This window comes from Patagioenas fasciata, chromosome Z (assembly GCF_037038585.1).
Source record: "Patagioenas fasciata isolate bPatFas1 chromosome Z, bPatFas1.hap1, whole genome shotgun sequence".
Taxonomy (NCBI): Eukaryota; Metazoa; Chordata; class Aves; order Columbiformes; family Columbidae; genus Patagioenas; species Patagioenas fasciata.
The window spans coordinates 35,402,363-35,533,548 of NC_092560.1; the positions used below are offsets into that span (position 1 = coordinate 35,402,363).

The 131,186-nt window shown below is 39.9% G+C and overlaps 3 protein-coding genes across 3 annotated transcripts in view; 1 reads left to right on the forward strand and 2 right to left on the reverse strand.

Moving 5' to 3' along the window:
* DIRAS2 (DIRAS family GTPase 2) overlaps positions 1 to 6,349 on the reverse strand; it is a 17,178-nt gene extending 10,829 nt beyond the window's left edge. The window contains exon 1 of the mRNA XM_065861705.2: positions 6,084 to 6,349. The gene's annotated coding sequence lies outside the window, so the exon portion shown is untranslated. The remainder of the gene's footprint in view (positions 1 to 6,083) is intronic.
* A 45,264-nt stretch (positions 6,350 to 51,613) lies between these two features.
* On the forward strand, positions 51,614 to 102,574 carry SYK (spleen associated tyrosine kinase). The gene is made up of 14 exons (XM_065860825.2): positions 51,614 to 51,925; positions 71,605 to 72,057; positions 74,275 to 74,435; positions 83,023 to 83,161; positions 84,608 to 84,689; positions 85,546 to 85,592; positions 90,305 to 90,373; positions 94,574 to 94,664; positions 95,323 to 95,500; positions 96,791 to 97,000; positions 97,433 to 97,622; positions 98,983 to 99,123; positions 99,359 to 99,471; positions 100,294 to 102,574. Exons 2-14 carry the CDS (start codon positions 71,644 to 71,646, stop codon positions 100,364 to 100,366), a joined length of 1,908 nt encoding a protein of 635 aa, XP_065716897.1. The 5' UTR covers positions 51,614 to 51,925; positions 71,605 to 71,643; the 3' UTR covers positions 100,367 to 102,574.
* A 7,761-nt stretch (positions 102,575 to 110,335) lies between these two features.
* Positions 110,336 to 116,070, reverse strand: LOC136115281 (tubulin polymerization-promoting protein family member 2-like). The gene is made up of 6 exons (XM_065861283.2): positions 115,983 to 116,070; positions 114,483 to 114,569; positions 112,169 to 112,414; positions 111,095 to 111,271; positions 110,795 to 110,948; positions 110,336 to 110,637 (listed from the first exon to the last, which is right to left on the reverse strand). The coding sequence occupies exons 4-6, from the start codon at positions 111,262 to 111,264 to the stop codon at positions 110,455 to 110,457; spliced, it is 507 nt and encodes a 168-aa protein (XP_065717355.1). The 5' UTR covers positions 111,265 to 111,271; positions 112,169 to 112,414; positions 114,483 to 114,569; positions 115,983 to 116,070; the 3' UTR covers positions 110,336 to 110,454.
* Positions 116,071 to 131,186: the final 15,116 nt, after the last annotated feature.

The window sequence follows — 131,186 nt, forward strand, 5'->3', positions numbered from 1 at the left end:
AGGACAGCAGTCTTTCAGAATAATTTGTCACAGTTTTGTGCTGAATTTACAGAATATCCTCCTAAGAACATCTGTATGTAAAGGAGGTAGAATCCAGCCCTTGTACTGTCTTGTGGTTGCAGATGCTGTGCTCTGCTTTAGCAAATTGTCATATTTTCATCACACTGATATTGAAAATCTCATTCCTAAAGTGTCTTCTCAAAATTGTTTGAAGCCCTATAAATTATCATATCAAATAGATCCTCTGGTAAAACAAAAAATCCAAACACATAGTTGTCACAATATCTTTACTAGCTCTTGAGCTATGACATGGCCAGCAGAGACTGTGGCAAAAATAGTTTCACTAGGCCAGAAAGAATTGGAAAAAGAAGGGGCAGAAAAGGCAGAGAATTTGATGAGTTTTCTATGGGGGCTGTAAGTAGCATGGGTTTCTGAAACTACATTCAACCAAAGTAGCATCACTTGTTGAAGAGGAAGGCAGGACTGGTGACAGAAGAATTAATGATGCACAAGGGTCTGTTGGTTGCCTTCTCTGCTGAGGGCTCATGTACAGATAACACAGAAGGTGCTGGACCTGATCCAACAAAGAGCTTCAGAATTAGGAGTACACTTAAATGATTTGCTCTGTTGTTGCCCAAGAGGTTTCAGAGCTAACCCTTGAGTAACAGGTATGTAAAAATGAACTATTACCATATAACAAGACTCAGCATCATTGAACATGCTACTATATGAAAAACACTTTTATTTCATGCAGAGAAAGCAATAACATGCTAAGTTTACCCAGGGTAGACAGATGTCTCAGTGGTTGTCACTTCCTATTTAGTGGATTTGCTACTCTTAAAATTAAAAAAAGGAGAACTTAGGCTTTGTTTTAGACATGTTATATAATTCATTGACTTAAATGGAGCTACTCTTACATTTATTTTTCTGTTCAAGCATTTTGGTAAGCTAGTACCTTAGACTTTTAAGTGCTTACAGTCAAAACGCAGTGAGAAACAACTCAGAAGCCTTTATGTATAGTAAGGTATTCACAAATTCATACATAGAAATAAAAATACCAAGATAACAGCATTGTATTTAACTCCCTATGGGACTGAATTTTTTGAGTTTTCTCCCAAGCTTAACAGATGGAATACTGTAGTTTTGGCTCAGTTTTCAGTAGATTTAATTTACCTGAGTTAAGATGGTAAGATCAGCTTGCAACGTTGTATGTTCACCTTTCAATATGCAGGACATTATATCATTGGCTAGAACAGTGGGGTTATTAATTGGAATTTGTCACTCATATAAATGCAGCATCAGAGACTCAGCCTGACCCTTCATCCCTTCTATTTTATTTTTTTTTATAGCAGGATACTCTTTTTGGTAGTAAGCTATGACTTTACATGCTGTAGCAAATTTCTGCTTTTTCAGATGCCCACTTGCCAAAATAGGTGACTTTTTATTCTGTGTCTTGCAGAAAAAGATGTGGCTTTTAAGTTTCCTGAACAGAGAAACACTGAAAAAAAACAGGCAGGAAAATTTCCAAAATAACCATTTCACTTTAGAGGCTTTGTATGTTATATTCAGTATACTATGAGATCCATGATAAAAATCTCAGCATAGGCAACAATCTAATGCCATATAAATGTGCACACAGAAGAACATGCGCAGAACATACACAGAAGAACCATGCATCCATAGAAGACTGGTTTCCATTCAGCAGAACTAAATTTACAAAGACCCCTTTTGTCTTTCCAATGTAGTCTTCAATGCCTTAATGTTAATTTCAGACTATTTGTGCACATCTTCTATAGAAGCAGAATTGTTGAAGGTTAAGGGTTTCTGACTTACTAATATAACTCCTATCTTTAATTTTCCTGGCTTGGCTGGAAAGGATAGCTTGATTGCTACCCTGACCACCTTAACACTTCTCATATTCTTCCACAGCCTGAATAATAATACCTCTTTCAAAACAGTGTGGTTTAAACCAAGAATATCAGTATGTATCCTTGCTGTCCTCCAAAAGCCCTACCAGCGAATATAATACATTTTGCAACTGGTTTGTTGGGCAATAAATTGTGAATAGGTTAGAGCAGCAAGTTTCAGGATCTCAACAACTAGTTACGTAACGCAATCCCATTGTCAATATGCTTCCAGGCACAAGTAAGGAGCCTGTGCCTCCATCGAAAGTTTTCTGCAAATCAGGAAGAGCTGAAAATCAGTAGTTAAAGTATAGCTGTGGGGAATGATATAGAAATGACAGCTTTCTGATAGGAATTTCTAAATGTTCATGAGAAGCTATCTGCTGTCTATTATGCGTAACTTAGCACAAGTTGATTGGGGGGGGGGGATTTTACTGATTTTTCTTTTTACTCCAAAGTGTGTTTTCTTTAAGAAACAGTTTGCAAACCTGCATCTCAGGACTTTCACAAAACTGAATACTTTCCTTACTGCCTTTTATTATTATTTTTTAACAGAAAAGCAATTTCATACTAATCACTGCCCCTGATTTCAGTACTTTTAATTTTGAAGTTAAAAAGATAGGTTTAGCCTTTAGAGTAGTTTATTCTTAATTCATGTTTCTTTTCATAGTAGCAGCAGACAAAATTAAAAAGCTTAAAAAATGCTCTCTCAATAACACATTGCAGCACTTTAATATTTGAATGAACAAACTGGGAAAACTGTAATGGTTTTCAGGTAGGTTTACAGCAATATTTTAGCTACTGATGGCAGCTAATATTTTATTATGTAAATTAGTAACTTTTTCAGAACAGATAAAAGTTGTCGGTCTAGATTTTCAGGGACAAATATATATATATATATATATATTTTTTTTTTTTTTTTAATAAATAAAAAGTAAATAAAAGAGGGTAAGCCTCCTTTTCTTAGCTTCACATTAATTTTAAGTCAGAACTACTGGACATTTTGGGAAGGAAACATCTGCAGTCCAGAAATGGATTTGCTCTTTTGATATAGCTGCTTTACCACATACAGATTTTAAATGAGGATGCTAAAAGGCTGTCACAACTACATTAGACACTTACTCAGATTCAACTAAGACCAGTTCCATTACCTGCAGTCAGGGTGAGGGTGACTGCATTTTGCTGTCATAGCATAACGCAGCCCTGCACAGCAAAAGAAACTAGAGGCTGATTTTCATTATAGATACAGAAGTCTAACATTTAACTCTAATTTATTTGCTTGAGAGGAGGTGCTCCTGACCTCGGTGTGAGTGGAAAAGTGTGTTTGTCACAGACTTGACACACCCTATTTGACATTTTGCTCTTGTCTTCCTTTGATAATCATTTGAATAATTATAGAGTAATCAATATTTTGTGGTTGAAAACAAATAAATATTTTTTTCTCAAAAAAACAAAATAAAGTATGTTCTGTGTCAATTCATACATACAGTTGCAGTGTCATTTGGTTGGCCTTTTCTACTCTCTTTCCAGCAGTAAGATAATTTAATGCATATCTTAATTTTAGTTCAGCTATAAGAATGCAGTGAATGTATCTGTACATTGATACTTTGAAACCTTTGTTTGAGTGGAAAGTAAAAAAAAAATCAATTATTTTTCCTAGTACATTTAAGGAAACTGTACATTTAAAAGATAAAGAAATATTGATAATACTATGTATTCATCTTTTACAAAACTGCCTTTTTTATTCATCTATGAAAAACTGATAATTGTTCAATTAGACTTAGGGGAAAGTAACAAACATTTGGAATCAGCCTTACATACCAAACCAAACCTCCCACAGTGAACTGTTTCAGTTTAAGTGTACAAGTGGCCTGATACTCACATGCAGTGTGGGAGCTGGAACATTCAAATGCAGCTTATCATATATTACAGAATAGTTACTGAGGTACACTCTGAATTGAAAGCAAAGTAATGTAGTATGTCAATCAAAACAAAACAAAACAAAACAGCAAGGATCAGGTTGTAAAGAGAAAGAAGTAGAGGAAAAGGGAATATGGAATTGAATGTGGTCATTCTGTAGCAGCATCTTTGAACCAGAGTACAGTTTCTTGCAGATTTTTAAAATAAGCTAAGTTTGAGAAAACAGAGCACACTGTCACAATGAATGTGTGAGTCTTTTTTTTTTTTCACATGTGATGGTGGGACCTTTACATGGGCAGGTATGTTGGTTAGTACAACAGAAAGTTATCAGGTGATCCTCAAAGGAAGCTAGAAACAACACTAGTAAAAACTTCAGGAAGAGCATTGTCAGTTTATGTGTTATCCGTTATCTTTGTTCATACTACAGAGACCACAGTGCCGGTGCAATATAATCTTGACAACTTGTTCAGAAGGAGCCATGCCTCTGAACTCCATCTTCCAAAGAGCTCTGCTCTGCACTGTGAGAAGATGATATTATTCAGCCTTATGACCATCAGGGCTTATGTATCTGCTGGTGTAAACAACCTAGAATAGAAATACGCTTTCATTTGGCTCTTATGTGAAATGTGTAGAAAACTGTGTTTCCAGAGACCCTGACCCTTTTGCAAAGAGACATTTTAATGCAGGCAACTTCCAGTGAAAAGCAAGAATGGTATTTAGTACTGAAAGAGACTTTCTGGATTATCAGATGTAAATCTTTGCCTTTGCAGGCAACCATTTCACATAATCCCTTCCATCAAGTTCCAACTGAAGAGCATTTAGAGATTTTTCTTTCTGTTACTTCAGTGAGGAGGCAATTTCAGAACCATGCTGCTCTAATTGTTTGAAACCTTCCAGCCTAAGTGTATTCACGGCCCATTTATACCTATTTGTTCTTCTCTCTTCCCAGAGATGATGAGAAATAGCTGTACATCACGACCATTCCCTCAGTTCCAGGGGCCATTGATTTGCAGCTGTGTATTTGAACCTGTTCCACATTTGGACAGTTCTTCATGCAGCATGAGAGGGAGCATGAAACCTAGAGGGATACCACATTTCACAGCCCCTGAATGATGGTACAGATGCTGTTCTGCGAGAATCGGGCACTGCTGCATTCAGTAAGCACAGTCAGACCCTGGCGAGGCAGCTCCTGAACACAACTGAAGTCCATCAGTACAGAAAAGTGAAAGGGGAAGGAAAGCCAAAACAGCCCTCTGACACAGAATTAAAAATTGAGAGACCTGCAAGCATTTTAGATACAGTAAACTTTGCAAACCCTAGGAAAGGAATAAGAGCAATCAGTTTCAACAGCTATATTTACATGCAAAGGTATGGGGATGTATGCATTACATACCTATACATGTGTGCATTTATAAACAGGCATATATGTTTTCAGGTATGACTAGATACTCATGAAAACAAGACATTCAGAGAATGCTTTAAAAATAAAATACATCAAATCTTGCTGGTCCATTCTGGGCTGACACAGCTGTAACTGCGTGCCGCAGCATACAGAGCATCTCACATTTCATGGGGAAGATACCAAGACAAGAAGTATTATCAAATCTGAATTCAGTCATTCACAGACACTTGAAATGGCCTTTCACTATTTATTTTCTTGCATTAAATTGAGAGAGGCACAATCCACTGAACAAATAAAATATTGCGTCCCTGTCAGTGGAATGCTGCAAAGTTGTATTTGTTTCGAAGAAAGCAACACCTCCTGTTATTTTGTTCAGACTAAACATTTTTATATTATTTCATCACATAAGTTAAAATATAGGTTGCATTTTTTAAAAATGGATCTCTTCTTAAACCACTGCAATGCCAGCAGTATAAATTAGGGCAAAATTCATCAGATCGAGTTTTAATGAAAGATAGTTTAAAAAAAGGAGTTATAAAGCCACTATTAACATGCCAGCATAAAGAAAAATGATGTTGTTTAACTGGTCAGTATGTATATGCCCAGATTTTGTCTTCCTTGTCAGCACCAGCTTATAGCATACCATGTTCTTCACATAAAATACATGCTTAGATCAAATCTCGCAGTCTAAACTCACGCAAAACTCTGTCGACTCCAGCGGAAATTTTGCCTGAGTGAGGACTATGGATTTTGGTCAGAGGAAATAAAAACATCTAATCTCATTGGAAAGATACGTTTATTGTACGAGGTGATATAGAAAAGCAACGGGGAGGGGAAAAAGAAAAATAAATAATTACCTTTGTAGGAACAGAAATCTCCAAACAGTCTTCAGTCTGTGCCTGTCATCACGCCAGCTGTTGACCCTCTCTGCCCGGGTTTGCTCCAGCAGCGCGGGGTCCCTGCGTTGCTCAGGGTCAGGCTGCTGCCTCCCCGCTGCCTGCGCGGCTGCTGCGCGACCTGCGCTCCGCGGCTCCGCGCCCGCGCCTCCCGCGGTCCCGCGCAGGGGCTGGTGCTGCGCGCGGCTCGGCTGCCGCCTCTTTCTCTCTGCTTTTATGGGTGGGCTGGCTCCAGCCTCTGCTGGTGCTGCTGCCTAAATGGCGTCTGCAGAGCTCATCCAGGCTTTCAGCTGCCACCTACTGAATAACCGTGGAATATATGTGTATGTACGTGTGTATATAGGCTGTAATTTTCTGGATTTCTCAACAAATGTAGTAGATTTTTACAACTACTCTTTAAGCCGTTCTAATGTGCTGTAGTTTATCTTTTAAAGCTGTAGCTTACATTAATCTGTGCTTATAATTCTCCCTTTCTTTCGGCACCTAAACATGGCACAAGCCTGTTCCATGTTCAACTTTAAAAAGCTTACAAAGCCGATGGTTAGGCTAATCCCCAGTGGGCATAAACCCGCATAGCCCTATTCAAATAAAAGGAGCTGTGCTGATTTATACAAGCGAAATTCATCCCTTAGAGCTAATATTCATTTGCAAAAATACAGTATGAAGTATGAAAAATACAGTATGAAAAAATGCCGTATTGTCCAACACAGACCCTTAGAATTTCACTCATCTGAAACACATAAGACTTTCGGGTTTTTTTGTGGTTTCGTTTGTTTGTTTGTTGTTGTTGTGTTGTTTTGTTTTTGGGGTTTTTTGGTGTGTTTTTTTTTTTTTTTAATGAAAGCAGTGTAAAATAGGATTCTTGAGTTTTATGGGCAAACATAATTAAGAAAGCACATAGTTTTTTTCCACCTTTAATGGTGAGATCTAATGTCTCTTTCAACTGGTTATTTTTAAAGCAACTCCTAGAAATATTCAGAAAGGGCATTTCTTTCCAGACTAGAAGTGGGATCCACTGTTTGAACTCCCACTGCAGAAAGAAAATCTAAATACAGGGCCTCTGTGAATAGCCAGGGAAGGTGTGTGGAGATGCCACCTTCATAACCCAGTAGCCGGGGCATGTAATACCACAGTTTCTCCGAGCTTGCAACATGTAGCTGGGTTGAGTGGTGACACAAAAGAGCTCTGTGTTTATGCTGGGGAGCACCGCCCTGCAGAGGACAGGTGGCACCCAGCACCCTGGCACAGCAGCATAGCAAGTGTCCAATTTTTAGCCTTGCTGTCACTGCTGAGAGAAGCATGGGTCAAGCAGCTAGCTTGTGACAGCTGGTATGATTTGTTAAATGCCAGTCTTGGTAAAGTAAGGCTTCCTTTTGCTCAGTTTTATGAAAGATCTGTTCATTGTGTTAATGCATTTGCTGAACACAGAAATTAAAAGGTTTATCTGTCTTACAAAAAGTATGAGTGTATTAGGATTCATGATGACCTGGACAATATGCCTCGAGGAAGTAATTGGCACCAGTGTGCAGTTCTGCTACAGATTAATCTTGACCCCTTGTGCTGGTTTTGGCTGGGATAGAGTTAATTTTCTTCATAGTAGGTAGTATGTGGCTATGCTTTGGATTTATGCTGAACACAGTATTGATAATACAGGGGTGTTATTATTACTGAGCATACAGAAAGTCAAGGACTTCTCTGCTTCTCACACCACCCCACCAGTGAGCAGACTGTGGGGGTGCAAGAAGCTGTGATGGGACACAGCTGGGACAGCTGACCCCAACTGGCCAAAGGGGTATTCCATTCCATATGATGTCATACTCAGCATATAAAACTGGGGCAAGTAGAAGGAAGGGCAGGGCATTCACAGGGTGATGGCATTTGTCTTCCCAAGTAAACATTACACGTGATGGCGCCCAGCTCTCCTGGGGATGGCCTGCCAATGGGACTTAATGAACAAATCCCTTATTTTGCTTTGCTTGCATGCATGGTTTTTTGCTTTGCCTATTAAACTGTCTTTATCTCAACCTACACGTGTTCTCACTTTCACTCTTCCAGTTCTCTCCTCCATCCCATTGAGTGGGGAAGGGAGCATGAGTGAGTGGCTGTGTGGGTTAAACCACAACAGCCCTGTTTCTACAGGCAGCAAGTCATGGATCAAACAACAAGCCTCTTCCAGCTGCAGGCCTGCACCTATAGCCTGGCAGCCTTTGGTTTTGTCACCACTCCTCTGCAATAACTTAATCCCATGTGCTTTAAGTACTGGTTAGTTAGTATCCTGAAACCAAAAAGTCAAGATATTGTAATGACTGCAACAGAGCACAACTTAATTTCTAAAGTTTATAATAATACACACGGATTTAGTCTGTACTTTTTACTGGTAGCGTGTGTGCAGAATTTGCCCCCACTTATTCAGAGTCCACAAAGTGCTTCTGTGGTTACAAACTGTGTGGCTTCTCTGTAATTTCCAAAGGCAACAGATTTGTCTCCTCAGTGAGTGTGTCCTTATTGTGAATGTGCCTCTAATTTTCCCTAAAAATAGTGGAAGTACCTGGTAAGATTTGGAGTTATGATTTGCCAGAACTTTTACTCAGTTTATATTACAAGTCTCGGAAACTTTAGTTCTTGAACCCTTTTCCAACAGGATGAATGTTCAGAATTTTAAGAACACATCTTTTCAAAATCCTGATTCTTTCCAAAATGGAATTTACTTCAATTACATGTATCAATATAGCCTCTTGTAATTCTTTCCTTACATGTTTAAAGATCTGAAATCTTTTCATTTACAGACTGCAGATGTGTACCTGCACCAACAGACACAAGGTGCAGTTCTACAGCTTCTACCTGGGCTTTCTCCATTGAAATAATTGAATCATTGTGAGGTTTTTCTGAGCAGAAGCACAATAGTGGATCACCACTCTATAATACACTGTAAATTATACTTGTATCAGATTCCCCTTGCTATCTCTGCTGAAAATTAGTGTGGCAGTTCCCACCCTTCATCAATGGTTCTGTAACGCGGCTGCTTTCAGTGGGGTTGTTCAGGTGTGCCAGACAAGGCACACTTCCGAAATCCCAGGTGTTCCTCAGCTCTTCATAAATATGGATTACTCATATGTGGTCCCAGCAGCGTGATCCCACAGACCTAACCCCAGGTCAGTCCCACACAGGTCAGCAGCAGCAGAGCAGGGTAAAGATTTTCCTGCTCTAAGCTGCAGGGAGATTGCCTTGCTGTGAATGCTGATGTGAAGTGGGCCTGGGTGGGCAAGGTCTGTACACAATGAAGAATTGTGCTTTTCCCAGGAGCATCAAGGACCTCTGTTCTGCAGCTCCAAAACACATCACAGTGTGCCTCATGTTTTGCCAAGTGGAAAGGAAGGAGCAGAGGGCAAGGGCACAAAGCCCCCTGAGACTGTTTCTCTTACAAGCTTCTCTCACAAAGAAAAGTCTTATGCAAGCTATGTGATTGTTAGGTTTCTGTGCTGCATCCTGATCTAGAGAGGGCATTTGAGAAACAAGAGACCTCCTTAGTTAGCAAAATATGAGCTGCCTAAAGCTTGAATGCACATTCAGCACAAACCTGCATGTGCACAGAAACCATAGCTTCTGAGTCAAAATTCAGTCCATGGCTCATGCACAGCATGGAAAAATGAGAGAGTCTTCAGTTTCCCTGTAAAAGTTTAAGATGTAAACAGTTGCTCACTTATAAAGATTTTCTCTCTGCAAGGCAGAACATAATCTTGACAAAGAGCAGCCAGAAAAGAGCAAGGACTAAGGTCAGTTTTGTCTTTTCTGGGATGGTTTTCCTCCTGTTAACCTCTGTTTCTCTTTAATGCTTTCACTAAACCACACACTGGCTAAAATGCATCCCTATTCTCTTGTGTACTTGGAAAGAAAGCTACTGTCTTAGCAAGAAATCTAGCTCTTCCTTACGACTATCCTTAAAAACGGATAATAGTTACCATAAATCTATAATAATATCTTTCTATCTTCCCATACTATATTTCCAAGTTGTGCTTGAAAATGAGCTAATGAGTTGTCTTCATCAGCAGTACCTAGGACATTACAAAATAACTTCGCATACTTTTTTTTTTTTTTTTCCAGAAAGATTTACTGGAGATTTTGTCCAATAGGAAGAAATTAATCTTAAGAAAAAATTGTTATTAAGAGTGTTTCTCCAGGACAGCTGATGGTCAGCAGTGGATCTGTTAACACCCTGTATTTAGTACAGTAATTAGATTACTAGTCTGTGAACATGATGTGACTACAGCTACAGGACAGGTTATCACAAAGGCTGTATTTTGTATTTGTGTAGTGCATTTGAATCTTAGGCAGATTCTGCCATTTTGTAAATGAAGCATAAAAATTTAGTGATCTTTTTAATGCCTGCACACTGCTTTGAACCTGAAAAACTCAAAAAAAAACAGGTAACTAGCAAGTCATTACTGCATATAATTTTGAAATTTAAGAAACAAATTATTTACTGTACTTTTAAAATTCAGCTAAAATTCGTAATAGCCTATTTACAATGCACTGGAGCATGTGGCTTTCTCTGTTAGAATTACACCTGTATAAAGCAAATGTGATTAAAACTCATACGTAGTGTATCAGGCAGCCAGTGGTATACACCAATGCCATGAGATAATGGGGCCTGATTCTTCCTGGGTATAATTAAGAGTCTCATTTATGTTGAAGTGACTCCAGACTACCTCTTGATTCAATTTGCGTTAGAAAGATGGATCCTTATCTAGTATGTTTTAACAGTAAAATCTTGTCTGACAGCCAGAGTTGCTCTGTGACGTGTTGTGGAGAAAGCCCAAGCTGCAATTCTTCTGGACAAGGATGTCTTACATTGTAATATTTCAAGCCCTACAGATAGATGACAGATGAAATACTGGTATTGCTAACTGTGGTCTTTTAGTTCATCACTTTGCAAGGTAACATTGTATTGTACACAAAAGTTAAAAATAAATTTAAAAAAAAATAAATTGTTGTAATAAAACTCTGCCTAGCTCTTAGCAGGCAGAAAAGAAAGCAGCTACTCCAGCAACATGGCAGGACATATAAGTCTTATAGACTGTAGATAGAACTGGAAGTTTTGGGGAAATATTTTCAGATCAGAGCACAATTTTCTTTCAGTTTCAGTGGATTTCAGCCCAGGCTTTCTCACTCAGAATTCTAATATGACGAACACAGTTGCCTTTAGACAACCCCTTGACCTGCAGTTTCCATTACTGGCTGTATTACTCTGAACCAAAGTTTTCAAGTTTTCACCTGGTTTCTGGTGAAGGGAATAGTGCAAGAAGACATTTTTGCCTTATTGTCTAAGTGAGGATCATAACTACAGGGATTGCTTCTCAACACTTGAGAGCAAGCATTTGGTGTTGATTTACAGGGAAAGCAAGACAAGGCGTAATCCTCACTAGCTTCTGGGATATCAGTTACCATAAAAGTGATTGAAAGAGATAGGCTATTGACTCCATTCTCTAATATCTGTCCAGATACATAGGGGACAGAGTTATTGTCACTGAAAATTTGAAACTAACTGCATTTAACCTGATCTTCTGGGAAATGGGAAGAGAGTGTAGCACTGCTCAGTATGTAACATGGTCATTTCCAAAAAATATACTGATAATGTTTTTAATAACCAAAAAAAAAGAACAGAAAAAACAAAATTTCTTTGTTGTGAAGAGCAAAAAATGATCACATTTAACTGTCCTTTTTTTCTTTTTCTCCAGAGATACACCTTATTAAATCATGCACAAACACAGGCACACACAAAATAGTGATTCAACATCAACAAATTGCATAAAACTGTAAATACAGAGAACATGACTATGCTATGTAACAAATACATAAACAATATTTAATATTATTATTAAAAGTTCATTAAATTTCCGAAGTGTTAAGTACCCTTTACAGCAAAACAGACTACTTCTTGTTTTGTTAATTTGTTTAAGCATCCATCATATAATATACCGGATAGAAATCAGCATATTAAGAACACTCTTTCCATTTGCTGATCAATATTCACACTAAACCCTGCACTGTGTTTGACCTATAGGCATCCAGGCATACTGAAGGAAACCTCTGTGAAGGAGGAAGTTTAAGAAACTTGTGACTTGATACATGTAGATAAATTACATTAACCAGAAAAGTAATTCATTCATCTTAACTCTCCTGTCCATGGGTGCCAATATGTTACTGTGCATGGGTTTTTTTGTACCAAGCATTTAGATAACACTGAAAGCAAAGGAGAAGCAAAATTTCAGTGCTGGCATTACTCTTTTCTTGAATGTTTACATGGGACTGAGAATCAGCAAAGACATCTCAGCTGTTACAAATGTAATTACAGCTCATAGGAGGACAAATAAGATTTTAGGTAGTCAAAAACATAAATTCATATGAGCATAATGTCTTAAAAATTCAAATATTCTGTGACCTACTTGCATTGCACCTGAAATAAAATTTGTAAAAGGAAAAAACCACACATAATTGTGCAATGCTTCATATTTTAATATATCCATTTATCTTGTACCCCTTAAACAGAGAACAACCCCATTCAGGTTTTACAGCCACTCTTAGGTATAGAACATTACAGGGCTTACAAAGACTGAGTGGTTGGTGAAAGAGTTATAACCTCTTTACTCAGTACTCATTTATCACTAACAGACAGCAAATAAGTCACACTTTATTTAAAAAAAAAAAAAAAAAAATTACTATATTAACTTCTTTAATTTTACAGCACAAATACAAAAATTATCCTCTGTTATTATTCGTATCAATTATAACAGAAGGTGTAGACAGGCTGGATTGATGAGTTGAGGCCAATTGGATGAGGTTTAACAAGGCCAAGTGCTGGGTCCTGCACTTGGTTCACAACAACCACAGGCAGCACTACAGGCTTGGGGAAGAGTGGCTGGAAAGCTGCCTGGCAGAGAGGGTTCTGGGGGTGTTGACGGACAGCCAGCTGAACATGAGCCAGCAGTGTGCACAGGTGGCCAAAAGGCCAACAGCATCCTCGCTTGTATCAGGAATAGTGTGACCAGCAGGACTAAGGAAGTGAGTGCCCCTCTGTATTCAGCACTGGTGGGCCCCATCTTGAATACTATGTTCCGTTTTGGGCCCCTAACTAGAGGAAAGACTTTGAGGTGCTGCAGAGAGTTCAGAGGAGGGTGACGAAGATGGTGAGTGGTCTGGAGCACAAGTCCAAGGGAGCTGGGGCTGTTTAGCCTGGAGAAAAGAAGTCTGAGGGGAGACCTTATCACTGTTTACAACTACCTGGAAGGAGGTTGTAGCATGGAGGATGTTGGTTTCTTCTCCCAAGTAGCAAGTGATAGGACGAGAGGAAATAGCCTCAAGTTGCGCCAAGGGAGATTTGGATTGTATATTATGAAAAATTTCTTCACAGAAAGAGTTGTCAGGCATTAGAAAAGGCTGCCCAGGGAAGTGGTAGAGTAATACTACAGAACATCCCCCATTCATGAGTTGCTCATTTATTGATGAACAACAGAGTCTGAAACTTGCTATTTCTTTCTGTGTTCAGGGCTAACTGGTCGAAATGTTAGCTGTAAGTATTCTGTATCAAACATTTGGATTACATGAAACATTTTAAGAAAAATCTTGCCTTTTTTCTTATAGACAGCATATTACACACTTTGCAAAAGATGTTAGTTGTTTTTATGCAGCTACAATTCCCAAATTTCTCTTCAGAACTTATTCTTGCCAATTTGAAATGGGAACTTTCATCACAGGTTGCCTTGACTCTACAGATCTAACTGGTGCTCAAATGCCTCAATTGCAACTATAGTTGGATGTGACTAGTGAAGGAAAAGTGTGACATCATGTGCTAGATTGCTGTTCTCAATTGTTATTGAACTTTTTTTCATATAAAGGGTAGAATTGGGGTAACAATACAGAAAAAAAATAGACAATTGCTAATTAGACATGAGTTCTACTAATTTGAAATTCTTTCTAGTATCAGTGGTTTAACCTCCTACCTTTGCAGAAATGTCCAAGAACGTTTTTTTGGCTTAGACCTATGGTATAGATGTACAAAATTTGCACATTATCAGCAATTCTCCAGATTCTGCAGTATACACAGAACATCAGTAGGACTTTTTCATGCTCTCCCTTTGACCTTGGGCTAAGTCTATTATTACCTTTCACTTCTACCAACTAGATTTGAAGCAGAGAGTTTCCTTAGCAAGAATCCTCTCTAATACTCTCCATGTTACTGTTGTATGCAGAAGTGTACTGCTGTTACTTCTTTCTTGAGGATGTTCACAGCAGGTAGTAGAGCCATGTATCTGTCAATGGTATCTGCTAAGTAGTGCCCTGTTGTCTTGAAGTGCCTGACCACCAACTGGTTTGCTCACTTAACCCTGTCATGAAATGTTAAATATTACAGTAGTATTTGATTCATTTTATTAATAGAAAACTTTTGGGATTAATATCAAGCAGAATCTGCTTCCTGAATAAGATATCTGGTGTGAACAAATTTAAGAACTTGTCTATTTCTTTTTCATTGTCATGTAATACAGTGATAAACTGATTTGCTTCATTTTCCCCATCCCACTGTGTCAGCCCTTTAGTCCATTGATTCAGTCCTGTCAGCATTTCTGTCATTACAGAGATCTTATGTGTCTCTGGCAATGCTTTAACAAGAAGTTTTCCATCACCTTGCCAAGAAAAGCTGAGAAACCTGTTAAATGGTTTCTCCATCTCAGCTGGAAGAAATTATGCCTTTTACCTGATTAAGACTGAAATTCATCTTTACCCATCAAGTTAAAAGGATGAGCACTGAATGCCACAGCCAGCTGCCTGCATTCCAGCAAGGCTGGCTGAGTCTGCCAAAATCTCCCTAGGGTAACCGGGACATGTAGGCTGCGATGGCAGTTCTGACAACCTTGCGCAGAAATCAGGTTGTGTTCTCCTCCGCTTCTGCAGGGCAGCGTGCTTAGCTTGTCAGAGTGAAAGCCGAGCAGAATGCCCTTTCCACACATCCTCTCCCCAGCATCTGTCAGGAAGCCTTCTACCAGCAAAGGCAGAAGCCTAGTGGCATCTCGTGTTACAGGGATCTGCACCCGCCCCTCTAAGAAACCCTACATCAACCAACCAAAGAGGCAATAAGGTTGCATTAATTTTCAGATGTGAAAGCTGGGTAGATAATGAGAATAAGAAAGCGTGTTGGTAACATTATTGCCAGATTCCCCCTTGCAAATTTTCACTGGGGTTCCATGTAAACAGTGCAAACATTTCTATTTTATCTGCCCTTTACTTTTTGGTGAGTTTTCAGTCTTCTTTATGCTTCTTGCTACATATTTCTCTGTTAACTGCCCGAATATTTTTAGGCCTTTTCTGCCATCTGCACAGTTATTTGTATCTGTAGAACTATATAAATTGTTCTGGCATCAATGATGCCCAATCCATCTCGCCAGTTGTCCTTTCTTCATCTTCATCCTGTCACTCTGGACTTGAGTGAAACTCGTTAGCCATACAAAAACATGGAATTGCCATAGTGAAAAAGAACAACATGGTAGACTTAATTTCTTCCGTCTGAATTATCATATTAAATCGCTTGATCAGGCAAATAAATAAATAAAATTCTTACTTCTTTTTCTTTATTAGTTACTAATTGCCTCATAGAATGCAAAGTGAAAGTTGTTTCACAAACATTACAAAATTCAAAGCCACTGTGGAAGCAATGTTAGCCAAGGTATCAGGAAGAATCTTCCAAAGGACAGTTTTAGGTAAGCAAAATTTCCTGGCAGAAATTCTATTCATTTGGAGGAAGACAGAAGTTATTTACCCTTCTGAACATTATTCCAAGTCACTGAACCTATAGACCATGCTTGAATAGATTGTAGGCAGAATCTGCATGTTTTTCACTTACCCTGAAATACGAATAACAAGAGGACTATTAAACCTTTCTCAGGTACATGACAGATGATAATCCAAGGGCAGATGACTATCACTGTACTTCAGTGGGTGGAGCTGAGGCCTGCAGAGGTGAATTCATACATCCAAGGTCATCTAGTTTACTGGTAGCAGGGCTAAGAATAGACTCTGCTGACTCCTAGTAGAGCTTTCTGGTCACTAGCCCCTCCTGCTAGGTTCTTATGTCCAACCGTGAGAATGTGGCTGTGAGCTCATGAATCAGGGTATGTAAAAGTACTTGGATCATTCACAGACATAACTTTCACCGATTTGCACTGAATTTTGATTATACATCTTCACTGTTAGTCAAGAGGGTAGAAGTAGTCTTACCATGGCTACATGGCCAAGGGCAAATTTGCTTGCATGGAACTGTGAGTCCCTTTGACTAGACAACCTTCAGAATCACAGCAGGTTATGGATAGCACTCTTGGATATCTGTATGTGGCACATCAGTGGGGACTAAGGTCATAGTCTAAGTCACATGGAAAAGATTAACAAAAATGTTTAAGTTACCATTTTGATGAATAGACATAAGACTCCCTTGTGTTTAGTAGCATTAAAATGTATGCATTTTTATGAAACCCCAGATGTGCTTGTTTTCTTTTTATTTATGTGATAGATATCTTGCAAAACTGTCATTTGAAAACCTCAAAATTCCTAGTCTTTTAGCTCACTTTATTTGGGTGGCAGGTCTTTGGTGAGGAATTTCCACAGTTGGGAGAGCACCACTAATGAACAACAGTTCATTGTAATGAGCTACAGCTTCTGTAGCTTTGAAATTGAGAGAGGCAGTGAGGATGAGGAAGGAGGAAGCTAATGAGGTGAGAAAACAAACATGCATTAAAGATGTGGGATACAACTATCATCAGCTGGAGTCCTAGAATAGATAGAGGAAAAATGGCCAGGCCTGTTCCAAAGCAAGAGGGAAGTGGTTAAGGCTGCATCAAGATCCAAAGCATGGCAAAAGGTAGAACACAAACACAAAATATTGAGCTGTCACATCCCTTCACTGCTGTGTTAATACTTTTAGGAAGCCCTGTTACACAAATCCCTGCTCACTGGGCTGTATAATGCCATTAGTAGCTGTCTGCTCTGAATGGAACTGTGGATCATGGCTTGTATATGATGAAGCTTCCTGCATGCAATTCATGCTCCAGTTTCTGAGTAAAAAATACAGTTTTCTCTCAGTACAAAATATTTCAGCATCAAAAACGTGAGGTACCTGTATTCATAATATGTTCATGGGTATCTGAGAGATGACCACTTACCTCAGCTCATTGCCTGTCAGTTCGAGATCAAGAAAGAACAAAAAAAAGTGTATGCATCCTGTAGAATGGCAGGCATGTGACTGTAATAAAAATGTTCCCTGCTTGAAATATAACAGCCTTTCAGTGTAATTTGAAGGCCTGCTGTTCATTTAAATTACCCACTGTGTGGGCTGTGTGCTATTACACTGCACAACATAAAAGGAATATATAGTATTTGCTTTCTCTAAAAGGAAAAAGGAATGCTAACATAGAACATTTTCAGAATAGTGTAATCATGTTTATTTAAGAAAATCAGTACTTAAAAAAATGAAGAAAAACTAAAAAAAAAATTATACCACCTATGCAAGGTAATTCTGCTGTTTTCTCCACCACTGTTTCTGTACCATAGCCTATTAATATGCAGCAACATGGCTTTGTTTGGAGCTTTACGGGCCTCAGAAGAGCTGGACTGTAACTGTGATAATGAGATTCTTTGTGCAGACAACCAGCTCAGCACCTGCTAAATCAAAACTTGAGTCCTCTGAACATTTCTCTTGGGAAGTGGTGGTAGAATTGCATGCAAGAAGATGTATGACTTCTGTTTATAGGCTCTGGATCACTTAGATTATGTCTAAAGAACACAATGTAGACTGTGAAGAGATAGCTGAGCCTGTCCTGGATAATATAGCTCCAAAGTCAAAACCAACAGAAGATTCTTATGTGGGACAGCAGCACACGTGTGCCTTATCTCTTGTCAGTTTTATAATATACCTCAAGGCTAGCTCAAAGAAGGCTGCTGTTGCTGTTGCCCTTTCTAGGGGTGATTTTTTTGTAAGTAAGCAGCTTTAAGGCAAATAGTAAGTGAAAGGCTAGCTTTATTGAAATTGGACTTTAAGGTGTGCCAGCTGGAGAGCTGAGAAGTGGGATCTTTCTGTGTAAATGGGCTCTAAATAGATAAGCTCTTTCCATTCTGTAACACTGCTGCAGTCCTGGAACAAAGATGCAGGTATATTCTGCCCAAATCAATTGTGCTGGCACAGACAGAGAGAACACACTTGCATTAACTACTACTACTTCATCATTCTGTGAGTAACACAATCTCACTAAATCTAGGAAATGTTCTCTCCTTGCTAAATTTGCTGACATTTCACAGATAAAATTGATCATTCTAATTCATTGATGTGTGGACGTTTCATTTTATAAAATAATCTCAATATAATTTCAGAAAGAACTATGATGATGATGCACAAAAATTGGAATTAAGCAAACAGTTTATTGAATAAACTTTTGGATGGAAATATAATGGATAGGTAAGATTCGTTTAGAGATGGTTTGCTAATCTGTGCTGGTTAACCAAGAAGGATTTTGCCTCAGGAAGAGAGCTACCAGAGAAAGCAAGAGGGAGAGGAATAGTGTGAAAGATTTCACTGAAGTCCTTTACCTCTCTCTAAGCAACAGAGAAGCTGTTTGCTCCTTTCCATGGCTTGTATTTCATTGCAAGAAGCCTCTGTGTTGAAATTGATGTTCTTCTTTAAAAAGACCTTGATTTCAAAGAACTTTACAAGTATTACCAATGAATGTGACAACCACGGCCTTTCCTCTGGGCAGAGACCGATGCTTCCCATGACCAGTTTGAAGCTGGAGGTTCATTTATATAGACTGTACGGGTGTACTATTTGTTAATTCAATTAACCCAAAATTTTACATCTACTTGCCTGATTGGTTTGGGGAATTTGATCAAATGCCCTATCCCAGCTTCTTTTTCTGTTGGATTTGGGTGTACTATTATTACTTTGCAAAACATCGGCATGATCATCTGGTCTTCACACACTACAGAATAACCCAAAGTACAACAGTTGAGTCCCTCGCTAAGTCTGTACTGACAAAGGATTATCTGGATAACGTCACGGTTCTGCCTTCTTAATGATTTCAGTAATCTCACATGATGATGGTGTTTTTTTAATATTAGCCCAGTAGTGTCAGATTTGGAGACTGTCACAGTGCCAACAGCCAGGAGGCACTGGCCTTGCTGTTATTCCACACAGCAAGATCTAGACCTCAGTTCAGGAGTGCACGTTTGATTTCTCGTCAGCAATGCACAGGACTTCCATCCTCACTCTGGTGAGGCAGTAACCCCAAAAAAGCATCGGCACAACTATGCATCTCTTGGGCTGGTACAAAGATACATTTGTTAATCTGTCATTTTATAAAGCAAACAAAACAAGAGGTGTCAAGGGTTTTGATTGCAGGGTGACAATAAAACCCCGGCCCTTCCCTCTCTCCTCTTCCCACTCAGGACAGGCGATCGGGAGGGAAAGAAGGACAGAGAGAAGAGAGTTGGAAAAATCAAAAATGTTTTACTAATGCTACTAATAAGAATAGAGAAAATAATACAAAATACACAAAACCGATCTTGAAAGTCTCAGCAACTGCAGCGCCTGCACCCAAAGTCCTGCAGCCAACCAGAGCTGGATTCAGTCTCACTAGGCCTCAGTTCACAGGGATGACTAGCAAGGTCCTCTCCTAATGTCAGCCATAAGCCAAAGGGAAAAAAAAGGAGGAAAGGGATGAGATCTTCGTGATCTCTCACTTTTATATGAAGTATTCACATGAATGGGATGTTATACACTGTTGGTCAGTTTCTTGGTCACCTGTTTCTCGTTGCCCCTCTTGCCAGATGTCCATCCGTGCTTATCAATAAGTTTGCATTCCATTGCTATGTTTAACAAAACATGTATCTGGTTCTCCAGGAAAATGCAGCTGACATTAAGGCTTTAGCTGACAGGCAAATTCACTAAAAGACAAACTCGTTTTTTAACAAAACCAGGACAAGAGCTTACATTAACCAAACAAAGAGTCTATGCTGATCAAAACTAGTTGCAAATTACATACCAATCTTTAACCAGCTGCCATCTTCTACCAAGATATTCTGTGTGTTCATGTCTTGGCCTCACATTACAAATGGCAGGCTATCATGTGCTTACTAACCTTACCTTCATTGCCCACTTTTAGATGAGTCTGTGCACCATACACCAATCCCCAGACATCATTAGCATGCATAAGTCTTTAAAAGACATACACATTTGACGTATATTCTGCATCAATCAGTACTTCAGTGAAGCCTTTATATGATCTAATGTTATAATGAGGTCTGTAGTAAATGTTGTTCCACTACAATGGAGATAAGCTTCATCACAAATGGCTTGAGCACTTCACAGCTCTCTTCAACAGCTGAAAACAAGGATTTAAGACACAGCTTCTATAATTCAGTCCACCAAACCTCTTGTACCTTCAGCATAAGAGTAGCATAAGCTCCGCAAGTTGAAGGCTTTCCCTCCCAGCCTGTTAGTCTTCTTTCAGGATACAAATATTACACTATGAATGGCCTGCATGATCCCTAATGTTAGGTAAAAATGATGTATTTCTTTTCACAATAGGGAAAAGCTGACCCCAGCAACTGACTGAAATCTTATTCCGTCCAGGAGAGCTGCCTTCAACATGATGGTCAAGGCTGCCTCACTTGGTTGATTACTTGAATTTTTTAGACAGGTTTCACTGAACAACATGGTTCGACACAAGTTATTTTAACTTTTCTATTAAAGGAATTTCCAGAAATAGAGTGTCCAGGTATTTCTCTCAGGAATCAGAAAGAGGAAGCTTCCCAATTAGATTTCCAATGTCTTTTTCTCAGATGCTCTCCTGAAGTCCATCAGCTTGTCTGGAAATTCAGTACAGAAGGCCACACTGAGAGAAGCTACAGTCACCAGAATACGTTCTCCTTTCATCAGAAAGCTGTGAAGCAGGTTTTATGCCATATTTTAGATTACACCTTCTTAGGAGTTCAAAGAGTGAAACTTCACTATCCCATTTTCTGCAGTTCTTCAGTGCCTGACTAGCCAATAATAGCAACCTAGTGTGTTCCCTGCTGCTACAGGTGTGAAAAAAATATGCTTGAAAATATCTGAAATATCCCACCCTGAAACAGAATAAGCCTGGGACTTTTTTTTTAAGCTAAATTTTATGTAGGAAGATATTACCTTTGGCTCTAGTTCTCTAAGAAAGGATTAAAAAGGCAATGTACAGAGCAGTTCAGCTGCAGTTCTGTTGAAACCAGTGGTGTTAAAACTATTTACTTCAGCAACTAATTTATCCTATAGGACATATTGCATAAATAGATTTTTAAAAATATATACAATTATCCAAATGAATTATTAGAATCAGATAGACAAAGCCAGCTTATTTTACAACCTTTCTGTCACACTTTCAGTATCAATAAAACTAACTTTAACTTTTGGTGTCTTAAGAAAAAAAAAAGTCATCTAAATATTTCCACTTTCTATATACACAAATGAAAGCACTGGCACTGTCTTTAGAAATCTATCAGATGAATGTTTAACCAGGAGCACACTGAAGAAAATGACTCTGAATCAGAAAACCACAGAAATGTATTTCTGGAAATTACATATTTTTGATATCTCCTTGGGCTGTGCTATGTGATATAATGGTGTTCCAAATAGTTATCATTATTATAAACATTTCTCCACTGCCTCTTGATGACCCTGAAGTGTCTGTTAGTTTGGTAGAAATTCCAGTACTGTGCAAAGTCATAGTAATAATGCAGTACAGCAATTTGCTAATGAACATTTGTGAAAGCTGGAGAAAAGGAATTTGAGTAGCCAGTAGAAATGATAAAATAAAGATCTACTTGTTAAAATAAGTAAGAGATGCTTAAAAATATTTTTGTGAGGTACGTTAAATGAGAGATAAAAAACACTTTGGCTTTTCCCCAAGACTGCATTTCTAGACACTAGGCCACCATACTATCATCAGGACTTCGTGTCATGTCAGTGTGCTTTGATTTTACCAGTAGAGATTTTTTTCTCCTTTCATTCTGCCTTTTAATTGTTGTAGAAATTAACCTGCAACATTCTTCAGTAGTAACATTCTGACTAATCAGAAACAAAGCTAAGAAATTGAAAACAGGCAGAAATCCATGTGCAACAAATCACTGGTGCTCTGCTCTGGCTCAGAGCTTCTTGGCAGTTAGGTGCAGATTTACACATTGCAGTAATCCATCTGAACCTCATCTCACAAACATCTCATTTCAAGTCAATAAAGACATAAAGGACATGATTCTACAGACACTGCTTTCAGCAAATTTCTGTTTGACACAGTGTAACAGCCTGAGTATAACGTTCAAGTGTAAGATATCTCATAATGGCTCCATCATTTGTACAGTTAACATGTGAGAAGAAAGAGGTCCCACTTGCCCAGTGTTTGGAGGGGTAAGGCTGTCTGGTTTGGGTCAAATTCTTTGCAACATGGGATTCAAAACTGAAGACAATACATTTCATGGTGTCTGTTGGTGCCAGGTGAAGTGAGTCTGCAAGAGGTACAGGAGTAAACAGCTCTACTCTGGAGCACACCCAGACTTTGGAAGTCACACGAAGCATTGCTAGGTGGTGCCTGACCTCAAAATAGGCACTTGCTGTTACACTTCCCGATGTTACTTAAACATTGTTTAAAACAAACCTTCCAGCCAGCAGAGATGGCTGCACCCAGTATACCTGGTTTAGGTACTTTATGATGCCTGTGCTGGATCTCTGGGGCTTCAAATGGGACACTGGAGACTTTTCTGCCCTGACCTTAACCATCACTGGGACATTTTCATCACCAGGCTCATAAAATATTAAGCTGGTGCAAAGGGCTTCTCTTCCCACCACATGGTCACAGAAGAGGCAGACAAAGGCCAAATATATGGCTCTAAGAATCCAGTGAGTCTTATTTTTCCAAAATACCACTTATCTTGTTAGTATCTAGTTTCTGTCTTCCATTTTGTCTAGTACCGAGAGCACCGAGAGAAATCACTTCCATCCAGTGAATATTAGGTATACAAAAAAAACTTTTTTAACCCTTTGCTGGGCTCACAATTTAGATTTATTTCTCATCCATTTGAACTTGAGATTGATATCTACCTGGTGAAATCCATGCCATTATATCAGCTTCTATAAAATTTGCCCATCATGGATTAAGACATAGTGTCACCCAACCCTTTGTGCAGTATATATTCACCATTTGGCTAAAAATAATTATCCAGAACACATGATTCCCCCCCGACCCCATTTTTTTTTAAGTATGGCCTGTGTGAAGATTGCAGTCTTGTTTGAAGCCCAATAGATGTGGCTCGAGCCAATATTAGATTACACTTCAAGCAACACTGGAAATTTAAACTTAAGTATCCTGTATTCAGTGCTCTGTTCAGTATTTTCCTGTGTAATTCAGAGCAGAAACAAGGAAAATAACAGTTAGTGATATAAAATGGTACAGATAATTTATAGCACATACTACTTGCTAATGCCAAAGCAGTTGCCCTAAAACTCAGCTTCTGAAATTCAGTTTACCTTTTGCAACAACAAAGACTGTCAGTCCTCTTACTTATTGTCATTAAGAGATATTGCCTACATTAATGCAGTACTTCTTATTTGGGGTTTTTTGCTTATTGGGGGTCTCTTGCATCCTTTCAGAACAATAGTTAAGTTAATGATGTACTCATTTGGTCTCCCAGTGATCCTTTCAGCTTTTGTCTTATTGTCACAATTCCGGCCTTGCAAACCAGGCTAAAGCAAAGCCAAGCAAATGAATTATCTCTGTAATTCATTAAAGTGTTACTTTCATTACAGGTATCTTTAAATTGCCTTTTCACACAGCAAAGTGCCTTAGAGTAGAGCAAGATATACCCGCAACCATTGCAGAGCTTTTTTTGTTGATGGAATAGCGCAAATGAGTTTTCTCTAAGCTTTCATCACATTTGCTACTTGGTTTGGTGGACAAAGCTTAACAATAAAATATTTCCATGTTAGTCAGAAAAATTATTTTTACAAGAAAATTCTTCATTCACTTTGTTTTCACATGTAAGGATTTCAAGCATATATGAAAATAAATTTATAGTTAGGAACCTATTAAATGCAAGCAGATTTCTGCATAATAGGAAGAGGAAAGGGGGCTGCGCAACAGACTAAATTGCTTCAAACATGGTAGAGTTTCAGGTTTCATGCCCAGAAAGATTAACCTAGTGTACTAAACAGGACATGATAAAGGTAAATCTGAAGGTGGAGTAGAAATAGTAAATAAAAACTATTGTATCTGTAGTCCTTTGGAGGACAAAGAGTACAAGAACAAAGTTAAAATAACATCTTTGACTGTGATGCTGTGGTAAAGGGCATTCTGCATCTAACAGACTGTATAAGAAGTGCAGAAAACCAGAGATTACTGCAGTTTTGGCAGATGATAGAGAAAAATAATGAAAAGCAGCATAAAAACTGCCCCGTTTGGTTACTCTCCAGTGAAGCACACAGGCTAAAACAGTGGACATCTGTTTTTCTATAGCTGGACTTTCTTCTGCAGTCACCTTAATTATAGAGTTTTAGATGACAGTAGCATGTCACCAAGGGGAATTGTTCTGTATGTTCCGTGGATTTCATTACTTTTCAGAACTGACTTATTTTTTGCATTCATGTGTTATACTGGCTAGACAGCTCAAATCCAGTATCAATAATTTACCCATATCTGTGCAACTTTGTAGTTTTAATTAGACTGCATTTTAAAATTATGTATTTCTTGCTCTCTCTGTACATATTTCTTTGTATGTACTTATCATAAGGACATAAACAAATGTTACATATATACACTTAAAGCTTGAAAATTAGAAATTTCATTTAGCTAACAGTACCTATGATAAAAATTAATGTATCTGACAGATAATTATCGCTTATTTCCAATGTATGACACCACAGTATGTTCAGGTAGTAAATAGAACATATCATGCTCAAAATACTGTACCAACAAAACCCCACTTCTTTGTCTTCATGGCTACCTTGCCAGTTTCCTACCTCCATTTCAAAATTCAGATCTAAGAGAGGCATTCAAAATAAGGGATCTGGCCAAAATTCCAACGCTTTGCTCATTCATGAAATAGACGGTGCTGCCTGACTTTTTTGAGAATCTCAACTACAATGGTCAATGAATCTGTGCTGATTACTGGCCACATCACAGTGCTTGCTCTTATTTGTGTACTCTTCATTTATATATGAAATTTCCATAGGACAACCAATTAAAAAAACCCACATTTTGAAAGAATGTTTCATTCAATTTTTTAAACTTATCCAGAAAATGTAATTAGCACAGATCTAGCAGTTTATTTGTCCTCTGAGAGGATGGTGACAAAGTAAGAAAATGCAGTGTTAATCTTTTTCTGCTTTGAGCAGTGCAACACGACTGATGTAATTGAATTTGAAACCAGTGGGCTGCTGTCAACCACATACTTCTGAAAAATGATCACATGTGAATGTTTTTAGGAACTGAAACACACATAAGCTAACATTTCCTGAAGGTTTGGAAATTTGCTCCGCAAATAAAACCAATACCCTAAAAAAATCCCCAGCATTTACACTGAAGATGTTCAGGATACATCAGAAACCAAATGTGAATATTTTTAGGATTTGATAGTACCAGGGACCAGCACCACAGTCTTCTTATATCAAACCTACCTATGACTTCCAAACATCAAAAACCTCTGGAGAAGAATGATATTTCATAAGTAATGCTGTTGATGATGACAAAACATGAATTAATGACATTAAAAAAAAAAAAGCTTTTTCTTTTTTGCAAAAAGTTTGACTATAACTCAAGATGTAAAAGAAAGAAAGCAGTCTTTTAGTTCTAATGAAAATATTGAAGAGAAATGATTAAATATATGGTGGAACGAATCCCTCCTTGACTCACCTGCTTCTGAGTCAGTGCTAAATAGGAAAGCCAGCCAAAGGAAACACCTCAAGTAACAGTTTCTTAACATCCAAAGGGAAATGAAACAGCTTTATTTATTTCCATGTATCATTAGTGTTTTGCTTGCTGTTATTATTTAAAAACTCTATTACGGTTACATCCAGAGATTCCAGGCCTTATTCTTTTCATGGAAGTGAAGCTGAAGAGTGAGTGATGAGTCCCAAGGGTGTGATTTCCTTCCCACTTCCAAGCACACAAGCCTGTTACTAATTCTCAACATAATTTTTCTGCAATTAAAAAAAGACCCCAGAAAACTGAACTTTTGGTTACACTTCTGATTTCCAGCAGAGAAAGGAAATGATAACAAATCCCTTGCTTCATCTGGGATAAGCAGCTGTGTGGGAAGTGTCTCATTGACAAAGACAATTTTGTGTCTCTGACTCTGGGTCTGCAGCCATGGCTGTGTCACTGAAGACTGTGAAAATGCTCCTTTTTCTCTTCCATCTGTTTCTGCCTTAAAATGGTGTGATGACATCTTCAGACAGTATATTCAGTGCTGAAACACTGTATATTAAAACAGATTGGCATCAAACACCATTCTCTTCCTGATCATAACATGACTTGGCCATGGCAAGGAGTGTTTCCATCATCATTCTGGAAGTATTGTTAGAAGTCATTTGCCAGACACAGATTAAACAATAATTGTGATTCCCCAACTTTCTTTCCTGCAAAGGTTATATTTAGGAGGCAGAACAGTCATACTCAGAAGTCCTATTGCTATCAACAAACAACTTGGGTGAGGTTGTGGTATAACACTGAGCCCTCATTTCCCCAAATCCATGACTGCCTGCTGCTTCCCTCATCACATTCTTCAGAAGAAATATTTTGCATCCTCAATATCAGTGATTCACATCTGAATTTCTACCCTCCCCCCTCCAAAGGAAAAAAAAAAAAAAATCACTAGGTAAAAATCAAATTTCTTAAAAAAATAGAAATAAAATAAAAATAACAAACTCCATTATTTTAAAGTTGCATTCCTTTTTACATGATGTGCATTGAACAATAAAATTGTTTTTCATGCTCAGTGCTACCAATGTCAATTTATATATGTCATTTATATTATAACAGATATTTTTGCTTGATCCAAATACTCATGGAAGCCAATGTTGGCGTAGCTGTTATATTTTCTGTAATATACTTACATCAGAGATCTCTCTTGCTTTCTAGAATTTCCACCATTTCATTTTTTTTTATTTTCTCCTGTCCCAAGTGGAAAAAGAAAAGAAAAAAAAAAAGGAGCAATTCTAGAGAAAATTAAAAATTATTTTCTAAATTCAGAATGAACTCACTGAAACATTCTGTTATTTCAGTGTGAAATGGTGCCATCTCCCAGTCATTTTTGTTCACAAGTTTCTGCTATAATACCTTATAGAAGTCAAGCAAGTTGGCATTAATGAAGCAGAAGGTTGGGCTTCTTCCTTTAATATTTTAGTTCTTGTGGACTGCTCTTGGCAGCAGATTTGGCCTTTGACAAGAATGCCCTTTCTGACAGGCAGCTGGATCCAGCAAGAGTTCAAATAACTATATTAATAAAGGTTAGTACTCAATATGCACTGCTCTGCACATACAATTCTCCTTGAAAGTTGAGGCTACAGTGCTGGGGAGCAGCAAGGGGCAGGGATGCCCCATGGCTGGGGTGATGGGACCAGGGCAAGCAGTGGCCTCCCTGGCCAGAGGGAGAGCAGATCAGGGCTAATGACAGCAACCAGGGTCAGCCGAGAAGCCAGTGACAGCTGGGCCAGCCCTGGAGTCGAGGCAGGCCTGAGGCCCAGCCAGGACATCAGGTGGGTGGGTGGCCAGCCATGGCCATGGCCACAGTCACAGCTGCAGTGCACTCCTGGCAAGGGCCTGAGCTCCACTGCAGCTCCCGAGCCAAGGCAGGGGAGCTTCACCAAGACATGTCCCAGCTCTTTCCTAGGAGCATGATTTCAGGGCATACGATACTGGGGCTGGCCTTGAGGAGCCACAAGCCTGGGGCAGCAGAGGTGGCAGAGGCTGTTGCTGCACACAGGCTCTCCCTGGCACTTAATTCCTCCTTTCTCCCAGGAAAACTGAGAAAACTGCAAACTGTAAAAGCTAGTTTTCATCATGGCCACACCTTGAATCTTTTGTCAGAAGAGGAAATCACACTGACAGGCAGACAATCATAAGACACAAATTGTTACAGAACTACAGGAGAACACTCCAGCACAGAGATGCAGTGTCATGAATGATCTTCTCTACCCAGTTACAAAAGGGATCTTTCAGGCTGCGAGCATCAGTGAGATGCATGTCTTCAGCAGCCATTAGTTACTTCACCATTCTGAAATAATCACGCAGTTAAGCAAGAGAGACATGAATTTCCTTCATTAGGAAACTGCATAAGGTTTGGCATCGCTATCTGTCTTACCCATTTGGATTGACATCAAGATGATACTATTTGTGTGCAGTAATTGTCTCAGGCTGATGGTTTAATAATGTCTCTAAATTGCTATCAATAATAAACACTAATAATTTGTCTATCATTTCATAATGTAGAAATGTGAAAGACATCCCTCATTCATTCAACTCGAATCATCTTGAGTTCCTTCATGCCTATGTTTTTTACAAAATCAGTCATAATCAAAGGTCTGATGAGTCATTTCCTCCACAGCTTGAAAAACAGTACTTTTGGCTTATTTGAGAAGCAAGGGTTTGACATTGGTGTCAAATAGATTAAAAAATAGCTTAATGGTGGCAAATAATAGCACAATAGCTCCTCAGCATTTCAGACACCACCATTTGGGGCCATGTACAGAGAAAAGTAAAAGAAAGAAGATTCAGAAAAGCAGCACAGTGCAGGTAAGAGTCCAGTGCAAGATTTTACTTCTTTACAACGCATTATTTAATGACTGTGTATGTTGTGATTTCTCAGCATGTAGTGCTGTGTACTGATGTTGAGGTGCAAAATTTCTTCTGCATTGCCATCCCAGTGTGCCATAAAAGTTATTGTGTAAGTTTTGCAGTTTAATCTAGCTTGAGGACCAACCAAAGACTACTTCAAGCAGCCTCAAAGAATACAAGTAGGATGTGAACACAGCTTGGACACTATTTATAGAGTATAAGAGGGGAAAACAGTGATTTTAAACTGAAAATCTAGAAAAAAAAAAAAAAAAGAAATATAAATAGTTCTTCATTTTGTAACATCCAGATTGTAACAAAATTGTATGAGTATCAAGGGTATCAAGGGAAGATAAAACATACAAGCTATACAATCAAATTACAGTGAAGGAAAAAGCCAGTAAACAAGAGGGAAATCAGAAGTTTCCAGCAAATTTTGGCAGAGCAAAAAGTCTGTGCAGCTCATAAAACAATAACAAAAATTCTTTATAGACTTCCTTAATGTAAACCTTAATATTTTTTATTTTCTTTCTGTATTATAACTCAGATGAACATTTTCTTCTCTATTGTAGATATAACATGCAAATTTGATGTTCAGGAAAATGAGATACTAAAAATACTGATTTCAGGTGAAGACTGTAAAGTCATGTACAAAAAGTCACAGTCTACCCCTACCACAACTACTTAAAGCTACATACAACACCTCCCCTATTTACAGTTTGAGATTCCTGACTTTCTCATGACAGCTGGTGTGCAAGAAACATTACAGAGACAAGCTCAAGTCTCTTTCTTTCCTTGCAATCCCTTCTCCAATGACAGCAGCATAAAATAGATCATCAGTAAAAAATACCCATGCCCTAAAAAGTGAAACAAAACAATCCCTTCCATGTAACTTCCAGGTATGTTTTGCTGTGAGTGCCATAATATTTTTTCTTAGATTATTCTCCTTTCATACCTTGTGCATATTGTCTTTCTATAATATCTTTTTGTTAGATTATGCTACACATTTTATAAGATTTTTATTATCAATTGATATTTTGGGAAGTACCTAGAAAATCTCAGGACACTAAAGGAAATTATGGCAATCACCAATATGGTCAAAAGGTGAAATCCTATAACTAAAATGCTAACACTTGCAAGACTTGAGAGAACACATAGTTTATGAAGGGAAGTTATAAATGTAAATTATTGGCAGGATTCTGTACCACACTTTCTGTCACAGTGAGCACGTTACATAGACAATTCATTTACTTACAGATGGTTTATGAATGTTTTTTTCAAAATATAAATGCACTTTGTGTCTCCTGTTGCAAATGAAGACTTCTGAAAGTGAGCTGCAAAGAGCCTTTAACTTAACTCAGCTTTTAAGAATGTTTTGTGTGTGTCTAAGAAAGCAAGATGACTTCTTAATATCAGTGGCAAAGACCATAATTTATTAATTGTTTCTGTTCTGTACTGAGTTTGAAGAGGCTTCCTGAACTTTGTAGTTACATTTTCAATCAGGACACCAGTGACAACACCTCCAGTAGAACGATTTCTCGAAGAAAAACTTTTTTGTATGTATGTAAAAACAATACTCGTGCTCTGTTTTTCAAGAGTCTCAGGCTGCATATGTTCACTCACAAGCTCTCTTATTCATTCACAACTTCTGCTCCTACCAGGAAATGATTCAGGGACACTTCCTAATTCATACATGGTATCTTCAAACAAAATGATCTTTGTATTGAAAACTTTTCAGAGGATTTTTCTTCTGTAAGCATGGCCATTTGCCTCTTAATCTAGCATCAACACGTTGAAGCCTACAGCAACCTATAGCAAGGCCTCCCACAGTTTAACTCTTAACAGACACTGTGTGAAGAACTATGCCTTTGGTTTGAACCTGTCCTCTCAGCTTTAATTGGTGCCCTTACCCAGGCATTCTGTGCAACTTATTATTTTAAAGACCTCCATCAAATGTTCCCTATTTGACTCTTTCCAAGGTTGAAGAGGGTTAGTGTTTTCTTCTCTATCTTGGCTATTGTTTTCAGAATTAAACTACTCACTGTAGCAGCTACCATAGTGTAAACAGCTGCATTTAAAGTACAAATTAAATGCAAAGGTAAGGGCCCAGTATAAAATAGGGAAGTGGCAACGTAGAAGATTTTCTATAACAGCCATTAAGATACAACACTATTCTTAGCCAAAGCTTTTTTTCCTCTTGAGTAATACAGTAATGCATAAACAAAATAATAGGATCTGTGCTTCCCCCTCTTACTTGACCTACCTAATCATGAGAGAGAAAATGTCATAATAAATTTGAAGTCAGAATCCACTTTTCATGCCTCTGTCTACTTTACCTTATGATTTTTTAGCTGGAGATCCCCCTGAACTTCAGCTATTGAATACAGCAAGCAGGACATTTCTTCTAGTTTTCACATGGTGTCCCTCACCATCACACCTGGGCAACTGATTTAAGATCTAATGCCAACCCCCATGCACATACACCACACAGCGCACACACACTGAACAGGCACTGAACAATATTATCACTCCATTTATGGCAGAAGAAATGTGAAATAATTTTTCCTCCAAATACATGGAAGTTCATCGTCATACTAGACTACTTGTTTACAACCTCTTTTGTGACTGAGTCTCTCTCGAATAAATCATTTTCTCAAAAAAAAATCCTTTGTGATGTGAATTGTGAATTTCCTTTCTTGATGTGAATAAAACAAAATCTCCAAAGACATGTTCCATCTGGCAAATGAAAATCAAGTAGTGTAACTAAAAAAGCAGATCATGTGCTCTTATGTAAGCGTCTATGTGCAAACATGCCTTAGATCATTTTGATAAGATCAACATAAACAGATACAAAACTAAGAGCCTAAAGATTCTACAGAAAAGCTTAAAAAAAAAAAAATAATAATTACTCCAAAATGCCCAAGGAAACATATGTCACAGCTTCCTGTACAGGCCTTACAAAAATTATATTATACATGAGATGTGGAACATAAATTATATAATACAATACACAGAGAGCATGAAATAAAAATTTCTATTTAGAATGGGTAACTAACTATGCAAAAAATGTCTTTTTCTTTATTTTTTTTTGAGTGAAAAATGTGTGTCAGTTTGTAAAACTGAAATAAAATGTTTCCTTTCAGATGTATGCAACATTAATACTGTATTTATCTAGTGCTAAGTGAGGAATGGAGCTCTGACCACACTTAATGGCAATTGCCTTGTGAACCTCGTATCTGAACTGTCTCTCAGTGCACGCATCTGACCTGGCAGAATGGCGGAAAGGAACTAAACAATCTGATACCTAACAGTTATTCCAGTATGGATGTAGGCAAACAGCACCTTACTGAGATCTCTGACAATCCCTCTGAAGTATCAGAGGAAATGCTTTTCCTGCAAGATGTCAAATGCAGTAACGAATTCTGAAACCACCCTGAAAATCAAAGGATTTGCCATGATTTAAATGACATCAAATGGATATGCAGGACATAGAGGTAAAATCTGCCTCTCTGATGCTGATCAGAAAACTGCAGACAGGGGAGGAGGAAAAGGAAAGGAAGGCTTTCAACAGACTCCTGTGCCTTTTAAGGTGAGTGGGAGCTTACTTATTGATATTCAACATGCCATCTTACTCCTGCTAAAGCTTACTACAGGCCTACCCTGCTGAGCTTTTCTCAGTATTGAAATAGGATGTATTAGGAAGTGTAGTTTATTTTATAAGGATTACTTAGGGTTTTCTAGAAACTATGTTCTCTTTTGTGAAGCTCTGAAGCTCTTCCAATAGACAATTTACCTTTTGACTAGCCTAGAGTGGTAATACATGGACTAAGTAACTGGACTGTATTTGCAGTGGTCAAACTTCGTAGCAATATTAATAACAAGTTATTACAAAATGCTGCAACTGTGTGAAAAGGCTGCAATTCATGTATCTAAGTTTTTCCACACAAATCTCAGTATGATGTCTCCTGCTTGAATACTAGCTTATGTTTGCCCCCCAAGCAAATTATACAAAGGAACCAAAAAAAATTACTTGTAGACAGGTGCTTTTCCACTGACAGTGAGGAAAGATGGAGACTCCTCGAAGCCCATTAAGTGGTGCTTCAGTGATGATAGCATTAGAAATGTTATGATATGTATGAAACTGTTACAGACATCTTATTGTGCAAGTACCTTTCAAGCCAGTTTAAAAAAAAAAAAATGAAATAGCCCTTAGAATTGGTGAATTCCAAGTCTTTGCTTCAGGTCTTTTTCAGAATAGCAACCATTGCTGTATCGCCCCGAAGGGATGTTACATAAAAGGCTGTGTCCATTAGGACACAGCAGAGCATGCTATACGCTCACAGAGCAGATAAATAATTCATGAAGTACAGGCTACAGTGAAGTAGCAGTGGACTAATGAAATACAGAAACAACAACTCTCTTGTATCTGTAAAAGCTGCCTTCTAGGGGCCAGTTTGGATATTACATTAATTTCTAAAAAGTGTGAAATGCTAGTTAAGACATTGCACCAAAAGAAATGGTTCCCAAAATAAGAGTAATGACCTCAGAAGGAGCTGTGGCACATAACAGTAGATGGATAAACTGAACAAAAATAAACTTAAAGAAGTGAGAATCATGAAAGGAGTTGCAAATCAGGAGATGAAAACAGAAGTGAGGTCACATTTGGGAACTGAGAATCAAGGATACTTTGACATTTCACCCAGTTCTCCTTTATGGATAATATATGAAGGTATTTGCTACTAATTCACTGAGATCTTACAGGAGCACTTTAAAACACTGCTTTAGCCCTTACTGCTTACCTAGCACTCTGCAGATTATTTGGAATTACCTTGACTACCATGCTGTGTGTGATGACACTCTGAATAGTAATCTTCCCCTGTAAACCACAAAATAACAGAGGTTGGAAGAGACCCTCAAGATCATTGAGTCCAACCATAACTTTACTCTGGCACTAAACCATGTTCCTAAGAACCTCATACATATGTCTTTTAAACCTCTTCAGGGATGCCGACTCAACCACTTCCCTGGGCAGCCTCCTCCAGTGCATCACAACCCTATTGGTGAAGACATTTTTCCTAATATCCAATCTGAACCTTCCCTGGTGCAGCTTGAGGCCATTTCCTCTTGTCCTACCACGTTATTTGGGAGGAGAGACCAACATGCTACAGAAACAGCAATAATCAGTGTTGTGGTTTAACCTCAGACAGCAACTAAGCACCACACAGCCACTCGCTCAATCTCCCCCGAGCAGGATGAGGGAAGCCAAATGGAAAAGGGCTGGGATAAAAACAGTTTAACAACTGAAATAAAATAATAATGAAAATATTAATAAAAAATTGTAATCATAGAATATTCTCGGTTGGAAGGGACCTTCAAAGGTCATATAGTCCAACCTTCCAGCAATGAGCAGGGACATCTTCAACTAGATCAGGTTGGCTCACAGCCCCATCCAGCCTGGTCTTGAATGTCTCCAGGGATGGGGCATATACCACCTCTCTGTGTCATTATTTTACCACACTCATCATAAAAAATTTCTTCCTCACATCTCGCGTGAATCTCCCCTCTTTTAGTTTAAAACAATTATTCCTTGTTCTGTCATAATGCACCCTTCTAAATAGTCTGTCCCATCTTTCTTATAGGCTTCTTTTAAGTACTGAAAGGGTGCAATAAGGTCCCAAGAGCCTTCTCTTCTCCAGGCTGAACAACCCTGACTCTCTCAGCCTGTCCTCATAGGAGAGGTGTTCCAGCCCTCTGATCATCTTGGTGGCCTCCTCTGGGCCTCTCTATACAAATGAAAACAATCACTCACCACCAAGCATTCAATGCCCAACCAGTCCCTGAGAAGCAGCCTCTCCATCAACCCCCCCTAGATTTATTGCTGTGCATGACATCATGAGTTGGGGTCAGGCCTCCTGTCCATGTCCCCTCCCACCTCCTTGTTATCCCACAAATCCAAAACATAGCCCCCTGCTAGCTACTATGAAGAAATGTAGCTCTGCTCAGCCAAAACCAGTGCATTCAAGGCATCTTTGCAAAGGTGTTTTGATTAAGCTAGCTCTAAACCCACAACATTTGCTTGCTACTGATGCACGTCTTCTATTTATCAATTCTTCCATCTTTTGAAAGTAGTGGTAGTTCACTTACTGATGAACACAGTGGAGTTTTTTACTCATTATGACCTGTTGTAATTAACAGGGTGTTAAAATATACTAATATCCAAGTATTTTGGAAAACAGTATCCTTGACTGATCTTCCTATTCACGTTAAAAAATAAACAAAGAGGGAAAAAAAAAAAAAGGGAGACACAATAGAGGTTTGTGATGTTGATACTTGCAAATCTTCTGAACCTACATTTGCTGTTGACACTCCTCCCAGCTAAGACATCAAGACACCAGATGTGATGTAAAACCCACCTGACTTTACTTATAATTCCATGGACCTTAATTTGGATTGCAAAAAAGGTAGCCCAAAGCAGAAGTTGGTCATTTGTTTTTACACAATACAGGCTAGTTGGGGCATTGAAGAGATTAATAAGTTTCTTTTTTAAAAAACAGGTTGCATGCTTGTCTTCAGAACTATGCCAATATTAAGGAAAATACATAATACAATTTTAATATCTATGCTTAATATATAAATTGCTAGTATGTTAACTCTTAACTTTTACTAAATATATAAATGCCCCTACTTATTTATAAGAATGCATGTAGTCATCAGAACATACAGATTAATTTAATTATTGGTGAATGTTCCCAAACTTCACTGAGAGAAACTCTGGCATCTGTTGAGCTCATTAATTCATGTAAGCTACATACTTGTCATCTTAATCACAGCGCTTCTCTAGCGACAATAAAGGAGAAATCTCCTGGTTATTTGAAAAAATAATTTCTGAGTTGTTAGGAACTTCATTTATTTTATCAGAGCAAATATTTATCTGCAGTATGTTATTACAAGTGCAAGAAAATAGCCTGCATCTTTTTTCCCCTATTTTGGTAACTTTCCTTAACCATTTACATATAAAAGTCAAAGTAGGTTAGGAGATGATTTTACAAACCTATGAAACAGAAACCCACATGTCAAAATGTATGCCAAAGAACTTTAGTTTGGTATTTTTCTAACAGTGGATATAAGTTGCTAACCCTATAAATGAGATAGCTTCACCTGTAAACCTTCAGTTAGGCTTTCATTCAGCTAGTTGCAATGAAGAAGGAATCACAGCTTTCAGGTGGTATCCTACTCACAGAACTTCAGCCATTCAGAAGTTAGACATCTAGCACAAACTGTTTCCACAGTCTAAAGAGAGAGTGAGATATGCAGAAGATGAGTTTTCCACTTACATTAGATACCTTCCTATATAATTAATTATCATTCAACACTGTCTTCCTCCTTTGTCGGATTCTAGATGACTGACCTATACCAAATACACACACCATTTAGATGATGAAAGATGTCTGAAATTAGATGGGATGACTCTCACCATTTCTGTGTGTTGTGGATTAACACAGCCTTCATGCAGCGTACCAACTATATAGTGTAAATTTGCATCCTAACACATCACAAACTATTTTGCTTAAGTAGGCTGACTCTAAGCATAACATATCCCTTCTGTTACCCACACTTGTGTGTCTACAGATTCATCTTTTCACTCAGGCATTTTACTTCAAGGCACAGAGCCATGCTTTATCTCAGTTTAGCCACTGCAGGCAAAGAAATTGACTCTTGTACATAACAGACAATGTAACTATGTGAGCTGTGGGTGAAATCTGGGGAAACCAAACGCCTCATGAATTCATAACTAATTGCTGTTTTCTATTGACTTACCAATGGTTTGTGTGAAATGAAGAGGTGTTTTCAGTTTGACTACCAATGGGCAGGTGTCTAAAGTATTTTACTTTTTTTTGCTATCAGGCATCACTGGTGCTTCCAGAATGGCCAGGAAGTGAATGTTGTTAGGCAACAAAGTAATCCTGTTTTTCCTTCCTAAATAAGCTGGTTTGTATAGGCTCTTGAACATATTATGGAAGCTCTAGGTAGAATTCACATTTAAATCCATATGGGGAAAGGAAGTCATGCATAAACTGTTATCTTTGGAATACTAAACTGAGTAACTGGGAAGGAACTGATACAAAAAGTGTCAGTGATATCACAGTGATCAGGGAGTTAAAAACTCCATCTGTGAGAGCAGCCAGCAAAGGCTGTGCTAGCTTACTGAGGAAAGCAAACTCACAAGAGACACTCCGAGTCCTAGCCAAAGAGCCATACAGTCCAGTATTACCCTTGAAATCTTTTTCAGTGAATTTACCTGTGGATTCTCCCAAAATTACTTTTAAATTATTAGATAGGCCCTTACACATTCTCTTTTTTCCCTCTGTAGTTTTAAAAATATCTTATTAAGTACTTCTTAATGAAAATTGACCATCAAAGTCCATTACCTGTAGTCTTGACCTTTAATTTCTTTTTATATGAAACATCCTAATGAATAAACTAAGGCCAACTGAAAGCATTAGGTGATAGAGTGGATAATGTCAGACTACTGCATAACTGTCAAGAAGCTGTACAAGTACAGCTTCATCTTTCAAATCTCCTTTCTTTACAGTGATTCAGATAAGGACATCAGAACAACTATTGCTGTAAGATATGACAGTAACAGAAGAAATCTGCAAAAAGTGACATTACCAATGTACAGTGGTAGACACTGGAAAAAGTGTTTATTTTGTGCAATTTATAACTCCCGGAGTAACAGCTGCTAAAATATCATATTAAGAGCATTTTCTAGGTTATACCTTTTTAGGGAAATAAGCTTTTGATTTGGACTTCTAAAACCAGGAAGGCCAAAACCCTACTCCCACGTGTAGCCAAGAAACAACTCAGGATTGTGAACATTTGCCTATGGCTGGGCCTAGGAGTTCCCACAGTGCCACAAACCGCCTCTTGGAAACACAAAGCAAACTAGCATGGATGTCTATTAATCTCAAATTCACTGTATAAGTAAAATCTAATACATTCCTTTGTACAGACATGTAGAAAACCTGGAAGGAAGAGTGAGAAGACTTCCATGTCAGGCTTTTTTCCCAACACAGGATCGTATGAGGGATATGCCAGAGACTTGTTTCTGAAGACTTTCAGAGACAGTGATTACACAACCCGTACACAGTATTTATTCCAGTTACTCACTGCCATCCTTACTAGAGTTATTTTCCTCATAGCTACCCTGGACATCTTTGGCTGCTGGTCACTGTGTGTCCTAGCCACTTCTCAGGGAGAACAATTATTTATTTCCCCCTTCCAGAGCCCTTTTGTTACATAAGGGTCACCGCCGCATTTTCTATTCAGTCTTCTCCATCTTAACAGCCTCTCAGGGCATAGTTCTGGACCTCTCATCAATCCTGTGGACTAGACTACACTACCTCTGGATGTCTCTGCTCAAGACAGTTCCCCTACACATTTGTGGAAATGCATGTGCCCATAACTGAAAACAGCACTCCAACCAAAGCTTTAGTAATGCTGCCGAGAGCAGCAGGAAGATTTCACACCCTTCACTGGCAGTTCTCCTCCTCATAAATTCCAGTACAATGGCTGAAGTGTTTGTAGTATCATGATATTGTTAATTCACATAGAGCTTGTTAAAAATGTAACCTCTTCATCACTTGCAGAAGAACTGTTATCTCCAGCTTCATCATTTGTGCCACTGATACTCTTTCCTACATGTAGTTCCTTGTATTTGCTCCTTTTAAATTTGAAGTTAATTTTCCTGACCATTTCTCCAATTTGTTTTCCATTTTTAATTCTAATACTGTTTTTCAACCTGCAATGCCTCCTGGTTTCATTTTACCCTCAATTTGATTAAGCACTCTTTGTATCCAGGCATAACTGGATAAATACTCCGTGCAGAAAAATGACAATAACATAAGCTTCGTGTTCCACTTAGTCATTTGAGTAAAAGCCTGCAGCTGTAACTACTTACTTAACCACACCTCTCTGAGCATATGTGTAAGGACTGTAGAAATTGTTTCACTGCTGTTAAGGAAGTTTGGACCACTCTATGGCTTTTTATGTCCTTTTTTTGTGCAAACTGCTTCTTTATCTTAGCTGCCACATTTTAAAGATAAAGCAGCAGCAGATAGAGATTTACTGTGGTGAATTGCACTGTTGTGGCATACAGCTCTCTACCTCAATGGCATTTTCAAGGCAATCTTCTTCTCACACCAGAGCTTAGCTAAGGAATGTGTGTCACAGTGAGAAGGCAGCTTTTTGCTATTGCCTGTTATTCTGACTGCATAACACTTACGGTGAGGTCAGAACAACATTTGGAGAGTTCTCCTCATCACAGTGGCTGACTTTTCTTCACTGATGTTTTTCTAAATAAATAAATATTTGAATAATTATATATTATATACTGTCCTCTCAGCTTGACCGAATTGTGGATTCAGAAACTAATTTTAGACCTCAAGGTCTTAGCAATCCACTATTTTTGGCATTCTACAGCTGACTCCATATTAGGTAATCTAGCACTGTCATCCGTTAAGAAAGTAAATCAAATGGAGAGAAAGTGTAGATGGACATTTCAGTAAGTACTAGTACTGGACTGGCCATCCAGGAGAAAAGTGCTTTTTAACTGATTTACAGAACAGGTATGGTTTCAGTTTGGTAATACTGTTCAAATACTGTGTCTCTGGTAAAACTCAATTGCTTTTAGTGTCCAGTGTATGTAGATCCCAGGGCCCATCATTCTGTCTGGTAAGACTGCCAACCTGGCTATTAGTTAATAAGCCAATTACCTTGTGGAGGTAATTATTTTCATTATGCAGATATTTCATTTTTTCAACCAGACAAAATCATGAGCCATCTATTTGATGTTACTCATATTTACCTGATGTATACATTGCCTCTCTTCAGTTTGAGCTCCTGGGATGAAACAGTTCAGCTAATCACATGGTTCACAAGTTTTCTTTTAGACCTTCGAACTAACAGGGAAAGCTTTCAAGAACATTTTTAAAACAGGAAAGAACATCTTAATAAAGAAAATCATATTAAACACTTATTTAGCTTTTCCCCTTTCTCACTTTCTAGTTTTAAAATAATCTCTGAATATTTTTAGGCTTTGGGGAACAGGAATATAAACAAAAAATAGAACAAGGCAAGGGCTGTAGATGTAGTCATAGCACCATAGAGAGCTGACCAGGAGGCCCCGATGTCAGTTGCTTACGACCGTGACCTCTGAGAGTGATTTTTTACACGCTCTGTTGCCTGCATAAAAATGAATCTTTCACACTTTCACATTTAAACATTATCAGAAACAACTTGTCTTTCTCTCTCCAAATGTTAGAATAAAGATATTTTTTACCTATGTTAAAAATATTTGAACCATTCAGCAATAAATTCTACTATATCTGTATGATAACAAAGATTTGATACATGGCATGGGGTATTTTGTAAGAAAGGTATTTGTTTCCTCATCTTAGTCTGGTAAAGTTCTGTGTAAGAGTTGCAAACTTGGTCTCCCAAAACTTGAAAGGTCAGTACTGAAGTCACGTAGATAACCCTAATATACTCCACTCTGGGTGTGCTGTACAGCATACAATCACTAATTCTACAAACACAAACTGATTTTCCACAAGACTCCAGTTCGTTCAGTTCATAAGGGGCTTGGCAGCTACTTGTCAATATTTTACTTTCTCTTAATGCACCTCTATAATCAAAACGTGCAGCACAGGGAGGAGGAAGGAGGACAAAGCAACGGGAGGCAATGGGAGGAAGGGCATTCCTCCCTGAAAGTGCAGTAAAAGGCACTCTCAGACGTAGTGGAGAATATCCAGAGAAAGCTCAGAGTAAAACTACTGTCCCTTAAGCATCTATGTGTATATAAGGTGTTGCACTCCTTTAATAGGCAAACTCTCATTCATCAAATAATGTGCAGTCCAGCTAAAAATAACACAGGAGTCCCATCAGAATTCTTCTCTGCCCAACCTGATTCACTGCCAGAGCAAGTCTACCCTGTCTATGCCATGAGTCAGGGTTTCTGGAAAAGACCGTTTATTTCCCATGTAATTTCAGAAGACAGGCACAGTCAGGCAGGATGACTTAAAACTCTGCACGTGACCTGAAGTTTGAACATGTCTTAACTATGTTTATTTAACTTTGTGAACTCAATGGTTTCTTATTACATTATTTTTATACATGTGTCAATGAACATCAGATACATTTTCTTACATACGATTTCCTTAGATAAAGTCTTTTGCCTTGTTTTCTTTTTACTTTTTATTTTCACCTTGTTCCTATCCATGCACCTCGACATTATTATTATTTGCTGTGTTTGGTTTTACACCCACAGAGCTGGGGATTTGCCTTATAAATCGCTGAAATGTCATACACCTCTGTGGTGCTATATAAATAATAATAAATAGACAAAATAAATCAGAAGCTTATTTTGTGCACACACATTATAATGTTTATCAGAACTTCTGATTTAGATGTTTATTGATTTGGTACAATGAAAAATAGATTTGATCCTCTGCCATAACATTTTAATGTACTTTATTGAATTCAATAAAAAATAAATTATTTTCCTTGTTTTCATGCAGCACATGATGTTACTAAGGAGGCAGAACTTGAAAAGTATTAATATCTGCAGTATGTATTAATGAAGTGCACAGTTGTTCAAAAACCCATGCTGTCCTTTCACTGACATTTACTCTACTGGAAAAGATGAAAGTCCATTTATTGGTGTTACAAGGGTTACAGATATGACAAATGAAAAATATATATATTCTGGTTATATAGAGAAAACAGAAACAAGAGGACAGTCCTGGGAACTCCAAATGTCCACATGTGCATGCACAGATGTAGGAAGTAATAAAATCAGCTATCTCTAGAGGCATGGACTCTACCACTGCCTTACAGCAATATCGATACATACAGATGAACTAATATTTTCAAAACAATGCTTATCACAGATTTCTAAATATTTAAATACGAACAAGCCAAGATGAATTCATGGAAACTTAGAAAAAGATAATTACAACTATATATATGTCATAAACTAAGGCACTTGCAGATTTTAAAAAAGTATTAACACAGGTTTAGCCTCAAAGTTGACTAAAATCTGTAATAAAAAATCCTGACTCCATGCAATCAAAATCACCACAAAAGCCTGCTCTTTCCTCTAATGTATTTTATGAAGAAACCTGGGGGTTCTTTGGGATGTCCCGAATCTCGATGTCCCATTGTCCCTCCTGATCAGTTGACTGGTATCCTCCTGAAGTACCCAACTAGTGGTCTCAGCAAACTGTGTGGCCCCTTAGCTTCAAAGGCCAACTAGAAGCACCTGTCTCTGTTCACTATTAATCCATCTTCCAAGCTTCACGAATTAAGTCGTGAAAGCAACCTGGGCTCTACGCTGCTGCATGACTCGCAAGAGATGAATCAGACAAGGGACTAGGAACCAAACATCAGCTCTCCAGGTTTGTCAGTGAGACTCCAACACCACAGCCCAGACCTCAGTGGTTTCTGTGTATCTGGAGCCACCGAAAGCCTTTTGAATGCATCTGCTTTCAAACTTATTCTGTTACATAGCTGTCTCCAGTCTCAAAGTTTAGTTTCCCCCTTTATAACATGAAGATAATAAGTACGGCATTAACACATGATCCTTCAACATTTGCAATTGAAAAACGCAAAATACAGAAAACGGGTTGTTGCTCAACACCCCATCAAAAATACCCCATCTTGCTACACAGGAGAGGCTGAAGAAACTTGATCCTTTTAAATAACTCCGAATTTCAAACTGGTGGGGAGGGGAGGGGAGGGGAGGGGAGGGGAGGGGAGGGGAGGGGAGGGGAGGGGAGGGGAGGGGAGGGGAGGGGAAGGGAAGGGAAGGGAAGGGAAGGGAAGGGAAGGGAAGGGAAGGGAAGGGAAGGGAAGGGAAGGGAAGGGAAGGGAAGGGAAGGGAAGGGAAGGGAAGGGAAGGGAAGGGAAGGGAAGGGAAGGGAAGGGAAGGGAAGGGAAGGGAAGGGAAGGGAAGGGAAGGGAAGGGAAGGGAAGGGAAGGGAAGGGAAGGGAAGGGAAGGGAAGGGAAGGGAAGGGAAGGGAAGGGAAGGGAAGGGAAGGGAAGGGAAGGGGACTAAGAACAGGACGAGCTTTTGATAATTAGTGTATAGCATGCCTTTGTTCTTTACCACTTAGATGCTATTAGAAGTGCTCCGGCTGACACATCTGATAGGACATTATTCATGTGTATTTAAGGTTACTGGACATGCTTAAGTGCTTTTGCTTCCAGCCCCAATGGGAGCTGCCTGCAGTACAGTATCTGACTAAGACCCCTCAGTGCTACTCTTTAACTACTGCTTTTTTCTGTTTGGCTCAAGCATCATGTCTATGTTTTAAAAATAATTTAGATCAATGTTCCTTTTTTCATATAAAGCTTGTTCATTCGGCTTCTCAGTGCAGCTTCTTAAGAATTTTGTTTCACTATGAACACTACTATAAAGATCATATATTATAGGCATAAAGGATAATTTTGACAGCATTAATCAAAATGTCTACTAGATGGAAAGCTCATTATTGTAAAAAATCAATGTAAATAAGATTAAAATAAAACTAACTTCTGCTTTCTGTTTCAAAGCTATGAGATCCCCAGCAGTTTCAGTTCTCAAGAAGTTACACATTTTCATATGCGCACTTGTGTCACCTTTGACGGAAGCTTGGTTAAGGCAATTTTTCCTATGTTTACGTTCTGAAGGAAAGATAAAGAGACCTTTCAGCTGTCCCATACTCATGATTCATTTTAAACATTTTTTAATTTTTTTTTTTTGGCTTCTGGAGCCTCATTTTTAACTCAAAGTGGATGTTGCTCCTGAGCTGTCACCTAGAGCTCTGAAAGTTTTCTATGGCCTTGTGCTGCTTCCACTGTTGCAGGGAGCAGCTGTACCTTGTCTGTAGTGTCACAGAGCAAACAAAACCTACTATAATACTGACTTAAATCTTTCTCATGGCTTTGCACAATTCTAAAGGCAAGTGTGTTTTTAAAGACATGTTTGAGTTCAAACTTATCTAGTTCAAGGCAGACCCTTAAAGACTGTTTCAAAGATATTTAAAATATGCATGTGTGTATACATATACAGGACAGAGAAAAACATTATTAGGCCCTACCAAATTTTGTGTTTACTTCGTATCTTTCTTAGAATATGGATTAAAGAAAAAAACTAGCCTAAAGTTTCAAAGTTACTAACCTCTGATTGTGAAATCCTTCTGCTTTTTGGCAGAAAATCTGTCTTCTTGATAACATGCATTTTTGCATTTTTATAGCTGTTAGACAATTTTCTTCTGGTAAAATCCTCTCGTGTGTCCAAAATTAGGAAATGAGTACCAGTATCGATGGCATATTCTTTTGAACAATCATACTTCTACTCCTCCTACAGACTGAGAGGCATGTTAACATTCTTGCAATCCAATGAGGGAGGAATTCCCAAATTAATTTTACCATGGAAAAGACAGTGGTGTTGAAAGTATCCAGAACAGTTCAGATTTGTTTTGTTAACTTTAGCATAGTTTTTATTCAGTCAGGCTGTGGAAAAGTTAAATCAGTGCCAAATCAAGCCTCAGAAAACAAAATATGATGGAAAACTGAAAAGTGATACTTGTGATACTTCAGGATATTCCTTGGATTACATCATCTCAGGTATATTCCTTCAGCATGAAGCCCCAGTTACCTTGCAGCAGCAAACAAACTAAAACTAAATTACAGATGAGGACTCTAATAACAAAGTGTTTATTCTTACTGTAAATGAAGGAAAGTAGGTTATGAGAAGAGATGGTTAATGTTTTGAATTATAAAAAGAAAATATTTTATAGCCTTATTTATCTACAGTGAATCCTGAGTTAGAGGTGCCCAAGCTGTTTGGCTGGAAGAATATCTATGACTGGGATGCAAGGTCAGCTCGGATCTGACAGTGCTCGTTCGTTCAGGTGCAGTGATGTGGAGCTGCAGCGTATCTCTTCCAGGTATAGCACCAATGCAGAAACAGTATATCTGCTTTTTGTGCATCAGTCGGAATCTGTGACAACTATAAACTGGCTTCATAAACAGACAGACTGGTGTCTCCACAACCTGTTCTCACGAAGAGCAGTATTTCTTGCTATTTGGAACAGGCTTCCTACTTCCTCAGAAAGCAATGTTGTTCCATTTTAGATTATTAGCTCCACACACTGTGGATGACAGCTAATCCCGTTTCTAGAAGCGTTTAACAGATTAAACATAAATACAGAGACTCAGACTGCACCAGCACTGCATCTAAGCAAACACAAGGTCCTAGACCACAGTGCAATGATAGTGACTGGCTCAGTAGGAAACAGCTGACAAATGTTACAGACAGATTAAAACTACAGCTGGATCCAAAACGACTCTTGCAGTCTCTCCTTCTCTCTGTCTGCTCCCCAGTCCTTGAGATTAGAGAAGGGCTCATTAAAAAAGGCATGACATGAGACATTCAACAAATAAATGCCTCTCTGCAGCATTGAATTTGGGAGAAATACTGTAGAAAAATCCCATAAGCTTGGCTTTTATTTAATTAGCTTCACATTATTTGTAAGTACATAAATACATAAACAATACTACTTTAGTTCTTTGTACTATTTACGGGTTGTACTAAATCCAACCATGTTTCAGCTGAAAATAAAAAATTAGGAGTTTTGTGTGCAACTAGTAGACTTACACTGGGAACAATTTATGCTATTTCCATTTCCACATACTCTAGTTTTTGTCCATTCGCCTCTGTTAACTGATGTCCTAGGTTCAGCACAAATGAGTCATAGAAACATAGAATGTCTTGAGTTGGAAAGGACCCACAAGGATCATCGAGTCCAACTCCTGTCCCTGCATATGACAACCCCACAGTTCACACCATGTCTGAGGGCATTGTCCAGCCTCTTCTTGAGCACTGTCAGGCCTGGGGCAGTGACACTTCCCTGGGGAGCCTGTTCCAGTACTCCACATGAGTATATAATACCCTTAAAATGAAATTTTAGATGCTTAAGTACCAATGAAGATGACCAGGAGGCATGACAGCAAATGATACCCCATGTCTCACCCAATGAAGTCCTTCTCAACAGTATGTTTCTATCCAGTAGTGCTCTGCTCTTATATTCCTAGGATGGCCACAGAGGAATCCCTATTTAGATACTAATCATTACAGTACACAACAGGTAGAAAGGTGGATTACCCCATCCATTAAACAATTCCCTCACCAGGGAGAATCCCAAATCGAACAGGACCAAAAAAATGTGCTCTCCATCATGGCAGTACACAACCAATGATGAAAAAAATCTTTCCATAGATGGGATGAATTTATGTCAGTGCAGTCCTCAGCTCTGACATACTGGCTCCCAACTCTGCTTTTCTTCGCTGCTTGAGACACTCCAAGATGGCTCTCAGAAGGCTACAGATACAGCATTCTACAGATTGAAATGCTACTGGAAATGGTACTGAAACAGAACCTTCCCCCACAGCTACTCAATCTTCTGACAGTTAAAAGGTGATTATGTATTCTCATTTTTATTTTTTTTTTCAACCTTTATGCTGGTTCTCATCGAAAACAGAGTTTATCCATTCTTCTGTTAATAAATTCTTTTCAAGACTTCTTAAGAATCTGAATATCCTTGTTACTCACTGCCTTGGCTATTTTCTGTGCTATGATTAGGCAACTATTTTAAAGAACAATTTACTTAAAAGTTCTGCTTTTTGTCCTATCATAGCTGCTACTGTATGCGTTTTCGCTTCTTTCAGCCATTGTTCTCAAACAATATACTATTCTTTACTACTGGTTTAAACAGACACGCAGTCACTACAAAAACAAAACCTAGAACTGAAAACTAGTTATGGGAGTGCAATATATGAAGTAATAAAGACCGGACTGGTCCAAGCCTACATCTCCTCTTTAACATAACTACAGATTTTGTAAAGTCACATGAGTTCAGACATCTTTTCTCAGCTATTCTACAATCTTAGCCTGCATTGTCCCACGTAACTCTTAATGACTAGGGAGCAAAACTAGCAACAGTTTTATAACAGGCATACATACTGAGTGTGATCTATTTTTTGTTTTACAGTAAAAATAGAGGGGAGAGGTGAGAAATGTGGCTATTGTATGCAAAATTATGGTATTTAAGTTGTTATAGTCATATGGACACAAAATAATGCAGATATCGTTACACTTAATATGAGTTGATAAAGAAAATACCTTCATGGCCCAGACTTCTATAATTATAACTCTTAACTTCATATAGCAAATAATATTGCTATTGACATTTCTAGTAAAAGCAGTAAACTAGTATATAACCAAAAATAGTCATAATTTATAGATTATCACAATGGCAGGCAAGTCAATTAATTTGCTGCACATCCCCCCTAGTTTATTTCTGTTGTACTCAGTTTTCCCTAGTGATTGCCACTACCATTTTGCACTTAAATTCAGCTATAAATAAGAGAAATCTTTATGGAAACACAAAATAGTGGGTGTTTACAATGTATGAGATACCTTTAGGCCTGCTTCTTATGTCAAATATGAATCTTTGCTACTTCCTGGATAACAGAAAGAGGACAAAGTATATGAGATTATGGTCCCTACTTTTTGAAGCTTCTGATCCAGCTCAGTTCTTTCTGACTGTAATACAGAACATTTGCTCCTGTGTCACAAAACTGCTTTCAGACTATTGGCTTTTGATTTTCTCTAAATGTTGTGTACCACTATTGTACTAACACTGAATCACTGCTTCTGTCAAAAATAAAATGAAGTAGATAATAAATAACTCCCCAATAGCACGTATGTTTGTTCAAACCATGACTGGATTCAATGAACTGTGCATACATTTTATGTTCTTTAGGGAAAATTAGTCACTTTGGCATTCTTTTTTTTGTATAGATGTAGAGTTCCATCATATTGACGCTAATTGTTTCCATCGTAGAGACCCTTGACTTTTAGCTGTAGGTATGGCCAGCTATCAAGAAACTGAACCTCACATGATATTGTATGTCTGTAGTGTTGTATATTTTGTCGCTAAGTATTTTAGAGAATTTAACATTCCATTAGTCAACATCAGCTTAGCTTACAGAATTTCCTACTACAAAACCAGAGATGGCATTTTAAAAAAAGCTCAGCTTCAGCTTGTAATTACCTTGAGAGTAAGCTGCAGTACTACCCTTTGCACCAGAGCAGAATTTCACCAGTGCAAACTACGGCTGCAAAGGGACATCTGCAAACTCCACCACACCTACAAGACACAAACCAAACTAAAAATTCCCTCTAGAGAACAAAATAAATAATAATGCTTCAGTATGGTGGTAATAATGCTTCTTGCCTGAAGAAAGGTCTACTTTAACACACCAACTTATATTTTCTGTTAACCATCTATTCCCTGTAACAAAGAAAACAGATATTGGGAAGGCAACAGAATAGCCACTTCATACCTCCAAATTTCTGATGTTTGAAGAGGCTCAGTTACATAATTACTTTTTATAAATTATATTGATCCTAGAGTCAGTCTAGTAAAGAAATCAGATTTAGGAATATTCTTTTAAATAATTTAATCAACTCTATTGTGGTTCATGATAGGATGAAAAAATAGATTTGAAGCAAGGCAGTGGTGTAAATTTCATCATTACCAATATCAATACCACTCTGTTTTCACATGTTAGGTCCCGTGAGTTCAAGGGGTCATCCAAATTGCTTTCACTGTGCAGAAAAACCAGCAGACCACATGTGGAACCATCAGAGCAACTGATGACTGTAACAGTGTCATGGTATGTGAGAAATTATTCACGTTTTTTATATCACGAGAAATCTGGACTTTGTCTACAGTAAATGTTAAGTCCAACTTCAGGGTGAAGTTTTACCAGAAAGATATATGGCATTTCACCCTAGGATCCATCTGTTTCCTCTTCAATGGGCATTGACTGGCATGGCACATGGTCACATAGTTGTAAAGCCTCCCACCACAGCTGATGTACTCTGTTCTTAAGTAAACTGCCATGTCTCCTGGAAGCGGATGTCTTTCAAATCGCGTTGCAATAATCGAAGCATTGAAACTCCCTCAGATGCTCCCAAAAAAAGTATGGAGGATTACAAATTTAATTACTGTAGTTATTGTACAGCACAACTAGTGGGAGTCTATGTACAAACTATTGTTTTCTAATGTATATGTTCATACTGGGTAGGAGATTCCTCAAATTTAACAACTCTTTCCAGAAATCCCAGAGATAATCTGAGCAAATTTTGCCAGACAAAACCAGAAATTACTTTACCTATTACTGGTAATCGGTAAATTGGTAATTGGCCTCTTTAGAGTCAGCCACACATCACAGAAAAGCTTCAGAATGACATGTTAAAATATGATAATAAGTAACATTATGTGTAACACATTAAATAATATATCGCACTGTTGTGAGTCCCTTACCAAAAATCTGTGCAGCAGAACTCCATAGCACAATCACTTGCATTATATATTGCATGAAATGAAACAAAAAGTAAACTGCAGATGGCATAAAAAAAATATTTACTTCCCTTACTGGATTTCCCCTCTACTGCTGTTCTGAGATGACCCAGGCCAGCAGCCAAGCAGCCATGCACCGAATTTCTCAGCTCCCCCTGCCCAGCAGGACTGAGGACAGAATAGGAAGATCAAAAGCAATAAAAGTCATGTGTCAAGATAGAGGGAAGGGAAGGGAAGGGAAGGGAAGGGAAGGGAAGGGAAGGGAAGGGAAGGGAAGGGAAGGGAAGGGAAGGGAAGGGAAGGGAAGGGAAGGGAAGGGAAGGGAAGGGAAGGGAAGGGAAGGGAAGGGAAGGGAAGGGAAGGGAAGGGAAGGGAAGGGAAGGGAAGGGAAGGGAAGGGAAGGGAAGGGAAGGGAAGGGAAGGGAAGGGAAGGGAAGGGAAGGGAAGGGAAGGGAAGGGAAGGGAAGGGAAGGGAAGGGAAGGGAAGGGAAGGAAAGGAAAGGAAAGGAAAGGAAAGGAAAGGAAAGGAAAGGAAAGGAAAGGAAAGGAAAGGAAAGGAAAGGAAAGGAAAGGAAAGGAAAGGAAAGGAAAGGAAAGGAAAACAACTACCAAGTGATGCATAATTGATCACTTCCACAAGCACAATGATGCTCAGAAAGTCTATGAGCAGTGGTCACAATGGAAGACAACCCTACCTCTCCACCCTTCTTCATCTAATCCCAGTTTTGTCTGCTGAGTATGGTACAGAATATCCCTTTGTTTGGTTGGGAGCAGATGTCCCAGCTATGTCCCTTCCCAACCTCTTGTCCACCACACTGGGGACAGAGTCAGAAAGCCTCAACATTCTGCTATCAGTCCCCAGAAACTGTCAAATCATTCATGTGTTATCAATATTGTTTTAGCCAAAACACAGCACCATATTGGCTGCTTTGAAGAAACCCGATTCTATCCCAGCCAGGTCTCATACACTTGCTCATGTGTAATTTAAAACCATTAATGATTTTGTCACCAAGATAAGACTTCTCCTTTAAAAATAGTTCATAGTCCTACAACGATTTTCCTAAAGCTATTTCCTGCAGATTATGCTCTTTTCACACTTGGATATTGATAGGAAAAGAACTGTGCCACTAAAACACATCCAAGAATTACATTTACTAAGCTCTTTTCTCCCAACATTTAGGCAGTGTCAATAAGAAATGCATGGCCACTACAGCAGTTACCAAAAGTCTCACTGAAATGGACCAAAGCCAGAGACCTTTTTAACTGGTATGAAATACTGGAGTTTTGCACTTCGGTGGCTCTATTAACTGTATGGGGTGTATGGTCAATTGTGCAAGGAGGAAAAAGAGCCAGTATTTCACCATTGAAAATAACACCCATATCCCACATTAGTCCGAATGCTGACTTATTATGGGGAAGGAAGCGGACTTCACGTCCCACTAGCACTGCCCATCACGGGACACGATGCTGCGTCATGCAGCACAGCCACAGCTGCCGTGGGACCTGCCCACTCAGGCCTCAGCCAAGGCCCGTCTGCTGCTTATCAGTCCTGTATGACCCACAGCAGGAGCAGCTCTGCCCTGGACAGTCCCTGGTAAAGGGCAGCTGCCGCTGTTTTCATGTCGAGTTACTTGCAGCAGGAATTAATTCTATGTCACACAAGCAGGGACTTGCCTTCAGCTCACTGCCTGGGCACACTGCAGTCTCCCCTGCGATTGCAGTTGCTACAAAAGTATTTTTGATTGAAATATGTGGGGTTTCTGAGCAAAACATAACATGAAGGGGAGATACTGGGCTGTGCTACACCTCTGTGTTGCTCCAAAAGTAGAACCTCTAAAAGTCATTTTGTCTCCAAAGTACACGAGTACTGAAAGACACAGAACTTCAATATTCACCAGAAGCGTGCATACTTCTTTTCTCCTTAAGAGAAGAGCAAATTTGATACTCTTCGGTCCTCCGTCCCAAGCGCGGTGCTGAGCAGCAGTACGTCCATCTCACAAAGCCAGCTGCCTGCTGTGCAACGCCGCTGCCACAGGGAGCCAAACCTCAGAGTGCCAAGGAGAGCCATATCATGGGGTCCCAAGGACGGCAATATTATGCGGCACCAAAGGGACCCACCTCACAGGGTGCCAGGCAGGATCCGCAAGAGACGGACGTTCCCTTGTCCCCGGGAGAAGCGACACCGGAGAGACCGGCAGGCTCACCGCGCCGTCGGGATCGGGCGCCCTCCCGCCGGGGCTGCCGCCCGAAAGAGGAGGAGGGAGCGTGCGGCGGCACCCTGTTGAGGAAGTGGCCACGGCTGTGAGAGAAAACGAGGAAACGGCCGTACCCGGCCCAGCAAGGCTTGGCGGGACCGCCCGCCCGAAGGCTGCCTCCTTGCCGGCTCTCGCCCGGCGGCAGCGGCAGAAGGCGGCGGCGAGGAGCCGAGCGACCCGCGGGGGACCGGTGAGTAGCGGCGCTGGGCCGCCAGCACCGGGGCCTCGCCGGCGGCGCGCCCGTCGCCACCGCCCCTTCCCCGACAGCGCTGCGCCGGGCGGCGGCGGGGCCGGGTGGGGCGGTCGGCGTTGCTGCCGGTGCCCGCGGGGGTCGGGGAGTGCCGGGGGGACCGAGAGAAGCAAGAGCCGGGTGGCCCCGCCGAGTCCCCGGCAATCCCGAGCGCCCAGGCGCGGAGCGGAGGGAAGGGCGGAGCGGCGCTGGGAAGCGCCAGCAAAGAAGCGGCACTCGTGACGGGGAGTGAAGAACGCACCAGCTTAACAGCAAGCGTGACACCTTGTTGTTTCACAGCGTCCATGAAAATAAATAGCCCTAGCCCAACGTGGTAGTTTTTAAACACAGCAAACTGTACACAAGAGTAGGGCTTCAGTGTGAATGGTGCATAATACGTTAAAAGATTTGATGGCTGACAAAATGTCTTTAAAAATGTGTTTCTTTCTTATAAAACTTACCTATTTTGTTTCCAAGAAAAAAACCGTAGTGTATTATTAGAAGTGTTGAAAGTAGCTGAGTTCTATGAGCCTGATGTCAGAGTGATTGCTCTTCTGTTCATATGTTCTACCAGCATTATTCAGTTTTCTTCTTTAAGTGCTGTACTACATAAACTTCGTGTTGTAGTTGGCCAGATTAGTTAGAAGTGATGTTACTTTGGACGAAGTTACTTTGGACTTTCATTAGGTGACACTGACTCCAGTAGAAGAGTGGCAAATTGAGTCCCAGTCTGCCAAATTGCATCGTATATTCTCAAGTGCTTCCACTTTAAAATGAAATTTTACCTCTTAAGGGTATTAACTGTTTTGTTTTGTTTTAATTGTTATATTCTGTTAGTGTCTTTGATGCTCTTTTTATCCACAGACGCTTAGATCTCCTGAGCCCTTGGGTTGAATCTGCAGCCTAATCTGTGTGCACAGCCATCCAGTAAAGAGTCAGCATCAGCATGCAAACTGGTGCATTTGTACAGGCTTAGAGGCCGTAAACGGTACCAGTGTAGCGTACACTGAGGCAGTCCACTTTGGGGAACTGTAACTTCTTTTTTTTTTTCATCCCTCTATTGAGCGTTGAGTGATAAACAGACAAATAAGGAAGTTCAAATGTACTTTATATTCTGACAGTTATCCTGTGGGGGAAAAAAATTGCAGTGTGGTGAAGACAAAATAATTACAACCAAAGGGTTTGGAATCAGTTAGGATGCTCAAAAATGGCTAAAATAGATGAAAGTAAATAATTGCTTAGGTTTTGACATTCACTTGAAATAACTGCAAATCGCAAGAAAAATGCAGTTGAAGTGTTCTGGTTTTGCTTCTGTTAAAAATATTAACACTCTGTCAAAGCGAAGGTGAACTGTGCAGTGCTCCCATATGAGTGATGATGTGATTATGATACCAGAGCAGAAACTGATCTGAAGTTGCAGGAATACAAAAACTGAAATCTATTTTTAGGAACAGCTAGCAGGTTATTTTGAGTATAAAACAGCAGTTTAGAAGACTGATGCTAAAACTGTAAGACCAAAAAAAAAAATGGAGGGACGTTTCCTTAGTTTCCCATTCTTTCTTTCGGATCTGTTGTGTCAGGGGCTTTGGAACTGGGAGAAGTCACTTATAAAATGCATGTTGTGTTCAGAGGTCATGGTCTCTCAACCACAATTATTTTTTTGCAAGTTACACTTATTTTTCCTAATGCTTTTCCTAATGCAGTATTTAGCAGAAAGCAATGAGCCTGTTGCCATTGCTGGTTTGAATATTGTGACTGTAATGAATTGTGTTTGCCTCTGAATCCACAGAAGATACTAGGTAGTGTCATCCTTTTTCCAGCTTTATGGACTTCTGGATCAGCGCCTCGAGATCTGTCGTGTGCACATTAGACATGCTGTGCCAGAACCTGTGTGTGTTTAGTTCCAGAATAACATAGCTGAAAAGGGGAACTTGTCTGTTTTTTTATTATAATTACAAGGAATAATAGTTACAGAAAAACTGTTCCAATGAGCTATTTAAAATTACTTCTTTTTTACTTGAAGGTAAACACACGCTTAAGTGAGTTAACTCCACTGAGGCAAGAGTACTTGTACCATTCAAGGTGCCTGTTTAAAAGCTGAAGATGATCTTGCAGGCATATGTGAACATGAGTAGTAAAGTTCAGTCACAAGAACGAAAACTTCTCACCTTGCAAGGATTTGTGGGATCAGCTTCTTAATTTGAGAAAAAGCATTTTATTATCACGATATAGTTTTGTAACCCAATTTAACAGTAGTTTTTCTTGCATTTGACAAAATAAGAAAATCTTGGGGGAGGAGGTGATGGTAGCTCACTTTGTGTCACAGCTGGCATTTATAGAAACGCTTTTACAGAGAAACGTTCCTAATATTTGCACCACTTTTACAGAGAAACATTAATTTCTGCAGTTTAATTTAAGCCCTTCGATCACTCTTGTGGGAAGAAGCCCTGGACTTGGCAGGATCATTCTGTATTCTTGTATGCAGTAGAGGATAGTACAGTGCATAATTATATTTACTTTGGGCACAGTAAAAATAATTTGATGACAAAGTTGTTGGTTAATATTTGCATTCTCCTCCTTTGATTTAAGGTTTCAGCAGCAAGGTGATGTAGTTCATGTTGTCTAGCTTTTAATTTCATGACACAGAGTACTGTGGAGGCATACAGTTAAGCAGAAGAAAACCTTTTGCCACTGACTTCTGCACTGCTTGTTGGGGTGTTTGGAAAACATCAGCACTACAAGTGCAAGCAGCGTGAAGGAGGATTTATGCTCCCGCATTAAAATAAATGATTTCAGGATTTGTTGTAGAAAGGATAATTGATCAATATTCATAATGTTTGACACAAAATATCATCTGCCTCAAAGAAATAAAATAAAATTTTGTAGTTTGTCTTTAAATTCCATGGTTAAAACTGGATCATAACTTCCTGTACCTACAGTGGCTAAATGTCCACTTCTTTAAACATGGTTGCTGTAAGACAGAAAGAAAAGGGATCCCTCAGGGATCCTGATGTTCTAAGGAGACTTCAGTATATCCAAAATGCTGCAAGTCTTCCCTTTGTATCAGGTATGAGAGCAGCTAATGAAAAATTAGCAAGTATTAGAACCTAAGTAATCAGTGTACAGGACTGTGATACAGATAGTTTGTGCAGTTTCACTGTCACTTAGTTTGTAACTAGCATGTATTAGTTTGACCAGCTAGGAGTGCCCTGCCATTTCTATAGCTTTGTCCTAATTTGCTTTGGGACAGTGCTCTTCAGAAAAGAGATGGGATGCCAGGTGTCCTGTGTGGCCCATATGTCCAACAACCTCCTTTCACAATGCAATGAGGCGACACAAGGAATCTTTTAGCAGTGACAGTCGAAGTAAGATGTGAGGTACTAAAAGCTTTTGTAAAGAAGGAGGACTTGTGGCACTGTAGTGTGTAAATCCAGCCATGTAAATTCAGGAGGCAACTCCTACGCTGGGGATGAGTTTAAATTGGCAGGAATCACAATTGTGGTTAGAGGTGCATAGACAAAACACAGGCAGGAAGTGTTAGGGTAGAATACCTACCGAGGAAATGGGCATACAATTGCCCAAATAGTTTAACATCATAAAATTTAAAAAAAAAAAAAAAAAAAAGGAACCTTTATTTTTATTTTGTCAATCTATAAAAACCCTTATCTTAAGCAACAGATTCAGTAAAATGAGTAAAAGGACCAGGGCTCATTGTCAAATACATCAGCCACAACCTAGCCCTACCCTCTTTGGTAATTTTTCTCTCTCTCTTTTTCTTATTCCCCATTCCCCCAACTTCTTCCCCCTGCCCCCCCCCCCCCCCAATTTGGATAAACTAATGAAGTGAGAAAATAAAAGAAAAAAACCCCACAAAACTTCTGACATCACAGCCTCTAGAATATGTAGAGTCCAGTTCACTGTCTCTCAGCTAAAGCCAGTGTAGCTGACAGCATCAGTGGGATGCTGGAGCTAAAATGTTAAGATGTGTGCCACTGCTTACCACTGACTGTAGTTCTGCTTTTAAAAATTCTAATCTTAATTTCAAAATTGTCTTTACACATTTCAGAGGAATTATGCTCAGTTTAAAACAATGGCTTAATGTTTTTTAGAAACTAGTTTTCTTGATTTTTTATAGGGTTGCCTGAAAAGTTGATTTCTTAATCTAGATTGGAAAACAGAGGTTAGAAACTTGCTATAAAGACAATTCACCCCACTTCACCCCACCCCCAACTCTGTTAAAATACATTACAGCAAAACTTAAACTGAAACATCTTTTTCATTATTGTGTTTGGAGAGAACATGGAAGAGGAAGCTAGAAAGTGTACTAAGCAGTCGTTATGGATAAATTCCTACTCTAGGAAACTCGGCACAAATTTGATAACTTGAATCAAGAAAACAAGTTCACTTTATGGGAAAAAAAAAACCACACACACACACACAAAACCAACAACAACAACAACACAAACAAACAAAAAAAAACCAACCAACCAAACAAACAAAACTAAGATTTTGGCAAGGTGAAAGTGTCCAATAAAATACGGAGAATGTAAGTAAAGGAAGCAGCAATAACATAGGGATAGTTGGCATAAAGTTTTTTATTTTACTGCGGCATTTCAAAGAAGACATATGAATTGCAGCAGTATTTTCCTCAAAAGTTAGTAAAGCAAGCAGAATGTTTAAGGTAGGATTATTTTTGTAAATCAGATAATGGGATTAGCTATCTTTTGAATCAGTGGACCATCTTGCGATTTTCTGAGAACCATTTATTTAAAATGATTATAAAGAGGAAGAGTGTCCCCAGAACTGAAGTGAGCATCAAGGGAGGCTTTGAGTGACTATTCTGTCCTCCGTTATAATGTACAGTTGGTATGTGCTGCCTCAGGTGAGCTGAACAACCGTGTGATAGCCTTCATCTAGTGGATGTAATGACGATCTGTTCCACAAGTACTCCTATGCACAGAAGTGCAGGAGGAATCCATTAAGGGAGGAGTGAACTCAAACCCACAGGAGCCTGCTTTCTGCAAAGGATGCAGGGCTGTGTTCACTTGGAAGCAGCAGTGTGTTGAGAGTGATGTTCCTAGTGTGAAACCCTGTTGCTCTGATTCCCAAGGGACAAGTTTCATCAAATGAAGGCAGATTTTTGGTATCCTGGTGGAGCAACTAACTGTAGCAACAATTGCCAATGGACCATTTAGCAATGTAACCATTGGTGCTGTGCAGAGAATGGCACAGCAGAAACAAAGCCTGACACGAGCTATTTTTTTCCAGCCTGGCAGTTTGTCATGCAAGAGCTGGGGAAGTACTGCCTGATGGCCCAGAACGTGCTGAGGCCAGGTGCATCCTCTCTCTGCCCAGAGTAACAAATGGGCCTTGTCAAGAGTATTTCACTGGTCCAGGTACTACAAATACGCTTCCTCCATGGGAGGGAAGGAGAAGGCTCGTGCCTCTCTGCGTAGCATTTCTGGAATAAATATTCTCGTATTTTACCTGAGAGCTGAGGTTACAGTTAATCCAAGTGGTCATTTGCCGACTAAAGTGACTCCTGTCCTCTAAGAGACTGTTTGATGCACTCTTTATAGCAGTGAGACGTAAGCTTTAGCGGTGCTGCTTGCTCTGAGGCTACAGGGTGATACTGAGAGAGGACGCAGACTTAGTCTTTTCTGGACCACTGATTCACTGATGCACCAATTGGTAAGAGGATCTTTTTTGCTGTGTGGTCTTTCTTCTGATGTACTGCATCGCTAGAGGATACTATTTTTGGGGAGAAGCCTTTGTTTGATCAGAAAGGTATTACATGGATTTTTAAGAAACTGATCCTTAATAATGTCAGTCTGGCTGTGCGAGTTAGTATCACATCTTCCTTTCAGAAAAATAACATAAAGGTGCTTGTCCTTTCTTCCATATCCCTGTGGGTGTGAACTCTTTCTGAGTGTGATTGCCAGCAAGAGATGAGCCCTTGTCAGTTACACAGTGCCTCTACAGCGGAACAGTAACATTGCTATATCCTCCTACCAGGAGCTTTTCAAATAATAATGTAATGTGCCACAGTTTTTGCAGACTCTAGAAAGTGGCACTGAGAGGTCTTGACCAGTTTTGTGAAAACTTTCCAATTTCTGGAGTATGAAAAGCAAGTTATTTTTGTCCCTGCAATATTTTCCCTACTTTACATAAAGTAGGATACTGCAGACTGTTTCAGATGACACATAACCGTGGTCTGCCTAATTTTGCCTCTCTAACTCACAATGCGGCCAGTCAATTGAGGCATTCATTCAGAAACAGGTTTTAGAGGTCCTAGAGATAGAGCAAGACATTTTAGAGAAATGAGTGAGGTATAATGGCATCCAAATGTTCTTGATTTGTTTTTCACTTAACAATACACAATTGCTAATATTCATGGCTGAGAAACTGAGACGGTTTATCTACATTTGTAGCCCCTAGAACAGGAACTAAGTTGAGACAGGCGAAGCTGCACAGAGAAGGGAAGTTTATACCCTCATAGTAGCTTTGGAAACATCAGCCTGTGACAACTAAACATGTAGTTTAAAAAAGGTAAATGAAGATACTTATTGGAACCAAAAGCAAACATATCTTTTGAGTCTGCCTGCTAGTAGAACCAGAGTGTTTATCCCAAATTTTGAAGGAAACGTAGCATTTTGTTTTAGACCTGTGATGGCTTTCAAACTTCATGACTGCTGTAATAATGTTCAGTTTCTGCTTGGGTATCTTTTAGTTTCAAGAGGGAGGTATTACTTTTCTTCTGTCTTCTATTTGACTTCCTTCTAGAACTGATCATGCTTTAGTTCTGTGAGATGTCTTTTTTTACCAGAGATTTTGCTAAAAATACCATGAAGAATAAAAAACAAAGTTATGGATTGGGCACATATCCACACTTGGGGCCTGATCCTTTTGAATGGGGCCAGTCCTTCTCAGTTTTCAAGGTAATAAAAATCCACAGTATCACCAGCTCTGTTTTCAGGGCTGCAGTTTCATTTTTTTCGTGTGTGTTTGGAAATTGGGCAGAATAGATTTTGCCTTCCTGAAAATGAGGAACATTTTGGTTCAACATTGTTGGTACAACATTCTGGTAGATCTGCTTCTTGTGGCAACTTCTTTCAGAGTTGTGAAAAACACCTGGCAGTTGCGAACCTTAAAATATTTTTGAATCTTTTTTTGTTTAGTAATAGTTTGTTGTGCCTTGACTTTTTTTGTACTATCTTGTCCATAACAGTTTTGTCACAGCTGTCTCTGTAAAAACTCTTCTGTAAATAAAAAAAATGTTCCAATAGAAAAAGGATATGCTGACATACTTAATGTCACTCTTTGAACCTGAAAATATCCAGACCATTAGATAGACAGTTCCATCCACTGCTCTTCACATGCTCTCACTAACTTCGTAAGTTCATTTTGCAGCTCGCTCTGTGTAGCAGTAGTAGCCCCTCTGGTACATAGAGGAGTTTTAGTTTTTGCTGCATTTCTGGAAAGGCACTAAGCTTGAAACAAAACCAGAGAGGAACTTATATATTATGTAACTCAGCCCAGTATTTCCTGTAGTTGTGTATTCCGTGAGAAGGACTTGTAACTGCACCCCAACCGAGGCTTTTTTGGTGTCAGCATTGGGAAGAAACAGTTACCCTGTAGTCTTCCCTAGCCACTGCAGAGCCCACAGGTGGTGCTGGTGAAGGTCTGTCTGTGCCCAAATAAGTTTGCTCACACCTTGTTGCATGGGAAAACAGGCAATTAGACATGGGTCAGCCTGGAGTATCTTGAATGCTGTCCTTTGATGTTAGCTCATCCCCAATGGTTATACTTTTTATGGTGGTTTAATGGGTACCAATCACAGTAAAGTACTTTGCCCAAAAGGGAGCAGGCTTCCATACAAATGCTGCCTTCTGTTTTACAACAGAAATGCTTGTTTTGACAAGGAACATCTTTAGCCAGAGGCAATGGATGCATTTGTGAGAGTGTAAGGGTTCCACAGAAAAGGAGACAAGGGAATGAGTAGTAGAGCATGGCAATGATGTGGAAGTAAGTTGATATTTTTGTGTTGGTGTTTTTTATTCTTATTTTTTCTCTAAGAGAAAAACAGACAACAAAACAAAACCCAAAACAATAAACAGACAAAACTAAACCAAACAACCAAAATGAAAACTTTATTATTATTATTATTATTATTTTTTCTTAAATAGATGTGATACCAATACATAAGTGCCTGACTTTAAAAAATCTATTGTAAGTGCTAGTACTATTCTGAGCTTTTTAAAAGACTAAAGCAGAAGAAGCTTTTTAGTGGTAAAGTATGACATGTGGAAAGGTTACCAAGACAGGAGAGTCACAAAAGGAAGAGAGAATAGATCCCTAGCATCAGTGAAGAATGTTTTTTCAGCGATCAATGGCCCACCATGATCTCAGTACTGAGGCTTATCTAGGAAAACCCTGAGTCATAGAATCATTGAATAGAATCTCTGGATCTGTTTGGTTGGAAGAGACCCTTAGGATCATTGAGTCCAACCACATAATAAAGTATGAACGCTATGTTACGTTTTCTAAACATCTGTTTGCCTTAATAATGTTCCCAAGTCAAGTAGTATTTCCTCTGGAAACATTTCAATAGATAGAGTGCCTGGAGTAGTCTGATGATATCAGGATGTCAGATGCAATCTAGAATAAATGAGAACCTTTCTGGCATGTTTCAGTCAAGATAAAAACAGCTATCTAACTGTATTCAGTATAGATAAAAATTACTCTGAAAGCAAATCCAGAGAAAAATATTGCTAAAATCACAATTTTTTGAAGCTAATAATAATTTTAGGTGTGTTTGTATTTTTTTTTTTTTTTAGTTGTTTGGGTGAGTAACTGATATAAGAGGGGAGGTAAACAGTGTTTTCACTAAAGCTAGTAGATGAAGCACCAATACCACCTATTCAGCAGACAGTTTTTGTTCTAATGTGGCCAAGATGTAGACGATTTACATGAACAAAGGCAAACATTATTTTCTTTTAAGCTAAAAGAGATTCTAGCAAGGCCACTAACTTTCAGACTCATAAGAGCACACCAAACCTGCCACAGACTGGACAGTCCAACTGATGGTGAGTGATGGTGTTGTTAGATCCAGGCTGTGAACTCCCCAGCAGAAAAGTCTTCTGGGCCCAGAGCTACCACATTCCCTACTTGTTCCAATACAGACTTTAATTAAGCTACAGTTCTGTTAAAGAATACATCTCAATGTTTAAAAACCCTAGCAGGAACACTGAAGTTATCCTGAAAGCATTGCAAGAAATCAGAATTATCTGAAAGAATGAAAGAAAATGCTTCTGAAACTGAACTGCTACAGGGTGAAATACAGAACTGATAAAAGTGCTGAAGAGACAGACCGATGTTGAAGAAATAGCAAAAGTGAAATTTGCTTGAAAGCCAACAGATATGCTTTGTGTATCCATCAGTATTGCTGAGGAGGTTGTGTGAAACAACAGGAAGGCCTCTGGAGATGAAGGAAGGCATGTTTTAGAGTCTGAAGTACAGGAAAAAAAGAACTGCAGCATAATGCTTAATCGTCAGTGAAAGGATGCAGGGATCAGAGACGGGCATTTGTTTGCATGGGGAAAGCTTCTCATGGAGAAAACTCACAAGTTTTCTTCTCATGGAGACGGGGGCCCATGGACAGGTAATGGACAGGTTGCTGCAGGCTGTAAGGTGGTTAGAGATGCATTTTGTGGAGGCTGAGACATGATGCTTTCAGCACTTCCCTGAGGGAGATCGCCATACTGGAAGTAACATGGTGATGCCACATGTGCTGCTTTGCCCTTTGATACAGTAGTGCACACATTTATTTCAGTATGGTGAATGGGACCTTGTTTGGAGATGTCACTGTCTACAAAAATTGTAAAAATCATCAGTGTTATCAGCTGAATTAAGTAAGATTTCAGATTTTTTTCAGTGGGTCGGCACGTTCACCCTAGTGTCCTGGTGAAACTGTGGTTTATTTGAATGATTTGAGAAGATGGGTTTCTGCTTAATTTCCTTCCCGAACAACTTGGTTTTAAACATTTACTGTGTTCTTACTTTATTTCTGCATAATTTTCTCATAAAAATTCCTCTCCTGAGGTCTGGATAGAAATTAAGTCTTCACGTTTATGCAGGAAGGTAAAAAAGACATTTAAAGGTGATCCGATTAATCAAATTAAAACTACCATTTAGGTGCCTAGGCAGACTGTTGAAGAAATGAGAACAGAACAATTGTTTAATTCAATTTTATTTGTTAAAATACTGTAAAAATGTAAATATCTGCTTGAAGTGTGAGGCAATAATAATGGATTTATAATGCCTTTATGGTAATTATGTCAGAATTTACAGCAGTTTGTAGTACCATTAAGATTATGCTAAACCCTGAAAACACCCAAGTACTTAATGTCCTACATGAAGTCACAATCAAATGTGTGGATGCTTAATTCCTTTCAGCTTTTAGGTGTGTTATGTAAGGTGGAAACACAGAAAAGAATCTCAGGATGAAAAATTGCAGTGCTCTTCACAGATACACCCATCTTGATTCCAAGAATCAGAATTAAACAAGAATTTTAGAAAAAATGCATATTCACATTGTTCTAATAGTAATTTTTTTTCTGTGTATGGCCAGAGAGGCACAGAATATTAGGGATTGAAAGGGACCTCGAAAGATCGTCTGGTTCAATCCCCCTACCAGAGCAGGAACACCCAGATGAGGTTACACAGGAATGTGTCCAGGCAGGTTTTGAATGTCTCCAGAGAAGGAGACTCCAAAACGTCCCTGGGCAGCCTGTTCCAGTGTTCTGTCTCCCTCGCCATGAAGAAGTTTTTTCTCGTATTTAAGTGGAACCTTCTGTGTTCCAGTTTGTACCCATTGCCCCTTGTCCTATCATTTGTTGTCACCAAGAAAAGCCTGGCTCCATCCTCGTGACACTCACCCTTTATATATTTATAAACATTAACGAGGTTACCCCTCAGTCTCCTCCAAGCTAAAGAGCCCCAGCTCCCTCAGCCTTTCCTCATAAGGGAGATGCTCCACTCCCTTAATCATCTTTGTTGCCCTGCGCTGGACCCTCTCCAGCAGTTCCCTGTCCTTCTTGAACTGACGGGCCCAGAACTGGACACAATATTCCAGGTGTGGTCTCACCAGGGTGGAGTAGAGGGAAAGGAGAAACTCTCTTGACCTACTAACTCCCCTTCTAATACACCCCAGGATGCCATTGGCCTTCCTGGCCACAAGGGCATGGTGCTGGCTCATGGTCATCCTGCTGTACACCAGGACCCCCAGGTCCCTTTCCCCTACACTGCTCTCTAACATGTCATTCCCCAACTTATACTGGAACCTCAGGTTGTTCCTGCCCAGATGCAAGACTCTACACTTGCCCTTGTTATATATTTCATTAAATTTTCCCTGTCCAATTCTCCAGCCTGTCCAGGTCTCACTGGATGGCAGCACAGCCTTCTGACATGTCAGCCACTCCTCCCAGCTTGGTGTCATCAGCAAACTTGCTGACAGTGCACTCTATTCTCCATCCAAGTCATTCATGAATATATTGAATAGTACTGGTCCCAGTACTGACCCCTGAGGCACTCCACTAGATACAGACCTCCAACTGGACTCCGCCCCATTGACCACGACTCTCTGGCTTCTTCCCTTCAGCCCGTTCACAGAGTCCACCTCACTACCCGATCCTCCAGACCGCACTCCCTCTGTTTAGCTGTAAGGATGCTGTGGGAGACTGTGTCAAATGCTTTACTGGAGTCAAGATAGAGCTGTTGAAGTTACAAGGTGCATGGTCAAAATACCACCCTATCCTAGAACAAATTGTTTCAGTCAGCATATTTTCATCATTCTGCTCTGTTTAGTGAGTCTTTCTTATGTGTTTCGTATGCAAAAGATACCTGTTTTAAGCTTTACTTCTTTGATTTCATACATTGCTCATGGAATAGTATTTTGAAAAGGCAAGGGGAAAAAATAATTTGGTTCAAATCAAGAGCTTATTTGGAACACTGTTTCATCCCTACATGACTTTTCAATCTTCTGTGTCACTTCAGTCCTTTTAGTCATTAAATATTTGGGTAAGTATACTGATCAGTCAGTTGTCCCTAAGACTCTTTCCACATTCCTGTTTGGTCTTTGTAGAAATACTCATACTCCTATTTTTTTTTTTTTTTTATGTTACACTGGAGATCTGTTAACACTATGCTCACTGTTACGTGAACCTTTCATTGAAACAACTATTCGACTTTTATCTTTGCCTAACTATAAGAGATGAAAGAGAAGCAAGCTCAGGGCAGCAGTGTGGTCAGCACAGATTCTTTCTGACACTTTCCACCTGGGTTTTCCTGAGTTTTGCTCCTCTTGTTTTTAAAAATGTTGTGCTTCCCTGCATGCATGAAATGTGTGAGATGCTAGACTGTTGTGCTGCATCTGGAGTGCCTGCTGTCTGCAACATTGATGAGGAAGCTACCTGAGGGGAAGTGGGTATCTAATTTTCCTGTGTATTTGCATAGTATTTTTTTTTCTTTCATGCAAGATAACCATGATATTTGCTTGCATTTGTAGCCTACTTAAAAGTCAAATTTCATGCTATGGGGATAGTTGAACTTTAGACCCTCTTTTACTGTTACGCTCAAGTGCATTTCTCAGGTAACCAGCTGCACTTCCATCAGCCCTCTCAGGGGTAAAGCCCTGCCTTCAGTCCTTTGGGGACTTAATCTCCATCTTGCTGGCTCACATTTGTAACTGTGCTGACCTGACAAACTCAGCATTATATGTCCCCTGGCAGAACTCAGGAGAAGAAAAATGTGAATCGAAATAAATTTTCTTCTACTCTATTACTGATTCTAGAAGACGATTAAACTTCCAAAAGGAAGGCAAGAAATTGAAAGTGCAACCAAAGAAGAGAGCCATCTCAAACTCAGAAATTCTTCTAAAATAGACTAGAAGTTTTTAACCGTTATCTAATGGTTTGTTTGTGTATTTGGCTCCTTGAGTGTTCATGGCACTCCACATCAGTCCAAACGTTTCCTAACTGCTACTCACTGAATATTCTTCATATATAGACATGGCAGAGAAACCTTGCCTGAAATCCGTCAACATTAACCTGTTTTGCAAAAGTAGATCAGGCATTTGTTTTCTGAAATGGTTATAAATCGCTTGTGGAATCTAAGAGATCGCAAGGATCCTGCTGCTTTTCTTTCAATGATAATTGGGAAATATTGTCCATATTTTATAAACTTTTTTTAGCAGACCTTCTTGCATATTTGAGCTTTGAACTTCTCCATTTTACATTCTGAAGAATCAAGAGGTAGTCCTTCATCACTGCCACTGCCATTTCATCTAAATTGCAACAAGAGCGTTGTTTTTTTAGTTTATCCCTCTCTGTTTTAAGGACTATAAGCTGGCAAAAAGGAACAACATTTTCAGTTGTACCCATCACAGGAATCCATTAGGCACAGTGTAGAAACATTCTTTTAAAAAAGTAAATAAAATATTTTTTTCTTTGACCTTTAGCTAACATTTTGACTAAAACCTCATAGGATTATGAGAAATGAAAATCAGGTGTGAGAATTGTTCTGACTGATCTGTGAAATGCAGGATTTCTGTAGAAGAAAATTTTCATAAATTCAAACTACAGAATTTGTCCCTTTGTAGGTAAAACTTCAGGATGGAGTAGCAGAGTGAGAACTGCCAGCACCTGAAACCATGCAGCGCGTACCTAGCTAAAGCAGACCAATGTTGAGCGTTGGCAGTGGAAGTTTCTGGTATTCCCCCCAAAATATTGCCTTGACTTTTTTCACAATTTAATTACAAACTTTTAACTGACATTTTACAGGTAAGATGGTATATAAGGGATACACATATATATATATCTAAAGGATAACCTACAAAATAACATAAATTTTCAGTAAGGAAGTTACTGATGGGCTGTAGCCTTGTCTTTTTGTGAGAAGTGATAATACTCAGAAAAGAACTTGAGAACTTGAAGTTTTATGTCTATTTTTGTCTGTTTAGTGCTATACATAAAAGTTTTCTGTGTAAGGCTGTATGGTTTTGGTTTAACTTTTGTAGGGAGTGTAAAGATTTAGTCAACTCTGTATGGGTTGGCTCATGTTCATGTACTTTCTGATCTGTTCGAACTCAAACTCCGAATGAATATTCCAGAAGTACAAGTGAAATGGTGCAGTTTTGTAGTGGACACTGTACCTCAAGATCACTATGAACCAAAAACCTCTTACTGGTTATTTTTGAGACAGCAGAACACTTGTGTGTGCTCAACATCATGGAAATTGGCATGCACTGTGCCTCCAAGGCAGTTTCTGTCCTCTTGGGTACCATCAGATGCCTAAAGCAGCCAGGTGAAGGGAGGGATCCAGAGATGGCACTTAGATTGTTCTCATTAAGATGTGAATAACTCTAATTTAGGGCACAGGCAGCATGTTACGGCACAGTTACTTTTTCTCTCACATTTTGGCCCGAGTGAGAATCATACAGAGCATGTTGATAGGCTTCTAGGAGCTGGGGTGACTGTACTTATGTTTGGTCGTTGTTTTCTTTTGGGAGCTCATTTTACAGGTATTGTAAAGAGAGTTAAAGAAACCGATCTTGCACCTGGAATAACCCGTCTTACTGCTCTTTCATTCAATCTGTTGGTCAAAGTTTCTATCAGGAAAACTTTAATCTCCTTATAGTGGGTTCTGTTTTCCCGAAAGTGCATTATTGCTCACAATCTTCATCTCAGAATTATAAGAAGTCTTTCTGATGCCCTTGTTCAGATCATCCAGCACCTTAAAGAGAAGATGTATTTCCATGTTTTGTTGTGACTTAACCAAAGAATGACGACGTTCTGGGTAATTCTGGAGTATCATAGGCCACTTGGTCCTGCAGCTATGCAAGCTGGTGCAGCCACGTCATTGTACTGGAATGAAGTCAGTAAGGAGTCCAAGATGTCTAAATACAGACCTGGCACAGATACGTGGTGTTTACCATTCAAGTCTCCATGGAACCTACCATTTCTTCAAAGTGTTTTTATCTGCCCATATATGCCACTGTCCTTCTGGGGGCCAGAGTCTACTTAGGCTTTTGTGGTATTTCTTGTACTCAAGATAATTCTGAATTTGCTGTGAACTGCTAGATCACATTTCAACTATTTTTTCCTGGTTTTCTAAAGAAACTGGTTCATGCAGTCACCATAATGTCAGGCTCTCCCTGATAGCTTTTTACTTCTGGCCTAATTTCACAGAGGAGAGAGTCTCATGGATAGTCTGATAATAATTTATGGGAATAAGTAAATGTACTCAGAGGAGAACAAGCCAACACAGTACCTCCATTGCATGAGAGCATGAGCTGAACATGTGCCCATTTTTCTAAGCTTGCAAACAGTAACTGCATAGCTGCAGCATGTATTTCCTTGCTAACCAGTAGTTAATGGATAAGGAGGATGCTGAAAGTACTTGAGCTGGTGCTAGTGAGAATTTTGGAAGATGGAGCAAGTGTGAGTTTAATAGGGGAAGCTTGGCTTATTGCTAGAAGGCTGTAGTGCATTAATTCATAGGCCTTGATCACAGAGAAATATACTGTTTCAATAAGAGATCTGCATGCTATTCATTAGCTGAAATTAAAGATGGAAATGAAAAGATAATTGAAAGGAAAAGTGTTTTTTCCTTTTTTTTGCAAGCTTCTAGATCGTGTCTGCTTCTAAAAACTGTGTCTGATGAAGCAGCGCAACCAGTCAGCGAAGAATGGCTGAACAACTTGCCCAGTGTCTTTTACCCCTATGTTGAGACGATGCTGAGTCACTCACTGTGCTTTGCACATTCGCCAACAGGGCTGATACTTTTTCAGGATGAAGGAGTTTGTTTTTATGTCGAAAACTATGAAGATGAGGACAGAACCCAATCTATGTCTTTAAATAACTATACGGAATTCATCTCAATGGGTTCTAAAGCAGCCAGTATCTTTGGGAAATTTTAATTAAACTCTTTTTAAAAATCTTTTATGTTTTGCCCTGTCTAAATACAACTTTTAAAACCCTAAAACTAAGTTGCTCAATAAGAAGCAAGCAGCCCTTAAAAGAAAAATCTTTAGCAGCAGTTAAATGTGTGTTTTTCAGCAGTGCTATACCTGTATACAGTGCTAGCATTTCTGAGTGCTTTGTTTTAGTTAAGTTCTGACTCAAATCCACGAACTCTAATTGCATTAACAAAGCTAACTATTGAATCTAGACATAATACATAACTCATCTACTAGAAAGGAATGTATAAAGACTGAATTTGTTAAAAACAATACCCTTTCACTTGTAGAGTTGAACCTGACTGTTTATGATGACAGATTACTTCCTTCTAGCATGAAATATATCATAATGGGCTTTAAATGAAATTAAAGAACTGTGTGTAGAACTGCAGCCAGTGGATAGTAAGAGAGTCTAGGCCAGCATCATGACGTGTTAGCAGGTGAGACAGTCAAGAGTCACTACAATTCCAACTCCAGCAAGAGGTAACGAGAACCAGTTCCAGTCCCACAGTCTGAACAATGAGCATGCAGGTGAGGGGTCCCTGTGAACTCACTGTATCTTGATTCTGACTAGAGAGATTCCAGCTTCAGCCTTACTGTTGTCTATCCACAGGTGACCCCAAAGGTGTGGCTACACCTTGTGTAATTATACTTGAGGTATTTTCAAATGTAATAGTTTGGTAACAACAGCACCATCTAATTTTTTGAGCATTTAGTCAGATTTTCAGGTCAATGTTTAAACCCCTAGGAATATCCTAATGTACTGCCTTCTCTGCTTTCTATATCTGAAATGAGTCGTTCAGTTTGCACAGTATTTTATGCAGAATCAATGTCTGGTGTTAACTTACTGAAGACTACCTTCTTCTGTCTCTTCAGTTACAGCTTTCTTTCACAATTAATAAAATTAATAAATATATTAGTAGATCATTTGGATTAAGAACATGAATTTTCAGAACTGAGACATTTAAATGGGAAAGCAGAGGGAAATTTTGTCAACAAAAATGCCAAAAAGATGAACCTGTGTGTAATATGTGATCTTAAGCCAGTGATTTCTTGTTGGAAGCCACAAGAGTAATAACACACTGCACACAGCCCTGTTTTGTAGGGCTGCAATAGCTCAGCAGCTTTGATATGTCCCTTCTTTGGGAAGCTGGGAGAAGACCAGAAGATATGCACAACATGTGGTTTGTCCTGAGTGTGTCCTGTCTAGTTTTTTATACTGGGTGAGCCTTGTTCATTTGACTTGTGTGTTCCTCCCCTCCATCTCCTACCTCCCTGCCCTAAACTTACTTTGCATATTCACAGAGCAGCAGAGGTATTTTTCTACTGTTTTTTGACCCAAGTGCAAGAGACAGCAGCTTGGCTGTGGTCTGCTGATGGGCCATATCTGAACTAAGCAGTAGACACAGCACAGGGAAGGTGTCAACCGGGAGGCCCTACATTAAGATGTCCATTGCTCAGTTGCAGCTTCGAACTATGGGATCTCCCTTCTTCTGTGGTCTTCCATAAAGTTCTCTTCACCTGTACTCACATAACTCCATTGCACACTTTGGCCAGCTGCAGGACAAGAGGTCCATTAATCCAGTTCACATACATCCTGAATTATTTAATGCTGATTCCACAGACTGCTGCGTGTCTTCCCTAAAATTGTGCACTTTGTTCAGCTGTGACAGGCATATTGTTTTACTGATATATCCTGCACAGCAACAGAAACTGAAGTTCTGATCCTTTTGTCCACTTCTAACCAACATAGTGGAAGATAGGATAAGTGAGCTGCAGTAACCTGAATAAAATATATATAGCAGTATTTTGTAGGTTAATATTGACGAGTTTCATATTTAATATATACATTTTACTTAGTATATATATACATTGGAAAAATAAAATATGTGCAGTGATCTTTTAAATCAAAAGAAAAAACAGTGTTTTTCCTTTTATATACTTGTAGTGTTGCCAAGTTAGCCTAAAATCTGCATAATGCACTGTAGATAACAGAGGCTGCCACCTATTTTGTATACTTGCGTGAATTTCAACAGCAAGTTGTCACAGCTGAGCTTAAAAGACAAGGAAATAAAAATATTGGCAGTAAAGCTGTGAGATATTTCCTAAGTTTAAAACACACAAATAATACAAATGTAAGCACATGCTGGTTTTATTTAGCATTTCATGCGTTGTCTGGCGGTTCAGAGGACAAGTCATTTTACAGATGCACAGGCGATAATACTCAGTGGGATTTTTCTTTTTTTTTTTTTTTCTAGATTGAAAGATGTTGAACTGTTCTTAAATGGAGTTCCTTACTTCTTATGCCCTATAAACTGTCCATGTAATGGTCTGTGGCCATTCCTGATTAAACAGTGATTGGGTTGGAGAAGTATCTGGAGGAGAAAGTATACAATAAACTCATAATGTTGCAGGAAAGAATTAATGACTTGACTGGTGAATTTGTGATTACAGAAGTAGTTGCATTTGTGGACCATTTAATCTGACAAAAAGAGAGCTTGCAAATACCCTTGCAAGAATACTGGTCTCGTTGGTGTCAACATATTCACTTCCTGTCCACTTAAATGTTACCGGCAGGTAGTCGAATTATTCTTCCCAGTACCCATTAGGTAGTCATTTAAAAATTACTAATATGAATAATAACCGAATTCAGCACTTGTGTTCTGATATGTCTTCTTCAATAATTTGAAAGAGACAAAAGTAATTCCAGCACAATACTTAGCTGTCCAGGTGGTATAAATCTCCCATGGGGTTTAATAAAAATAAGTTTCTCTGGTGACAGTGTAAGTTAAAGGCTAGGATAACTCAGGGAAGACAGGGCACAAGAACAGTATTCCTGTAGCTAGAGTTCTATAGAGACCTTGTTCATTGTTTTAAAAATGTATCTTAATATATATAATAACAACATCTTACATATAGGTATATGTTAAATATATATGTAAGATATTATTGTTAAATTAAGAATAAAATAATTGAAGACATTTATGTTATACTCACTAGTCTTCAGCAATGCTGAACTTGATTCTCTTCTGTGTTTTTATTGGTAGTGTGCCTTTGTATTATCTCAATATAAGCTGTTTGAAATTAAAAGTGTTCAAAAAAACGCTATCACTTTTTTTTTTTCCCCATTAACAAACCATTGGTAAATCTCTGTGAAGAGCAATGTTAACTATTTTAATATAGGGCTTAATGTCCATACTCAGCCCACACACTGCTCTTATAAGCAGAATCATAATGGCACAAAAGTGAAATGAAAATCTGTTCTCACTGAGTCTTCTTATGTATTTATTTCCTTTTATTGGGAAATACCTGAAGGCCAGTACAAAAGGATGGGTATAGCATTCAGGCAGGTGAAAATGTCAGGACCTCTATATGGCTAAGCAAAGGAGCAGAAAGGGAAAGAAATAAAGGAACTGTGTGTAGTTACAAGAAACTTTTGTTTTATATTACAGGGAAGAACTTTCTATTGGGATTTGGAAAGACAACTTATAACAAGATAAAAATAAAAATGTGATCTTAATCCTAAAGTATTTTTTGAATGTATTACCAACATACAACATGTGAACTGCCATGTTACTGGTTTATCTTCTTCTTTTCAACTGATACTAATGTCTGTGTTTTTCAGATACAGACTGCTGAATTTGCCACTTGGAAAACAAAAAACATGGCTTCTAGTACAGCGAACCCTGCTAACCACTTACCATACTTCTTTGGCAATATTACACGTGAAGAAGCTGAGGAGTACCTGATGCAAGGAGGAGTGACTGATGGACTGTACTTGCTGCGCCAAAGCCGGAATTACCTGGGGGGCTTTGCCTTATCGTTGGCCCATGGAAGGAAAGTTCATCATTATACAATTGAGAGGGAGCTGAGTGGCTCGTATGCTATTGCAGGAGGCAAGTCGCATGCCAGTCCTGCTGAACTCATTAACTATCATTCAGAAGAAGCAGATGGCCTTGTCTGCCTGCTGAGGAAGCCTTTCAACCGACCACCAGGTGTTGAACCCAAAACAGGACCCTTTGAAGATTTAAAAGAAAACCTCATCAGAGAGTATGTCAAACAAACTTGGAACTTGCAGGTAAACCCCAGCTGATCTTGCCATAAAGTGGTCTTTGGGTTAGGAGAAGAAGAGATTACACTATTTGTTTCCAGCTGTAGCTGCTGCTATTTGGTATTTTTTCCATAGTGAAATAGCTGTATTTTTTCATAGTGAATAGCTGTTTGAGTTTTGAGCAGTTGGGTTTCCCCCCTGCCACCTCCTGCCCCAGTACATGCAAAAACTTGGCCGTAAATGTAGTTTTCCTGAAATTTTACAAAACTTAGGACTTCTATGATGTATTGAGCTAGCATAGCGGTATCAATACAGGCTGCGGGATGAAGGGATTGAGAGCAGCCCTGTGGAGAAGTGCTTGTGGATACTGGTAGTAAAAAGACTGGACACGAACCAGCAATGTGCACCTGCAGCCCAGGCCAATAGTATCTTGAGCTGCATCAAAAGGAGCGTGGCCAGCAGGTGTAGAGGTCATTCTGCCCCTCTAATCCGCTCTGGTGAGACCTCACCTGGAGTACTGAGTCCAGCTCTGGAGCCCTCAGCACAGGAAAGACATGAACCTGTTGGAGAGGAGGATCACAAAAATGTTCGGAGGGCTGAAACATCTCTGCTGTGAGAACAGCCTGAGAGACTTGGGGTTGTTCAGCCTGGAGAAGAGAAGGCTCTGGGGAGACCTTGCTGCAGTCTTTTAGTACTTGAAAGAGGCCCATAAGGAAGGTGGAGACAGACTTTTTAGCAGGTCCTATTAAGAGCAGAACAAGGGGTAATGGTTTTAAACTAAAAGAGGAGACATTCAGGCTAGATGTGAGGAAGAAATTTTGTACAGTGAGGGTGGTAAAATACTGGCCCAGGTTGCCGAGAGAGGTGGTAGATGTCCCATGCCTGGAAACATTCAAGGCCAGGCTGGACGGGGCTCTGAGCCAACCTGATGTAGTTGAAGATGGCCCTGCTCATTGCAGGGGAGTTGGATTAGATGACCTTTGAAGGTCTCTTCTAACACAAACTATTCTACGATTCTGTGATCTACCACTGCACTAGCCTGTGTCATCTGATTTCCACATGCACAATGAAGTCATGAGCAAGATACAGAAATGGTTTGTTCGATTGCTTTTGATTCTGAATTTTTATGGGTTGATGTGGAGGCAGGCATGGCATCATGGTGACTTGTTTTACATCCTCCCCTCTTAGCTGGTTTGTTTCTGCAGTGCTTGTTTAGATTATATGCAAAACAGACTTTGGTTTCCTAAGTGCAGAGCATTGCATATACATCTTCAGTACTGTGTGTTAAGCAAAAATGTTCCATGCTGAGGAAGATAGTCTAGGTTTTTGCTTAGAATAACTGAAAAAAAACAGTCTTAACATGGAAACACTGGTGTAGGAGGCTGCAATAGGAATATTATTTCACCTTGGGATGCTGTGAGTTACCATTACGAACTCATGGAGTTATGCAAGGTTTTTTTTTTTTTTTTTACTAATAAGTAAACCTATCTGTTATGCTCTGTAAAATATGTGAAGCAATGCGCAAACTGGAAGTATATTTAAAACTTATGCCCAAACTTAAAGTATATTTACTACAACTGCTGAGGCTTACAGTTTTTTCTCTAGAGTCTGAGCCCAATCTAGAAGGAAGTTGGTGAACTCAAGTTGAAAACTGATGAATGTAGAGTTTTCCGCCCTCAGATTCTGGGCCAAATTTAGAAGTGGTGGGTTGTAGACAAGTTTAGAATTGTCCAGGTTATACCTCAAATATTACTATATTTCACTCTACGATTAGAACTGTCCTGTCTGCTTTGGGGAAACTTGTATTGGTGTCTTCAACATGGACATGCTACAACAATGCAAAGTGCATTCAGTTTATTTCAGTAAACTGCCACAGGTATGTAATATGGAGGTGTGGTATGACACCTCAGAGTGACACTAAGTATAATTAGCAATATCTCATTAGGATAAAAATATAACGTAATTTCCAGTTGAAATACTGATATATTAAGGGCTTAATTTACCTGTTCTTTTTCCTTCTGTTTCTCAGAGGTAAAGTAAGAATCCCAGCTTTGTGATGGTTAGATTAGCATACGTCAGTTTCTCTTTTAATATCTTTATAGCAACCAGATCTTTTCTTTACATGCAACAAATATGTGCAGATTTTGGATGTCTCAAAAGCAATCCACTACTGGGAGTCTACCGGTCATGTTTTTATTGCCAAAGACAGTTTGAGAGTCCCACTGTGTTTTTATCACTTTTTAGGGGCACGCTCTTGAACAAGCTATCATTAGTCAAAAGCCTCAGCTGGAGAAGTTGATTGCCACTACAGCCCATGAGAAGATGCCGTGGTTCCATGGGAGGATCTCTCGGGAAGAGTCAGAACATCGTATCCTCATTGGGTCAAGAAATAATGGAAAATTCCTGTGAGTCCTTTTTTAATGTGGTATTGCTGTTTGCCACCAGTGTTACTGCATAGTTCTTTTGAATGAATGTCAAATGAGAGTATGTTCTACAAGGTGGCTCGTTCACAGTGAGATAGCTCAGTCCAGCATAATACCCATGACATAATCATTCCTGTACTAAGCGTCTCCAAGATTAGGTTTCAACATAAGTAAAGATGAGAAACTATAGCAAAAGGTGGGTGATTTTTTTCTTAATCAAATACTAGGTTTAATTCTAAACAGAGCATCAGAGAAACTCAGTACTAAGAAAAAACTAACTAGACTTTGTTTTATAACTGATAAGCAGTACTAAGTGACTGTGGTAGGTTAACCTTGGACCACCAAGCCGCTGTCACGCTCCCCCTCCTCAACAGAACAGGGATAGAAAACTGTATGGTTCTGAATATGTGGCTGAGGAGCTCGGCAGTGCCATGCAGGGGCATCCACTGGGGCCAGCTGGAACCAGTGGTGAGCAGCCCAGGGCAGCCCTGGCCTCCTCACAGAGCCCCTGCTGCCAAAGCCCGGCCACCGGCACCCAATATGCTGACTAACCACAGTGCTAAAAATATAAATGAACTGCTGACGACTGTTGACATCTCTACCTGTCAGTTTTCCTGGGGGCAGTGGTGGTGCTTTGTTTTGCAGTTAAGCAGCAGAAGGAAATGCCTTTACGTTGCTAACACCATTTTTTGCCTGCCGCTGTCTGCCTTTACTCGACCTCATGATCTTTTGTTTTCTGAGTGCAAATGTGTCATTTAGCATAGTGACTAACAGGTTTCTCTTGTGAGGATTAGAGACAGTCAAAATCTTCTAACAAAAAAATTTTTATTTTGGAAAATCCTCATTTGAAAAAAAACAATGTTTTCACTGAGCCATTTTTCACATCCCCAGCCCCCACCCCGTGGAAGTATTTATGTAATGATACTAAATGAAGCTTAAAGGTCATGGCCAAGGAAGAATCACGTAGAGCTGTGTAATTTCATACCTACGTAGTCTCTTTCATTACTCAACTATCTTTGACATTTTTATAGTTAGTCCAAAGTAAAACCCCAGGAGTGAATGTGGGATGGATATACATCTTCAGTACCAACTCTTTCACTTTACTGATTTGCTGTAATTGTGCCACACTAATTGCTAATGTAGATGCAATCTTCATGTATTTCCATGTCTCAGTCTTAATTGTCAGGAACCAATAACTGCCCTAAGTCTTTATTTCCAGTAGAGTTAACTCCTATGAGTGTACTGACATCCCATTTCTTGAAATCTCTTTTCTTCTCTCAGTCTTTGATTTTTTTCTGTTGCATGGTCACTCTCACCCAAGTTGCCATATGTCTTCATATTTTCAGCCTCATACTCACTTTTTCTTGGGATCACGTCTGAGGATCAGGTTGCTTTTGTTGCCATAGGTAATAAAAATTCTTACAAAATTTGTGGAGCCAAGAATTCCCCTCATTACAGATTCATCTTTTCTGAATGCTTCTTCATAGGAGAAGTTTCACTGGTGTGATGAATGTAGCTGCTGTTGTAGATTACCAGCTCAGCATTACCATACCACCTCTTCTTTTCACTGCCCCTGACTTTGCTAGCGTTTTTTTTCCTATGTTTTAGACATAGGCGCAGGTGGATATGTAACAGGAGCAACCTTTAATAACTTGGGTTTTTTCTAAAAAAATATTACTTTCTGAATTAATATCTTACCAAATCAATGTTCTATCAGCTGAGTCATTATGTTGATCATGTATGAAAACTTGTAACTTTTCCAGTTTACCTCTTGCACACATTGGTTCCTGTGTGATTGAAGTGCTTCTCTTTGGAGGAAAAAAGGAACCCAATTTTTCTTGAAGGAAATAGTTTCCTTAGCTAACATTTCTTAACAACAGGGATGGTCTTTGGAGTGAGGGAGCGTAATTTTTTACCAGACTTGACATTTTCAGTCTCTGTTAGAGACCCTGGTCTCTTTTTAATCTTCTGTAAGTATTCCTACAGCTTTGGATAGAAATACTTCCCAGGCATTTCCCTGTTTCCCTTAGAGGTGGCCTAGGAGGCATTTCTGGTGCCATTTGCAGAGACATGCTTGACCGGCTGTGGAGGGAGCAGCCAGACCTTCTGTGGGACTGATTATGTCAGTAGCTGCATATCTTATGTAGTTCCACTGGAATTCAGGTGGTTGATTTTGCATCAGGTAGATAAACCCATAGTGGAAAAAATGCTAACTTTAAGGCTCTGTTTAAATCATGGGAAGTGCCACTGGAGCTTAAATAATATGGAAGTGTAACTGATAGTATGCTAAGCCCAAATCTGCCTTATTAAGGACAACACTCTCTACTTCTGTGTCTGTAGGATGTTTTCCAATGCATTAATTGTTCTTGCATGGGGTTAGAGCTCAGGAACCACTTTGCTGCCATTTACTCTTTTACTTCCAGGGAAGAAACAGGGTGAGATGTTAATCTGCCCCATAATTTAGCAGCCAGAGCAGCAAGATAAATAATGTGGTGTGGTTTTTTATCAGGAATTCATTATTTTTTCCTTCCAGAGCTCATCTAGCTCTCAGATCAGTAGACCTAGAGGCTCATAGCAAATAGAGAACTATCTAATTCAGGGAAATTTTCTGTTTTCTGCAGTGTTTTACCTAACATGGGCTTGCTCAGCAGGTGTTGAGAAATAAACCGCTTGTTTCTTACCTAACTGAAAGAGCAGCAGCAAAATTGTTGAGTGCTAGAGAGGGACATTATTCTACATTTCAGACACAGGCATCACATATTTTTTGCCTACCCAGCAGTCAGAATCTTCTGTACCTCCATGGACTGAAGAGTGTGAATTTGTGCTTGTGAGTAGACAAGGACTGTTTTTCTCACATTGTTTGAGACAATCAAGCCTAGTAGCTGACTGAAATGTAAAACTGAGAAACATTCAATGCCGAAGAGAAATTCACTTGTTGAGGTAGGAATGGAAGCCTGGAAACATAGATGGAAGCTAGATTTTCAATTGGACAAGGTACTTCAAGGCTGTTCAACGAATCTGCAAGCAGGTGCTGATATGTTTGTTATGAAGAAAAACAGTGTATTCTTTTACAAAGGTCTGTAAAACTTCAGTACGCCAGAAATCTGCTGTCCGACCTACTACACTGAAACAAAATCCAGTACAGTGGTCTCTGTGAGAACACATCTAATGCTTACATTTCTTTAGTGCTGCTTTGCAGCAGTACAACATCATAAAATCTAGAAATTTTTTTATATAATATGCAAATAGTTGAATAGCTTCTTGATTGCAGTTCAAAATGTCACAAATGTATTAATACACCTAACATTGTGTGTCATCCAAGCTGCTGGAAAAGTTCTGAGCAACTGTGGGTATTTTACTAGGGTGATTCTGTGTGATTCTGTGAGTTTTCAAAGGTCTTTTTAAAGTTTTGGTCATGACTGAAAACACAATGAAATAACTATGTCTGTGGGTGCTATAGAATTTGTTTTCAAAGCCAAATATAGAAACAATGCCATGAAATGATGTGAAATAGGAAGCAGTGCCTACCTCTTCCTGGAAGAGCACTCCTGAAAGATTGCCATGTTAGCTGCAAAATTTGGAGAAAAAAAACTGTAGCGGTGGAATAGAAGGAAAATATGGTATCTCTAAAACTACCTGAATAGCCCTTTTTGAAACTTATTTATTTATTTACCTGAATATTTAACTCTCAGGCCCCTGTTAGCTTCATTAACACTACTTTGCATGCTAGATAGGATGCTGGTTCTTACGAGATAGTGTTTTCATTAGACTTTGCCCACTAGGGGGCATAATTTTACATTATGATGATCAATATTGCCTAGCTCGTCATAGATAATACTATTAATATTATTAATGCTTTTATTAATATTGTAATGATATCTATAAAGAAACTAACCGTTCAAAAAGCCAAGTAGTTGGTAGGCTTACATGGCCATAAAAAATTTCCAAGACAAATGATAAAATACAGACAGTGAGCCATGTTTCTGGAGGTGCTACATTCCCCTCCACAGCAGCCTGCATGATGCCCACAGCTCTCTGACGAGCTGTTTGCTGATTCAGTTAGGTACATGGCGATGTGCCAATGCTGACCACCGCAGCAGGACTGTGGCTTCTCAATGCTTGTTCTGCGCTGTGTGCTTCAGCAGCAGGGTGGGTCAGAGGTGTGAAGAAAAGATGTGAGCCCCCACTGAGATAGCTGTACTGAGAACATCCTCTGTTGCAGGTGCAGTTATACAGTGAAGCTATTTGTTAGGGCTTTGCTGGAGCATAGTGTATTTTGCTGGCAGGGCAATGCCTACAAAATGAACTACAGTGACACAATACTTCTTGGAGAGGTTTATTCGTCACTGTGTAGCACACCACAATAGCCTTATCAGGGGATGAAGTTTTAGGTTCCATTGTAGAAAACAGTAGTGTGTGGCTGACCTAGGTCCCGAATTCTGTAGTGTGCTGACATTTCTGAAACAGCTTTGAATGTGTTACTAAACAGAGGAGAGGAAAATATGTAAATGTAGGCTGCAGTCAATCCATTTTTTTCTTTTGTGTGATCCTTTTACAGATGGCACCAAGTTCATTCCTTACTGCCTTCAAATTTGGAAAATGTGCATTGTGCTGCAGGTATTTGAAGTGATGATGAATAACCATGTCGTTAGTAACATTACAAGAGAGGTGGTCTTAAGGACAGACAAGGAGGGAATGGCTTGAGCTTGCTCAGCAGTGGGTAATCTCAGCATCTCTGGCATCAAGGAAGCTGTTATCACTGAGGACACAAAGCAAGGCCTTTAAAGCAAACCTTCACATACCCTTGGATTCAGGAGAGAGAAAAAATTCACACCATTCCTAAAGCAAGCATTTTGCTAGTTTATTTCCTCCATTATTTTCCACTGTAGAATGCTGTGGCTTCTTTTTTTCTACACAGTCAATGAGGCATGTTGTAATAGCAATTTCTGTTTTTTTACCCTCAGGGATATTTTCCTTTAGAAAGAAAGGGATCATTTGGCTTTTCACTTGGAAAGAGAAAAAATTGGGACATTGTTCTTTTTGCTTCCAATAAAAAATGGAGACTTCACCAAAAAAGAGAATGGTTAGCAATTTACGCAGTCTGTAACAATACTCCAAATAGTTATTGGTTGCTATTTAGGTTACATTTACAAAAACGTAAAAGATACTCAAACAAATATAGCATGAAAATTAAAGTCAATAACTAAACCTTCTTTGTGTTGTATCACATAACAATTTGAGTTTCTCACTTCTTTCTAAAATTGCTGGTTTAGAGTGTATGTCATAGAAAATCTAAATACCTTGCTACTTCTCTAATATATCTATGAATTCAAATTTTCTCTCACTGATGTTGTTCCACTTAATTGCAGTGGATGAAAGGACAATATTCTTTATTTACAGCTGTTTGTTATCTTCATGTTTTTCTTCAATAGATACGTAATTATCTGCAATGGCATGACATGGAAACCAGGAGATATTTCACTGCTGGCTTCCTTCATAACCAAAATGCCTTTAAAAAAAAAAAAAAAAGTTTTTTTTTTTAAATGAGGGTGGTTTTATCATCAGTTTGTATTGAAGAACAATAAATAGTGTGTGTAATTTCAAAGCACATTAAAGCAGTTTTGGAATTCTGGACTTTTTCCTCAACATTCCTCATTCCTCAACATTCTGAAAATTGTTACTGTTCACAGAACAAAAGTTCCATAAATGAAAAGAGCCCTCACATCTGATGTGATGACCTTGAGTAGTGCAGGCAGCATCATCGAGAAGATGTGAAGACTTTGGTTTCCACTTGAAAAGGTTTCAGTTTATAACTTTCAGCATGAGCAGCCTTTTTCTTTGATTTTATTTTTTACAGTGACTGTAAGGTACTGGATAACGTGTACCCAGCTGGAGTTCTGGAAGCTTAGCCTAACCTAGACAGATGTTATCACAGTCTACAAAAGCAAAATGAAATTGCCCTGTGACAATTCTTGTTACCAGAGGCAGTAGAATTTTTTGGTTTGGACTGTGATGGCAAATTCTGTGAGAGCACTTTCTGGAGCAGTAAGGGTTCTAGTTGACAAAACTGAGACTTATGCCGTCATTTGGCTTGTTGCTTCAACGCTCTTAATACTTCTGCTCCTCAGACATGTTCTGGAAGATAGCAGTACTTCCTGTTGTGTTTTGTGGGGATCCAAATTGTACTGGAGTTGACTGGCTATAGTTAAAAAAAAAACCAAACCTGGAACATAACCCCAGAGAAGAAGGCTTCCTCTGTACCCTGGTCAATCATAAGTGTTAGAATGGAAGTTTTTTTGCGTGTACACTTACAAATCAGGACTGTCTTCTCCCATTGATGGCTGCACCCTCAAGAAATGTTTGTGATGCCTCTTGTCATAGTAACAACTCTTGCAAAAGAGAGTTGGTTTCAGTAGAGCTAATTGTTTCGGAGCCATCATTTCCTCATGTGAAACATCAAGGACTTTTGTTATTGGGCAACAATTTGTTGCGTTTTTCTAATTTTACTTGTGCTGTATTCTGAGCAGAAGTCTAAATGCAATTAAATACCATTCATTTGTGTTTTAGAGGTAATGCCCTCTATACTGAAAATATTTTCCCAAGCCTTATTTGCTAAGGGCAAGTCAGAGGAAGACTAAGTAAAAGTCTTTCTTCATTTTAGCAGAACCTGTTGCTCTGCAGTGGTCAGTCAGCACAGGAAATCAGCTAAGAAAATACATTCATGTCATAAAAAACCACAAAGTGTTTCAAATTGCTTTAGAGACACTAGGCGAGTTATTTGGGTTGCAGAAAACAAAAAAACCTGACCCTTCTCTTTTCCTTCAGTCAGTGTCCTGTTCACATCTTAGGCAACAAAAATCATTCTGCTTGAAAAAATAGTTGGATGAGTAGCTCAGACAAAACACAGTTCAGTGTTGATTGAGTCAGCTGAGGAGCACAATTTAATGCTTGCCTCTGCAGTCTTCTGAGATGTCATAGCAAGTACTAGCGTTGCTCCAAGTGAAGCTTCCCAACACCTTCCTGCTATATTTCTTTCCAGGGCTTTATAAAATTCAAGGGAGAGTGAAGAGATTTCTGTGCACACTGAAACAAGAAATGTTTTAGAGTTGCTGAATCATGGGTTTTCACAGGAAAAACCCATTATTCCAGAAAATTTTGGTCTAGCTCTGTTGCTGTCTCACTATCAGCAGCTAGTGAGCATGGGCAATTGAAACTAAAAGAAAAAGCGTACTTTCTAAACTCAGAAATGCTGCACCAACTGTGACAGAACTAATAGCAAATTCCTATCTACTTCATGTCTGGTCCCCAGAAGACACTGGTCTCGGGGTGAGCCAGCCTTGCGTACACATAAAACAACTCTGCAACAGTTAACAGCCATCTCAGATGTTGGTTGCAGATCTCCTGGAAGAAGGAGATCATCCTGGCTACCTGTCAATTTTGAACAATGTTTTTATATTACATTATGTGATCTCTCCCTGGTAAAGTTTAGACCAATATATACCACAATACCATGTGAAATTTCATATGAAATTTATGTGAAATGTCCAACAAAGCATTAATGTCTTTACAGAAATGATGAGAATTGATGATTACAGTAATATATTATTTATATTAGATTCCCAGCCAAACAACAAGCTGTTTCAGTGCACAAAGATTTTCCCTTTATTTGTGTTTTACATTGTCTTATTTCAGTATTTTATCTTCTGTCCCTACTGCCATCTCTTTATTTCAAACTAAAAGATAAAAGAGAGAAATCTTGCTTTAATTGGGGCATTTATCTATTGGTTTTAATTTTACATCAGCTGCAGAGGAGATGGAAGTGTAGCTGCTTGGACCCTGACCTCAGACTTCTGTAGGCTTTGCAGGCCTGCAGTGCCAAAACCTTCAAACACCCGCTTGCTCTCAGCACTTTGTGCACTGCACAGTGCTCTATAGCTGCCTAGCAAAGAGCCCCACGTTGTGGATTTTGTGTTTTCATCTGTTACTTTTGGTGAAAAATAAAAGGGGAAAAAAAAAAAAACAGCAACAACTTTAGGGAGTTATGAGGGAGCTGGGTCTCTTTAGCTTGGAGGAGACTGAGGGGTGACCTCATTAGTGTTTACAAATATACAAAGAGTGAGTGTCATGAGGATGGATCCAGGCTCTTCTCAGTGACAACCAATGATAGGACCAGGGGCAATGGGTGCAAACTGGAACACAAGAGGTTCCACTTAAATTTGCAAGAAACTTCTCCTCAGTGAGGGTAACAGAGCACTGGAACAGGCTGCCCAGGGAGGTTGTGGAGTCTCCTACTCTGGAGACATTCAAAACCCACCTGGACACATTCCTGTGTAACCTCATCTGGTGTTCCTGCTCCAGCAGGGGGATTGGACTAGATGATCTTTTGAGGTACCTTCCAGTCCCTAACATTCTGTGATTCTGTGAAATAAAGGCCCAACAAAGTTGCAGTGCTGATTTTGCTTTATTTTAACTCAAAAGCTTAAAGGAAAGGATGATTTAAAAAAAAGCTTCAACCCAGGTCCTCATTCCTAGTAAAGCATGACTCTGAAAATCTCTCTTATTCCTGCAGTATCCGAGAAAGGGACAGCAATGGTTCCTATGCCCTGTGTCTGCTGAATGATGGAAAAGTACTGCATTACCGTATTGACAGAGATAAGACAGGAAAGCTCTCCATACCAGATGGAAAAAGATTTGACACCCTCTGGCAGGTCTGTTAATTTTGAATCACTTGAATATCTGTCATCGTGTTTCCATGTAACTCACTGAGGCAGCTTGTTTTACTTTGCTGTGCAACAACAGTCTTTAGCTAAATAGCAACAAGTTTTGGCAGGTTATTTGTCATGTGTTTCTAACTTTATGGGGTTTCTGTACATGAAGAAAATATATGTTAATGTGGAAAGCTCTGTAAGTCTAGCTAATTTAATGATTTTAAATATAATGTTGCAGCTTGGCCGAGTTTAAAATTGCTGCAATTATTACTCAGCTGGACATTCTCTAAAATGGAAGACTATTTGCATTTGCAAGCAACCATATTCAATAATAGCTATGCTAGATATAGTCTTTCACTAGTGTCCTTTATGACAGCAATAAACAGAATTCCAGAAGGCACAAAGGGGATCGTTTAGGATGCTGTACACATACTGCATTCTTTAGCTTTGAAATTCTCTACCTTCAAGGCTGAAAAGGATAATTTGCTGACGGTTACCGCCAAAATATGTCTGAACCCTGGTCAAGATTAAGCAATTAAGGAGTGCATAGCTGACTATGCTATAGTCAGTAATAAAGCTGAATATTGAAGAAATGACTGTGTAAATTGAAAATGCTGAGGTAATTGAAACCCCTGCAGAAATCTCTTATGTCTTTTTGCTTAAAATTCTACTAAAAAAAGTAAAGAGAGTCTCAAGTCTAAAATATGATTCTTTACTTGCATACATTAATTCTTAGCCTTTTGTGTAAATGTCCTGCATATTTATTTCCTGGAGTCACTGGAAATTTAAAAGCAACTATGATATCTTACGAGTTATTTTGAATATGTCTGCAACTCTTTCAATCACAGACCCCCTCCTTTCTACCCAAATGCACTAAAGCCAAAATAGCAGTAATGAACCTGTAATAAAATGTGGAATGAACAATCCAGGAACAGAAATGGCCACAGGTATTTGTGCTATATATTTATTAAATGCTTACATCCCATTGCAACTTTGAGGTTGAAAGGAAGCATTGTGTATTAGGACAATTCCTGCACTGTAGTTATGGCCATCTTGGGATAAAGGTGAGAACAACAACAACAAAAAAACCAAACAAACACCCAAGAAAAGAATAAAAAAGAGGGCAGGATCTCAGAGTTACAAAGCTGATTAGCTGAATCAGGTGTGGAATGCTGAATTTTACAAATCCACTTCCTGGATCAGGTTCCAGTTTCATCCTCAAGGTTACTTCAGAAACATGCACCTCTACCAAACAGAAGTAAAGTTGAGTTAAGAGCACACACAGTAAAGATCTTCTGTATGCCCTGTTCATTTGCTGTAATATATATCAAATATTGTACATATGCACACAGTTTTAAAGAGACAGTATATTTAATTGTATCTCCCTTACCTTTTAATATCTTTTGCTCTCCTTATCTCTTTTTTTTCCCCCTCTCATTCTGGCAGTTAGTTGAGCACTATTCATACAAACCAGATGGATTACTAAGGGTTCTTACCATTCCCTGTCCAAAACTTGGTGCAGAAAATGGTGAGTTATTTCTGTTATTTTGATATGCATAAATAGCCATGCTAATGGTGGTAATGATGCATGTATTTTTTCCACTTTTGGTGTAGGTGGGTGCAGATTACAGTAGATTGAAGTCAGATAAAAATAAATTTAAATGTTAAATTTCTGACTTCTCAAATGAGTGAAGATCTGTCAGACCATGCAGGGTGGAGGCAGATCCTGTGGGCCAGCAGGTGCAGTGCGGTTGTGAGCAAATATTCCAGTTGGGTGCAGTGAGAGTGCACCCAGCAGGTCAGTTGCCGGTAGATGAGGAGTTGCTTCCCATGCTGGGGAGAGCTGGGCAGAACAAGGGATTGGCTGCAACTGATGCTGAAAGCGTGGGCCAGAGAGACGTTCCTTGATAACCTGGAGGGAGGGAGTTGAGGGGAGTGTTCTGAGTCCAGTATGCTTTTCGCCCTGTTTCTTCTATAATGTCATGTTAGATACCCATGAGACCTTGTCCTCCCGCTTGGCTTGATTGCCGAGGAAAAAAAGATGCTTCTGCCTGATCCTTGTCTAACTCGTGCTGTTCCAGAAGCAATGTTCTCTCTCTAAGGCTTTCTTCTGTCATTCTGACCAGATACCACTGCCATGGTGAGAGGGTATGCCCATAACTTTTCAGCTTCTTTGAATCATTTAGGCACTGGGCATACATTTGTCTCTGTCACAGCAAGCACCAGATTCTGCTGCGTGATAGAGACAAAAGCAAGGAAGATGAGCAAGAACAAACACCGTAATATGATTTAAAATCTAGAAGGTTGGTCCAGTGTGTAAAATTTTGTGTTCTTACAGTGCATTTCTCACCTTGCTCAGTATCCTTCTTCATTTCATTTTACAGATAATGTTGTTTTTAACACTCATCCTCTTCCCGGAACCCCATCTAAGGTAAGAGTAGGTGGTGATAGAGCAGCAGCATTTATTTGAGAAGACTTCCAGTCATATACTGCTCTAGGAATCCTAATGCTTATATACTGTTGCAGCGATGAACTTGCTTTTCTAGGGATATAAGCAGTAAGTGAAAAAGAAGAAGCCTAACATATTCTAGCATGGTTGTTGCTTTCATCAGTGTTTTGCATGAGCTATTAATAATTTATTTTTTTAAATTTCTTTTATGAATATATGTGAAAATCAGTGGTTTTCATATGCAGAATGCATAATTGGTAGTCATGTTCTATAGTGATTGTATCAACAGGAGATATACTGCTTTGTTTACATTGTCCGTTTTGAGAATGTGCTGACTGAAACAGAAATGGATGTTCAATTTATTTTCGTATTTGGTGTGTGCAGTTAATATTAGAATTTGCACAAGGATTTGATACCTTGTGCTGTGAAATTACTGAAAGTTCTTTCATCAACTCTGTCAATAATGAGCAAGCCCATCTATGTTAAATTCTTAAGAGTCCATTGATTAGAGGAGCCACCTGAGATGTGATGCATAACACTAACTCATTCAGCTGTAGTTGATCTAATCTGATACAGGGAGCTTAATTTAGCTGTTTTACCACTCCCTGGAGAGCCTAATCATCTAGGTCATTTCTTCATGCAGTCCTACATAATAGAAAAAAATATTTTTGTTCAAATAGGCAATTACATTTATGTCAGTATTGTTGAGTCCTTGTGGGTCTGTGCACAGCCATTCTCCTGTCACCACTTTATGAAACTCAGGTGCCCTTTTAAATCATTGGAAATTACACAATGAAAATCACTTTTTAAAAAATGTTGTCCTGACGTTTGGATCCATGCTGTTTACAAGGATAACCGTGAAGTTTCAGCACAGGAGGCTACTTGTGTTACATCTGGGATACAGGCAGTTACAGTGATGGACAAGCACATTCACTGTGGGAATACTATGTACATTTTAGATTATCCATAGAAAATTTTGCAGTTTAAGTGTAAATGAAAGTAAATTCAAGTAATCTTACTTTAGGTATTTAGCTTACCAAAGAAGCAGTAACAAAAAAAGTGTATCTGACTAAGCTGACTGATGTTTAGACCTGTGCAATGATAATAATGGCCCAACCTCTTCTCTTTTCATCAGCGTATTGCAGTAATACTGCCCTAGTTTTTGACGGTATTTTACAAGTGAAAGATTCAGTCATACTGACAGGGTATGATTAATCTTGCCTAACATTAATTAACTCAAATGAAGAGACAGCCATTCAGCAAATCACGAAGGCTTATTTTTGAGGAAATTTGAAGCAAGAGAGAGATACATACCCATCCACATGTCACTTCAGCCTAAAAGTGGTGAAATGACTTTCCACCAATATGTGCCTATGTCTTTGCACTCAGAAAGGACCTATGTGATTAGTCAAGACCATATGCTTTGCTTTTAGGTGGCCATAGTTAGGTGAGATTAATTCCACCCCACCCTTGAACACGAACTTCTCTAGCAAGTAGCTGCTTCAATAGACTTGGTCACTTGTGCATTCTACATACAACCATTTATGTTTTCATGATTGATTTGTGGTGGTTACATATAAGACTCATCATGATGGATAGAAGGAAAAGTGCCAAAGATGTGAGATGTGTTGAGTGCATATTCTGCAAATATTGTCCAAAAATATGGTTTAAAGCCACAGTATGTTTGATATTCTGAACGTCTTAAAAGTGAAATCTGAATTTTGTAAGTTTTTTAGGAGTTTTATAAAACAAGCCTGCTGAGTTACTTTCCTGCAGTATTAACATAAAAATAGAAAGTTGAAACAATTAAATTAATATTACTATTTATAGAGCTCAAAGACTCCAGTTAATATTACCAGGTTCTCATAGGTTAATATCTTTGTGCAAAAGCCATAACTGACTTAAGACTAGTTACGTAGCTTTTATATGCGGAGCCTGAAATACAATTAATTCAAGTTGCAGGAAAAAAAATTCATCCTCAAAAGAACAAATGCCATCACAAAGTCTTGTGTAGAGGATGTGCAATGTATCTTCACATTATTTACACCATCATAATTAAGATTACTGAGTTTCTGACATTCCTGAAGTACTGCATCCATTTCATTTTATAAAATGGATTTCCAAAATATGTGAAGTGTTATTGTGAATGTCTGAGTTTGGACTCAGTTGTGATGAACTGGAGAAATGTCCTGCAAAAAACAGGGTGAAACTCAGTAGAAAACAGTGCAAGATATTGTACTTCAAATAACCAGTTGTAGAACACAGGATGGGGAGCAGCAACAGTTTTTCAGAGGATGTGATGCCTGTAATGGATCAGAACAGGAACAAGGACCAACAATCATCATGCTGGTAGAAGGGAAACATCAAGAGTGTTTCCATCTTGTTCAACACTGATAAGGTTGCAGCTGGAATACTTTCACCAGTTTTTGGCACTGCACCAAAGAGTGTTGTCCAACAGGAGATAAACCAGAGCAGGGCAAAAGGAATGATCATGACTTGTGAGAAAAGGTTGATTAGAATAAAGAAACAAAAGAGAGAGAACAGAGTGACAGAAGATAATTAACAGCTGAAGGAAGAAGGGGGATGGCCTGTTCAGAGGGACAATCTAATGCTGGTGTTCTCATCCAGACCAATTTTTCAATAATTTTTTGTTTATATAAATATTAATGCCTGAAATACACTGGTAGAATTCCAAAAACCTCTGTGGAGAACATGCCCAATATGAAATTGCTTTGAAGCTAAAAGAGGGTATGAACACCATAGAAAGATTTGCTGGATGGTATGCAAGGCAGACTGTCTAACTAATTTAACTGTGAACTGTTGGCATGTAAAGGCTTGGAGTAAAATTTACAACGTTAGGGAAGTGATTTATGTAGTATTTGCTAAGGGCCCAAGAACAAACATAGAGTAACAATATGTTGCTGGTTTTTGGCCCCTTTTCTGTTAATTTGGACATCTCCCTTTTAGTGACACTAATGTGCTTCCTCTGCCAAAGAAAGGACTTTCTGCTGAAAGTTTGCATTGGAGATAATTTATCCATGTAGACTATAGACTCTTACTCCTTTACATTTCTCTCAGCACATGTATGGACGAGGGCTTTTCTTGCCTTGCAGCAGGGGCTCCGTAACTAGATTTAAGGTAATTTGGATTGCTTTTGACTTCATGAATTACTTTTTTCTCCCTGCACATCATCCCAGTATGTGTTTAACCCTGCAGATATTGATACGAGATTTGATATGAGCCTAAAATCAATTGTTGACATTACAGTGAAGCCATAAAATCTGACAACTTCCCAAATTCTCCACTTAACCTTTTTCAGTATTTTATTTATTCAGCTGGAGTTTATCAGATGATAATAATAGACCTAAACCTTAGGAGTACAGCCTAACTTTAGACAAGTTCTCTTGCTGTCCCTGATTAAGTATTCCGCTTACTGTGTATTTGTATGTCTAATACAAACATTTGAATTAAACAGTATTATCATCACAGCAGTACAAGTGGCTGCTTGGTCAAGTGCTGGGAGCAACTCTTGTCAGCAAAGTACAATGAACCACTCTCACCATGTGCAAAAGAGCACTTAACCTCTTGGAGAATTTATCTGTTGCAAAACTATAGCTGGGAATTTCTTCAGGTTTCATTTATTCCAAACATGGGAAGAGAGTTTTGTGAGGTAAAAGAAAACAGCAGATTCAGTAGGTTTTTTCAATGTGCTGAATTTTTGTGTATTAGAGTTATGAAAACTGCCAGGCATCAAAATAAGTTTGTTTTTCCAGCAGGGTTATGGACTACATGGCTATCCTTGGTGCTTCAAGATACCTTTTTTACATGAAATCAAACATTTTTTTTTAATAAGAAAACTAGGAAAAATACCAATCTTATCCATCGGAAAAGCTACCTTTTCAGGCCAAAAAAAAAAAAAGTCCAGTTGGGTTATTTAAAAGTACAGAACATCGAACTGGAAGTCAGTTCCAAAGCTGTTTAAAATGGCTGAAAATTTGGCTCAGTATATTATTTCAACCTCAGCATCAGCCTAAATCCTTAGTAAATAAGTATTGCATCGTAGTTTTAATTAGGCGGGTATGATTTCTCAGTGACACCTAAAAATGCTGGTTAGTCACATTTAATTAATGTATTATTATAAAACATAATTGTCTTTCTTCTTAAAGTATCTTTATGCAGAACAAAAGTGCACATGTAAAATCTAAAGCCTGTTCATTTTCGTTTGGAATTAATATCAGTTTGTGTGCTTTTTGCTTCAATAACAACATTGTTTATTGTAAGACCAAGGTATGCTTCAAATCTTGCTGGATACATTAGTCATACTTCAAGATACCAAAGTTATTAACTGATTTACATTGCTAAATGTGCTGGGGGGAAGCTAAAGTTCAGTAACAGAGGAACGAGAAACATACTGTGTAAAAGATCTGGGGAAAGGACAATGTTATTGAATTTTAAAACTGCCTTAAGGTGTATCTACAGATTCAAGATAGCTTGAGAGTAATATAAATGAAAGAAAATTTAGTACTAAGATTTCCTGTACTACATTTGTTTGGTGCATCATATATATACTTGCGGGCACACACGAGATAAAGGTTGGGAGAGTTTTATTCTTGTATACTGTGCCTGTTTTGTGAAATATCTTCAGCTATTTTCCTGACACATTTACTGTTCCTCTTTGACATTGTGGTTTCTAGAGTTGGGCAGGAGGTGGAATTATCTCAAGACTCAAATCGTACACCTTTCCAAAGGCTGGCAGCAAAAAGGTGCCTCAAATAGTCTTCTTAGGTTTTTGACTGAGTTAAAAGGACTTACACTTGACTAATTTCACTCTTTCCCCCACCCCCTTTTGGCTTGCAGTTACTAAATGTGTGTCTTGGCTACTAACAATCAGATTGTGAAGATTTTTTAAGCTTTCTGCTTCTTTCCTGATCATCTGCATAATTATGGCTTTGATTTTATAACTAAAGCAATGGTTTTAAACAAGTTTTAAAAGTTGAGAGACTATTTTTAAGTAATCTCTCACATCCCAAAATCTTAGTGCGAATCTCAACGTATCTGCAAATAAAGTGTGATAAATTGTTTTTCAAAAAACAGTCACCTAGAGCAGAGATAATTTATATTTCTACTCCGAAGTATCATTCCTAATCAGAAAATTGGCTTACTTACACAATGCTGTTGCTGAGCACATTTAGGGAACAATCTGTTAATAACAACCACAAATATAAAGAACCTGTGTGCACAAATCTTGTTATGCATTGACGTTAATTACATTTAGGCAAGTGTAAGATGTCACAAGAGCAAGCAGAATGGGAAAGGTGATAAGGTGTCAGGGAGTCAGCCCTGTGCTAATGAAGAAGCTGCTGCATAGCCAGTAAATTATGCTGTCCAGTAACTGATGTAGTTATGAAGTACGTAGTTATTAGCTTTGTTTACATGCTGAGAATAATCTGTTCGTCACTATTCCACCGAGGAGTCTCTCTTTTTGTGTATTTATTTATTTATTTTCAATTGCTCTTCAACAAAAATGAGCAGGTATAAAAAGCCCTAGAGGTACGCTGCTGTTCAGAGTGAAAAACTATGTTTGGCATACACTGTAGTTTATAATCCTGGTAAATAACAATTATTCTTTTTATAACTTCATTTTACTTTCATACTGAAGTACCAATGGCTGTTGTCATCTGTATGCCCTTACAGGACCAATGCCTCATTTTTAATGTGCTGTCATCTTTTACAAACACGTGTACAGTGTCAGGACATGTTCTAAAGCCATCTGCAACAGATTGCCATACAATCACACATTAGATAAGTTTTTTTGTTTTGTTCAGAAAAGTGAGTGTGGGGTCTGAATTCTCTAGGCAAGGCTTTGGTCACTCTACTGTTCTCTTCACCTGGTAAAACCTGTACTTCTCTCTGGTTGCTTTCTGCAGTCAAATACCTATTTCCTGCCTTCTGGGGAGCATACGCGGAGTACAGACTGAAGCGTATTGGCAAAGAAAGACCTGTTATGTTTATTCAGTCTTGCAAATTATAATTTTTTTTTTAATTTCACAAACTGTTATTTGATATAATTTTAGCACTCTGATCAAAATTTTTCAAGCTCCTTTACTCAGTACTGCAAAATTGGTAATTTAGACAACAATTTAAATGAACTCCTGCCACCTAGTGGCAATTAGGATGTGCTAGCCAAAGCTCATTAAGGCTTTGGCCAATATAATCTTTGTCATGCAGTATTTTACTGTTCAGTTTGGTTTAGCAAAATAAGACGACTTCATAGTCCTACATATATCTTTGTGTTTTTGCAAATCAGAATTGTTGGCCTGAAAAGAAACTGCACTTGCTGTACTGATTGCCTTCGTAAGTCTGTTCTTTACTATAAAATTACAATCTTTACTCTAAAAATCAAACTCAGAGTAATTAGAGCTGTTCATATTTTGAAGCAAACAGTAGGTGGACCTTGTTCTCATTACAAATACATTTGTAATATGGTCTCATTACAAATATATGCTGTTGAACTTCCTAAAGGGTTGTCCTACTAATGCCTTATCCATGCATAAAAAGTAGTATCCCTTTACAAGAAAGATATCTTTGAGAGAATGCAAACTCCCTGCCTCCTGCTTTCCTCTCATTGTGGATGTGACTATATTACTATAAAAGTGCCACACTAGTGTAGCCAGTGCTTAGTAAGAAAAAGAACAGCACATTTAGATTTGCTTAACTATAGGTACCTGAGAAATGTAACCAATGAAAATTAAACCCTAGCAGAAGAAAAAAAAAATAATGTTGATGTGAAAACAGTACAGACTCACAGCAGCTTTCCAGTATGACAGCATAAAATGACAGCCAGCCCCATAGTTCACAAGTGTACACATCCATTGGAACTATAATCACTTATTACTAGTAATACTGAATGGTTCATAGTAAGTAGCAGTAAGGTAAAAAAACCCTAAGAGGTCTTGATGTATTCTGAAGCAATACAGGATATATGAAATGCACAAACTAAAATCACTGTGGTCTCAGTAAAAATAATTCCATCTGATTTGGTTTTGCTTTGCAAAGATTATGAATATTTTTGACAGAACATAAACATTTCCCTATATATCCTGATATAGTGTAGGGAAAGACTGTCTTAAGTGTTCAGAATGAAGCTGCCAGCCCATCACTTGAAATGTTTAGGGTTGAGTTCCAGTCTTAGTGGGTTTTTTGGGTTAGTGAATGGCCTGTGTGTGAAGGAGAGTGATGTAGGTCTTGGAAATACATTTCTTAACTTTCACACCTGGTAAGGTATACCAGGCTAGAAAAACACAACTAGAGCTGAGGATCTTGTTTTATGCCATTCATTTGCCTTCCTGCTCTTGAGATTGGCAGGTCAGTTTGGTCCCTGACCTATCTCAGAACTGTCTCAGGGCTCCTGTGGCCTGTCCTCACAGCAAATGGCCTTTCAAAACTGTTCCACAGGAGTGAGCAAATCAAGCCAGAAACTTCACCCTTATCATCCCTGGTGCCACCATGCTCATCCCACTAGGCCAGAATCTTGCCAGATGTTGGCCTCCTGCTCAGGGTTTGCTGTAAGATCTGCATAGTGAAACCTGTTCTGCTTCATCCAGCTGGGCAGATCACTTCATTATGATTTAAAGGTCTGTACCAGCCAGGTCAGGTGTTTTCCCTACAAAATGCAGTTTCCAAATGATAAAACTTCTGTTGCACCCAATAATTCACTCCTAGACATTTTTCAAGCTCTGTTTCTCTTTACTTGAAAACCATAACTGTTTCAGGCAGGAACTTATGCCACTGGAAGCTGCACTTGTTAAAAAGAAGAATTACATACAGTTTTATATATATATATTATTTTATATATATATATATAAAAATCATTTATATATATAAAAAAATAATATATATATTATTTATATATATTATATATATATATATATATAAAAATATAGAATTATATATGCAAAATAGCCCTATCCAGTGTTTTGCAAGTACAGTATACCTTTGTTTCCTGTTCAAGCTGAGCGAACTCATGTTAATTTTTGAATTTCTGGTTTTTAAACACTCTCCTAGGAGCGTGACATCACTCATGAGTAGAGTAAAATTTCTGCATTGGGAAAAAAAGAGAGACTAAACTGCAGAAATAAGTTCTATAAGTCCTTGTTCCTGACAGTTCACAGACAGAAGAGAACAGATTATGAGTTTCTCTCATCTGTACTTTATTGTGCCGGAGTCGCCCTTTAGTCAAGGAGCTCCAGAAAACACCATGTTTCTGCTGGTCTTGTATGAGTGCTCCACAGTGTTTCTCTGACAAAGAGTAAAGGCAGAGGGATTGTATTTGAACCAGGTGTTCAAGTACAGTAAGAATTAGGTCATTTTCTCCCTCCTCAGAGCAGACAGACTGTCCTAGTATCTGGTCCATTATGTTTGTCCGTAATATTAAACAAACCTATTAAAAGGATTATTTTTTTACCCTAGTTTCTTCCAAATGAAGTCAGTCTATAACATCCACAAGAGAAACAGGGAAGCATTTTTTGTTTCCATTTGTGCTAGGAATTTCTCTGTGCCCTAGATATGGAGAGGGATAACTCAGGGAAGGAGAAGGGGAGATTAAAGAGAAATCCTTATGACTACTTGTGTTACAAGGCAGATTTGAAAAGTGCATGTAAATTTAATAGCTGCAGAATAAGATTTGTGCATGACCCATTCCACTTAATTATCTCAGATCAAATGCTCTGAAATATTTGCAATAACTTTTTATGCTTTAGCAGTGTATGTTTCATTTGGCCTGCATGTTTACTCAAACAATAACCTCCAGAATGAAATAAACTTTGTTGGATCCCTTTCTTAATGTCTGATTCTCACCTGTGTGTCTCTTGCAATCATTATGCCATAACCCTCTGGGGAAAAAAAACGTTTCTTTACCTTACCTATTCATTGCTAAACATAAAAACTCTATTTGTGTACTGCAGCTTCAGTCAACTATTGGCCACTCATCTGATGAAGCACCTTTTAATCCTTATGTGCTGCAAAGGAATAGAGGTCTTACAGGAGCAGAAAGAGGTAGGCAGAATAATTTATAAAATTTCCTTCTTTATGCCAGAGATGTCTCCTCGATCCATATTTCCTTTTTCTTTCATATGTTTCACACCGTATTGTGTATTGGTACAGCCACTATCATGGTTCAAGCCTGGTAGCTGAAACTGCCAAATGACACCATCTGTAATAAAAGACATTTAGCAGAAATCCTTTTTTCCATATTGAAGTGAAAGATTACTGCTTCCTTGACTCTAAAGTCTGTCCTTGCACTTCATAAAAGGAATTGTGCCAAGGTGGTGCTCAGGCTTTCTGTAAAGTGCAATTAAAGGTGGGTGCCTGAGAATTAACTACATATAAGGCAGCATTCTGAGTGAAGAATTGTCTAAGGTAACTAATGGGAAGCATTAAGGAGAAGGGACAGCCTTTAAGCCTCCTTCCACCAAGCAGCGTCCTGGTTTCACATTACACAGGTGCTCAATAGTTAGAACATGTCACCAGGGGAAGGTCATTCTCTTTTGGGGTGTTCTAAAGTGCCGGTAGCTGAACTGCATGTGGTTTCTGTATAGTGCCCTTGTTAAGTCAAACACACTGATGATCCTGAACATAGAAAGGGTGAATATAGGAGCTGTGGCAGCAAAAATGTCTCACGTAATGTCTTATTTCTTCATTGACTGAACTGCAGGTGATCAAAGAGAAGCATTACCGATGGATACTGAAGTCTATGAAAGTCCATATGCTGATCCAGATGAAATGAAACCAAAAAATGTTACTCTTGACAGGAAATTGTTAACTTTGGAGGAAGGAGAACTTGGATCTGGCAACTTTGGTACTGTAAAGAAAGGGTTCTATAAAATGAAAAAGTAAGCATTCCGTTCTCTTTTCATGAAGTCTGATATGTAAAAGCTCTAGCTTTTTTTTTTTTTTTGGAGCAGCAGTGATCTTTGTATGTCCTTTGGAGTGACAGACTGTACCTAAGTAATTTGGCGTCAGATCCACTGGTTTCCCTCTTTGTGCATGCACTCGTGCACTGATTTTCTATATGCTCATTTTATTTTCCTCTGTTTGCAGAGACCTCTTTGCCTGCAGCGTTGTCACATCCCAGCTATTATTTTTGTCTTTAAAGTGGGGAAATTCCCGTATGGTTATTTTCTCTCCTCTCGGGGATAGTAGAGTGGGAAGTCCACTTCCTTCCTTCATGGTTTGTATGGGCAACCATGCTACTCAGTCTTTCCCATCTGCACAGCCTCTCTTTGAGAAATACTATAGTGTGTCATAGACAGCTTGCCTGTAGCAAATAGATTTTCACATAAGTATGATAAGTACCTGTTTCATAAAGCTGGAATGTTGATTTTCAAGAAGACAGAACACGTTGTGACCTTTTTTATCACGTAATTGCATTAGGAACAGACCTAGTTTATACTGGCAGAAGTGGGACCACCTGACTGTTCATGCATTTTCATAGTAAAATTTTATCAGTATGTTGTTTAAGTGCGTGGGCTGATGATGTATACACTTTCACGACATGAAGCTGGAGCCATTTTTTTAACTAAGGTTTTCAGAACCAGGAAGGATTTTTCTTTTTGCATTACAGTCTGAGGGTACTTGAAGGGCTCTAGTCCCAGCTTGTGTATTTGCTAATCTTGTTTCATGCTTGAGCTCAGTCAGTCTCATCAGTAGCTCTTTTACTTAGTTGTATGAGCTGAAGGTTGCAGGAGTAGGCTTAGTTTCTCAGTATTTGAGAGCGCTGTCTCAGGGCCTTGCAACGCTGCGTGTTCTAGTCTCACCACAAAAACACCCCAGTGCTCAGAAAGGCCTTTGTGACTTTTCTTGCCAGAGAAGCTTTATGGCGGTCTTGCCAGAATGGGCAAGAAAATTTTTGTCCAGTGCAGTTGCTTTCAGGCTTGTTAAAGCATTTTTATTACTATTTATAATTTTCTGAGCTTCTTTCCATTCTCTTTCTTTCACTTCACCATCTTCTGACCATTTGCTAGAGAGTTGTCTCTGTTACAGTCAAGTTCTTTGCCCTCTGAATGTCAATTCTGTCTTTTGTCACGGTTGTAGTATGGGCAAAGAAACATCAGATGAAGATTGTGTGCATTCGCATGCAGATTTTTCAACAACTAATCCCAGAACTGGATTCTCTTTCACAGGGGTGCCAAGCCAGTGGCCGTAAAAATTCTTAAGAATGAGAGTAATGATCCAGCTGTAAAGGATGAATTACTGAGAGAAGCAAATGTAATGCAGCAACTGGATAATCCATATATTGTCCGAATGATAGGCATATGTGAAGCTGAGGCCTGGATGTTAGTAATGGAAATGGCTGAACTTGGGCCGTTGAATAAATTTTTGCAAAAAAATAGGTATGTAAGCTTTGATTCCATTTCATAGGATTTATCAAAAGGGAAAAAAAAATAATTACAAGTCCTTTTTATTTTCTCCTTTAAGGGCAATTTTAAAGTGACATGTTGTTAATGTTATAATTAATGATTGTAGTTACTCTTCACTGAGACGTGATTACCTTGTACATGTCTCCTGTCAAATATTTCTGGTAAAATCAATAAATGAAAGAATTTTCCAGTGTCCTTCAATTGCTCATTTATTGATATGATCACACATCATCTTGCTCAGGACATTCTTATACTGCCCGTTCTAATTAAAGCTTAGCTAAACATAAGTGGATCAGGTTCCTAGCATGATGTGGGGAAGTTCACAGCAAAGATTTGTATTTGAACTCCATCAAAAGTCATGAAAATGAACTCCTGACCTCTTAAAAATTCAATTATGATTTTCAGACATGTCACGGAGAAGAATATAACAGAGCTGGTACATCAGGTTTCCATGGGGATGCAATACCTGGAGGAGAATAACTTTGTTCATAGGGATCTGGCTGCAAGAAATGTGCTATTAGTCACCCAGCATTACGCCAAAATTAGTGACTTCGGACTTTCTAAAGCTCTTAGTGCTGATGAAAGTTATTACAAGGTAAGGTTTGCACAAGACATGACAGCTGTATGGTAACATAGCTTAATAAGGTTATTTTCAGTTGAAGTGCATTTATTTTTAAAAGTTGAAAATTAGAAGTAATATGTATCATCCATTATCTCATAGCCTGATTTTCAAAATGTGTGATCAACATTAAGAGATATGTAGGAAGGAAAAAGCTTATTCCTCCTTTAGTTTGCTTACCCTTTCATTAACTTTTGTTAAACTTCTCAGTAGAAGACTGGAATTTATTGTGGAAATGAGATACCTCCATATGTAAAAGGGGGAAATTGTTGCAGGTATGAGCTTTTAGGCACTTTCACTATTTCCAAGGAAAAATTAGGCTAGCACGCTGTGTTATTGACGAAGAGAACTGGATTTGGAGAGTTTTTCGAAAGAATACCATTGGAAATAATTATTTGAACTGAGCAGAATTCGTTTAGCTTGGTTTTACATTCATTTGATCTCTGTGGAGCTAAAGGGACTGAAATAACTACCACATTTAATAAGGTAAAAACATCTGTAAGAGACAGAGGCTTTAACCATGTCCGCATCTTTTTTTCTGATCTAGTGCTCTTACAGTTCAAATTGTTTCTTTCTTCTGCCTATTCCCTTTCATCAGCTGTTTAAAACTAATAAGCCAGACCATGAAATGCTACAGAGGAGGAGCAAGCACATGCTCCCTTCTGATGACCTTCCTATGGGAATAGTGACTGCTGCCAGAAAAGGCAGTAACATCTTGAATCAGTGCCACTAGCCTGGCCAGAGCTGCTTATCAGAGGTTTGAGAACTGGTATCAAAGGCCTGTTCCCTTGACAACTCCACAAAATGCAGGGGAGTTCTTTGACTAGGTCTAGCGCTGTGCTGGGATAGCTTGACACTTGCATTGTTGTAACACAGTGTTACAACGTAATTTAATCAAACTGCAGTTTGCCACAAGGTGGTCGCTGTGCTTTGAAATGGAGCATCAACTTGAAGTAATATTGAGACTCAGTGTGGCTGGGTGTGTATCTCTTACTCTCTGTGGAGAGCCTAGAGGAAATATCTTACTTTTAAAGAGCAACTTTAAATTGGATTCCACTAAAAACATGACTCCAGGTCATTTAGCTAAGCTTTGCTTTAGCACAGATTTCCTTTCAGTGCATTATTTTGAAAGTGGAAGATTAGGAACAATTTTGTAACACTTTTGAAGAAGCTGCTACCCATTCCTTCTAATGCCAACTGAATCAGAAATGCTATGGTAATCAGTACTGATATGTGCAGATCTAAATTAACTTGGCTTATATGAATTCTGATGTTATTGACCATCTACCACTGTCTCTAGCCTGCCTTTTTTTTTTCCTGTTATGACTTATTTTAGGCACAAAGTCATGGAAAATGGCCAGTGAAGTGGTATGCTCCAGAATGTATGAATTTCTACAAATTTTCTAGCAAAAGTGATGTCTGGAGCTTTGGGGTTTTAATGTGGGAAGCTTTCTCCTATGGGCAAAAACCATATAAGGTGAGTAGTTCTGTCTGGCATGTTTTTTTTCTGTAAAAATTCAGCGCAAATTTGAACCAATGCCTTTCCTGCCTGGAAGGGGTTATTGCAGGCCAAAGCAGGCCTTAGCACCCCATCTGTTGCAACGAAGGAGTCAAACGATAGCCCAAAAAATCAACTCCAGGCTTCTTTTATGCTGTCTCATGTGCTGTAGTCTTTTGCAACTCAGATGACTGTTCTGGTCACTCTGTTCCAGGGAATGAAAGGTGGTGAAGTTGCACAAATGATTGAAAGAGGAGAACGAATGGAACGTCCTGAAGTCTGTCCAACAGAAGTCTATGATCTAATGAAATTGTGTTGGACATACAAGTGAGTGTGCTGTGATGCTCTCTCTTTTAATAGAAGTATATTTAAATCTGCTTAGTTAATAGCCAGGAAGTGGGCAGAAGGGCTGGGAAGGGTATTTCAAAATACATCATTTCGGCTGGTGTTTAGCTTACAACCAGCCTCCAAACTAAGGAGTCAGTTGCACTTTCAAGTGGAAATTATTTGGGTTATTGAGTTTACCACATGAAGCTGATTTTACACTGGTGATTTTGCTGGAACAGTTATGTACAAAAAATAAGGTACCATAAAAAAACAAGTCATTCCATGAAAAGATCAGTCAGATGTATTTTGAAAAGAAAATTTAAAATTAAGAAAATATTTTTGTCTCATTTTGGATTGCATTTTTTTTAAATTTTCATTTTCAAGACTTTAATGTTGTAATGTCACTTATTCTTCCAGTTTACCAACTGGAGAATATCTGTGTGTGACAAAGGTGTCTGGATTTCATTTAAGAAGATATGGTACATCACTTTTAGGTACCTTGATTCTTTGTTAGTTTTATTACACCTAGATTGTTACTGACATAAACTAGAAAATTAAATTGAGCTGTTTTACCATTTTTTTCTTTTAGTACCTTCACGAACCACAAGGTGACAGGCATGATAGTAAATCCACTGACTGGATGCTCTGTAGTGACATTTACCACTTGATATTCATCTTGTAGCATCGTTTTGGTAGACTTAACATATTGTGAGCAGCTTTAAATGAGCTATCACTGCAGTGATGTCCCAGGTGTTACATAAGGCATGGGCACCTTTACAGCTTTTTCCTTCATGTGCTGTGATGCTTTTTGTCTTTCTACAGTGCTGATGACCGACCAGGATTTGTTGCGGTTGAGATGAGATTACGTAACTACTATTATGACATTTCCCACTAGCAGCACAAGGGATAGTGACTTCCTTGCCTCCAGCCAGCACCCTCTGAGGAGCAGTTACATTTCTGAATACAAACGACTTTAATTTTTGTACTGCCACTTTCACCCTGCGAAGCTCAGACCCAAGCCCTGTGTCTGTAGGGTTGTCTTTTCTTGTCTTCTGCACAATATCCATCTCTGAAATAGAGTGTTGAAAATGGAGAGGCCTCCAAAAAGAACAGCAAGAATGTCAGAGCAGATGCTTATACTTTTGCTACATTCAATTTAATTTTATTTACAGCTTTATTGGCATTACATTTTGCGGTCATGTAAAACCTGTTTAATTTCCTTCAGCCCTTTTCTTCTCTTGTATTTCAATGCAGACTGGGATTTAGATTCTTGGTATTAATATTCTTAGCCCTCAAATGCATTAAGAGTTGTTCCAGCCTTCCCCCTCCCCAAGGAAGAATAGCATAAACATTTTTCATTGTGAAGAAAATTCACTTTGAAAGTGACTCTGTCACTTTGACTGACAGAGTATTTGATTTTACCCCCAAGTCCCTTTAGAACCATGTTGTATTCTTCTCAGTAGTAATGTAAGCAGAGAGGAACTGGGAGATGTGAATTTCTAACATCATCATCTCCTTTAAATGTGACCAACTCTTTTCTCATCTCCTGTGGAAGCCCAGCTGTCCCTTAGGGAGTTATTTTCTTCCTGGTGAAACCTGGGAACTCAGGGGCTTGCTCTCATGTTGGGGCAAAACATACCAGCACCTGAGACAAATGATTGTGGGTTGGAACATAACCTCTATTACTGCATTGCTGAAAAGACAGCTGTGAAGCCAAAGGTGACAGAGCAGCACCTTTCTATTTCTGTGCTGCTTCAGCCACCTCCAGAGATTTCTTTTCCATGTATCTCTTTGGGTACACCAAAGCTCCTTTCTGTTGTGTTTTGAGCAGCAATCATTTCTATCTTTTTTCAAGCCTTTATTGAAAAACTTTCGTGAGAATTCACCACATCGGATCACCTCTAAAGCTAAATTTCACCCCTAGCTCAAATATTTTAAAACAGGCATATGAACATCAAGTTTACTTTTAACTGCTCCTATATGTTAGTCTTTGTCCTGTTATTAATCCCTGTGAACATCTCAGGAAAGGTATTTGCCGTATCACTCTTTTGTAATGCACTGTGCATCTTGGTTGATGTGCAAGTCTAGCAATGGTAATAGCAAATAATGTATTGAACTTCTGATTCTGTTTTTACCCTTATGCTTTGTTTGTCCAATCTCATTTAAATATTAAGGTTACAAACATTTCTATCTCTTATTCCTCACAAGCAGCTACTTCACTGGCATTTGCTTGTATCTCAGGAGCCTACATGCATTGCATCTACTAGATTTAGAGATTTTAGAGGAATATAAAGGATAAGATATAATGTTAGATGTATTTATTGCATATGGCTGGTTAGAACATATTTGTTTAATTGTTTTGTGAACAGGGTATTCTTAGAGATGCAGTGATATTTTTTTTCCTAGCAAAGAGACTGTGTGGGCAATTACAGTGAGAAATTGTGAGATGGTTTTCATAAAAGAGATGACTATAAACAAATGTAGGAGTTAATGTAATTTTTTTTTTTTCTTTTTACTAAGTTTATGGTCTATTTTTCAAAAAATACCTGGTAATTTTTGGTAGTTTAATCTTGGCTGTCCAGTTCAAGACACTTCGGAAAGCACACGCTACTGAACGATACTGAGTGCAATAGACCATGTTTCAAATGTAACCAAACGTGACTTATATTGAAGATGATTTATTTTTGGTTTGTTTTTTTTTTTTTTTGAGAAGCATTTTTTTCTACAAGAACAGCTTGTGTAGAAGTTAGCCGTAGTTACATGTAGGTGTTTTGTTGCTTTAATCCCATTGCAGATCAGTTGTTAGCTCTAAATGTGCAATTAGTACATTCATGGGGATATTAATTAGAAACAAATTGCACAAATCTCTACTATCAGTGAGTGACAGTATTCCATTTCTTTGAGATATCTCTCTAGGTATATATATATATATATTTACATATATACATATATATGTATCTGTAAAAGTTCTATCTTATACAACAAAACTGGAGGAATATTTCTTCCTCTCTGTTTTGAGTGTCACTTCCTTGTGTTACTTGATCATTTTTACCTTCACTTTTATGTAACAAAAGTTTACAATGGGAATATAAAGTATTCTGAAATAAATGGATTAGGTTTTAAAATTAAAATTAAAGACACTTTTACAAAATATGTTGTTTTAACAAGAATCTTTTAATATTTAAGTTCTTCCTAAAAAATGCTGATGTTGTGCAGAGCATGTATATTTAATGAATTACTGTGATTGTGGAAGATTGAGATTCCCCTATTAACGCTGAAAAGGTACCTGACACAACGGATAAGCCCACTTAAGCCTGGGCTGCTTTTGAAGCTATTCAGGACTAGCAGGAAAATCCCTCAAAATAGGCATGTTGTTATTACACCTAAGCCTTCCTGAGACAGTACTTTTCAACAATACTGAGGTGGATCTAGAAGGTTAGAGATGCCAGGAGGCGGTGCAGCATATCAGCTGCTCAAGGATTTCTGCATTACGGGTATCAGCTATGCAGAATTTAAGTCACATGACACCAATGGAGCCTCCCTCAGAGGTGCAGGCAACTATTTACAGAATCATAGAATGTTAGGAACTGGAAGGTACGTCGAAAGATCATCTAGTCCAATCCCCCTGCCAGAGCAGGAACACCCAGAAGAGGTTGCATAGGAATGTGTCCAGGCAGGTTTTGAATATCTCCAGAGAAGGAGACTCCACAACCTCCCTGGGCGGCCTGTTCCAGTGCTCGATCACCCTCACTGCGAGGAAGTTTCTTCACATATTTAAATGGAACGTCCTGTGTTCCAGTTTATACCCATTGCCCCATATCATATCATTGGTTGTCACTGAGAAGAACCTGGCTCCATCCTCATGACACTCACCCTTTACGTATTTACACCCAAATATTATTGAGGTCACCCCTCAGTCTCTTCCAAGCTAAAGAGACCCAGCTCCCTCAGCCTTTCCTCGTAAGGGAGATGCTCCACTCCCTTAACCATCTTTGTTGCCCTGTGCTGGACTCTCTCCAGCAGTTCCCTGTCCTTCTTGAACTGAGGGGCCCACAACTGGACACAATATTCCAGGTGTGGTCTCAGTAGGGCAAAGTACAGGGGAAGGAGAACCTCTCTTGACCTACTAACCACCCCACTTCTAATACACCCCAGGATGCCATTGGCCTTCCTGGCCACAAGGACACAGTGCTGGCTCATGGTCATCCTGCTGTCCACCAAGACCCCCAGGTCCCTTTCCCCTACACTGCTTTCTAATAGGTCATTCCCCAACTTATACTGAAATCTGGGATTGTTCCTAACCCAGATGTAAGACTCTACACTTGCCCTTGTTATATTTCCTTAAATTTTTCCCTGCCCAACTCTCCAGCCTGTCCAGGTCCCGCTGGATGGCAGCACAGCCTTCTGGCGTGTCAGCCACTCCTCCCAGTTTGGTGTCATCAGCAAACTTGCCAATAGTACCCTCTATTCCCTCATCCAATTCATTGATGAATATATAGAATAGTACTGGCCCCAGTACTGATGCCTGAGGCACTCCACTAGATACAGGCCTCCAACTAGACTCTGCCCCATTGACCACCATGCTCTGACTTCTCTCCTTCAGCCAGCTCACAGTCCACCTCACTACCCAATCATCCAGTTCACACTTAACTCAATTTAGCAGTGAGGATGCTGTGGAAGAGTGTGTCAAATGCTTTACTGAAACAAAGATAGACGACATCCACTGCTTTGCCATCATCTCCCACCTGGTTATGTCCTCATACAAGTCTATGAGGCTGTTTTAGCATGACTTCCCTTTGGTGAAGCCATGTTGACTGCCCTTAATGACCCTCTTATCCTTGATGTGCTTTGAGATGGCACCGAAGATAAGTTGTTCCATCACCTTTCCAGAGATGGAGGTGAGGTTGACCGGTCTGTAGTTACCTGGGTCCTCCTTGCCCTTTTTGAAGACTGGAGTGACATTTGCTTTCCTCCAGTCCTAAGGCACCTTGGTATTCTAGGTATTCTGATATAACAAGAGAGAGATCTTAGCCTCTCGTTTCACTTTTGCTGCAAGCTGAAGTCCTCGAGAAAGCAAAGGCTGGATGGGACTGAATGTGAATCTGAGTAATAAAAACAAAGGCTGGAAGGTAGGGAGCTCTTCAAGCCTTTTGGGGGGATCACCCTTACACTATACAGCTGTGATTGTTTTCCTGCATAGCAAATCTGGCCTAGTTGTTCCACCTTCCCACTTGTGGGACTGCACCATCAACTAGTATGAAGGGGCTTTTGTCTTTTGGCTGTCTGGATTTGTCTGTCTTTATTTTTAGAGTGACTTGTATCAGAAATCCCATTTGGCAGTGAGGCCCCACAAGTAATTGTTACAGCAGAGTTAAGGGGTAGTAAACTGCAGCATGGAGGAAGGGAGGCTGGTGTGAGTAACAGGGAAGGAGCAGGTGAGAACATGTAAAATGCTTTTTGGGTTTTTTTAAGGGAAGGAGAGCAAAGTGTAATTACAGCTTTGGTTAGGGCTCAAATACACAAAATCCTCCTCCCTGCCAGGAGGTGGCAATGCCTGAACGCATTAACCTGACGATGCACTTGCCAAGTTCTGGCACTCGCCTCCCCTGGCCAGTGCTGTGCCTGTGCAGTGTAGAAGGACTTGTCTGGCCATTTGCTGCTTGCTGTGAGGCAAAGTTCCATGTGAGGACATATCGTGAATCATTTATAATCGTGAACGGTTAGCTGTGGATGATTAACGAAGACTTCCAAGACTCTGTGTCCCCTTGTCTTTTAAGTGATACCAGCAGTGGGGGATTGCAGACAGAGAGATATGGAATATCTCCCAAATGTGCACAGAAGGGAGTGAATAGTACAGGGAAACATTAAGCCAGCAGTTGTAATTACCAGCCCTAAGTTTAGTGAGGACAGAAAGCCTGTAAGTCAAGAAAAAAAAAATGCACTATCCAATTCTTGACAGTGAAGAAAAATAATATTGGACTTAAAGTGATCCCAGACTCAAAAGGAAAAAAGCCACTACAGGTGTTAGTATCCCCATTCGGCAGCAGTGTGTCCCAGTGCTACATGCTGTGGTGCAACGTGAAACAGCGGCACAACCACATTTGAACCTGACTCTCCTTGCCAGGATGACTTGTGGGCCCAGTGGTGGCAAGGAGCGGTTGTCAGGCTGATGGCTGAGACTCAACAGCTGAATGCCTCCTGCTGTAACTACAGGCAGCTGCAGGCTGAGACATAAGCATCTTTACTGGGGCAACCAGGCAACCTGTGAAGGTTTGTGGCTGGAAGAGGAGGGGAGGAATGAGGGTGGAGGATGCAGCGACTATGAGAAAGACAAGGACTGTAGGGAAAGAAATTGTCTCCTACTGGATTGATTAATAGCACTAGAATATAGAGACAAGCCTATGGCATACACATTTTCCTTCAAGCTTGTAGTACACCATGGATTCCTGTGGAAAACATGGAGCAATGTAGCACAAACCCAACCAGAAACAACAATTCTTCAACTACCCAGAGCTCTCTGGGTACCTCAGTCTCTAAACAGGTATTTTTTTCCTTTTCTGTTATGTATCTGTTAATTGAGGTGAATATCCACTGGGTTTGTTGGCTTACAATTAACTCAGCACTGAGTATAACCGCTGCTTCCCTGAGGCAGTGGAGATGTGCATATTTCTCAATAACCAGAGAAGCAGAGAAACAAGGCAGCTGGGGAAAGCATTTTATTGCTGTCCATTAAATTCTTAACTTTGAATGTAAACAGCACTTGGATGACTAATCCAGTATAAATGTGTGTGGATCATTAACCCCCCGCATCTATTTACCACTGCAGATGCCTAAAACTCTGAGGGTGAGAGCCTGTTAGGTCCAGGTCTTGCTTAACTGTGTCACCATGCTCATAGAGGGGTCCCACTGCCGCGTGGGTGCCAGCTACAGCTGCTCGCCTGTCATGCCCCGTGCAAGAGCGAGTCAGTGAGTGCAGGCTCCCTGTGCCTCTGTCATCTTAGAAATACAGCCTGCAACAACAACAGCAGATGACTTTGCGAAGGAATCAATACCGCAGAAAACAGTGTGAGCCATCAGTCCACGCTGCAGTGCAGGCATTATTTGGCGTTGGTACTCGTCTGTCCTGCTGCACTGCCACCGGCCAGTGACTGCGTTGATGCCAACATCTGTTCTTTCTTCTTCCTGCTTTGTTAAAGTGAAATTGTGCCGGTTTCAGCAAGATTGTGCCAAGACTGTAACTGCATGCCTAAGTGGCAGAACAGGTAGCAGAGGCCTTTTATGGCTGTGTCTTGCACAGTTTGAAGACTTTACTTTAAAAATGTTACACAGACATACACAGGCATGTGTGTTTCTCATAATTTTTTCGTACCTGTGTTCTATAACATTTTGTCCTGCTGCCTCAGTTGTTAATTCACAACCACCATAGCCATATCTTCAGATCTTGTTCTAATTTGTCTACCGATGTCATCAATGTTATCGAGTGATTTCTATCTGACTGGTATATCAGGTCCCACCTCCACTAACATGAAGCAATGACCAGCTGGCAAAGAATTGCTGATGTTGATCTTGTGTCATATTTCTAGAAGAGAGCAAGGAAACTGCATAGAAGGGAATGGCTGTGGGGGCAAAAGGGCTACATCAAGAGAAACACTAGACAAACAAGCTCACCGTACTTGCCAAAGGGCAGGGGTTAGGGGTGTTTGTTCCACTCTGCTTTGGAGCAGTTGCAAATTGACTGTTTGGCTTGGTTTGATGTTTCTTTTCCTGACAGATATGTAATTTGGAGCCAATGCTTCCCTATTTTTCCACCATAATAACACATCATAGCCGTAGCTGATTATAAACACCTAGATAATCAATGTCATTGTATGTCAGCAAGATTTCTGCTGTTGCCAGTAAATCCCGCAAACTGGGCTGTTTATACGTGTGTAGCTACATTTACACCAGCTTCTACAGGCCTCGTTCTTCTGACCACTGAGTGAACACATACTTAAATTACAACAGGAGCACCAACAGCCAGCCCTGTCCGAAAAACCCTCATGCTCCCTCTGATGCTCAAAGGATCACACAGAAAAGTGATGCACAATAAACCTCAGCGGCTGCTGGCAGGCAGGCTTCTAACCTCCTTCTCCCAGTATGGCTGGTTTTCTAGATAATATGGCCTGTTGAACAGAGCAAATACACAATGGTACAGATATTTAGAAAGTGAAAGTGATGTAACAGGACATCCATGCACGCACCTTGCACGGGGGAGCCACCTCAATTTTTGCAGGCACCCAATGCACTAGAGCATAAACTATTTTTTTTTTCTTTTGCAAAAGTTTTGTTGATTCTGTCATTTATACATGCATGTATCTGGCTTTTCTAAAAGCTTATATCCACTGGAGTTACTGCTTTCCCAGGGGCATGCAGTAATCAGGTACTATTTTTAAACTCTTCAGTTAACCATTACTTCCCTTTTATCCGTCCACTCTGTAGCTGCCGTAGGGAGTGAGCATGGCATTCCTCATCTTTTTGTGGTTTCTACTTATAAGGAATAGGCAGGACAAGTAGTGATTCTTGTTGGTGCTGGGGTGCTACGCAAGTTAGATTACAGGATGAAGTACAGACTGAATCATGTCTCAGAAATTCACCCTCCAGTGTCACATTGTACCCAAGTTAATGCAAACCAGAACTCACACTACACAAGCACAAAGCTCTCAGTTTGTTTCTAAAGCTCTCACAGCTTTTTCCATGCCAGATGTGTACATGTATATATATCTGAAACAAACAAACAAAACCCTAAAACTAATAAATGCAACACATTCCTGTGTTTGTTTGCAGACCTTTATGTGGGTAATTTCTCAGGTCATTTAGAAACTGAGGCCTGAACAAAGAAATACACTCAAGGTTTGCTTGGTTACAGTTGCTGTCTTCCCTTCCCCCAAAATGGAAAGGTCCCAAAGAGTCTGAAGTGCAGGTAGAAGGAACGGAGACATCAGATGCCGCACCATGCCTGAACACTGATATGGCTGTGAGACTCCTGATACTACATCTACATCTTTTGCTTGAAAACTGCATTATTTGGTGGTAGTATGCTGCTGGGCCCATGGAACCAGTACACCTTTCCTCTTGGCCACCAAGCGTCAGCAGGACCCTGCTGATTACTACCTATCATGTGTTAAGAAGTGTTTGGAGTGTTGGGAGACATGGAAGAAGCTCAAGTCCATGTATTTTATTAGACGAACACACACCAGCTGTACTCCCCACGTAGTGCTATGTTGTGAGGGAAGAAGTCACTCAGCCCCTCATCCTGGGAAGACCAGAGGTCTATGACTTAGACGCCAAAGCACAGGAGACAGTTAAAGAGCTGTGTCCGGGTCTGAGGCACCAGCATACAGCCTTGCAGCCTCTCAGTCATATTTTTGCAGGAGCATCTCGAGAGCAACAGGATGACTAGAGCCACTTCAGGAACTAATAAAAGAAAGTGTCAGGAATAGCAATCATAGCTCTGAATTATTAATATTTGTTGCAATTGCCTGCTGACAGTATTTAAATAAGAAATGCCGTGCCACGAAAACCAGAGCTATGTAAGAATGCTCTGTCGTTGTTTTACTGAGTGCATTAGCTTTTCTATTTTGTACAAGATCCTGTTATCTCTTAATTTACAGGTACTTTGCCTAAATGATTGTACAGGACATGATGTACGAAGGCAGCATTGCTGAGGACAGCCACCTTCAGTACGTGTTTTCAAGATATGAGTTATAAAAAACATTAAAAAGCAGGCACACGGTCTCAGGTGTCTGGTCCGGTTCCCCTGCCGAGGCTGGTGGGCGGAATGGTCCACAGGATGGTGGGTTCCCTGCCAATGCTGATACAGGTGAGCTTTTTATAGCCCTCTGGGTTGCCTGCTTGCATAATTTGGTTTTTTTTGTCTTTTGCAGAGGTGTTATTGCGAAAAGATAGAAAAGTCTGGGGTGTGATTGCTAAAGATAGACAAGTTCTGGGCCACCTTGAAGGGTTTCAGATTTTCCTTTGTGCCATGCTGGGTGTATTAGAAGATGGAGCTATGTGCCCTCCAGCACGTCCCCCACCTCCTACTGTCGGTCACCCAGCCTTTGTCTGTGGCCTCTTAGCTTGTTGTTGGTGTGTAAATCGCATTTCACCCTATCCTGAGTGACCCATCTCCTGCTACTAGGCCACAATGGATTTTGGCGCAGGCACAGATTGCAAAAAGTCCTCCCAAGTACAGAGAACCTGCTATACTCCAACAGACCTTCCTGATCCCTTGTACCACAGCTCTTTTTTTGCGTTCCTCAGGCTCACAAACTATTCCCCAGTTGCCAGCATCCCAAAGTCTGGGAAAACAGTAATGAGTGACTACGTCAAGTCCTAGGAACAGGTGAGAAAGAGGGTTTAACCTGGGGTTAGGGGAAAGAAAAAAGTGGGAACTGGTGTTGTTGGTACCCCTTCCCTCCCCACAGTGTGGTACATGTTGCATCCTGCGTTCTGTAAGAGTGCTTTTCAAGGTGTGGTCAGGCACCGTTGCTGAGCTGCCTGCCACCAGAAACCATCAACTCCAATCTAACCCAACATCACCATGCAAAAACATGGACACACTGCTCCCCAAGCTAAAAATCACAGCAAAGGGTACAGTGTGTTGGGAGGGAAGAATGGAAGTGATGAGTGAATATTCAGAGACGAACTTGCTGTTCACTTGATTGGAAATGCAAAGCATGTGATGGCAGAGGACTAACTGGCCCATAGAATTCCCTTCAAAAGGCTAGCTCCTGTGTGGATTTAGCTCCACCACACAGCAATCACAGCGTGGTCAGATGAGGAACCTGCAGCACTCTTCAGAGCCCTTCTGGCGCCCTCCCCATGCATTCCCACCTTGTCGCATTTGAGGTACACAGACACAAAAGGCTGCCTACATGAGATGTTTATTTGCCTCTTCTCCCATGTATAGGGGGCAAGTCCTTGGTTCCTTAAGCAGTTTCCATCTTAGTGCGTCTGGTCATAGGTGCCAGCTCCCTTGTAGGCTGCAACATAGCCACTGTTGTCTGTCAGATCATGGCGGCCAGCAAGTCCCTTACCTTTGCCACTCTCATCAAAACGCTCTTTGTGGCTGCCAGTGTATTTGCTGGTGTCTGTCAGCCTCTCAACTGCATCGGACTTGCAGGCTTTCTGCAAGAAAGGAGGTCAGCAAGAGTCAGCTAGTGTTAGGAAATGGCTCACAAACAAGCTCTTCCCTACATGTGAGGACAGCATACCTCCCTACAGCAGGGACAAATGGCCTTTTGGCAGTTCAAGATGCACATCGGATAAGGGAACTCATACTCACTGTGGTGCCTGGGCTGCCTGGCTCCTTCCCCTCAATGAGGCCATAGACAGCCTGCAGTGCTTCCTCTGGTGATTTGTTCTTGAAGCGCTTGCTGCAGAGCTCCTTCATGGCCTCCTGGAACTCAGCAAAGGTGATGGTGCGGGCACCCTTGGCCCTATGGCAAGGGGAGACCAACAAGAAAGTTACTTCACGATACAGGTAAGCCCTGGGGCTGGCCCCTGCATGAGAGCCTGCCTTCCTCCTGCCATTCCCTCTTCCCACTCAGCTGTGCTGTCCACTCTGCCTCCCTGCAACACTCACTTGACTTTGTTGAATACGATGTCAACATCAGTGCTGGTCACGGCTTTTCCATCCATCACCCCACACTCTTTGCACATCTTGGAGAAGTTTTTCCCTGTCATGTCATTGCCACTGGCAGCTGTGTTACCATACACCGCAAATTTATGGAAAGCTTCTTCTACCGCTGCCATCTTGCTGCTGTGGAAAAAAGCAGTTGTCAGGGAAGGAACTGATGACCATCTGCAGCTGTTGGTGGCACACTCATGTCCAACACACCTTGTCTCCAGTAAAGCAAGGGGCACCACTCACAGGTATCTCTCCACCACTGCCATGGCAACTGCACAGGTAGTAACACACAGTGCCTGGGATCCAGGCAGGATCAGGGCAGGGACAGGCTGGGATCTGAGACAAGGCAAAGGAGGGCTGGAGGTGTAGCTCAGGGGTGAATTAATGACTGCTGCATGTGAAGGATCAACCTTCTGAACCTTTTGGAAATACAAGTTTCAGTTAGACTGTCTCGATAACAAATGCCTGCTCTTGTAAGCTGGTTTATGCTTTGCCTGTCATTTGATGATAAAGAGTCCAAATTTGTCTTCCAGGCACCAGATAAATGCCAAAATCTCCAAGACCTTCATGCAAGTAGTCACCAAGGAGCTGCCCCCCTCTTCCTCCATCATACTTCATCCCCTGAATTGCTCCCTGTAGTAGGTTGTCCTCCTCCCCGTATCTGTAGATTTTCCACTACTGATCAACTCAGTCCACTGAAACCAGGTAACAGGGATCTCTAAGAACATAAATCCCATCGTTTGGATTGTAAATTAGTCCACCATGATTCAGCAGCCGATTTCTACTGACTGTGAGACACACTTGAACCCTTTTGAAACACCCAGCCTCTCCTGTAGCCTTGCTCTTCACCCAGGGGCGCTGGGTCTCAAGCTTATTTGCCATTTAGCATAAATCTTGTGTGGGCCTGCACCTCTCTAGAGCTCGTACCAGGGAGGCTGTGTGCTGCGAGCATGAAGAGGGCAGTGGGGGCATTGCCAGGAACCACCCAGTACCCTTCCCTCTTCCCCAGGAAGTACGGATCCAGCTTACCTGTGTGAGCTGGCAGAGACTGTGATAGTGATGGCACCTTGCCCACTGTCCTGGAGGGACTGAGCACTTGGAGAACCCGCTAGTGCCTAGTGCCTCACTGGCCGGTTGTGACCTCAGCACCCATGCATGTCATAGGGTTTGGAACGTCCACCACAAGGTTTGGTGCGGTGAAGGGGGGAGGGAGAGGTGAAGAGACATGGTGGTCCAAACCATTTTGGGGGAGGGGGTTATTGGACCTTCAGCCCACTGTGAGAAAAAAAATAAAAATATAAAAAACCCCACACCTCACACTCTTCAGCTAACACAGACTTCACACTGGAAATGTCATCCATACTGGGACATGTGCTCCAAATGCAAGGGGTGTCTATGCCTGTAACCAGTAAACACAGCCAGTCCTTGCTCCTCCAGTCCTTGAGGTGCTGATCTGCTGCCAGCATGCTGTTGACCTGGCTAGGGGATGTGCTCACACACCTTTGGGGCTCACCAATAACTCCAACTGGCAGGGTGGGGTGGGAATGCAGAGAGTCACAACACACGTCACCTATGAAAAAACTTTGAGAAACACAGTTTTCCACTCATAAACTAATAAACTTAAAGTAGCTGGACACTGATGTGCAAGCAAGCAAGAAGGCTCAGCTTGCACCCTGGCAGCTGTACCGTGTTCGTAGGGGCACTTTGATAGGGGCACTGTTAAAAAGGCATTTCATCTTTGTGGTCCATGTAAGACTGAATTTGTGTGCCTTCATTGCTTGACTTATTGAGTTTCCTTAAGCTGCGCTTAGCAACATGGAACTATGCATAAATTTGTTTTCTTTCAGAACTGTTTTGCTCTCACCACTAATTAGTAGGCATGGGCTTTCCAGTCATTCTGTTGGTCACAGCAAGCCCACAGCAGCATGTTAAGCTTGGCCAAGCTTGCAGGAGAAAAACCTTGCAGACACTGCTGCATGCTCAACGCTCCTGCACTCCTGCATGGCCCTTAGTCTTTCTGTTGGGCTGACCATAATTTTTCATCAATTACATTTCCATTCAGAGAAACTCGTTTGCCCCTTGGCCGGTCTTGTGCAAAGGGCACTGGGCAGCTGTCAGCCTTGAGAGACTTCCATGTGGAGGTTGGTCCAGGCAAGGACAAAATGGCAGAAAAGCACCCGATGCCACCTGCTGCTGGGGAATGTGGCCTGGCATCCCACCCTGCCAGGGTGACAACAGTGTCACAGGCCTGGCACAGCCATGCCGCACACCAGTTCTGCAGTGCCACTTGCTGTTGATGAGCCAGAGAATAAGAGGAACAAAAGTTCTTTCAGAAACCCCTAGGCACAATGTAGCAAGACTAGGCCTAATGTAAAACAGGAACTTAATAAACAGTGACTATATAGAGAGATTGGACATGAGGCAAAGCAGGATTGCCTTGGTTAGCAAGCCAGGAAATCAGAATGTTCCACTAGACGAAGAAAGAGCTATGTGACTTTTGCTGTGTAGTAGCACAAAGCAACACCCCATATACTCAAGAAATTAGGTCAAGAAGCTGACACTGGGATGGCAGCAGGCTACAAAGACCACTAGATACCTACGATGAAGACCCTCAAATATGAAAGATGGACTTCTGGCAAAAGGTGGGCTTATGTAAATAATTTATGCTTATTGCATGAACTAAGTGGTAGAAACATATGAATATGCAATTGGTATGTGTAATAAATACCAAGAGTGTGAGTCATGCACATGCTTGATTAGATGAATGATCCTCCGGGCGTCTGGCACGCTGTAATAGAAGTGCCTGCTTTTTAACACTTTCAAAACAGTGCTAAGGAGCCTTTTTGCTGACTTTTCAGTATCAGCAGAAACTAAGGATGCCAATACAGACTTCAGACAAGTGACTGGTAGCAGCACTGTTTCTGCCTTTTAGAGAAGTGGTCATCACCCCAATTAATTGTTTCCTCTTTCCTTGTTGCAGGCAGCCTGTTTTGATCACCCCTGCAGGGATGACACTCTCCCTGCCTGCACAAGGAAAGCAGGGAAGAAATGAGGCACTAGATGTCATCACAGGAATGATGATATGCTGGGCAGATGTGCATGTTGTTGATGGGGATTTTTCTTATATTCTAGAAATATTTCTCTTTTCTGTGGCACAGTGTATTTTGGGAACTCAACATTTTTATCCCTTTTTAGTTACAGCATATGACTTTCTTTTTTTAATTGAAAAAATATACATATACCTATCTTTAGGTGATTAGATAGAGCTGAAGAACCCAGGAAGAAGGCAATACTCTTGGAGCAAGTAGCCAAGTGCCCATAAACTTTAAGGTCAGGAGCTCACCTCTTGGACTTTTTTTGGCCTGCAGCTCAAAAGCACTTCACATCTGCTCTGTGATGCCAACAGCTTATTGTCTCTGCTCCTCACAGTCTGCATGTGACAAGGAATAAACCAAAAAGGTCATTTCCATCAAAGCTCTCAGAGCAATGCTCCCCAGCCATAAGCTCAACAAAGCCATAAACAAAAACAGCTGAAACCAGCCAAGTTTCCAAAACTGCAGAGATTTTCAGGGAAGGTGGAGCACACACCTGTGGATCTGTATGATCCCAATGAGTGATTTCATCCAACCCCTGTCCAACCCAAAGGAAAAAGCCCTATCTCGAGCTGTGCAGCTCACAGGTAGAATGAGGATGCAAGAAGCTCACCAGAGGTCACCAGTATTTGACAAAAACAGGAACAACAACAAAAACCAAAATCAAACAAACAAAAACCCCAAAACAAACACACAAACCCAAAACCAACCAACCAAACAATAATAAGAAAGAACTATGTTATTTACACCCTTGTGTTCCAGTTCTCGAGCAGAAAAAAAAAAAAAGCCATACACAAAAACACAGGGAGAGAGGCATATATGGTCAGGAATTCTTATTAGCCAACAAGCCTTATTAAGAAAAAGGTAAGTGGTCAGATTGTTGTTCTTCTGAAATTTCCTCCATTCTCTATACTAGTGTTTCTCCAGCATATCCTTCTTCCTGTTGTCATCTGCAAATTTTGTTAACAGTCATTTTTCCTGTATCTTCAGCTTCCCAATAAAAACACGAAAAAGCATTGAGGCTGACACCAAAAGTTCCAGATACCCCCCACAGACACGTCTAAGATAAAGCAGCTCCTGTGATCTGTCAGTTAGCCATCGCTAAATTAATTTAACCTGGAGGACAGGGCCTTAAAGAAACACTTTCTAGAATGATAACACGTAACTGACAGATCACACAGCAAAATTGTTTTAATATGTTCCAGACGTATTGCTTCAGTGAAGTTAATATGGAGATTAATCTGAATCATGGTGCCTATGGTCTTCACTCTTGAGTTCTCTCATGGCTACATGCCAAATTTTCTCTGCTTTCAGCTGCAAGGCTTTCGACAAAGTCAGGCCAAGGGAGTACACAATTTGGTCCCAAGTAACTAGTTAAGTATTTGAAGCTGTTGCCAGCCTTTTATGAGCTCAGTTTAAAATTACATTTAGGGAGGTTTGAAGTATCCAAGATAAGACAGACACTGAAACAGAAGACTGTAATCAGAAAAAAAAAAAAAAAAACCCACAAAAAACCACCAGTATCCTACTGAAATAATACAAATAACATATGTAAACAGTCATGCACATACAGTCTTCCCCTGTTCCCAAAGCAAATGCACTATTAACAAGAAATTCTCAAATTATGAAAGGATATGCTAAATTGCTTAAAACTTATATCTGCAGTTGTAGGGAAGTGATTTATTCTGTATCAGTAAAATGCTTAGCTGCAAAACAGAGACCAGAACTCAGTGTTCTGTTCAAATACTTACATAAATCTGCAGGAAAGTTGGAACACAACTTTGATACCATCTTCATGGAATCAGCATTATTTATTTAATGTAAAACAGTATTTTTAAGAGACTAAAAAGGGAAAAAAAAAAAGTTACAGCATCTGTAATACTGAAACAATCCAAACTAGCTATACAGAATAGCAGACATCTAGGAGAAAAGATTAATGTCTGAAACTCTTTTGTAGGCAAAAAGTATATTAGCTTCTGCTGTTATGAATAAATGAATTCTAAATTATTCTTTGTCTGTGAAATTTTATGAACTATTACCATAATCACATAAACCTCCTTTTTTCACATAAAGCTATGTGTAGCATAAGACTTCCTTTTCAGTGCCATGATCAGAGAAACTGTTTGAATGAAGACATTAAAGCAGTGAGATTCCAATTACTGTATGAAACACTCTAAATCTGTCAAAAAGAGCTGCTTGGATTACTGCTAGGCCCAGAAAATCTCCAACGATGGAGATGAAGGTGAATAAAAACTCAGATGTTGAGCTGTACCCATTCCACAGACCCTCCTGTTTGATCCCAGAACATGTCCTTTTGCAGCCAAATTGTCCTTTTCCTGGTCTCCAAGTAGATGAAGAACGAAGTTTTATTTTAAATGAGAGCCAAGTAGGAGAATGGAATGCATAGCAAAAGTTTGAAAGGCTGTGACTTCAGCTGTCTTGCTGAATGAATATAATCTGTCTGATGCAGATGTATGGGAAAAGAGAGCAACATGTTGGTGCCTGGCCTTAGAAGAGTAGTTTTACAGAATAACTGAAGGAACAAGAATCTTGCACTGAGAGATTTGAAGCTACTTGTCAGAAATTAGCATAAGGCTAAAGAGACCAGGCATGCAGCTGTTCTGTGTAAAAATATTTAGCGGGATTTTTTTTCAATATCTTCAGTTCTTCAGTGCATCTCCTATTAATGAGTGTCAGGCACGCACACACACATACACAATCAGGAAACCTTTTATGGACATGTAGATAAAACTGTAGTTCAAAAGAGTAAATTAGGACAAATTTAATAAATCTGCACTGAAGTGACCTGTATGCCTCAGTCTAACCCACATGAATTCAAGAGCCTTGTCCTTTACTGGAAAACCAACATGTAGAAAATTATGTTTCTGCATTATCCTGAGGCCTCTGGTGAGCAGCAGACCCCACAGTGGGCCCGCAGCAATAAATGAAGAAATTATCCACCCTTACCCCTGTGCTGAATCACTGACCTTACTGAGCACATCTCTCTAATAAAAACAGAGTATTACAAAAAAAACCACAAACAGATCCCCTCTCTGTCCATGGAAATTACCTGTCTCTCATTTAAGAGACCAAGCGCAGGAAGAGTTGATGATTTCTTCGTTGACCTGTAGTCAGTTTGAATCCACATCTGTCCAGGAAACCTGTACTTTATGGTGACATCCCTGGGACGGTTCTCATGGGACCCCATCTACAGTGGGTGATGTTTGCAGTCATTGCAGCGGGAGATGCGTGGTCCTGCCAGAGTCAGGCACTCTGTGTGGCTGGCCTCAATGATGCAGGAGGAGCCGAGGTGTCCCTGAGCAGTGACAGGGTGTATGATGGAGGAGAGGCACCAAAGCATGCAGCACCGATGCCCAGGAACTACCTGGGCAAACACCTGCTGCACACACAGCCTGGGCAGGTTGCCACTGTGGCTGTTGACACTTGCCTCCCTCAACTGCCCAAATGTGATGCTTGGCAGCTCCTGCGGCCACTTTGGCCACAACAAGGCTCAGGAGGAGGTAACTAAGCCCAAAAGCTGGGTGACATGAAGTGCCCGTGCAGGGAGGAAGGGTGATTACAGTGAGCGCGACACAGCAACAGACTGTATATCTTTCACGCATCACATCCATTGTTACCTCCTTAAGAGAAACCGCACAGGCATTTTGCTGTCTTCACAGAATCACAGAATCACAGAATGTTAGGATTGGAAGGGACCTCAAAAGATCATCTAGTCCAATCCCCCCACCAGAGCAGGAACACCCAGATGAGGTTACACAGGAATGTGTCCAGGTGGGCTTTGAATGTCTCCAGAGTAGGAGACTCTACAGCCTCTCTGGGCAGCCTGTTCCAGTGCTCTGTCACCCTCACGTGAAGAAGTTTCTTCTCAGATTTAAATAGAACCTCCTGCATTCCAGTTTATACCCATTGCCCCTTGTCTTGTCATTGCTTGTCACTGAGAAGAGCCTGGCTCCATCCTCATGACACTCACCCTTTACATATTTATAAACATTAATGAGGTCACCCCTCAGTCTGCTCTTCTCCAAGCTAAAGAGACCCAGCTCCCTCAGCCTTTCCTTGTAAGGGAGATGCTCCACTCCCTTAATCATCTTTTTTTCCTGCACTGGACTCTCTCCAGCAGTTCCCTGTCCTTCTTGAACTGACGGGCCCAGAACTGGACACAATATTCCAGGTGTGGTCTCACCAGGGCAGAGTAGAGGGGGAGGAGAACCTCTCTCGACCTACTAACTGCCCTTCTAATACACCCCAGGATGCCATTGGCCTTCCTGGCCACAAGGGCACAGTGCTGGCTTATGGTCATCCTGCTGTACACCAGGACTCCCAGGTCCCTTTCCCCTACACTGCTCTCTAATAGGTCATTCCCCAACTTATACTGGAACCTCGGTTTGTTCCTGCCCAGATGCAAGACTCTACACTTGCCCTTATTATATTTCCTTACATTTTTCCCTGCCCAACTCTCCAGCCTGTCCAGGTCTCACGGGATGGCAGCACAGCCTTCTGGTGTGTCAGCCACTCCTCCCAGTTTGGTGTCATCAGCAAACTTGCTGATAGTGCACTCTATTCCCTCATCCAAGTCACTGATGAATATATTGAATAATTCCAGTCCAGTACTGACCCTTGAGGCACTCCACTAGATACAGGTCCTCATGTCTCTAGAGCAAGCTGAGGAAGAAATGGAACAATAACCAAATTTTATTAGCCTTCCTTCAAATCCTGAGTACTTTAACTGTTTTTCATTTTTTTCTCGGTACTTAGCAGAGACATATGGTGAATATAACCTGTGTCACCACTGCCCTTCAGAGCTTTCTACAGTTCCTTATATTATACAAATACAATCCTGTAGTTTGACTTCAGCTTCATCCTCAAGCTGCATGTAGGAGGATGTGGACTGAAAAAGGTACCAAACTGAAGGCTGAGCCAGTTGTCTTACAAAGTTTCAGCCACAGCTCTCTTCTCTCCTTGGCTGCCTTTTGGACCACAGTGTTGGCTGAGCTGATTTAAGCCAGAGAGCTGAAGAATTTTTGCTCCCTCCAATCCCACTCAAGGGCTCTGGCACAGCCCTATCTCTTGATTATTACTCTTCACATGACTCATTCCTTTGCTTTTCTCTTTAGACAGGAAAATCAGTGTGAAATCTTCTGATGGTCTAGATGCACCTCGTGATCTTGACCTCTATGAAGAAGCTTGTTGCATTAGATTGAGCAGTCTTACACAATGTTTGCTTATTTTCATAAAAATTTGTGAGTAATTTTTTTCCCCCACAAGTGGCACAGTTTATTTTAAGAATCATCTCAGTCAATAACAACAACAAACAAAGAAACAAACAAATAAAACCAACCCAACAAAAAAAAAGCCTTTTGAAGACATCAACGACAGAGTAAAACCAAATGCTAAGCTTTGTCAAGATATTCTGATCATAGCACAAAACTCAATTTTAGCAACACTACAGCTGAGTTTTGAAGCTATTTTTTTTATTGGGAGAATAACCATCCCCTCTCAAATAAATTCATCTAGGATAAATATGTGTCGCCCCTGGCCAGAAGTCCTGATTTCCTATTACATTGTGGTTTCTTGGCATAAGTGAGAGCAGACTATCGCCCACGGTATTGCATGAAAATGTGGGATTACTCAGCAGGCGTGCCACTTCACTGAACTTCTCTGAAGACAAAAAAAAGAAATCTTAGATAAATGCTTTTACAACACTCTAGCTAACTCATTAGGAAATGTGGCATTTAATAATTGTATTATTAAAAGTGATTACTAACACATTTAAAAGGTCATTTTCATATATATTGAAAAAGTCATATTCATATATGTATAATTTCTATATGATAATATGAGTCATATTCATTACCAGTGTAACATCTACTGGTTCCACTGAAGCTATATTAGGAACTAATTTTGCTTCTGAAGACTGCTTTTCTATTCTACATTAGATACATTATATTATCTCCCTGGTATGCATGCTGGCATGCATCAAATACAAACAGCAGCAGACTTCCTCAGCACTTACCATTTAGCACCTCTATGAAGAAATTCAATGAGCTTCTTAAGATATTCTCATTTATACCATAGCTAGTGTTGATCCATCATTTTTGTATGATAGCTCAAGACTTCTGTCCTTTTCCAACCAGCTACACAGGCCTGTTTCAACCAGACAATGCTATTTCAACCTTTTAAAAGTGAGTTCCAAGCAAAAGAATAAAAAATATTAATAACTAACTATCAGCATTATTTTTGTGCCTTATTTTATCAGACAGCAGTATTCTTCAATATTAATCCATGAAGGCCATGGCTTAACTAACATTTTAAAACATGTACTTGACCTTATTTGCTGAGATATTAAGCAATACAATAGCAAATTAAACAAACTGCAGTCCTAGTGTTACACTTCCCTTCCACTATACTTCTACCTTTTCTTCTACCTTGCCTTCCATAAAAACAAAGAAATCACTTATACAATATACCTCAGCTAAGAGTATTGAGGACAACCAGACTCACACAACACAAGCGGATTTACATTATGTTTTAGAGCTTCCTGCTTGATTGCTTGGTTTTTCTACGTCCTGTTTAGTAAATAAAGTTGTTGTGCAGTTGTTGAGCAGATGTAGGGATGGTGTAGGACACCATATTTTAAAGCTACAGACTTGTTTGTACTCTGATCTATCAATGAAAATAATACAACAGGGTTATGCTTTTATCACTACTAAGGAAACTGACAACCTATTTTAAAACACACTGCAGCTGGCAGATGAAGAAGTTGACTTTTCTTCGCTGTCAGGCAATGGTTCAGTCTTCAAACACCTCAGTGCAGGCAAAGAGCAAAGACAGGGAACTGGGTACATTCTCCTTTAAACACCTCCAGAGGGAAGCATTATGTTGGCTAACATGCAGATACACACTTCTGTTGCTTTTCGGAGTGGCTGGTGATGACAGGAATAGAGTTTCAGTTTTCACTAAACTAACACCTTTGCAGGCATATAATAGGCGCAGACATTAATTTGGTGGATGTGCCAGATGCAGTATTGTGCTCTGTCCTGGGACAGAGGGTGCTCCCTAAGGAGCACCGTAAGAAGCCAAGAAACCAGTCAGGCTTTCTCATTCTTCTGGTTATGGCTTGACTGGTGCTCCTAAAATCTGCGCCGTCTAGCACCAACTTAGGCATCTAGCAAATCTAGAGGTGGCAAAAGAAAGTTAGTGGCTACCTACAGCCTTGGGCACCCACTTAAACCGACCTGCTCCTGCTTACTCAATGTTTCAGTGGCTAAAACTCTTGGGAGCTGATCTATCTTTTAGCTGTATGTTTACAGCATCTTGAAAATGCCGATCAGATTCAAGTGAAGACCTTTAGGTAGTGCTGCAATAAAACTGATCAATAGCATTGATATCCTAGCAGTCAGGGACTCAGCTAGCTTAGACCAGGACCGGGCACCAGCCCTCTGTACCCCTCTAACCCGTATGGAGGTTAGTAGGAACATTTGCTTACTACTAGATGTTGCTGCTCCATGGCACAGACAAATCCCACTCCACTTGGCATCTGTGATTTTTTCATTGCAGCTGGGTGCTGACAGAAACCGGTGGGGCTGCTGTTTTCCCATGCTTTCTGTGCTTCCATGCTCCTGCAGCAGGCTGAAAAATGACAAGCCCTCATTCTGTCCTCATAATGTGAAATGGTGAAACTCACCACCATGAGATGCTTCATGTAACAGAAATAATGGAGAGGTTCAAAAAGCATTTAGGAAAATCCAGTGAGGGAAAGTCCTTAAAAAGGCCACTGAAGACTGAGAGGCAACAGCCTCCAGCATAGCAAGACTCTGAGCCTGACTGGCAGCCAGGATGTTCTATACCAGAGGAGGCTCTAGGAGGATGTGCTTATTCTGGTCTAAGCACACACCAGGGACAGTACATGTGAGTGGATGAACTTTTCTTCTGATCCTTTATAGTTATTTTCATACTGACAATCAATTTGACTTTCCTGCTCTACAGACCTAGGGAGACATTAACCTAGTATATTTTCTCCCAATTCTCATTCTTCCACTCTTGGCCTACAGTGCTTCTCCTAGAAAATGGAAAAATCTGTTGTGGTTAGAGGTTCTTCTAAAACAGATAAACAAACATACTGCCAGCACACCACAAAATACTGCTACTTTTGCATTGGGAAGGCTGTAAAAGCCATGTGCTACTGCACGTGGGAGCCAGAGCAGCTCACACTTGCAACTACGCTGAAGAGAATTATCAGTGCCATGGACACCAGAAACTGAGAAAGGACAAGCCATGAAAAGCAGGAGAGTTCAAGTGCTCATTTTCCACTGTCTTACAGCTTATAAAATAACTTGCATTTGACTTAAGCAACAGCGACATTTCACAGCCTCTGTCAGAAGAGCTGACACCTGTTTTGCACACTCTGCATTAATCAAACAGCGTAAGCCGATGGCAGCAGAGATGTGGGGCAGCACGTGTGGCTGCAGCACGTTTGAACTTCCCGAGGGAATTAACTTGGTTCACACTGTCTGCAAGCCAGGCAGCACAGGCTTTGTCATGTGCAACAGCCCAGGGGAAGTACTGAGACTGCTGGGCTGCAGAGCCATTGCTTTGCTGATGACAGCAGCAGGTTATTGCCTCCCTGGGTGTGGTGCCCAGCCCACTTTCACAGGTCAGATTGACTGTACACATCCCATAAAACCAGGAGGAAGGACAAGGCAGGGCAAAGCCAGTTATTGCCAGGTCTGAAATCCACAGAACAAAACAGAAGGCCTTTTCCAGCTAAGAACATTTTGTTTTCAAAAGCAGTGTTCTTGCATGACTCCACTGACCGATCCACATGGAACTAGTTCATAGAACTGAGTTAATTTGTGGCATAATTTTTATGGTACAATTTTCTGAAAAATATATGTATGCAGCGGTCAGGAGTGGTTACCAGCTTCAAATTCTGCAACAGCAAAGCTCTGCTTCCAGCAAGCCTGGGAAAGGCCACGGGTGGGAAACGCACAGTACTAAAAAGAAAAAGCAGCTTTAAGAAGACCCAACAGAAGTCTCAACCATAATGATGCTCCTGAGTATGTGGGCTCCTCACCATCTCATGTTGTACAATGCAAAACACTCTGCTTCCTTCATGCTGCTTCTTTGGGGCCAAATCCCTCGCACGTGTAAATCAGCTTCCCAGCAATGCAGTCACCCATCTCTGCCAGTTGACATCAGCTTAGGGTTCAGCTGTAGGTCCTTGTATTCCTGAAGGCACAGCAACACTCCTGAAATGTGCCAAAAGCCTTCAGCCCTGCTGCATTTCCCCTCCCACCCCTCCTGGTAGCAAAGCTAGGTGCCAGCAGTTCGTTAGGAAAACGTGTCAGTTTTTAAAAGCACAACTGTAAAAGTGAAGGGAAAGCCCCCCCATATCAGTTCCCTTTCTCATTCTCACGGAGAGGCACCTCACTGCCCCATGGTTGGAGAAGGCTTGCTGGACACAAGCCGCAGCCCCGGTGGGATGTATCCAGCAAAGCGGAACAGTCCCATCGCTGTCAGGCCAGAGCCAACACACAATACTTTACGCAACTATTTTTGTGGTGGGATCAAATGGCTTGGTATATGGGACATCTGCCGGAAACAAGACACCCTTTGTGGGAGTCTACACAACTCAGCTAGCCTCACGCTGCCGGTTGCTGAAGCCACAGCCTGGGACTGCTTTTCGTGTCTGGTTAAGGGCAGAAAATAAAAAAAACCCAAAACACACACAACAGCTTGCTTCAAACTGATATCAATCATGCCCAGCATTACCATGTGCAAAAACCAAGAAGCTCTGACATCTCCCCGCACACCTTCTCGCTTCCCCAAATCCTATTTTGGAGTGAGGAGCCAGAATGAACGTATGGTTGTGGCAGCACCCCACCATCTGCCACCTCTAATTATAGGGGAATCTTGGTCTGTATTAGCAGAAAAATACCCTCCAGTGCACAGTGTTTATTCTCTGCAAATACAATCATTCAACCATTAATTTCAGGCACTGATTCGTTCACGACAACAAGAAATAAATACAGACAGTGATGGCCCCAGACTTTTTTTTTTTCCTTCACTTTAACCCTGGTATTATTTTCATAGCTGATTCTTAAGGTAAATTTTGTGATATGAAATCCAATACTTAGGGCCATCTGCTATCTTAAACCCAGGAACCCGTACTGTTAAACCAGTATCTGTCAACATCGATGGGTGCTCCAGGCACCAAGGGTGAGCGGTCCAGCAGTAGAAGTTTTTTCAGACTGACCCACTCAACTTTTGCTGAGAGAAGAAAAACCTTGTCATGGTCTAATTGCTCTTCTGCTTGCAATAAAGACACTTGTGTCTGCAGTGAGATAAAACACACAGACATTTTGTATTCAGAAGTAATGCTGTTCAAGGCTGCAAGAAGGAATTGTGTGATCAAGATTTATAAGTCCTCCTGGGAGCTTCTTGCTTTATCTGTGGCAAGTGTTCAAAGCAAAGTCAGAGAACTACCTGCGTACAAGCCACAACACCTAGCCCTGGATTTACTGTAGGCTTACTTACTTGCAGGCATATTCCCAAATATGTATGCATATACACATTGAAGAGAGAATAACCCTCAGATTCTACTCTGGAGGTTTTGTAAAATTCTTCAGGAAAAGGCATACTAATGTCTCCATGCAAAATATTCTTTTGGAGAATAAGACTTACCTTTTTGACATCATAGGGGAACATAGTGGTCCTTTTGGCTTCATGACTCAACAGAAGTTTTGCTTCAAGCAACACGATCGAAGAGGAGAGTGAAATGTGTGGTTTACCTACCATGGAAAGAAGCACACTTCCATCTTTTCCCTTGCTCATCTGCCAAGTGAGGATTTGCATAGTTTGCAAATCAGCCAGGCTGAGGGATGAAGACCACCCAGATGATCCTATGGTTAATACCCTCCCTATGATCCAATTCATTCACTTTGTGGCTGAGGAGATGGCTCACTGCCCTCTGAGTGGCCCCTGAGGACCTTCACCTCAAGTGTACCATGTCTTTCTTTGGCAGGACCGTAGCATGAGATTGGTTTGTTCTTTGCCAAACTCCAAATCCCAAACTGCATTCTTTGTTTCAAACTACGGTTTACTGAAGTGTGGTTTAACAAGGTCATATGCTATTTCAGATATGTAACAACATAAATGTAGTTGGAAAATCAAAGAAAATGAAAAACATCTTATTACACTCAAATACTGAACAATTATATGCGAGTCTTCCATAATACACAGTTAAGAAAACAGGAGAGGGCAGGCAGAAACCTCAAGGAAACATGAATCACAGGGAAAGGACAGGGGAGGATGGCAAGAATCTGGACCAGACTTCAAGAGGCCATCCACTCTTTTTTCTTAGAGCAAAATCACTATTTCTTTCATTCCCTACAAATGCTTGTCTTGGACAAGATAAGACAAACATCAAGCCCTAGTAATGGGGATTCCACAGCTTTTCCAGGCAATTTGTCCCAGGGTTTCACTATCTCTGCTTTTAATGCCTTGCCTAAGTCTTTCTTCCCTTACTTTGAGTCTGTTTCTTCATGTCCTATCCACCAGGGACAAGAAAATTAGTAGGAATCAATTTAGAGAAATTACATTGTGTTTTAAAGAAAGGATGGCCAATGCTTTTTCCTTACAATTTCATTGTAAGTTGTTCTGGTTTACGACTGTGGACTTTTTTATTTTTCTTTTTTTAGGTCCAAATTCATTTCCACATGCATACTGCTGGCAAAATGATCTGCTGCAGAAAATCTACCAGTAACAGTAAATCCCTGCAAAAATGCAGAGATTGGCAGAAATACTGAATCTTTCCTGAATGTATTTAATAGTGTCTGTGTTAGAGGTCTGAATCAGCAAGACCTGGAGACCTGCTGGAGTCTTCAGTCTTGACATCTAGAAAGGCAGGAGCAGATTTTGTATTCTTACCTGTAAGAATATATGCTGAAGTTTTTAGATGTATTCTGGTTTGGCCAGATAGTTCCTCTAAGCAGGGGTGCCAAACTCATTTTCACCAGGGGCCATATTAGTCTTGCGGTTACCTTCAAAGGGCCGAATGTCATTTTAGGACTGTATAAATTCAACTACTTGTACATTTATACAGTCCTAAAATTACATTCGGCCCTTTGAAGGCAACCCTGAGCCTGATGTGGCCCTCAGTGAAAATGAGTTTGACACCTCTGCTAAGGCAATAGTTTTACCACTGATGTAATTTGAGAGCTTTTAATAATTGGTAAGAAACAGAGTATTTCTGAGTGCAAGCTGCAGCAATGTTGTCTTGCATTGCAGAAAGAAACCTGTTCCTATACAGCATACAGTTGGCAAAACTAATGTTTTTGAGAGTGGTGTCCCATGGAAGGATATTAGTCAGAGTGGATGGCCACGTTCAGCTTGTCCCATATTACCCACACAAACACACATTTGCAGAAGCCAAAGGGCAGATACGCTGCAGGGAACGAGCTGTTGTAGCTTAACTGACTTCTGCTGTGTAGCGATGATTTCCATGAATTAAGAAACTTGTCCCCAGACATCTACATGCTTGGGTTCCTTCTGTGTTTACAGAAACACTCTCCACTGGCTACATGTTAAAGGGAAAGTCAGCCCTGCACATGTGGGCTGATGTCAACTCCTTTTGGATGCATTCATGAACATATTATGGTGAAAGCAGGTCTTCAGCTCAGCATGATTATAAACATGTAAGTACTTACTAGTAGGTACAGAACAGACAGATTTTTATAAATTGAATTAAGAAAACCTATGCTGTACAATCATGTTAAATGTGCATTGAAAAGAACATGTTTAAGATGGCATTACTGCAATTTATGTGGGACAGTTATTACAAGCAAATATTCAGTGTGCCGTAGGTTTTTCCACAGAAATGGGTCTGATAGCCTAGTAGGCAGAACCTTTTCAGAATTTAATAATTATTTTACATATCCAAGAAACAATAATAGTGCTTATAAAAAGCTTCGACATTCGTCTTTTATTGAGATTCTACTGACAAGATTTGAACTACAGGAGAAAGATAAGACTGCAAGGTGTTCTAATTATGGGGCAGAAAAAATCATAGACATAAACTTATTACTATGGCTTAAATGAAAATAAGTCAGGTAAACTCTTTTAAGCCTCTTCTGAAAGATTAATAGCTTTTTCTTCAGGCATCTGCAGTGACAGAGCAAACAAAAATACTTTAGTCAGCAAGGCAATAACAAGCAAAATTTCGGCATCAGAATTTTCAGATTTTGGTGAGAAAGGGCATGGGAAACTCCAAGAAGAGGCAGTTCTGTGCACAAACCTGATCACTTGAAATTTTGTAGATCAAAATTCTGCCTGTCACATTCAGGCTGATGCAGTTGGGTTCTCTGCTTGTTAAATCCTCCTGACAGAAATTGTCTCACACCACCCAATTCTGCTATCAGCATGAAAGTTTTATGGGACAGGACACCATCTTCTACAAACTCCTGGTTTATAGAAACACAGAAGCACATGCATGACTTTCCACTCATAACCAGATCACATGCAGGGCCACGTCTGTTCTCTTACACAACCCATCTTGAGTGAGTTTCACATTTTGATTCTGTAAATTTGACACAGCCATCACAGCCATCACCTGCATTGCACAATATTTTCCCTGGATTGAAAGGGGAAAAAATAGAGATGTCATCGTCCATTTTTCAGAAGAGTATGTGTCTTCCTTTGTCTTCCCCATGACTTAATGCTACTACTTTCCAAAAGAATAAGGGCACATATCCAGCATCCCGCAGCCTTGAGAGACGTTCCTAAGCAAGCTGCTCCACTTTATTGTTCTTTAGACTCTTTGCACAGCCTGAGGAGAACGTGTCTTCAAGTCTTTTAGTCATCTCCCTTCTCCGTGTGTGATCATAGGCATTCCTTATCAGCGTTGAAAGGTACTGTCAGCGTAGCTATGATTTCTTTTTCATTCCCTGCCTGACACAGTTACAATGGCAAAAGCTCTAGATGCAAGATTCATTTGGAAAAAAAAAAAAAAAAAAATTGTAATCACCAACACAGCCAAAAGGAACTCCTTCACACAGAAAATTCCCCTGTTGTTTTAACAGAGGTTGCTTTGAAATCTGTGCTAGCAAACCCTCCCCAGTGTGGACATGATCTTATCTTCATTTTTCCTTCCTTCATTCCTTACTCCCTTCCTTGCTTCCACCCATCACAGAGCCCCTGTATGATCATTTGAGGCAGTGAGAAGCTCAAATACAAGGTCACAGTTGCATGGGGGGTCCCAGGCCTCCTGGCTATGGCCCTGCTGTGTGCCCCAGCAGTGTGGGGTGGTGCACACCCAGGATGCCCTGTTCCCCTGCCCTCTGCTCACAGAACCCAGGCCGGGCTTGGCAGATCAGCAGAGGAACACCCCAAAAACCTCAGTGGAACTTCCCAGCATCGCTGAACCCCTGGGAAGCTCTGCCAGCCTCTCAGTCATTCTGAGCAACAGGTTGTAGCAAGACAGATATAATGGCGTATTTGTTGTGGTAACGTGCAAGTTTTAATAAATAAGTTATAAGGAAAGAAATACAACAAAATAAAAGGCATGTATTTAGCTGAAGAGGACTTCTCTGCTACATTCAGTCAGTAGTTCCAAAGCCAGCCTAACCTCTGGGATAATTATCACAGTTCTGAGGAACAACAAAGATAAAGACTTCCTTTATATTGCTCTATTCCTTGTTGGGTTTACATGCCTCTACATGCATCCCTAAGGATTTTCTGTAACCCCCAGCTTCAGTAACCAATTCAACCAGGATGTCAACTTGTATCTATCTGCTTTGCTAATGAAATCACATCTATCACCAGCTCAACAGCTGGTGGGACAATGGCTTTTGAAATACGTCTTCACAAAGGGCAGGTGTAGAGGGGAGGCTGAAAGCCACATTAACTTTGAGATCATGTAAGTCTATGTGCATAATGTCTCTGACAAGAACTATTTATTTATGAACCCACAGAGAGAATAAAGAATGAAGTTCATTAGTACCGTGCAGTAGAGTTAAAACATAGGGCAAGCAAGTAAGCTTTGACAAATAGTATCCTCAGGAAGGTGATCTCTATACATAATTTGCCTAGAGGAAACAAGGAACAACTAGTAAGTCTCCTTCCATGGTAACATTCTCTTTTGCTCCCTGAAATCATCAGGACTTCCTCCCATGAAAACAGAACAAGGCACTTTGTGCCTCGTGGATGTTCTGTGCTGCTCTCTTTGCCCATGTCTTAGTCATTACTCTTACTGAAAAGTCAGCAAAATGCACTGTTGCCGTGTAACAATAGACTTGAGTGGTCTTGTATCAAATTATCCATAATTTCCTGTTGCGTTTATCAGATATTTTCCAGCTATAATCAGGACTCCCTTCTGAAGTAATGAAATTAATTAGGTTCACCAATAATTTAAGAAGTTTTCTAATTAACCTCCTCTGTAGCATGACAAAACGCCTTTTTGTTCTGTCCTGATAACTCCTGCCCAATATGATTTTAGCAGCATCCTAAGCTGGTACACCCAGAGAGAGACATCAAACTCCTCATTATAATTAGTATTTTATGACACTTAAATTGGGGATATCTTACTAATGACAATAACTGCCATGAGCTAAATGATATGAAGAGCTAGAGGAAAGCTAATTTTTGACCCAGGGAATATTTTTTACTTTACTGAGCAGCAGGGGAAAGGGGAGGCCTTGCTTATAAGTAAAAGAAATCAGAAAAGCAGCCACCTAGTTTTTTGTTGTTTGTCAATTTACAAAACACACTTGTATGCTGCTTCTTTATACAAAATCAGAAACAAACAACAAATGTGCAAGACAGTTTAGGAAAAGCCAGCTAACAGTGCCGTAAGGCGGGATGAAGGTGGCTTGTGCCACCATCTGTCCCTGTCCATCAGGCTCACTCCCAAGTGAATAATCACCTTTCTTTGATCCAGTCTGGGCTTTCAAAATCCTTACTTCAAGTCTCTTTGAGGAGAAGCAGGGGCCCAGGATGGGGAGATGGGAATATTCCCCCTGCTGTGAAACTGTTTTGAGACGTGAAGGAACCATCAGGCTTTGCCTCTTGGTTTGAAAGATGGGAGAAGCTAAGAGTCTGGCAGATTCCCAAGGGTGCCTGCTACGCAGCTGCTCTAAGTACATCTGCCACACCAGCTTTATCCAGCCATCAGCATCCAGGTGCATGGATTCAGGTTAACCTCCTCACACTTTGCATTACAGGGAAATCTAATGTTACTTTTTCCCTCACTGGTCTTTGTATTCAGTCAGCTGCTGCTATGGGATACAGGACTCTTCCCATAGCAGAGGACCTAACCTTTCCTAGGTCTTACATGGAAAGTCTTATATGTCCTATCAGACCCCAAGTACCAACTCTCCTTGGGTTGTGTCAGCTTGCATGTAAGCAAAACCCATCCTTAGCACCGTATTTCTGTCAGACTAAACTTAACAAAGCTTAAAGCATCTCCAGCCTCTAAGTGGGGCAACCCCTGGAGCCTTTGACCTAACAGCTGGAAAAAGTCCTCTTGTTAACATGAGAATGAAGGCTGGGAGCTTTCTCTATCACAGGTATCACTCAAAAACTTTCTATGCCTTGAGTCATTAGTGCATAATTTGAAACTCTGTCTACACTACAAGCTTTATAATCAGCTGTAGCTGCAGCCATAACTCTGAAATAAACCAGTTTTCTAAATTATTACAAGAGCAAGTTCCTTCCCCACACCCTACCTGTAAGGCCAAAGTATTTAAGAAATACTGTTAATACTTCACTATAAACAAAGGTACAATTTTTCAAGCAAGTAACAGCACTTTGCCCTGTGGCTGAATAAAAAAAAAAATGTTACTTACCCAGTAAACAGTCTGGAACAAACTGGTGTCTAACATGTAAAGATGAAAAAATACTGTGTAAGATGCAGCTGTTCATTCAAACCCTTGTAAAGT

Excerpts from the sequence above, each read along its gene's own strand:
- SYK (XM_065860825.2), top strand. The coding sequence starts at position 71,644 with ATGGCTTCTAGTACAGCGAACCCTGCTAACCACTTACCATACTTCTTT. Across the intron at positions 74,436-83,022 it reads AGAAATAATGGAAAATTCCT|TATCCGAGAAAGGGACAGCA; the intron begins GTGAGTCCTTTT and ends TTATTCCTGCAG. Across the intron at positions 97,001-97,432 it reads AAATTTTTGCAAAAAAATAG|ACATGTCACGGAGAAGAATA; the intron begins GTATGTAAGCTT and ends TATGATTTTCAG.
- LOC136115281 (XM_065861283.2), bottom strand. The coding sequence starts at position 111,264 with ATGGCAGCGGTAGAAGAAGCTTTCCATAAATTTGCGGTGTATGGTAAC. Across the intron at positions 110,949-111,094 it reads ATCGTATTCAACAAAGTCAA|GGCCAAGGGTGCCCGCACCA; the intron begins GTGAGTGTTGCA and ends CCCTTGCCATAG. Across the intron at positions 110,638-110,794 it reads CAGGCAGCCCAGGCACCACA|AAAGCCTGCAAGTCCGATGC; the intron begins GTGAGTATGAGT and ends CCTTTCTTGCAG.